Raw genomic sequence first — 144,179 nt, 5'->3', positions numbered from 1 at the left:
AAACCACGTTCACATTCTCTCATTAGTATTCAGCAGCAATAGGTGAATACTAAATCCTCACCGAATAATTCAGTTCTCAATGTTTACACTTTGAAGTACAAGTACAACATGACTGGAAAACACCATGTATTGAATCTTTCTCAGAAGCTGGCTTTTTAGGGTGTTTTAAATGCCAGATGAGACCCTGAGAAGGGCAGCACAAAAAAGCACCAAAGAGAGTTTCAAGTTTCTGTTAATACATTTACCCCCATCTTCCCACTTTCCCCCCATTTCCATCTCTATACTGGCAGTTACTGAATGCATGACTAGGCTGGTGAGTGGCTCACACTTGTAATTCCATCATTTTGGAAGGCTGAGGCAGGAGGACTGCTTAAGGTCAGGAGTTTTAGACCAACCTGAAAGAGAACAAGACCCTATATCTCAAAAAAATAGGAAAAAACAAACAAACAAAAAAGAAAATAGTAGCTTGTGTACACATGCCTGTAGTCCCAGCTACTCAGGAGGCTGAGGCAGAAGAATCCCTTGAGCCCTACAGTTTGAGGTTAGAGTGAGTTATGATGCTGCCATTACACATTATCCTGGACTACCCAGTGAAACTATGACTAACAAAGAAAGCCCCCCTTCATCACTATTTTTATTCTTTATCCCAGTCTCAGATATTTAAAGTTCAGAAAGTTTTATTATTTCGCTCCAGTAATAATTCTTAGGACCTGACAGTTGCCCGAGCACTAGGTTTTACCACCAAGCGGGAGCGGATAGAGGCCTTGCAATGAGTAGACTGGCATCAACCCAAGCAGACAATGGTTAAAATTCTGCAGTCAAAACTCCAGGGTTGGAGGAGACAGTTGACAGAGCACCATTTCCTTGTTTTCCACGAGAGAATGGCTTTACTTTCCTGGCCACTTAACTAATGTCAGGATTAAAAATAAATGACCTGGCAGGTAGTGAACCTTCACTCAGTGAGTGGCCACAATTTACTAAAGTCAGGGACACAATTTCTTTCATCTTATTCTTGCATCTTTTTTCTTTTCTTTTCTTTTATTTCTTTTTTCTTTTTTTTTTTTTTTTTTGAGACAGTCTCACTATGTCGCCCTCAGTAGAATACCATGGCATCACAGCTCTCACAGCAACCTCAAACTCTTGGGCTTAAGTGATTCTCTTGCCTTAGCCTCCCAAGTAGCTGGGACTACAGGCGCCTACCACAACACCCAGCTATTTTGTTATTGTTGTTGTTGTCGTGGTTTTTCTAGCAGGTCTTGGCCGGGTTTGAACCTGCCAGCCCCAGTGTATGTGGCCAGCGCCTTAACCGCTGAGCTATGGGCGCCGAGCCATCTTGCATCTTGTTTTAAGAGTTGGGCCTTATTCTTAGTAAAGCATCTCAAGAATGGAGAAGCATGAATCCTATGTACTCAATTTTGATATGAGGACAATTAATGACAAGGTTATGGGGAGAAGCAGAAAGAGGGACGGAGGGAGGGGGGTGGGGCCTTGGTGTGTGTCACACTTTATGGGGGCAAGACATGATTGCAAGAGGGACTTTACCTAACAATTGCAATCAGTGTAACCTGGCTTATTGTACCCTCAATGAATCCCCAACAATAAAAAAAAAAAAAAAAAAAAAAGAGTTGGGCCTGTCTCCTCAGTCCCTAAGAGTCCACAACTCTGCCATGGTCTGTCTTTTCTGCCTTCTGTTTGTTGCTGTGAGGATACTCTCCCTGATTCTGGGATCCTGGCAAGATCCCTAGCCTACAGTCCAATGAAGTTATGCCCTTTAGGAATTGCAGATGTGAGGCAGAGCCTAACTAATGTTAGGATACTTGACGTGAAGTGTGTCTTTTCCTTGGTATATATTCTGATACAGCATTATCATTATTCTATGGAAAAAAACAATTTAAATAACCCAATTACTCAGATTTTTATTTTCTTATCAGGAAAACCATGTGATTTCAGCCCGATCTCTCATCTGGATTTCTCATTTGGGCTAATTTGTGCTCAGACCTATGCTATGCTAAAGGAAGGACATGGGCCATTTTTCTTAATTCCTATGTATAATGACAAATGGAACACATTACTGAGATTCACTGACTATAATTACGGCAACTTTACTTGCCAGAGTATCTTAGTTTGCTCTCTAATGTCTTCGAAAGTGACATTTATTAATATTTAACTTTTATTTATGTGCACAGTTATTGGTGTGTGCTGTACAGATAATCCAAAATGCCCACTCATTCTGGTCTTAAGGAGCTTATTTTTCTAAAATGACAGACAGCTCTATTCACACCCTTGAGGGATAAAGAGTGAGAACAGTTGTGCGCTGGCAGGGAGTGCCACTCTCTGATCCAAGGTGCTTTCTCTCCCTGGCCTATATATATGTTCAGCCTGATTTATGTGCACAGTTGAGATTCCTGCCGGCCTGTATGAAAGCATTTGGTCAGCCCACAGTGGCCTGCAGGGTTTCTTCCAGACTGCAAACACAGGGTGGGTTATCAGGTTAAGCTCCCCTCTCCCACCTGCAATTCCGAAAAGACATAGCTTCATTGGATTGTAGGCTAGGGATCTTGCCAAGATCCCAGAATCAGGCAGAGCCTCCACACAGCAACAGACAGAAGGCAGAAAAGACAGACCACGGCAGAGTTGAAGACTCTTAGGGACTGAGGAGACAGGCCTGACTCCTAAAAGCCTAGTTGCTGATACAGGCCAAGAGCTACTGAGAGTTTGTTGCCTAGCAACATGAGACCAGCTAATCAAGGGGAGTTGGAGGCTTTTCATTTTCCAGGACTGTAGGTAATTTTTCTAGTGAACTTTCGAACGTGTGTTCTTGTACTTTTTTCTTTTCTGTAGTCTAGCATTTTTTGTGCATGTCAGTTAGATGATAGAATGTGGTGAGTTCTCCCTGCATGCAGAGTGCTATCTTTCAGTGGTCCTATTTCCTCAGCAGTGCGAGCATAGATACTATATGTAAATTGAGAGCTCAGGAGTAAGTTGGTAAGCACCACTTAATGCAAAGTAGCACAGTGGCTGAATACATTTCTGAAATAACAAAGCAGATGGGAACTAGCAGCTGCGATGAGATAGCAGTAAATAAAACATCAGCTGAACTTCTTTAAAGAAATATCTTTCCAAAGGGTGATGGCACCTTACACTTTGGAAACATTTATAATTCCTAAGACTCACTGTCACGTGACCAAACAAAGCAAGGCTAGGAGAACTGTTATCAAAAGTGCAAACAATTAGGCTGTGTTCTTTCAACTCGGAGCCAAAGTACTGTCCACAGGCCAGTGCTGCTCTTCAAAACATTACTGATCCATGTCAGGAATAGAAATTGAGAGTAGTCATTAACAGTTTTTTTAAGCAATTGAGAGTAATATAATGTCTATTGGACCTAATATAAAAAAAATTAGTACTTATAATTTTATGTCTTTTTTGTTTTATAACAATTCATTTTTATTATGTTTAAATAAAAGTATTGCTCCTTGATGGACTGGAAATTAGAAGCTAGGGAAAAGCTGGCCCTTTGACACAATTTGATTAACAATTGCCCTACACCAGGAGTCAACAAACTTTTTTTAAATCCAGATACTCTCTTTTTTTTTTTTTTTATTAATTATGGGCCATACAATCTCTGTTGCAACCAGTTTACTTAGCTGCTGAAGGGGAAAAAAGAGATACACATAGCCAAATGGACATGGTTGTGTCCCAAGAAAATTATATTTACAGGCACCAGTGGTGACCCTTGCTCTAGAGCAGTGCTTCTCACACTTTCCTGAACAATCCGCTCGTGAAGATTTTGATTCAGCATTAATCAGGTGGACTCTGAGATGCTACATTTCTGACAATCTCTCAGATGATGCTGATGCTTGTGGTTCATGGACTCACTTTGTGTTTGAAACCTTGACAAAATAATTTTGGAATTGAAATGTGAAGAACAGGATTGGAGCCCACTCTGCTATTTACTTGTAATGTAACTGAGGGAGAGGTTTATTAATCTTTCAAAGCTTAGTTTTTTCATCTGAAAAATGGATACGGTAGTTTCTATTTCACGGAATTTGTGAAATTTAAATAAAATTATACATTGGAAAATATTTTTTAAAAATAGAAAAAGTAATGCTAAAAGATGTGATGTGGGTTTAAGGTTTTCCGTTACCTATAATTTTTTTTTAAACTGCTTTACTTTAAAGCACGTGAGGATATGTATGCAGTTAACTTTTATCCACATACTAGGGAAGTTCCTTTTTATTTGAAATACCCCAGTCATGAATATACATTCTGTCTGTGTTTAGATAGCATCCAAAGAGCTGTTATTAAGAGTCCATACCACAGAGGTGGCTATGGAAAGCAAGTAAAAAATGTGGTACATAGATATTAGAGGTTTGGTTAATACTAGTATTAAAAAATAGTATTTACTGAGAAAATGTAGGCAGCTCAATAAATGACTAAAAGACACCAAGTATAAACAACGTAAATGTAATGAACCAACCAGTCCAGCAGCCTCACACCTCAGAGTGGGCCTTATGCACAGAACATCTTTCAGTCTGTCTGACTCTCACTTAACAGGAGCTAACTGCATACAGCAGGAAGTGTAGCTGATAATGCAGTCAAAACCATGTTGCCTTTTTTCATTGAAGGGAATCTTACTATGTTTTGCTAGAATCCCTGAAAGGACAAAGAATTAGAACTTTACCAACCTTACAGAGCAAACTGCATGACCATTTTTTGTGACTGCTTGCAAATACATTTTTGCGTGAGGAGTAAGAAACAGTCTAAGACTTGGTTTTAATTGCTTGGCAGTGAGGTGGTGGGGGAGGAGGTATATAGCTTCACCTACCTCTGATTTCCTACACTTAACAGTTGTGAATGGCCAAATTGGTTTCAGACAGTTTGCCACATATCATTATGGTTTTTATGGCACAGGGTCTTGCTAAAGATTAACATTTTCCTTTTTCCTCTTTTTCTAAAGGAAGGCATGAGGAAGTCATCTTGGATTTTCTGAGAGGAGCTGTAGCTATCCTTCAATACATGGTCAAAAGAAACCAGATATGAACAAAGTACATTTAATGAAGCAACCAGTCCAGCATCATCTTTTGTCTCTGAAGATAGTTGTGCTGAGAAGAGCTGGGTTAGGGCAACTGGGTCTTTTGTCTACAACATGGACTTATATCGAGACCCTTTGTGCCTGTCAATTGCAGAAAATGGCTTCATCTAGAATGAAAAGAGGGACAGTTCTTCAGGACTTAAAATGTAAAAACTGGCAGATCTGACAAAGAGAGACTCTTAGAGAAATGGAAATGAAATTCAGGATCCCTAAAGTGGAGGACTGCTGAACTGATTCAGACACAGTGTTCTCAGTAGCCTTGGGATGTGACTTTCAGTGAGAACAAGGAGGAATGGCTGCTCTGTGAGCACCAGCCCAGAAGGAGTCGAGCACTTGAGGACTTCACCCCTGTCTCCGCATTCCATGCCTGAATTTCTGGGCCCCAGTATAACACATACACCAAATCCTTCCTTGTATTTGAAGACAGAGATAGTACAAGCACTCTTCACTTTAGAGGCAAAGTGACCTGTAAAAATTGAAATCATGTATATGATGTGTTTTAAAGCATCTCTGGGATCTTCAAAACCTTTAGTACAAATCCCTAGGGAGGCACAGGAGGGTGGCATTTTGAGTGGATGTTACTTACTGTTGGACTCAACAGCCTTCCTGAGGCTGGCTGGTAACCTGAGGGTGACTATGTAAGGCCTGAAAGTAAGGTCTAAGAGATGCAAACTTGTGAGCTCAATTGAAGGGTTCTCTGGGCTAACTCAGCCTAGGAGAATGAGATTCTCCGTTTACAATGGTCCACAATGTCCTTGGAGGGATTAGCCGCATCAAAGTAGGACCAGTTCTCAAGAGTGCCACAATGTGGCAGAGAGAAGGAAAACAGCCTTGACCCAAGTCTCCAGTGTTCTCCCAATTGGGATAAAAGTTGACCTCTTCCTTCACCTAAGTCAACTGTGTGGCTTTTGACAATTCATGGGGAAGATATAATCCTGAAATGAGAGATGCCTGATATAAGGTGTATGCAATCTTCCATAATTAATTAATAAAAGGGACATGATCATACTAACTAGCTTCCCTCATTTGTGAAGGAGTTCATATATATGTTAATAAGAGTAAAATGAAATAACAAGTGTATTTATGTCTTAAAAAGAACAAAATAAAATAAAATTTTTAGTAATAAAGTTACCATAGGTGGTGCATTTATATTATCACAGACTAGTAAGTTGATGTCAGATAAATTAAGTGCCCTAGGCAAATGTCCTCCTTGGCTCATGCTGTGGTTTTTAAATTTATATTTCTTGAGGACTGTTTAGGATTGAATTGTGTCCCATCAAAATACATGTTAAAATATGAATCCCCAGCAGTTCTTTTTTTTTTTTTTTTTTGAGACAGTGTCTCACTTTGTCACGCTCAGTAGAGTGCCATGGTGTCTTAGTTCACAGCAACCTCAAATTCTTGGGCACAAGTGATCCTCTTGCTTCAGCCTCTCAAGCTGGAACTATAGGCACCCGCCACAATACCCAGCTATTTTTTTTTTTTTTTATTGTTGGGGATTCATTGAGGGTACAATAAGCCAGGTTACACTGATTGCAATTGTTAGGCAAAGTCCCTCTTGCAATCATGTCTTGCCCCCATAAAGTGTGACACACACCAAGGCCCCACCCCCCTCCCTCCGTCACTCTTTCAATATCCACCTATTTTTAGAGACAGAGTCTCACTGTTGCTCAGGCTGGTCTTGAACTCCTGAGCAACAGTGCTCCTTGAGCTCATGCAAGCCACCCGCCTCGGCCTCCCAGAGTGCTAGGATTATAGGTGTGAGCCACTGCTCCTGCCCTTGCCCCAGTTCTTTTTGAAGGTAACTTTATTTGGAAATAGTGCCTTGGCTAATGAAATAAAGTAAACATGAGGTCATTAGGGTGGGCCCTAATCCAGTGTGGCTGGTGATCTTAGGAGAAGAGAAGAGACACCAAGAAACCCAGACAGGGAGAATGCTACATGTTGGTGGAAACGAAGACTGGAGTTATGCTGCCCCAAGCCAGGGAATGCCCAGAGCTACCAGAAAATGGAAGATTCAAGGTAGGATTCTCCTCTAAAAGCTTTGAGAGGAGCATAGTCCTGCCAACAACTGGATTTCAGATTTTAAGCCTCCAGAAGTATAAGAAAATAAATATCAGTTGCTTTAAGCCATCAAGTTTGTGGTAGCTTGTTAGTGCAGTCCTAGAAAGCCAACACAAGGGCTAATCAGTCTGAAAATGGACAATTTTTCTATCGTTCAGAGAGGATGATGTCAAGAAAGCAAGACAAGGTACTCATAAATCTAAAAATATAAAGGCTTTTGTGGGAGCTGGAAGTTGGGAAATGAACATAATCAGAACTAGAATCTCATTGTAGAAGGTATATATGGTAATTTTCAGGATAGTTAAAGTTGTTCAACAAATAGGACATTTTTCAAGTCTTTCAAGGAAATAAAGATGGGATTTGTTCAAGTTCTGCCTTCTTCAAAACTTTCTACTCCTCTTTCCATTCCCTCCTTTTCTCTACCCTTTTTCTTCTCTCTTTCTTCAGCTTTGACCCGATTACCTCTAAAATGGTTTATGCTGCTTTCCAACATATTTACCTTAGCACTGAAAAGAGAAGTTTAGCTTAAAAATATTACTAGATGAGAGATGCCAAAATTTCCTAGAAAGCTGTCCTGGGGCTCTTCTCCCCTTGGGAACCAGCTTTCCTGAGTATAAGCAAGCATAGAAAATCACCAAGACCCAAGTTCTACCCCAGGACCTCAGCTACTGAGCTCAATGCCATCCCTAGTTCTGAGCCTGGGTACATTTAAAGAAAAGAAATTGAGTAAGAAGTGAGTCTCTCCCAGGGGAGGGGTAAGAAATTCATCTCTAAGGAAGGGAGAGGAAAAATGCGACACAAGGCCTGAGGCCTGAGATGAAAACACCTGTAAGGGAATCTCTTGAGTTAGTCTCCTAGCAACACAAAGTCAATGTACTTTTGACATTTTGCTGTCATTCCTTGAAAATAGTGACTCCTAGAGAGAGACAGAGAGAGAGAGAGAAACATTATAGTCATTATATTCAACATTATGGTCAACATACAGCCTACATTATAGTCAACTCCTGTAACAAAAATGAATAATAATAATGGTTGCATGTTCACTAATCCATGTATTTTTAATGATTCATTAGAACAGAACCTGACTCTGCAACTAAAATTATAAAATGGGCATGTTGGACATCTTATTATCTGGGGTTTCGGCATTATGAACTGACCTAAGCCAATTCGTTGCCGCACAGCTGTGAAACATCAGAAGCAACCTGAGCTTAGGGGTAGAGAGGCGTCTAGGCCTCCCCTCGCACACCATCACAATGCTAGATTAAAGCAGTTGTCAGAAGAAATTTACCATAATCCAAACATGTACGAATAAGCAGACCCCGAAGCATTGACCATGCTGTTCTTTCCCTTCCAGGGAAGTTCCACTTCTCTTTTTATGCACACTGAAGCAATTTCATGAAATATGCATTGAATACAGATATGATACTATTCTGTAACAGGACACAGTTAACCTTTTAATCAGAATTCGAGACCAGAATCTTTGAGTAAGAGCTGAAGAGAATACGCCCAGCACTAAATTAAAACTCTTAATCCCAGGGATTCATATAGACTAAGCAAGGCCAATCCATAGATCTTAGACATCATTTGTTTTACTAATTAAAAATGATTTATAACATTTTGGGGGCAATTAACATCCCCTCTAGGACGACTTAGATATGAAAGCGTTGACACTTGTAGAAGCTGTGTCTGGAATCTAATTTGTGTTTGTCAGATATTAACAAGCCATCCTTGAAGCATCTATATCTGATTGGAGTACTTAAAATATTTGCTAACTTAGCCCCAGTCCTCAGATTGTTCAAAGTACTAATTTAATTTTGAAAATTTAACATCTATCCTCTTTGTTCCACCAAGTTGCTCATTTTCCTCTGAGTTATTAAAACCTGCTCTGAAGGTTTTAATCTTAACAAACCTCTTTGAATTAATGTATAAAAAATAAAATACGTAAAAAAAAAATTAAAAAAAAAAAAATAAATAAAATACGTGGTGGGACTAAGAAGTGGCCACTGCTCTGTCTCACCAGGTAATATTTACCTATCGAGCTCATTGAGACCAGGGATTGCTTCATAGCCTGAGAAGTTCAGAATTTGAATTTGCCAGTGCTTTGGAATTGGTTATGTTTGGGGACACCGATTTATGCTAATTAAGAAACCAAGTGACTGATTAAAAAAAAGTAATTAAATTGAGAAACATAACTGCCAAATGAATGTAATATTAACATTCCTTTACCCAGGTATTTTCTCCTTGTGGGAAAACTACTGAGAATATCAGGTGATCCAGAATCCAACTGAACAAAGAATGAAAAGAGAGGACCTTGGTTATATGACACAGATGTCCCAAGGCTCCGCCAGGCCGGTGGGCCTCCACACATACGTATCTGCCAAAATGACTATTGTCTCCACTTGACCCACCAGGGAACCTCACCTCCTACCACCACAGAGCTCAGGCAGGTGCTGACAACCACTACCTCTGGGAATCTTTTTCTATGTTTTCATGGCTAAAAAACCCACCCTTCTAAAAAACGAATCCCTTCTTTACTGATGGGAGCATCTTCACACTGCTTAAGTTCAAGTCTGATGGTTTTGGGATCCCAGTGACTTTGTATGTCTGTTTTGTATTGATTTCATGATTTAATTCCCATGGCACCTTTATTTCTGACAGAACGAATTATTGCAGGCACCTCTTGTGGTTCCACATACTACTTATAGTTAGTAATCATTCTTTTAATCAACACAAAAGAAAAATGCTGGTGTCTCATGATATTAAAAAATGATATTTTAGGGCGGCACCTGTGGCTCAGTCAATAAGGCGCCGGCCCCCGAGGGTGGCGGGTTCAAACCCGGCCCCAGCTGAACTGCAACCAAAAAATACCTGGGCGTTGTGGCGGGCGCCTGTAGTCCCAGCTACTTGGGAGGCTGAGCCAAGAGAATCGCTTAAGCCCAGGAGTTGGAGGTTGCTGTGAGCTGTGTGATGCCATGGCACTCTACCGAGGGCCATAAAGTCCTAAAACTGAGATGTGCCCTACAATCAGTGTATTCCTTAAATTGGGTATTATTTCTAATAATTATAATTATAATAATTATAATAATAATTATAATAATTATAATTTCTAATAATTATAATTATAATTATTATTATTTCTAATAATATTATTGGGTATTATTTCTGTCTCTACAAAAAAAAATGATATTTGAGTAGTTTTAGGGGGATAACTTTAGAATAGTGCCTTATATAGGAATCAATAAATTTTAGATTAATAATTGAGTGAAGGCTGCATCTACTAGTTCTGAAAAGAACTTTAAAACATGAGAGAAAGTCAGGGGCATTTTCAAATAACCATGATGCGCCAGCATTGTTATCACCAGCTCAAAACCCACATATTCAGTCCACATTTGCTGTCCTGACTCAGTTTCCTTGCCATCAGAGGGGATAAGTCACATCCAACGACTTCCTATGATTTGATCAATGAATCACAAGGAAGAATCTGGGGAACCTCACAAAATGTAAAATGTTTCCAGGAGTCTTCACTTCTTCCTGAAGGAGGACACACTTCCCCTTTTCTCTTTCCCCAAGTACATCAGCCCCAGGATTCTCCCCTGTCGCCTCTCAGCAGGAGTAGATGGAAAACAGCACCATGTTAATGACCAAGAGGCATGGTGACAGAGATGAAAGGCTGAGAAAACTTAATAGAAAGAGCTTTGAAAATTAATTAAAAAAGAATAGTAAATAGTTTTGTTAAATCCCAGAGCTATAAGTAACCTACTTTTGAAGAATATGAATGAGTTTACAAAAAAAACCCTGCTTAATCAGTTTTATTCTACTATGCTCTGATTATTTACTTATCCTTTGAAATATGATAGTCTCTTTAGAAGATTTAGCCTATTTGAAAACTTTCCTACATTTTCAAAATGCATTATGATACCATGCTCTCCTTTGCTTTCCTTTGTTTTGAAAAATAACCCTGGCACAAAAGGAGCAAATCGTTTTTTATTGTTCCGTTTTCATTTTTGTTTTTGTCCTCCTGGCTTGGCTTAATATGCTCTTTCATCTTCAGCAAGATTATGTCTGCCCCAGCTAAAAAGGTTATTATTTTTTTTTGTAATACAGTCAGTTATTTTAAGGCTAGCTGGGGTTACCTAGAGTTACATATCAATAACAAAATTAAAAATACTAATAAAAATGAACAATACCCAAGACAAAGTACCAGTGATAGCTTTCTCTTTAATTCAAACGAACCCAGGGGAGTGGCCTGTATGTCTGTCTTTCCTCATCCCTGCTTCCTTTCTGTGCTCATGTCAAGCTGAAAAATTGCAGTCTCACGAACCTGCCACTCTTTCTCCCCACTTTGGGTCTACCTGTTGCTTCTGTCCCCCGGGTCACCTAGCTCCCTGACACACACCTCCCCTTCCATGCATCTGGTTCAGTGTCCCTTTCTTTTGGTCCTACCAACCATGGCATTATGACTACTCCCAAGATTGAGATTGCCTGTGGTCTCTATCTTCCAGAAATATTTGTTAAGTGAAATAATAAATGAACATTTTATTAATCCTTTTTTAAATAGATAAGACAGAAAGCTTCTATTCACCCTTTTATAACGTCACAGACTTCATTCTTGCTGTCTATGCTTTTGGTCCCAGTCATTTCCTTCTACAAAATTTTGGAATCTTGCTGCTCTACAAATATCATAAAAATATGATTTTTATCATAAAATATCATTTTAAATATAAATTAAGACTATAATTATATGTAATGATACTTTTAATTCAGTTTGGTAAGCATAACTTTTTGCCTGTAATTTTAAATTATTATGGTGCGTAACCATTGTATATAATTATAGGGCACGTGTGATGTTTTGATATAGGCCTACAGCATGCAGTGATCAAATCACAGTAACAGGGTATCTATCACCTCAAGTATTTATCATTTCTTTGTGTTAAGAACATAAACATTCTATGTTTTTAGGATGAAAAAAGACAATGAATTAGATCTAGTATTTGGTAGCACAAGCATAACTTTTAAGCCTTTGTTTATTTATTCATTCATTTATCAACTGTTTAATAAAACCCCTATATAGTTCCATGATTCAGTGGTGATTTTTCAGAACTATATTGGGAGAAAATCTTGTCCTCAAAGTTCTTTCTCTTCTTTCCTCCATATTGGGCCTCATCCAGTATATCAAAATAATGTAAGAAAGAGAAAATAAATAGTGCATGTAACAATTTTATGACTCATTTTCTTTAGTATAACATAGAACTAAGTATATGGCCTTTGTGAGAGATATGGGGTTTTGGGGAGAGATTATGTGAGTAAAAGATTATTTATATTTTGTAAATGGCCACCACTAGAAAAATTTGAATTGTGGCATATTAACTCATTTTTACTTTGTTCCCCTATAACTTGGAATTTGAATCTTGGTTTAAACCATATTTACTTTCCTTTTTAAAACGGATATATTAGTTGCAAACCATTTTCTTTTGATTATAACTAAAATGATGCTTTATATCTTACGTGATTTGTGCTATCTAAAAACTGATTGAAAATAAGTCACTATTTTTCTGAGACACCATTTTGGATGTAGAGGAGGAAAATAATACCCAATTTAAGGAATACACTGATTGTAGGGCACATCTCAGTTTTAGGACTTTAAATGCATAAAAATGAGCATTTTGAAATCAAAGATGTATCTTGTACTTTTCATTTCTGCCAGAAATCAAGCTTGATTATGTGGTCCTTGCTATACATGTACAGTCTATATTTTTCCATTTAAATGTGTAGAATGGACACAGCAGGAATTTCAGCTGGTTTCTAAATATGAATAAATGAAAGGCTTGAGTTCCCGACAAGGAAGAAACGGCTGTACTTCATATAACTCTCTGCAGAGTCACACTGGCCCGCTGTCAGCATATACCCAGGTCATGCTGCCTCTTGCCTGAGTGTTTTCCTATTGGTATTTTGCGTCCAGCCCACCATTTGACTTTTGGGTATTTTCTTTTATCTCTCATTTCATCTAGAGGCATGTCAAAGCCCAGACATAATTCCAGAATGGAAAAAAGTGTTATTTTTGGCTCAGTGCTATTTATTTATTTATTTATTTATTGTTGGGGATTCATTGAGAGTACAATAGGCCAGGTTACACTGATTGCAATTGTTAGGTAAAGTCAGTGCTATTTTTTAACCATTATGTTGGTCTTAAGTTTGGCTTATTCTCACCCATGTCATTCATTGTATGAAGTGATCAGACTAGTGTTTTACTGTTACCTTAGTCCAGTGTTTTTCAAAGAGTGTGTTACAGACCACACACCCCATTGGTGCTGGCAGAAGTGGTGATAACTGGAGCCCAACATCTACTGTCTGTGTTTAATTATCAAAGGCTGAGCTCTGGAATATGTATTTTTAGTAGGCCTTCTGAAAGACTCCTGTGCACACTGAGGTCTGAGAAGCTCTATGTAATGCACTACGGACTCAGGAGCTAGACCTGCCGGGTTTGAAACTTTTTGAAGAGCAGGATGACCCTCGGCACATTAGCTGAAGTATTTGTGCTTAAATTTCCTACTCCATCAAATGGGACAGCAGTAGTGCTTTCCTGCAGGGATGTTTTCAGGATTAAATGAGTGATTATTTATACAGCACTTGGTTTTTGGCACATAAACACTCTGTGTGTGTGTGTGTGTGTGTGTATTTCTGAATCTGCAGAGACCATGGAAAAATCACAGATGTTCATTTAACAAATATTCAGTGAACAACTACTCTGTGCAGGATCTGAGCCTGTAAATAATGCATTCTACTGGAAGGGCAGCATATAAGCACACAGGCACTCAGATGTTAACAAAAATCACCTATTCTTCCCCAGAGGGCAGGTAATACTATTCTCCTCCCTTTACAGAAGAGTAACCAAGCCACAAAGAGAGTAAGTAACATGGCCAAGTTTGGACAGTTACTAAGTGCTGTAGCTGTAATGAACATGGGCAGCCGGGCTTCACCATGTGCTCATTTGACTTTGCCAACCTGCGAGGTGTATTCCTTTGCAAGGAATGCTCACCCATCCAAGGCTGTGTTGACTCTTAGTTAAATCAGGATCTATCTGGAGATCAACAAAGAACTAGATAGAGTACATAAGGTTCAAACTTGGTAAGAGGGCTCCGTCTGCTGCTCAACTTCCCAGTTAGTGCAGGGGTGGGTGGAAAGTTATCATCCCTTGAGGAGGGTATAGATGTTATTATAGTCACAATAAGCAAAGAGGCTCAAAAATTATATTTTAAGTAGACATAAGTTTAATTCAGAATTAAATCTTGTTTAAACTCTAACAACTGAAAGATCAGCATGCTAATGCTGCCAAATAGCTATGTTAAACTCCTCAAGTCCATAACCAGTGTCACTTGGTAGTCAAGCTGATTAGTAGGCTTTCTGGGGTTGGGCTGTATTTTACTTTCTTTTCTGTTGAAAGGAGAAAGTTATTTAAGGCGTGGTGTCTATGAATACTACCTTGAATTTACCTGAAACGTAAGGTGTTGAAAGATTTTTATTCATGCCAATTCCCTTTTGGTTTTGCATGCATGCTTAGAGGTGATGATTAACAGTCAAGACTAGGAATGAATCGAGTCTAAGTTTATGATGCCAATTGTTCACATGTGGAAGAGGTTTTGCAATTACAGGTAAGAATAAATCATGTGAAGTCATTCACTCCTTTGCTTTCAAAGAGACTGTTTTTTTTCTCGTCTCTTGATGGCTACATTCAAAATAATTTGGTAAGAAGGGAGGAAGAGGATGTCTAAATTTTGGGACCACAATGGTTGAACAGGAAGGTGCCTAAAAACTAAGTTGAAGGAAGGAGACAGGAAGGCTAGAATTTCTATTTGCTCTTTGGTACAGAGATTGAAGTATTTGTTTAGTACTCTCTAACTTTCCTTTAATATGAATTGTATGAAGTTTAAAAATTCATAGAATAAACAAATTAATTTTAGAGGAGGTTAAATAGACTTTCAGGTTTTTGTAAAAGGACATTTACCCACAAAACTAACTTAAATTTAAATTTAATGTGAATAAAATGCCTCTGAAGAGGTCTTGAAACATGTATCATTTTTAGGAAGTGTTCTCTGCATGGCTCTAGTAGTAGTTAGGAGTAATAAGACAAGAGTAGTTACCGAAATCTTCACTGATCTCTGCTTCTCCCTCAAGGGTGTTGCCATGTGGACATGCAGACAAAGCATCACTAAGTTTTCGAAGTTCTAAAGAGTTTTCAAAAATCTAGATTTTTGTGTGAAATCTTCTGAATTTTATTTTATTTTATTTTTTTTTTTTTTTGTTAAAATAAAGTTTTATTGGATCGTAGCTGTGTCCATTCACCAAGTACTATGCACCTCTGCTCGTAAGCTCCTACAGGAGAGTTCGATAATCCCAATAGAGACCTGCAGCTGCCCAAGCATTTAGCATCTGGCCCTTTTTTTTTTTTATTAAATCATAACTGTATACAATGATATGATTATAGGGCATCATACACTCACTTCATAAACCATTTGACACATTTTTATCACAGTGGTTAACATAGCCTTTCCGGCGTTATCTCAGTTACTGTGCCAAAACATTTACATTCTACATTTACCAAGTTTCGCAAATACCCCCGAAATATGCACCACAGGTGTGATCCCACCGATTCCCCTCCCTCTACCCACCCCCCCCTTTCCCACTTCCCCCTATTGTTAAGTTGTAGCTGGGTTATAGCTTTCATGTGAGAGTCCCAAATTAGTTTCATAGTAGGGCTGTGTACATTGGGTATTTTTTCTTCCATTCTTGGGATACTTTACTAAGAAGAATATGTTCCAGCTCCATCCATGTAAACATGAAAGAGGTAAAGTCTCCATCTTTCTTTAAGGCTGCATAGTATTCCATGGTATACATATACCACAATTTATTAATCCATTCGTGGATCGATGGGCACTTGGGCTTTTTCCATGACTTAGCTATTATGAATTGGGCTGCAATAAACATTCTGGTACAAATATCTTTGTTATGTTGTGATTTTTGGTCTTCTGGGTATATGCCCAGCAGAGGAATTACAGGATTGAATGGCAGATCTATTTTTAGATCTCTGAGTGTTCTCCATATATCTTTCCAAAAGGAATGTATTAATTTGCATTCCCACCAGCAGTGCAGAAGTGTTCCCTTTTCTCCGCATCCACGCCAACATCTCTGGTCTTGAGATTTTGTGATATAGGCTAGTCTCATTGGAGTTAGATGATATCTCAAAGTAGTTTTGATTTGCATTTCTCTGATGATTAAAGATGATGAGCATTTTTTCATATGTCTGAAGGCCGTGCGCCTGTCTTCTTCAGAGAAGTTTCTCTTCAAATCCCTTGCCCAGCCTGCGATGGGATCCCTTGTTTTTTTCTTGCTGATGCGTTTGAGTTCTCTGTGGATTCTGGTTATTAAACCTTTGTCAGAGATATACCCTGCAAATATCTTCTCCCATTCTGAGGGCTGTCTGCTTGCTCTGCTTACTATGTTCTTAGCTGTGCAGAAGCTTTTTAGTTTGATCAAGTCCCAGTAGTGTATTTTTGAAGCTGCTTCAATTGCCCGGGGGGTTCTCCTCATGAAATACTCACCCAGACCAATTTCTTCAAGGGTTTTCCCTGCATTCTCCTCTAGTATTTTTATAGTTTCATGTCTTAAGTTTAAATCTTTAATCCAATGAGAGTCTATCTTAGTTAATGGTGAGAGGTGTGGGTCCAATTTCAGTCTTCTGCAGGTTGCCAGCCAGTTCACCCAGCACCATTTGTTAAATAGGGAATCTTTTCCCCACTGAATGTTTTTAATTGGCTTGTCAAAAATCAAATAGCGGTAAGTAGCTGGATTCATCTCTTGGTTCTCTATTCTATTCCAGATATCTACTTCTCTGTTTTTGTGCCAATACCATGCTGTTTTGATCACTATCGATTTGTAGTAAAGTCTGAGGTCTGGTAGTGTGATTCCTCCTGTTTTGTTTTTATTTCTGAGTAATGTCTTGGCTATTCGAGGTTTTTTCTGATTCCATATAAAACGAAGTAATGTTTTTTCAAGATCTTTAAAATATGACAGTGGAGCTTTAATAGGGAGTGCGTTGAAATTATATATTGCTTTGGGTAGTATGGACATTTTGATAATGTTGATTCTTCCTAGCCATGAGCATGGTATGTTTTTCCATTTGTTAACATTTTCAGCTATTTCTTTTCTTAGAGTTTCATAGTTCTCTTTATAGAGATCTTTCACGTCTTTTGTTAGGTAAATTCCCAAATATTTCATCTTCTTTGGTACTACTGTGAATGGGATAGAGTCCTTAACTGCTTTTTCAATTTGACTGTTGTTGGTGTATATAAAGGCTACCGATTTATGAATGTTGATTTTGTAACCTGAGACACTGCTGTATTCCTTGATCACTTCTAGAAGTTTTGTAGTAGAGTCCCTAGTGTTTTCCAGATACACAATCATATCATCTGCGAAGAGCGAGAGTTTGATCTCTTCTGACCCTGTATGGATACCCTTGATCACCTTTTCTTCCCTAATTGCGGTGGCTAAAACTTCCATTACAATGTTGAAAAGCAATGGAGACAATGGGCAGCCTTGTCTGGTTCCTGATCTGAGTGGAAATGATTCCAATTTAACTCCATTCAATATGATATTGGCTGTGGGTTTGCTGTAGATAGCCTCTATCAGTTTAAGAAAAGTCCCTTCTAGACCAATTTTCTTGAGTGTTCTGATCATGAAGGGATGCTGGATATTATCAAAAGCTTTTTCTGCATCAATTGAGAGAATCATATGGTCTTTGTTTTTTAATTTGTTTATGTGCTGAATTATATTTATAGATTTACGTATATTGAACCAGCCTTGAGACCCTGGGATAAAACCAACTTGGTCATGATGCATAATTTGTTTGATGTGTTGCTGGATTCTGTTTGTTAGGATCTTGTTGAATATTTTTGCATCTATATTCATTAGTGATATTGGTCTATAATTTTCTTTTCTTGTTGGGTCTTTTCCTGGTTTGGGGATCAGGGTGATGTTTGCTTCATAGAACGTGTTGGGTAGTCTTCCTTCTTTTTCTACATTTTGGAACAGGTTGAGTAATATAGGTACTAATTCCTCTTTAAAGGTTTGGTAGAATTCTGACGTGAAACCATCTGGTCCCGGGCTTTTCTTTTTAGGGAGGTTTTGTATAGTTGATGCTATTTCTGAACTTGATATGGGTCTGTTCAACATTTCCACTTGATTCTGATTAAGTCTTGGAAGGTGGCGTGCTTCCAAGTATCGGTCTATTTCCTTCAGATTTTCATATTTCTGAGAATAAAGTTTCTTGTAATATTCATTAAGGATTTTTTGGATTTCTGATGAGTCTGTGGTTATTTCGTCTTTGTTGTTTCTGATTGATGATATTAGAGATTTTACTCTTTTTTTCCTGATTAGGTTGGCCAGAGGTTTATCTATTTTATTGACCTTTTCAAAAAACCAGCTTTTTGATTTATTGATCTGTTGTATTATTCTTTTGTTTTCAATTTCATTTAATTCTGCTCTAATTTTGGTTATTTCTTTTCTTCTACTGGGTTTGGGGTTGGAATGTTCTTCCTGTTCCAGTTGCGTGAGATGTCCCATTAAGTTGTTAACTTCCTCTCTTTCCGTTCTCTTGAGGAAGGCTTGCAGTGCTATAAATTTCCCTCTTAGAACTGCCTTTGCAGTGTCCCAGAGGTTCTGATAGTTTGTGTCTTCATTGTCATTTTGTTCCAAAAAATTGGTGATTTCTTTCTTAATCTCATCTCTGACCCAGCTATCATTCAGCCTAAGGTTATTTAACTTCCATGTTTTTGTATGGGTATGCAGATTCCTGTTGTTACTCAATTCAAGTTTTATTCCATGATGGTCCGAGAAGATGCATGGAATAATTTCTATTCCTTTAAATTTACTGAGGTTAGACTTGTGACCTAAAATGTGATCAATTTTGGAGTAAGTTCCGTGGGCTGATGAGAAGTATGTGTATTCAGTTTTGTTGGGATGAAATGTTCTGTAGATGTCTGCTAAATCTAAATATTGGATGGTTAGGTTTAAATCTAAGATTTCTTTGCTCAGCTTCTTTCTGGAGGATCGATCCAACACTGCCAAGGGAGTGTTGAAATCTCCAACGATTATGGAGCTGGAGGAAATCAAGTTACTCATGTCTGTTAGAGTTTCTCTTATAAATTGAGGTGCATTCTGGTTGGGTGCATAGATATTAATAATTGAGATCTCGTCATATTGAGTATTACCCTTAACAAATATGAAGTGACCATTCTTGTCCTTCCTTACTTTTGATGGTTTAAAGCCTACTGTATCTGCAAATAAAATTGCAACACCTGCTTTTTTCTGACTACCATTTGCCTGAAATATGGATGACCATCCTTTCACCCTGAGTCTGTATTTGTCTTTTAAGTTGAGATGTGACTCTTGTATGCAACAAATATCTGGCTTGAGTTTTTGTATCCAGTCAGCTAACCTATGCCTCTTTAGAGGACAGTTTAAGCCATTCACATTGATGGAGAGTATTGATAAGTCTGGTGGAATTTTGGGTATCAAGTTTTTCAAAGGTCCAGTGGACATTTTTAATCCTTTCGCCAGTGTGGAAGTTGAAGTTTGATCCGAAGTTTCTGAGTGAGTTTACTTTTGTGGTATAGGATTTGGTTGGTCATTGTGGAGGATAGGTCTGAGAACATCCTGAAGAGCTGGTTTACTTATGGCAAATTTTTTCAACATATGAATGTCATTGAAGTATTTAATTTCTCCATCATAGATGAAACTCAGTTTAGCTGGATACAAGATCCTGGGTTGAAAGTTTTTTTGCTTTAGGAGATTAAAAGTTGATGACCAGCCTCTTCTGGCTTGAAAAGTTTCAGCAGAGAGATCTGCAGTTATTCTAATATTCTTACCTTTGTATGTTATAGTTTTCTTTCACAGGGCTGCTTTGAGAATCTTCTCTTTCATGTTAACTTTAGTGAAGCTAATTATGATATGTCTGGGAGATGGCTTATGGGGTTGAATCTTGCTGGGGTTCTGAAGCTGTCTGCTATCTGAATTTCAGATTCTCTAGGCATGTCTGGAAAATTTTCTTTCATAATTTCATGTAAAAGGGCCTCTGTGCCCTTGGCAGCCACTTCATCGTTCTCCGAAATTCCTATAACCCTTATGTTGTTTTTTTTCGAATTATCTGAGAGTTCTCTGAGTGAGTGATCCGTTTTTGCTCTCCATTTCTCTTCCTCTTTGACAGATTGGGAGCGTTCGAAGACTTTATCTTCAATGTCAGAAATCCTTTCTTCTGCTTGCTCCATTCTGTTACTGAGGGATTCTACTGTATTTTTCATATCTTTGAGGGCTGTAAGTTCTTGTTTCAGTGTGTCTAAGTCTTTGGTGGTTTTGTCTTTAAATTCGTTAAATTCTTGAGACAATTTTTGAATTTCTCCTCGAATTCCTAATTCCATTTTATTAATCTTGTCTGCAAACCAAATTCTGAATTCGACTTCTGACATCTCAGCCAGTTGTTTATGAATGGGATCTTCAATCACATCTGCCGTATCTTTTCTTGGGGGGGTTGATCTATTCTGGTTATTCATGTTACCAGAGTTTTTCCGCTGATTTCGCCCCATAGTTTACTCCCTTTGGTTTTTCCCCTGGGGTTTTATCGAGGGCCCGTACAGTGTTGTGGCCTGAGAAACTGGGGCCCTGTCTGGTGTGGTGGAGCAAAGTGGTTCTGTCTTGTTTTCAGCTGGTTTCTGTTCGATCCTATTGCAACTTCTACTCTGGCTTGAAGTCTCAGCTGTGTGGAAAAATCAGCAATTAAGTCACCCCGCCTGCCCACCTCTGGCCCCAGTTGGAAAAGGAGAATCAAACCTTCCTACAATCGCACACCCAGGGCACCGCCTGAAAAGTCCTCAGTCTATTAGCCCAGTTCAAAAGGTCCGAATCAACTGTCTCAATCAGCACTTGTCTCAGGTGGAAGGGTTCAAGAGGTCTCTGGGAACTGGATCACATGGGCCTTGTGACTCCTCTGACACAGCTCACCCCAGTGCAGCGTGGAGTCAGGAGGAGCCACCCAGCAAACAGAGCAGTCTGGGAAGGTTGACGTCTCCTTCCCCACTTTGCCCCTCCGTCGGACCCAGTCACTGGTATCTCTGCAGATGGCTAACCCAGTTGCCTGCAGTGAACAGACACTCCAGGGGTTTGCACCTGCCTGAATCGCAAGGAAGTCTGCCAGGCCCCCGCAGACTGCCGCTATCTAGCAGGAGGAGATGGGGCCTGACATCTTTGAGTGTTTGATGCAGGTGATGGGAAGGAGGTGTTCACTCAGGCTTAGCCACGTCCCTGATGCATGCTGCTAACAGAACAGAACAGAACAGACAACTTTGTGAGGTTCTGTCTCTGTTCCTGTCGTCGCCTACAGGAGATGGGCTGTTTTGAGTTCAAACGTCTTTGCTGCTGGAGAATTGCGTCTGAACACCTCTCTGGGTCGGCCCCGCCCTGGAGGCTTCTGGGTTTGTGAGCCGTGTCACCGGTGGCCTCCTCTGGTTGCCCAGGGAGACAGGGGGTGTGGCCTCAGAATATCCAGAAGTGAGCGTTCTGCCGTTAAAGAAAAAACGGCTGTTGATCTACCTCCAGGGAACTGCTGCTCTGGTGTGGGCACTCAGGCGACCCTTTTCTCCTCTGTCCCGCACCCCAGAGTCAGCACTGAGCGGCCGCAGTTTGTGCTGGGTCCACACCCCTTAAGAGATCCCCCAAGAATCAGAACTCTTGGGGGATGGGCCCCCAGACCCCGATTGGGAGTGTGGGGGGGGAAGCTAGAGTTTCATTCAGTTTTAAGCAATACTACGGTCCGGGGAGGGCTCCTGCACTGCACCGCAGGGAAGTGCCGCCAAGGCTTGATTTCCCCTCAGCAGAGTGCCCTCTCCTCGCTCACGTATCCCAGAGTCAGCACTGACCTGACGCAGCTCAGGCACTGTGCACTCCCCTCGAGAAATCACCCAAGGAGCCGAACTCCTAGGGGATAGGCCCTCAGACCCCGAGTGAGAGTAGGGGTTCTCAGCTCTCAGCGGGGAGGCCAGAGTCTTATTCAGTCTTGGGCCCCGTATGCCCGGGGAGGGTTGGTGCACTGCACCGCAGGGAAGTGCCACGAGGCGTGACTCCCCCTCAGCCCGGTGCCCTCTCCTCACTCGGCGCGCCTCAGAGTCAATGCTGACCAGTCGCAACTCGGGGACTGTCCACTCCCCTTGAGAAATCACCCAAGGATCCGAAGTCCTGGGGGACAGGCCTCCAGACCTCAGTGGGCGGGAGGGGAGCGCCGGGGGTTCAGGGTTGCCGGCAAAGGATTCCCAAAGTTTTATTCAGCCCTATGTCCGGCAGGAGAACGCCACGGCACCCCAGTAGGGGAGGTAGGTCCAGTTTTTAGAAGGTCTCTCCCGTGGAGTGTAGTGGGAGGGCCTTTAATTTCTGCCCGCTTGTTCAATTGTGGGGCTCTAGAGCCGGTCTCATGGGGGAGGGGGACTCCCATCCGCTTGGTGGTGGATTTTGTACCTTTTGTTTGCGTCCTTGTGATCACAACTTGCCTCAGCGGTGTTGATGTGCGTTCTTCAGCCTTCTCTCTTGGTGAGGCTCAAGTCCACCAGGATACCTACTAAATTCCTGTCCCTTAACTCTCCTTCTGGACGGGAGCCTTTGTTGAAAGCTGGCTTCAGTCCGCCATCTTCAAATCTTCTGAATTTTAAATTTGCCCTATTGAAACATTGGGTGAGCAAAATAAAACATATTTGCCTGCTGGGCAAAGCCCACTGATCATCAGTGTGTTACCCGCCAATGATTTATTCAAGGTGAACACTTTTTAAAAAGTAAACATCTTGGGCTAAGCATGATGGCTCACTCCTGTAATCTTACCACTCTGGGAGGTCAGGTGGGAGGACTTTTGAGTTTAGGAGTTCCAGATCAGCCTGAGCAAAAGCAAGATCCCATTTCTACTAAAAATAGAAAAATTAGTTGGGCTTTGTGGCGAGTGCTAAGGCAGGAGGATGGTGTTAGACCAGGAGGTTGCTGTAAGCTAGGCTGATGCCCTGGAATTAGGCAATAGAATGAGGCTCTGTCTTAAAAAAAAAAAGTAAACATCGAAACATGCTCTCCATCTATAATCTCCATTGTTTTATTTTTCAAATGAATTAAATCCACTTTACTCTTCAAGTCTTCTGAATACCCACAAATTATGTCTAAATTCTTTTAATGAGATGTAAAATCTGCTACTTCCTTCCCATGCTCCACTCCACCTTCATGTGATGGTCTTTTCCTGCGATGTTCCTCTTGTCCTCTTAGTTGGCACCTACTCATTATTAACACCAGCTGGGAAGGAATGTTTCCTACTGTGTGAAGCCTTCTAAGTGAAGGATGTGGTGGCTATATAATTGACCAGAATTCTCTGTACAGGAGTAAGAGCCTCAATACAAAATTACTGCTATGCTCAATACCTATTGTCATGGTTTGACTCACTCAAAATTTTAAAAATAAATTCAACCAATAGTATTGAGTTCCTCTTAGGTGCCACTCTAAGAGGAACTCCTGAACTCAAAGGTCCTCTTAGGCATTAAAATTGTGAAGATTAAAAACATGAGTATCTTTTGTCTTCAAGTTGTTTACAGTCTATAACAGACATTCCATCAAACAATTGGAATATATTCATTAAAGTGTTTTAGTGGAGTTTGTTAGAAGGTGTCAACGGAGAATAGAAAAAAGGAAAAGTCTGGGGAGTGCTTTTCAGAGAAGATTCATGAGATGAAATGGAAGGATGAGTAGAAGCTTTTCATGGAGCCATAGGAAGGGAAAGCAAAAGGAAGAGAAATTTGAAGCAGAGGATCAATATATTTATACAAGAAAGCCTGGAATGAGAATGGTGTGCTGTTTCCTGGGATTAGGAGTTAGTAACAATGATGACTAATGGTTACTAACAATAGGTGACTACTGCTATTAAATTATTGCTGCTGCCCTTTGCTGTACTTTATATGGAATTTGGCCATGAAATCATTTTCCTGAGACTTCCTGTTAAGAGCTATGAGCTTCTTAGATGAGGCCCAAGGTGGCTCAACTGATAAATAATGCTTACTGAGTCTCTGGACTAAATCCAAATTAATGGACCATTGCCACTTACTCAAATCTGGGGTTAGAACAAGAATGTACGTTTTTAGGTTTTTCTCTTGACCAATTCCCTGGATGAAACTATGAAGATTTCTATACCTTTTACTCTTGATTCTACTATATCAAGGCTGAATATTTTCCTTGAAATTTTAAACTAATTTCATAAAATATCATTACAGTAATTAGTAGAATTGGAATACTTGTTTGATGTTACTCTTTTCACAATATTTAAACTTAAAATCTTTAAATTAGTAATGATCCCTTGCCATTTTATCTCTAAGGACCTCATTTTAATATTATATGGCTTGTAATAGCAAAATACTAAAAAGCATAAACAATAACCCCTACGAATAAGTTTTGTTAAAGGGTAGAAAAGTGACATGCTCTCTTTTTCACTGTACTCAAATAATTGAATGTCTGAGAATATTGCTCTAAAGCAGAAAAGGTTGACATAAAATTGTAGAATTATATTTAATTAAAAAGTTAAAAACTGGTACCAGCTTTTGGTGAACAGAATTACATGAAACAAAAGCCTCAAATTTCCTTAGTTCTCAAAGATACAGTTTCAGAGCAAGGTAAACTTCCCTGGGACAGATGGAGTAAGCTCTTGAAAAGGCCACGAGCCACACTGTTGCCATCCACACTTGTCCCCATTAAATTCCCTTTCAGAATTAGGTCAAGTGTAGGCATCAGCTGTGTGAAGATCAGAATGGTTTTAAATAATGGCTGGGATAACTGTTGAGGGCATTTTACCATGTCCACCTTTGTCTCTTTCTTCTTTCCTTCTTTTCACATAGTCTTCTTCTTCTTTCTTCTTCTTCTTTCTTCTTCTTCTTTTTCTTCTTCTTCTTCTTCTTTTACCTCTGCTAATATAGCTCAGGATAGCCAGTGAAGCCAGTGGCATTAACTTACTCTGACAATCAACTCAGATTAAATCTCCCTTGCTGCTCACTTTATACTGGTCAAGAGAACAATACAACAAGAGGACATTTCAATTCTAAGTATTTATACATCCAACGCAAATGCTCCCAGATTATGTGTTAATTTCAGGTTAATGTGAGGGTATAAACAACAAAATCACAATCTTTGAATTTGTTAGGTTGAGCCCCTCTTATAGTTGTGTCCTGCACCCAAAAGGTGTGCCATACACCCCTACATTGTGCCTTTTCAGTGGGAGCACCTCAAAATCCCCCCCTTCCCTCCTCTCTCTTTTGCTCCCTCCCCTCAACTTGAATTGAAAGGATTTCTCCTATGTGGGCATGATTTAGATCATCTACTGACTTAATGCTCCCAGATTTATGAAACAGACCTTAATTGGTCTGAGCAATATGATATCCTATAACAACATAATGACTGGGGACTCTAATACCGCTCTTATAGAGATGGACAAATCCTCTAAAAGGAAACTAAACAAAAATACAAGGGACTTAAATGTGACCCTAAACAATTGGGCTTAATAGACATGTACAGAACATCTTTCCACAGCTAAGGAATATAAGTTCTTCTTGTCAGCCCATGGAACATTCTCCACAATTGATCATATCCTAGGACACAAATCAAACTTCAACAAAATCAAAAGAATTGAAATTACACTTTGTACCTTTTCAGACCATAAGGCAATAAAGGTGGAACTCAATTGCAAAAAAATTTTCATGCATAAAGAAATTAAACAGGACAGCACCTGTGGCTCAGTTGGTAAGGTGCTGGCCCCATATACCAAGGGTGGCGGGTTCAAACCCGGCCCCAGCCAAACTGCAACAAAAAAATAGCCAGGTGTTGTGGCGGGCACCTGTAGTCCCAGCTACTTGGGAGGCTGAGGCAAGAGAATCACTTAAGCCCAGGAGTTGGAGGTTGCTGTGAGGTATGTGATACCATGGCACTCTACCTAGGGCCATAAAGTGAAACTCTGTCTCTACAAAAATAAAAAAAGAAAGAAATGAAACAACCTTATGCTGAATGAGAGTTGGGTCAAGGAAGAGATAAAAAAAAGGAATTCATTAGCTTCCTTGAGCATAGCAACAATGAAGACACAAGCTACCAAAACCTGTGGGACATTGCAAAGGCAGGTAGAAGAGGAAATTTGTTACAATAGATGACTACATATGAAAAACAGAAAGACAGCACATCAACAACCTAACGAATCATCTTAAAGAACAGGAAAAGGAAGAGCAATCCAATCCCAAACCTAGCAGAAGAAAAGAAATAACCAAAACTAAATCAGAAATAAATGAAATTGGAAACAAAAAAAATCATTCAGAAAATCAATGAAACAAAAAGTTGGTTCTTTGAAAAGATAAAGGAAATCAATAAACCACTGGCCAGATAAATAGAAACAGAAAAATAAAATCTTTAATAACTTCTATCATAAACAAAAAGGGGGAAATAACAACTGATACCACAGAGATACAAGAGATTTTTTTCTGACTACTACAAAAAACTCTATGCTCAGAAATTTGACAATGTGAAAGAAATGGACCAATACCTGGAATCATACCACCTCTTTAGACTTAACCAGGAAGAAATAGATCTCTTGAATAGACCAATAAAAGCACTAAGATTGCAGAAACAAGGACAAAGCTTCCAACAACAACAATAACAAAAAGCCTGGGACCAAATGGCTTCACACAAGAATTTTTTCAAACCTTCAAAGATGAGCTTGTACCTATACTGCAGAACCTATTCCAAAACACTGAGAGGGAAGGGACCTTCCTCAACATGTTCCATAAAGCAAGCATAATCCTGATTGCAAAACCAGGAAAGGACCCCACTAAAAAGGAGAACTACAGACCAATTTCACTAATGAATACAGATGCAAAACTACTTAACAAAGTTTTGACTAATAGATTGTAGTTACACATTAATAAAAATTATATATCATGATCAAGTAGACGTCATCCTAGGAATGCAAGGCTGGTTTAACATATGAAAATCCATAAATATAATACACTGTATCAATAGAAGCAAAAACAAAGACCCTATAACCTTCTCAATAGTTACAGAAAAAGGATTTGACAAAATCCAGCATTCTTTCCTAACAAGAACACTTAAGAAAATGGGCATAGGTGGCACATTTCTTAAGCTGATTAAAGCCATCTATGACAAACCCTCTGCTAATATCATACTGAAAGGAGAAAACGGAAAGCTTTTGCACTTAGAACTGGAACCAGATAAGGATGTCCACTATTGCTACTATCATTCAACATTGTGCAAGTTCTAGCCAATGCAATCAGGCAAGACAAAGATATAAAGGGTATCTAAATGGGGGCAGAAGAGGTCAAACCCTCGCTCTCTGCTGATGATATGATCTTATACTTAGAAAACCTCAGAGATTCAACCACAAAACTCCTGGAAGTAAGCAAGAAATACAGTAGTGTCTCAGGGTATAAAAATCAATGTCCACAAATCGATAGTCTTTGTATATGCCAATAACAGCCAAGTTGAGAAGCAAATCAAGGACACAATTCCCTTCACCACAGAATCAAAGAAAATGCAATACTTATGAATATACCTAACAAAAATAGTGAAGGATTTATACAAAGAGAATTATGAAACCCTACGAAAAGAAATTGCAGAAGACATTAACAAATGGAAGAACATACCATGCTCTTGGCTGGGAAGAATCAACATTGTTAAATGTCCATTCTGCCCAAAGCAATCCACAGATTCAATGCAATCCCCATGAAAATGCCAATACCATACTTTGAAGAACTAGAAAAACTAGTACTTCATTTTGTATGAAATCAGAAAAATCCCTGTATGGCCAAGGCAGTTCTTAGTAATAAAAGCAAAGCCAGAGGCATCATCCTACCAGACTTCAGGCTATATTATAAGTCCACAGTAATCAAACAGCATGGTATTGGGACAGAAATAGAGACATAGACATATGGAACAGAATAGAAAATCAAGAGATGAGACCAGTCTCTACTTGCCATCTGATCTTTAATAAACCAAACAAAAGCATATAGTGGGGGAAAATAATTTCTCCTCAACAAATGGTGCTGGGAGAACTGGAAAATCCCATGTAAAAGACTGAAACTTGACCCACACCTTTTACCCCTTACAAAAATAGACTCAAGAGGGGTCAGAGATTTAAATCTGAGACACAAAACGATACAAATCTTTGAAGGAAATGTGGTTAAAACTCTTGATGTTGTTGGGACTGGGGAAAGATTTTATGAAGAAGACTGAGCAAGGAATTGCAACTACAAAAATGAACAAATGTGACTTAATGAAGCTTAAAAGCTACACAGCTAAGGACACAACAAGTAAAGCAAAGAGACAACCTTCTGAATGAGAAGGGTATTTGCATGGTATGAATCTGACAGAGGGTTGATAACTAGAACCTACAAAGAACTCAAATTAATCAACAACAACAACAAAAAAAAAAAACCAACAAACAATCCTATCTACCAATGGGCAAGAGATATGAATAGAACCTTATCTGATGAAGACAGATCAATGGTTAACAAACATTTGAAAAAATGCTTATCATCTTTAATCATTAGAGAAATGCAAATCAAAACCACCTTGAAATATCACCAACTTGTGAACTTCTCACCTAAATGTGAGAATAGTCCACATCACAAAATCTCAAAGCAGCAGATGCTGGGGTAGATGTGGAGAGAAAGAAACACTTTTACACTGCTGGTGGGACTGCAAACTAATACAGCCTCCTTGGAAAGGAGTATGGAGAATCCTCAAAGAACTCAAATTAGACCATGCATTTGACCTCACAATCCCACTACTAGGCATCTACTCAGAAGAAAAAAAATCCTTTTATCATAAGGACATTTGCACTAGACAGTCTATCGCAGCTCAATTTACAATCACCAAAATGTGAAAACAATCTAAATGCCCACCAACCCAGGAATGGATAAACAAATTGTAGTATATGTATACCAGGGAATACTATTCAGCCATTAACAAAGATGGAAACTTTACATCTTTTGTATTAACCTCCATGGAGTTGAAACACATTCTTTTTAGTAAAATAACACAAGAAGGGAGAGGCAAGTATCCAATGTATTCAATACTAATATGAAGCCAGTAGATGATCTAATACATACCCACGTAAAAGATAAACTCATCAATTCAAGGTGGAGGTGGGGGAATGAGGTATTGCAGAGAGGTGAGCGGGGAGAGGGACGGGTGTTGTCCCATTTAATGGACACACTATTCAGGTGTATGGCACACCTCTTGGATGCAGGACCCAATTGAAAGAGAGACGTTGCCTATTTTATACAAGTACAAACATTGTTACCTATTTCTTTGTACCTTCAAATTAACCTGGAAAAAAAAAATGTCCCTTGCTACAATATTACAAACTCACTGAAGGCAAGGGCCTATCACTGTGCCTTGACTACCTTTATGCCTCTAATGTCTGGCAGAAGGCCTGCCATATTAACACTCAATAATTTAGCATTTGTTCAATGTGAATGAAAATACTCTGATTAGATATTTAACACATTTGAAACATGGCTGGGTTCTGATTGTGCTTCTTCCTTAAAAAAATATAATCATGGCTGGAAGTTTACACATGTAACTCAGCATATAATTATACCATCTATGTAATATATGTACCACACACGCACACACACACACATTTAATGTACTATAGGTGATGTCAACTTCCTCGTAAGCCTCCATCTGTGGTAGAGGTGGGGGAGGTATAGGGGAAATAGAGACAACTTTATAAACAAATTTGTTACCTTACAGACTTATCATTTCTGTGGTGAAAACACTTCACATCCACTCTCTTGCCATTTTTTTCAAAATACAATAAATTATTATTTATCGTCACCATATTGTACAGTGGATCTCTTCACCTTATGCCTCTTATCTAACTGAAATTTTTTATCCTTTTATCACTTCCCCTCCTTCCCCTCAGCCTCTGGTAACCACTGCTTTATGCTCTACTTTTATGAGATAAATGTCTCCATTTGAACGAGATCGTGTGCTGTTTGTCATTCTGTGTCTAGCTTATTCAACTCATCATGTTACGCATGTTATGTACATACAATTTTATCTGTCAACTAAAAAAAAAAAAACTTTTTTAAAAGTCAGTCTTTTCTATCATATTAACAGCCCTCTTTTTGGAGGGTGTAAATGCTTCATCTTTCACTTTCTTCCATCTCTTGCTTTCAGATGGTCTCTGGACAGAAAAGGATGTTGAGTTTTACATGCCTTCCAGCAATGAGGATGGGACTCCTTGTATTTGAGCAGGTATTTGTGATGTGCCTTAAGGTATCACAGGTACTAATGATGAGCTGAGAATGATCAGCTCCCGTGTGGTCTGTCCATCTCTGCTGCCTCTGCTCAACCTTGCTTCCCCCTGTGTTGTGGGTCTCCCAATGCTTGGTTGAAATTCCCATTGGGCACATTGATTTCAGCCATCTCATCCTCTAAACACCATTTTTATTCTGATGCGACTGTCTCATTTTTGTTGCTTCTGAGGCAATTTCCTTCCATAGTTTGAATACGAAAGTTGAATTGAAGGTTTTCCCTATATCTTCTTCAACCCAATTCACCTTTTAAAAAGTAATCACCACCCCCCCCCCCAAATAAAACAAGGAAAACCAATCACCACTCTCCTCCATACCCTTTAGGATAGAGGGTGGAGTTGGGATTATGTCAAAGCCTGACCACTCTTCTCAATTCCTATTCCCTCTTCTTCTTCTTCCTCTAAATCCTGAAGATCTTTCTTTTCTTTCCGGTTATTGTATGTCCGAGTTTTCTCCAAAGTCACTTTCTCTTCTTTCCAGAGGTGACAGTAAGGGAACACAATTTACAGAGAGAAATAAAAGCACATTGATTTCATATTTTTCAAGTGTTATACACATAATTTTTATTTTATCCAGGAGAAAGCTAAAGGGCAAAGAGGTTAAAGTAACTCTCTTGCAAAATAGCAGCGCCTAGATTCAGAGCCTGGCTGCAAAGTATAATGATGGCACCACCCAATATAGCATTTCTGCGTATTTTAATTCAAAGCTCAGAACTTCTTATTTCTTTTAACAAGTTATCACCAGATTATTATTTTTTTTTACCAAATTAAAAACATAATTTGACATCACTTTTTCAACCTCCTATAATGCTTTAGCACGAGACCAGAAGCAATTGCTCTAATTAACTAATTTAACAAAATACAGTTTATATGTGAAAATGAATTAACGATTAGGTAAAATTAAAATCTAAATTAGGGAAGTACATCTTCCTCTTCTCACTTGTGGTGGGGATACTTGTTTCAGTTGAGTATTATCTTCAATATAAAAAAAAATCACAGAAGTATAATTAACAAAATTTGTTTCATTTGTTTCTAAAGAGAAGCAGAAAAACTGTTGTTCCATCTAAGAGCACTGACGGAAGATACTAAACTCTGATCTGTATTGTTTAAAAAATAATTGGCTTTAGGTTTTTTAAACAGAAATGCAAGATAGCAAATTTACCTTTAAAAAGAAACTAAAAACATGACTTTTCTGTATATGTACAAATATGGAACAAGATTTTTTTCCCCCTAAGTTGTCCTAGACTAGTGCTAAATAATGCCAACAAAAATAGTTATAAAAGAGAGTGTCTCTGGTCCTGTTACCTCCACTTCTAGGGGAAGGGCAACTCTCTTTTTAAATTAATTCTATATGTCCTGATTTCAAGTGTTTCCCACCAATCAGTCTTCTTGGTGACTCTTCAGTACCTATTATTTTCCTGGTAGTAGTTCCAGGTAAGGCCGCCCGTGTCTGCCAAGGTTCTCCTGTCCGTGACTCTCTCTTTTAAAACATCCCTCCATTGCTGATATCTGTGAATACATGAGCCAAGAGCTGCTAAAGCCTGATGTTTTAGGGGCTAAGGCTGTGTCTCATGAAGCCTGCCATTTGTCAACACAGTTTATGCAACTGGCACCAGTGCTGGGGATACTCTGATCTCGAAGCACCATGGAATTTTGAGCAAGGCCACCTTTTTTTTAACTATTAAGCTTTGAATGCAAACTTTAAAATGTAAAACCCATGAGAGCCTAGCCAAGGAATAGGCTGAAAATAGTTAACATACTACGTACAAAGTTGCATTTTCCCAGTAATACTTATCTCATTGCCATTATCCAAACTTACCTCAATCTTTTCTTTCCTGAGTCAAGCACTTTCCTAGGAAGTTTTGCATTCGCTTGCACAAAATAGCATTTGCAGGCATATCATGGGCTCAAGCCAAGACCTTTGCTGTCCTTCGTCCTGACCACCTATTTAATGTACAACTCCCTACTGTACATTTCCAGTTGACATCACAGATGTTCCTTGAATTATCTCTGATCTTTTATCTGGGTTTCTAATCTCAATAAATAGCACTACCCTTTACCCACTTACCTATATAGAAATCTAAGCATTCCCGTGTCCATTCCCTCAGCCTTGCCACTGCTCATGACAACTGTCTCACACATCTCCCAAGTGTCTCTTAAACCATCAACTTCTCATTGCCACCGTCTCAAGTCAGGCATCATCTTGTCTATATTTCTGCAATGACCTCCCAGTCATTCTCACCCTTTCTCTTGCCCACCCCCTGCAACATGCCTTCTACATTGTATAGCCAAAATAATCAGCCAGAAAATGCAGTATGATCATAAATTCCTTCTTTAAAATCCTTGAATTTCTTCTTGTTCTTAGTCCCAAGCTGGCCTTGCCATAATTATGTCTTTTCCCTTTGGAAACTGCCATGTTCTCTATCATCCTCATGATTTTCCAAGTACTGTTCTCTTTGCATGAAATGATTCCTAAATTTTTGTTGAATGAATGACCAAATTAATAATATTTTTTAGAACAGAGTGCATTAGAGAACTCTCAAGAAATAGAATCCCTGAATTGATTTATCTTCACCTGAACAATTTCACTACATTTAAAAATGCATTTTAATGTTTTAAAACAAAAAGTAGAACTGAAATTGGCTTTTCCATATGAACTTGTACATTTGTTTCAAGGTCTTAGCAGAAGTGTCCAACTAATTCTGTCACGGACTTCCGTATAGATGTATTATTACCACTATCTGGAAGTATTGCCCTCTTTGACTTAGCTGACATCTGAACATACAGGCAATCCCTGAGGCTGGATGAAAATATAGAACAGTGAGGGAATCACTGGACACTTCTCAGCCTTCCAAATCCCTCAAATCAAACTTGGCATAAGTGGAGTGGCAGATGTCACTGTCAGATTGCTGTAACATCCTTGATATGACCTACCACTAGATGCTCTAATTTCATTTCAAAAAGCCTGACTAATCTTTACAAATTTGGACAGTGAAAAAAAAAGAAATTAACTTTATGACTTGCCAATGCCAATGCACCTAGAAACAGACCTAGAAACTCTGTCACTCATAGGAGCATCGGGCTGCTATCTGCAGGATGCTGGGCATAAGCCAACTTGGATAATTACATTCAGCTCGCCCCCTTCCCTAATCACTGCAGTTGGATGAACACATTCAGTTCTGTTCAAAAAATACCAGGTATGGCTTCTAGACAATTCTACAAAGCAACTATCTCACCTTAGAAACTGCAGCATTTTGGCAGAGAAGAGAAGTAAAATAATTGTGCAATAAATCCAGAACCATGGCTTAAAAATGACATATTATAAGATAAGGAAATTGCCAATTATATTACCCGGGAAAATTTAACTTAACTGGGATTGCCTTTATAGTTTACTACAGAAGGAAATACTTGTTTTTACCTGGTCTGACATTTCAGTTTGGTTTTATAGTAATTAGAGGTTATAAGATCAACGCAGTTCTACTGTGCACTCAAACACACAGACATTGAAGGGATTATGTTTGGTATGAGCTGGTTCTTGTAAAGTCTAAAATATAATTTAAACTGCACCTGAGTATTAATTGCACTACAGCAATGATTTTCAACGGGTAAGCTATGAGAGGATCGTAGGTCTGCCATAACAAATTTTAAAGATCATTAATTAGACCGGCACCACCATCATCACCATCGCTACCGCCACCTCCTCCGCTGCCACCTTGGAGCCCTCCTCCTTCTCTGCCCCTTCCACCACCTCCCAGCTCTCCAGGCCCTGCGTCCTGGAGAAGAAGCCACGTTCGGTCTCGCTGGCGGCAGGCCCGGGAAGCAGCCAGGGCGGACGGTGGCGGCGGCGGGGGAACGTGCGCGGTGGGCGGCGGTGGTGTTGGCCAGGCCTCTGCTGGGTCAGCGACCGGTGCAACTGGGGCTGGCGGGAGCGGCGGCCCCATCAACCCGGCCTCGCTGCCTCCTGGCGACCCGCAGCTCATCGCTCTCATCGTAGAGCAGCTCAAGAGCCGGGGCCTGTTTGACAGCTTCCGCCGGGACTGCCTGGCCGACGTGGACACCAAGCCAGCTTATCAAAACCTGAGGCAGAAAGTGGATAATTTTGTGTCACTACATCTGGACAAGCAGGAATGGAATCCTACCATGAACAAAAACCAGTTGAGAAATGGTCTGAGGCAGAGTGTGGTTCAGTCAGGGATGTTGGAAGCTGGAGTAGACAGGATTATTTCTCAGGTGGTGGAGCCAAAACTAAACCACATCTTCAGGCCACAAATAGAATGAGCAATTCATGAGTTCCTGGCAGCCCAGAAAAAAGCAGCGGTGCCAGCACCCCTTCCAGAGCCTGAAGGCCAGGACCCTGCAGCTCCATCCCAGGACACTTCCTAAGAATATTCCTGACACATTTTGAAAGTGCCATTTAATCAATGGTGAAGAAGTGGATTCAGATATGTAAGAGTGCAACTTCTTGCACTCTTGAAGAAGAGTGAATGAAGATAGGTCAGGGTCATCAGCGATGGCAAGATTTCAGCCTTGACCGCGGGCAGTGTACAGATTGAATGATGAGGAGCAAGTGTGGCACTGGGGAAGTTGACTGTGTTGCCCTGTCATTGTGCTGCCATTTGAGCCACCTGTCCAAGGGTGTGACACCAGTAGACACTACAGAGAGAAACACTACAGCAACCCCTTCAGGGATATGAGCCCTGAAACCAACTTTGATACTTGAACATGGAGACTGTGCATGGACTTCAGGGTTTGTGCTCTGAGATAAATAAGCTACAGTGAAAGAACATAAGCAATCCCAAAGATAATTTCAGAGGACAATGACAGGTTAGCTGGGAAGCAGGTATTTGACAATGCTTATTTGATGTTATTTCTCACAGTTGCAAACTAGAAGGTACAAGCCTCAGATAGCTTTAAAGTTGTCATGAATTTCTTGTACATGAATCTTCTAGCCAGTTTTCTTTCCCTTGTAAGAGGTGACACAACTTGGAGCCCTAGGATATGTGGAAGCTCAGACATTGCAGTGAGGAGAAACAGTTGCAGGTTCTCCATCCAGGGCTGCTTCCTGAATATTCTGCAAGGGCTAGTGAGTCTTGGTATTTGTTAGAATGGTCAATTAATGGTGTGAAGTTTTATAATAAAATCATTTGATACCCTTTCAAAAAAAAAAGATCATTAATTAAATTATTTTAGAATGAAGTTCAAAGAATAGTAAGTATATTCCTTAAACTCTTCTTTCTTTTGATACACATAATTTAGGTGTGCCACAGAAGTTTAAGTACAGGTTCAAGTGTGTTGTGTGATATAAAAAAGTATATTCTGTACTAGAATATAAAAATCATTATCAAACAGAGGATGATAAAGTAAAATAATTGTGCAATAAATTCAGAACCATGGCTTAAAAATGACTTATGATGAGATAATGAAATTGCCTACGTGTGTGTGTGCGCTTGAGTGCCAGTTAAGTTAAATTCTTCTGGGTAATGCAATAAACCTGTGACCCATTTTCTCACTTAGAACATAGGAATAATAATATTTACTTTATTAGGATCTATGGAAGGCATACTAAAGTAATTCACATAAAGTTTGGAATGTAGTAGTTTATTTAAAGCATAAACTATTTTTCCCCATTAGTTATTCTGTCAGCACAGGAGGAAAAGAATAGAGACAGATACGAGCTTGCTTACCTTGGTGACCCAATAATTAAAACTATGGAAAAGAAAAGAGGTGAGTTGGGGAGGCGGAGCAAGATGGCAGCCGAGTAACAGCTTCCTTGCATCTGGGCACCGTGAGTCTGGGGAGATAGGACTCCAGGCATCTCTGGCTGGTGGGAACTGCCTATCATCACTCCTATGAAGATACAGGGAGTCAGCGAGAGACTTCTGGACCCCAAGAGGAGGACTAAAACAGTGGAAAACCGGCAAGTGGTCGCGTGTGTTCAATCTGTCTAAACCCGCCCACAACTGTAAGTTCAGTAGCAGCGAGACTGCAAACCAGAAAGGCCTTACCTGTGAACTGTTTTGATGTCCTTGGACTTGGCACTGAGTTGAACTGCCTTGGGGAAGGCCTGAGCGGGAGTGCGGAGAACTTTGGCCGTTGTCTAGGGCCCCAGTCTGAGCCGCTGAGCCAGACGGAGCTAATAGTGTTTGGCGGTGGGTCACACGGATCCATTGTCAGTGATCTGCCCCGGCAAGCTCCGCCCTCAGGGTCGCAGAGCTACAAACGGGTGGGAGCTGGTAACCCAGCAACCAAGTAGCCTAAGGGTGGGGTCTGAGCCGCCTTGCAGCCCTGACCCTCGGGGGCAGAGTGAGACCGGTTTTGGCACACTGAGTAAGTGGATAGCCACTTCAGCAGCGATTCCAGCGAGAAAGCTGGGAAAGCTTCTGCTCAGCAAGTTTACAAGTTCAAAGTGCCTTTTAAGTAGGCTGAAGAGAGATTTAGGGTGTCTACCTGCTGGGGTTTGAGAAATCAGCAGCCTCCAGTCGTATCAGAACTGTGACTAACATCTCATACCCCAGAAGACCACGTGTTGCCCAGACAATATTCAATAACATATACAAACTGCTTTGTTTTTGGTGGTGTATTTTTTTCTTCTTTTTTTTTTTTGGTTTGGTTGTTTTTTTTTGTTTGTTTATTTTGACGTTGCTGATGTTCTTTTCTTTTTTTAATTTCAATCTTTTCCACACAGATCCCTTTTTCTTTCTCAATTTTCCTAGTTTAATTATAATTTCCCATTGCTGCCTTTCTAAATAACTTCAACTTCATTTTTGCTAGTGTTTCTACCGATATAATTTGGTTTTTCACCCAATTTTATCCCCGTAAAGTTCTCTGTTTGCTTCTTTTGGTTTGATTTATAGCATTTTTGTCTTTCCTCTCTACTTGGTGGAGGTGGGGTACTGTGTCTGATCAGGTTAGCAAAGAGCTGCTGACCTCAAGGGAACCACGCAACTGGGCACCCCCAGAAGGTGGGGTTTTTTAAGGTTGTGTCAAAGTACCCTACTGTACACCTATATTGCCCTGTTTCCCTCTTTCTGTGCCTCTCTTCTTTTTGTCAATATTCCTTATACCCACCCCCTCTCCTTTCTCTATCTTTCTTTTTTTCTTATCACTCGGTCCTCCTTTCTTTCATCCCTTTTTTTTGCTCTTCAACCTTCTCACCCTTCTGGTCCTGTAACCCTTACTCCACAGGCACAAGAACTTAAAGAGCAAGAGAAAGTGAAAGGAAAATTAGGGCAAGGAAACAGATAAAAGAAATCACTCATGAGGAAGAATCAGCAGAAAACTCCAGGCAACATGAAGAACCAGTCTAGAACAACCCCACCAAGGGACAAGGAGGTAGCTACTGCAGATGATTCCACCAGTATAGAAATGTTAGGAATGATAGAAAGGGAATTTAGAATACACATGTTCAAAACAATGAAAGAAATGATGGAAACAATGAAGGAAATTGCTAATAAAGTGGAAAATAACCAAAAGGAAATCCAAAAACAGAATCAAATAAGAGATGAACGATATGAAGAATATAAAAAGGATATAGCAGACCTGAAGGAACTGAAACAGTCAATTAGGGAACTTAAAGATACAATGGAAAGTATCAGCAACAGGTTAGACCATGCAGAAGAAAGAATTTCAGAGGTAGAAGACAAAGTTCTTGAGATAACTCAGACAGTAAAAGAGGCAGAAAAGAAGAGAGAGAAAGCAGAACGTTCACTGTCAGAATTATGGGACTTTATGAAGCGTTCCAACATACGAGTTATAGGAATTCCAGAAGGGGAAGAAGAATGCCCCAGAGGAATGGAAGCCATACTAGAGAATATTATAAAAGAAAATTTCCCAAACATCACCAAAGAGTCTGACACACTGCTTTCAGAGGGATATCGGACCCCAGGTCGCCTCAACTCTAACCGAGCTTCTCCAAGACACATTGTGATGAACCTGTCCAAAGTCAAGACAAAAGAAAAGATTCTGCAAGCTGCCAGGAGTAAGCGCCAGTTGACCTACAGGGGCAAATCCATCAGAGTGACCGCAGACTTCTCTAATGAAACTTTCCAAGCAAGAAGACAATGGTCATCTACCTTTAATCTACTTAAACAGAACAATTTTCAGCCCAGAATTCTGTACCCTGCTAAGCTAAGCTTCAAAATTGACGGAGAAATCAAATCATTTACAGATATACAAACATTGAGGAAATTCGCCACAACAAGACCAGCTCTACAGGAAATACTTTAACCTGTTCTGCACACTGACCACCACAATGGATCAGCAGCCAAGTAAGAACTCAGAAATCAAAGGACAAAACCTAACCTCCACACTGATGCAAAAGATAAAACTAAGCAATGGACTCTCACCAAATAAGACGAATAGAATACTACCACACTTATCAATTATCTCAATAAATGTTAATGGCTTGAATTCCCCACTGAAGAGACATAGATTGGCTGACTGGATTAAAAAACACAAGCCATCCATTTGCTGTCTGCAAGAAACACACCTGGCCTCAAAAGACAAATTAAAGCTCCGAGTCAAGGGTTGGAAGACAATTTTTCAGGCAAACGGAATTCAGAAGAAAAGAGGAGTTGCAATCTTATTTTCAGATACATGTGGATTTAAAGCAACTAAAGTAAAAAAAGACAAAGATGGTCACTTTATATTGGTCAAGGGAAAACTACAACAAGAAGACATTTCCATTCTAAATATTTTTGCACCCAATTTAAATGCTCCCAGATTCCTGAAGCACACCTTACTCAGTCTGAGCAATATGATATCTGATAATACCATCATAACAGGGGACTTTAACACACCTCTTACAGAGCTGGACAGATCCTCTAAACAGAAATTAAACAAAGATGTAAGAGATTTAAATGAGACCCTAGAACAACTATGCTTGATAGATGCATATAGAACACTCCACCCCAAAGATAAAGAATATACATTCTTCTCATCACCCCATGGAACATTCTCCAAAATTGATCATATCCTGGGACACAAAACAAATATCAACAGAATCAAAAGAATTGAAATTTTACCTTGTATCTTTTCAGACCATAAGGCACTAAAGGTGGAACTCAACTCTAACAAAAATGCTCAAGCCCACCCAAAGGCATGGAAATTAAACAATCTTCTGTTGAATAACAGATGGGTGCAGGAGGAAATAAAACAGGAAATCATTAACTTCCTTGAGCATAACAACAATGAAGACACAAGCTACCAAAACCTGTGGGATACTGCAAAAGCAGTTTTGAGAGGAAAATTCATCACTTTAGATGCCTACATTCGAAAAACAGAAAGAGAGCACATCAACAATCTCACAAGAGATCTTATGGAATTGGAAAAAGAAGAACAATCTAAGCCTAAACTCAGTAGAAGAAAAGAAATATCCAAAATCAAATCAGAGATCAATGAAATTGAAAACAAAAGAATCATTCAGAAAATTAATGAAACAAGGAGTTGGTTTTTTGAAAAAATAAATAAAATAGATAAACCATTAGCCAGACTAACTAGAAATAGAAAAGTAAAATCTCTAATAACCTCAATCAGAAACGATAAAGGGGAAATAACAACTGATCCCACAGAGATACAAGAGATCATCTCTGAATACTACCAGAAACTCTATGCCCAGAAATTTGACAATGTGAAGGAAATGGATCAATATTTGGAATCACACCCTCATCCTAGACTTAGCCAGGATGAAATAGACCTCCTGAACAGACCAATTTCAAGCACTGAGATCAAAGAAACAATAAAAAAGCTTCCAACTAAAAAATGCCCTGGTCCAGATGGCTTCACTCCAGAATTCTATCAAACCTTCAAGGAAGAGCTTATTCCTGTACTGCAGAAATTATTCCAAAAAACTGAGGAAGAAGGAATCTTCCCCAACACATTCTATGAAGCAAACATCACCCTGATACCAAAACCAGGAAAAGACCCAAACAAAAAGGAGAATTTCAGACCAATCTCACTCATGAACATAGACGCAAAAATTCTCAACAAAATCCTAGCCAATAGATTACAGCTTATCATCAAAAAAGTCATTCATCATGATCAACTAGGCTTCATCCCAGGGATGCAAGGCTGGTTTAACATACGCAAGTCTATAAACGTTATCCACCATATTAACAAAGGCAAAAATAAAGATCACATGATCCTCTCAATAGATGCAGAAAAAGCATTTGATAAAATCCAGCATCCTTTTCTAATTAGAACTCTGAAGAGTATAGGCATAGGTGGCACATTTCTAAAACTGATTGAAGCTATCTATGACAAACCCACAGCCAATATTTTACTGAACGGAGTAAAACTGAAAGCTTTTCCTTTTAGAACTGGAACCAGACAAGGTTGTCCTCTGTCACCTTTACTATTCAACATAGTGCTGGAAGTTCTAGCCAATACAATTAGGCAAGACAAGGAAATAAAGGGAATCCAAATGGGAGCAGAGGAGGTCAAACTCTCCCTCTTTGCTGACGACATGATCTTATACTTAGAGAACCCCAAAGACTCAACCACAAGACTCCTAGAAGTCATCAAACAATACAGTAATGTTTCAGGATATAAAATCAATGTCCACAAGTCAGTAGCCTTTGTATACACCAATAACAGTCAAGATGAGAAGCTAATTAAGGACACAACTCCCTTCACCATAGTCTCAAAGAAAATGAAATACCTAGGAATATACCTAACAAAGGAGGTCAAGGACCTCTATAAAGAAAACTATGAAATCCTCAGAAAGGAAATAGCAGAGGATATTAACAAATGGAAGAACATACCATGCTCATGGATGGGAAGAATCAACATTGTTAAAATGTCTATACTTCCCAAAGCTATCTACCTATTCAATGCCATTCCTATCAAAGTACCTACATCGTACTTTCAAGATTTGGAAAAAATGATTCTGTGTTTTGTATGGAACGGGAAAAAACCCCGTATAGCTAAGGCAGTTCTTAGTAACAAAAATAAAGCTGGGGGCATCAGCATACCAGATTTTAGTCTGTACTACAAAGCCATAGTGCTAAAGACAGCATGGTACTGGCACAAAAACAGAGACATAGACACTTGGAATCTAATTGAACACCAAGAAATGAAACTAACATCTTACAACCACCTAATCTTTGATAAACCAAACAAGAACTTACCTTGGGGGAAAGACTCCCTATTCAATAAATGGTGTTGGGAGAACTGGATGTCTACATGTAAAAGACTGAAACTGGACCCACACCTTTCCCCACTCACAAAAATTGATTCAAGATGGATAAAGGACTTAAATTTAAGGCATGAAACAATAAAAATCCTCAAAGAAAGCATAGGAAAAACACTGGAAGATATTGGCCTGGGGGAAGACTTCATGAAGAAGACTGCCAGGGTAATTGCAACAACAACAAAAATAAACAAATGGGACTGCATTAAACTGAAAAGCTTCTGTACAGCTAAGGACACAATAACCAAAGCAAAGAGACAACCTACACAATGGGAAAGGGTATTTGCATATTTTCAATCAGACAAAAGCTTGATAACCAGGATCTATAGAGAACTCAAATTAATCCACATGAAAAAAGCCAACAATCCCTTATATCAATGGGCAAGAGACATGAATAGAACTTTCTCTAAAGATGACAGACGAAGGGCTAACAAACACATGAAAAAATGTTCATCATCTCTATATATTAGAGAAATGCAAATCAAAACAACCCTGAGATATCATCTAACCCCAGTGAGAATGGCCCACATCACAAAATCTCAAAACTGCAGATGCTGGCGTGGATGTGGAGAGAAGGGAACACTTTTACACTGCTGGTGGGACTGCAAACTAGTACAACCTTTCTGGAAGGAAGTATGGAGAAACCTCAAAGCACTCAACCTAGACCTCCCATTCGATCCTGCAATCCCATTACTGGGCATCTACCCAGAAGGAAAAAAATCCTTTTATCATAAGGACACTTGTACTAGACTGTTTATTGCAGCTCAATTTACCATTGCCAAAATGTGGAAACAGCCTAAATGCCCACCAACCCAGGAATGGATTAACAAGCTGTGGTATATGTATACCATGGAATACTATTCAGCTATTAAAAAAAATGGAGACTTTACATCCTTCGTATTAACCTGGATGGAAGTGGAAGACATTATTCTTAGTAAAGCATCACAAAAATGGAGAAGCATGAATCCTATGTACTCAATCTTGATATGAGGACAATTAATGACAATTAAGTTTATGGGGGGGGAAGCAGAAAGAGGGATGGAGGGAGGAGGGTGGGGCCTTAATGTGTGTCACACTTTATGGGGGCAAGACATGATTGCAAGAGGGACTTTACCTAACAATTGCAATCAGTGTAACTGGCTTATTGTACCCTCAATGAATCCCCAACAATAAAAAAAAAAAAAAAGAAAAGAGGTGAGTTCCATGAAGGTGACCTGTATCTAGTGCCAAGTGTCCAAACTCCACTTGTGATTTAGAATCCCTTACAGTGGAGCAAGTCTCCATGACGAGGCCACATCATTTCACTGATGAGTGAGCCAATAGGAGGAAGGGAGGATTTTCTCTTCAAAGGAGTGAAAGGCGGGAGGGGTGTGAGTAATCAGAATTTCAACATCGTGACTTACACGTTTTTGTATTAATCACTGGGCTCCCTGGATGTCTCCTTTCAGTTGGATAAAGTCACGTGTACAATGATAAGAAGAATATTGAATCTTGTGAGAAGATAACTTTTTTCTTTGACTTAAATCATTTTTGTCCCTAGCTGGCAGATGTATGGATTGAGGAAAAGAGAACAGAGGAATTCTGTTTGAGCCCAGATTTTCCATAGGCATGAGCATCCCTTTTTACTTCAATGTATCCTTCCAAGGGGAAAAATAAGGATAAAAGCAGTAAACAACAATGAAAACACAACCTTTGGTATTTGGCTTCCTTGAGGAAAAGGATTCATTGAAATGAATTTTCTTTAAACAAATAAATGAAATCTGAATAAAAAAAATTAATGCTTTAAAAATAGTTGTTTAATTTGCTAAACATATACTTGACTACTTCAGCAAACTACATGAACTTTTATTCACTGACTTTATTTGGTGACAGATCACATAATAGGAAGATCACATGGGAATGGAGACCATGGGACAGAAACAAGAGTGGGCTACTTGCTATCAGAACCAGTGACCCACTTGGGGATTTTTGCTTCCCACTATCATAACCCTCGAGTCTTCAGAGAATTCAGAGATCTTTTTTTTTTTTTTTTACCAAGAAAGGAGCCTGTCCAAAATGTATTCCCAGGAATTATAAACTGTCACTCCACCTGGACACTTCAGGTGCCTTGTCCAAAGGGACAAGCAAGCAAAAGATTAGCCATCATCAGGGCAGGAATAATTAATCCTGATCAGTATAAGAAGGTAGGGCTGGTGGGATAGAGAAAAATATATGTTTGGCATCTGGGTGATGCACTTGGGTGCCTCATGGTACTCCCTTGACAAATTTTGATGGTAAAAGAGCAAATGCAGCAACCCCAGCCTGTAAAACGTATGGTGACCAGGGTTCCAGATGTCTTGGGGATGACGTCTGGGTAATTGCAGTAGGTAAGCTATTTAAGACCAGCAGAGATACTAGTTGAGGATAAGAAAGAATCTCAAAAAAAAAAAAAAAATAGTGAAAGAAAGAGACAATGAAATCACTGAGTTTATCACAAGATAAGCTGCAGCAATAAGAGTTGTATTTCATACCACTAATGGTGCTCTTCTAGGTCTCTTCAGAAATAGAATTGTGCCAGGAACTTGGAGGAGTCACTGTCAGAATACATATAAGTAAGTGAACCTCAGCAGGGCAAGAAGGGAATTACACAGCCACCTCTAGATGCTGAAAATGCTGTTGGCAAACAGCCTTCAGCTATCTGAGAACTACAGCTCCCAAGGCCATGCCCCTCTCTGCCCCTCTCCCAATGTAGCTAGTATCTAATGATTATTAGATATGACATACGATATGGGGGTATACAAATATCGGCATTTTGACATGCATAGGGACAACTATTAGTTCCAAAGATTGCTGGGCCTGTATCACAGCTCAACTTCTACCTTTGCCAGTCCTACTTCTTTCCCCTCTCTGTACAAACCTGGCATGTTAAACCATCTCAGAGGAAGCCCAACCCTTTGATGGTCACGGTGCTGCCCCTGGTGGCAATGATAGGAGTGGTGGTAACTTTCTAGTGGTTGCAGTTCAATTTTCTTGTGCAGATATTGTACTAGTGGCATCAGCAGCAGCAGCAGTTTTGTGTGACAGTCACGTGGGCCAGCACTATTGGTGACAGTTTTGCCATTAAAACAGTGGCATAAACATGGCATATCTCAGCCATTCTATCCAGAAGCGTATACTCAATTCTTATTCTCTAGAACTTTCAATAATTATGTGTGATATCCAGTATCCTTTTAATAAACTTTTGCTTAATCAGAATAAATTGCTTTCTGTTGTTCATAACAGACTAAGAAAATGATGTGTCTTAAACAAGTTAACATTAGATACATTTTGAAAAAGTATACCTCTAATAGTTGAATGATATGTTCCCAAGCATAGAACAAGGATATGAGTATTATGGGTATAAATTAAATAATGCTCCATGGAAGAGGCATTGTGAGCTACCCTGGAACTGGTAAAGGAGGACTGGCTGCCATGATAGAGATGGAAAACGAAGGTGAGTTCAGTGATGTCAGTTATAAACATACTGATGTAGCTGGAGGGAAAGGGGATGGCAAATGGGAAAGATGAGAAGGGGGATTCTGACCTGCTGGAATTAGGTTTGTATATTGAGAAAGATGAAATAAAGACCAAATCTCTGGATATATAGAGAATTTTGATTTCATTCAGTGGGCATGATTTTTAAAGTCATACATTTCAGATTGACACACATCTAGCTCTATTCCATACCTCTTAGAAGATTATGCTGAATTTGAAGCAGAGCCTGCAGTTTTCTAATGACTAAAAACCTACACAAGGCCATTTGCACTAGACTGTTTATTGCAGCTCAATTTACAATCACCAAAATGTGGAAACAACCTAAGTGCCCACCAACCCAGGAATGGATTAACAAACTGTGGTGTATATATACCAAGGAATACTATTCAACCACTAAAAAAAATGGAGACTTTACATCTTTTGTATTAACCTGGATGGAAGTGGAACACATTCTTCTTAGTAAAGAATCACAAGAATGAAGAAGCAAGAATCCTATGTACTCAATTCTAATATGAAGATAGTGGATGAGCTAATACAAGGTGTGGGGGAGGGGAATGAGGGATTGGGGAGGAGAGGGGGAATGGTAGGTCACGGTGTATGGCACACATCCTGGGATGGGGCACAATTACAAGACAGACTTTACCTAACAACCACAATCAGTGTAACCTAATTCTCTGCACCCTCCATGAATTCCAAACAATAAAAAAACAAACAAACAAAAAAACACCTGCAGATGATGGTGTATGTGGATAAACACAGGAAAGTTATTTCTTTTCATTCATCAAAATGCTCTAAGGGTAAAAATAAAAGATAGCTTCCTTAACAACAGATTCCAGGTTTATATAAACGGTGGTTAATTATATTAACCATTATATTAAAACATGATCAAGGCCAGGCACAGTGGCTCACACCTTAATCCCAGCACTCTGGGAGGCTGACTGCTTGAGCTCATTAATTCCAGACCAACCTAAGCAAGAGCAAGAGCCCATCTCTACTAAAAATAGAAAAACTAGCTGGGTATTGTAGTGGCATCTGTAGTCCCAGCTACTCAGGGGCTGAGGCAAGAGAATCACTTTGAGCCCAAGAGTTTGAGGTTGCTGTGAGCAATGATGATGCTATGATGCTCTATCCGGGCAACAGTGTGAACCTCTGTCTTAAAAAGAAAAAAAAAAAAAAAAAAGAACATATATATTCTGGGTTTGTTACTTTTGTATCTTGATCATATACATACATACATACACACACACGCTTATATATATGTACCCCAATGAACCCATATATGTGTATGGAGGGATGGATGGATGTACACAATCAAGATACAAAAGTAACAGACCCAATAAAGTTAATACGAAATCTCATAAGGTAAAATCACACTGCATCATTTTGTACTTAAGTGTTTTTTTTCTGTTATATTAATGTCCTCGACAGACACAGCCCTTCTTTAGGAATTTTCTATTTGCTCACTTGAACTGTTCTATTTTTCTGTTGCATGAACCAGTATTTAATGATATCCAATAGCAATAAGATAGCAGCTTTGGAAAGACTTACAGTAGCTGGTTTCCTGGGGATATGGGTGTGTGCCATGAGTCTGGCACTGTGCCTCACATGCCAACACTATTCAGGCTGTGTCAGTGATCCAAAGAGAAAATGTGTCCCAAATACCTCAGGAGGTCTTGGCTTCCATCACTCTGCAATTCAAACCTGTAGACTATCAACAGAGGTCCTCCACCTGTTCTTGCTTGCATGAATGAAATAGAGAAATGGAAGCCAATTTCCAAAGGAGCCAAGGATAAGAAGCTGAAAAATTTTAGGGAAGCAATTCTGAAGCTTAAATTATAATTTGAAATGAGGCAATGGCTGGGATCAACCACTGAGCACAGGGGCAATACATTTCTCCTGGCAGTGGCTAGAAACAACCAGTCTTCCCCCCAAAAAATCTTGATTGCCCTGGAACTCTTTAAAGTAGAAGAACCCAAGCTTGTGAGAGGCAAGTAATACAGAAAGTAAAAGAAAACTAGGTTTGCTTTTGTGCCCTTGGTGGAACTGTAGCAGAAACCATGAAAGAGAAGGGAACTGTTATTATTAGTAGTAAAGAAGAGTGATGTGAAACTGTTAGTTAAGAACAATCTCCTAGGAAGGAGGAAAAAGTGGGGCCTCCAGGCCCCCCATCTTGGTGCTGCCCACCTTAATTCTGTCCCAAGTGATTGCCCACATCTGGGGAGGAGGGCTCATGCTTCCAATCTACCAAATGGTACTTAGTGACTATGCCAACAGCAAAAGGATATATAAGACTCTCTATCCTGACAACAGGTATAATAGAGTCTTGAAGGTGACCTATAACAGCCTCAAGACTAATTATCATTAGCCTCTCAGAGAGGTTCATGGGAGGTCCACGTGCCCAGTAAGACTCTGGTTCCAAGGTGATCTCTGATTCATGAGATAAGCCCAATGCAGGCAACATAAAAGAACCCAAGGCCATGTTCAAGGCCTCTTTGCCCACTTGCTCTGGCAAAGGAGACCCATTCACTGTCTATGGGGAACATGTCCGGCTTTGTAAGCTTCCTCACTTCATAAAGCTATCTTTCTCTTTCTCAGTAAACTTTGTTTCATGCTTGCCTTTCTTCGGGGTCTCTGGCTGTTTTTCTACTATGAGTGTTCTAAGAACTGAGAAACAAGGCAGCTGCCTAAAATCCTGACCATTTTAGAAGGCAAGAAGCTGCCTTGAAACCCAACAAAACTAGAAGTAGACTCTTTTTTGATAATTTTTATTGCTTTTCACAATTTTGAGAAATCACACAACTTACAGAAAGACAGGCATGTTGTAATGCCCTAATTTCCTTTACCATTTGGGATAGATAAATGAGATGAATATATTTATGATAAAAATAGCTATATAAACTAAGCATTCTTTCCTGTCCTCTAAAAATAATGAGGAGAATTGAAGACAAAAGTAAAAATTCCATTCTTAATAAGATTGGGAGACAAACTGCAAGATATTTTTAAAAGCTTCTAGAAACTTCCAATTAAATGTAAGGTCCAACCAAGAGAAAGTGGAGAGAAGCCAAGAAGAGAACTCAGAAGATGGAGCTGTGTGAGGCCACGGCACTCTATCGAGGGCCATAAGGTGAAACTTGTCTCTACAAAAAAAAAAAAAAAAAAAAAAGTCCAGTGGGAAATGTACATTTGCCCACATGAATGAAACATAAACATTTTGTATTAACATTAAGACGTCCACCATGACTCCAAAGGTAATAATAACTGTTAATGTTAAGAAGCTGTGAAATAAAAGATAGGGGAGCTGTAGCTTATCACGATAACCTAGAAGAGTTTGATGAATTAGCGATGGGGATGCCAGATGCAAAGCATTAACAGAAATTCTGTATATGAAAATTTGGGCAAAGTCATCAATGATACCACAGCATGGGGGCACCCTGATCCCCCCTTGAAGTGCTTTTTCTAGTTTAAAGTTTTGAGAGCTGTTTACAAAGAATTTTCTTGATGACCTCAGATTCATAACGTGCTGTTTATCAAACAAATTTGTCAAAACTGATACTTAGTTTATCACTTGAACTACCTATTTGCAGCTTAAATGTTTACTTCCTCCCCCCCCCATTATAAAAGCAATCCATGTTTATTGTAAAACTGGAAAACAAAATGAGCACAAAGAAGACTATAAAATCAACCCTGATTCCATGGTCCAGAAATAACCACGTTAATGTCTCGGTATGTATCCCTTTGGTCTTCTTTTTTTTATTGATTGGAATTCATTGAGGCTACAAAGAATTAGGTTACATTGATTGCATTTGTTAGATAAGGGCACCCTTATAATTGTGTCTCACCCCCAAGAGGTGTGCCATACACTATGACCCCCCATCCTCCTCAGTCCTCCCCTCTCCCCACTTGCTCATTCCCCTACCCCACCCCCCCACCAATATGAGGGCAGTAGATGAGTTAAACCCTTTACTTGATGAAGAGGTCTTCAAAAAATATCTTTTTAGCCAAGGCTATGGTGAAAACTTTTGAAGCCTAACTGGCATAATTTCTTATTTAAATAATTCTTCCATTATACAAGTTTTTCCAAAACTCAAACACTACCAATAAAATGTAGAAATTCAGCCTTGTTATATTTTTCTTTTGTTTGTATATTTCACTGTAGTTTGTTCAGAAAATCAGCCCTAAGTTTGATGGTACTTGACTAAGAGGACTGTGTAAGTTTTAGGTCACTCAAGTCTTCAGAGATTCATTTTGTTGAGATCTCATAAGAAACCACAGACATATTTTTTCATTTTCTGCTCAGCCTAACAGTGGGCAAAACTCTCTGATTTTGATGTATGTTACAATAACTAGACATTTTATATTTCCTTTATTTATTTGTCACCTCTCTATTTCTTTGTCCTCTTCAACAATACACTCAGCAGAATCTAAATGTTTGCATTGACTCCTAGGATTTAATCACCTCCATTTACATTGGTGACCCAGACAGCCAACAAACATTTGGTTTGTTTCTACCTCATCTTTCTGTGTTCTGTGAGGTTTCAGGGAAGGTTACCCACTCGTCCTTCTGTGCCGTCATGTCTACTATCTCCACTGTTGGTTCCTAGAACATATTCATTCAAGTATTTGAAAACCTCCAGATTCTGTATGCCACCATTTAAATTAAATTTTAAATTTCACAGGGACATCATGCACCACCATTTCATTTTGGGCAATGGCATCTTGGACCGTGGAGTGGTTATGTACTAAGCATATGTCTCAGTGCTAAAGGCTTTTCTTTTCCCATTATTTTCAAAGCAGATGTGCTTGCTTCAGCAGCATATATACTAACATTGGAACAATATTTTCAAATAAGACCAAACAACAGAGAGGGAAAACTTCCACTTTGTGAGCAGACACAACACCAAGGCCCAACCAAGATTACACACATCAGGAAAGACCTATGGACCAATGCAAAAATTCAAGATAAAATATTAACAAAAAGAACACAGCACCATACTTACAAATGTCCCATTTCAAGTGGAGTTAATTCTTTAGTATGCAAAAAATATTTTAAAAACAAGATATCTACAACTCTATCTCACCATAATAGTAAGAAAAATTATATTTGTATTTTCACAGATGATAAAATAATCCAACATAATAACATTCTATTCACAAATTTAAAAACATCTCAATAAAGTTCAAACTTTCTTCACATGGAATGTGTAATATATATCTATCTCAGCTCAAAATCAAGTATCATGCTTACTGAGGAGATACTAAAACGGTCCCATTAAAAATCAGAAACTAAGCAAAGATACCACTATGCATTTATTAATTTATTGCCTCTCTGTTCCAAATTCACCCTTCAGTACTTACTCTCTGATAATGGAGCTAAACTCTTTTCCTTCTCAGAGAACACAGTGCTAAGATTTATTGGGAGAGGGCGCTAGAGAAACACTGCAGGAGCAAAGGGGCTTTTCTGTGATGGTGCCTGTGGTAACATTGGAGGATGCTCTTCCTCAACGGTTCCTGCGAAATGCAGTGAAACCTCGCAGCTCCACTTGGAGCCTGATGACCTCAGTCCCCTGCATCTTCTGTTGCAGAAGTAACTCCATAGACCCTGTCCCTGCAGTGTCCTTTCTGGGTCTACTCGCTCACCAGCCTCACCTCAGTTGGCCCAGAGTGTGTTTCCTGCTCACATTCCAGCCGCAGTCCCTTGCCAATCTTCTCTGCCTGACAGTTGCAACACACGGTGCTCAAAAATGGGGTTTTCTACTTTTTCAGTGACTACGGATGTAACTCTGGCCTTCTCCATCCAGTGGGGTCCATTTACACGTTCTCCAAGAAGGTCTGATTCCCGGACTTGGGATGGAACCCTTCTAAGTTCATCCTTCCTTGGCTACGCTCCTCAAGCGTGGGTATCCTTTAGAGTTTTCTTTGTGTTTTTATAGTTCTAGCTTATGATAGTTCAGGTAATTCTTTCTATTAAACTTCCTCTGTTTAAATGTGTGCAGTGTCTGTCACCTGTTTTGGTCACCATAATTATTTTAAAATGTATTAAATATACTGAGAAGGGAATTATAAAAAGTAATAAGACATCAGAGATATAAAACTTAAGAAAATAGTGATACTAGCACTATTTGTTGATGACATCATCATATCCTTACAGAATCTTAATCAACTAAAAATGCTACAAAAATAAGACAGTTCACTAAATAACAAGATACAAAATTAATATTTATCTTTCATTAGCTTCCATATGTAAAACTAAATTAGAGGGCATGCGTAATAAAAAGTGTATTATGATAAAAGCAAAAAGAAAATTCTTATAAATGATTTTATACATAGGAAGAAAAATTTGAAATACTTATATGTCACATAAAAACTTAAACCACTTAAACCACTGTACAGTGGATCTATATTCTAGGATAAGAAACCTCAAACTCCTAATAATTTAAATTAATTTAATTAAATTATTAAATGAATTAAATGCAACATAAAATGAAATAGTATTAATACACTTTCACAATACAGTGATAATTTTACATAAAAATAAATACAGGCAGACCTTCCACATTGCACGGACCTTATTGTGCTTCACAATGCTTTTAAAAAACAAAAACAAAAAAACTTTACACTATAGTGAGCTGGTTTATCAGCACCATTTTTCTAATAGCGTGTGCTCACTTTATGTTTCTGGGTCACATTTTGGTAATTTTTGCACTATTTCAAACATTTTTTATGTTTTTACTTTTACCTTTATGCAGCATTTACAATAAGTTGGCCAGCAAATGCCATTACAGTGTCAAGGGGAAGGTAAGATACAATATAGTTTGTAAAAACTAAACATATTTTTTAAAATGGGAAGTAAATATAAAATAATCTCATCATTTTTATTGATGTTATAGAATTTTCCACTTGTTATGGTGATCCGTGACCAGTGATTTTTGATGTTACTATTGCAATTGTTTGGGGGTCCTAAAAACCTCACCTCAAAACTTAATTGATAAATGTTGTGATGTATGTGTCCTGTCTGCTACATTGACTGGCCATTCCCTATCTTTATCCGTCTCTTCTCCCTATTCTTGGAGACATAACAATACCGAAATCATGCTAATTAATAATCTTACAATGCCTCTGAGTATTCAAATGAAAGGAAGAATCATGTCTCTCGCTTGAAGTCAAAAGCTAAAATTCAGTAAGTTAAGTGAGGAAGGCATTTTGAAAACTGAGATGAGCTGAAAGCTAGGCCTCTTGCACCAAACGGTTAGCCACATTGCGAATACAAAGAAAAAGTTCTTGAAGGAAATGCTACTCCAGTGAACACGTGGATGATAAAAAAAGTGAAACAGTCTTATTCCTGATGTGGAAAAGTGTTAGTAGTCTAGACAGAAGATCAAATCAGCCACAACATTCCTGTTAACAAAACTTTAATCCTGAGGAAGGCCCAAACTCTTTTCAATTCTATAAAGGACTAGAGAGGTGAAGAAGCTGCAAAAGAAGTGTAGGAAGCGAGCAGAGGTTTGTTCATGAGGCTTAAGGAAAGAAGCCATCTCCCTTGCATGACAATGCAAGGTGAGGCAGCCAGGGCTGATGCAGAAGCCGCAGGGAGTTACCCAGAAGGTCTAGCTAGCTGAGACTGTTGATGAACATGGGTACACTAAACAACAGATTTTCACTGTGGATGATATAGCCTGCTTTTGGAAGAAGATGTTATCTAGGACTTCCATAACTAAGAGGAAAAGCTAATACCTGGACTCAAATCTTCAAAGCCAGGATGACTCTCTTGTTAGAGGCTAATGCAGCTGGTGACTTTAAGTTGAAGCCACTGCTTATTTACCATTTCAAAAATCCTAGAGTCTTTAAGAATTGTGATAACCATGTTCTGCCTGTAATCTGTAAATAAAACCACAAAGCTTGAATGATAGCCCATCTGTTTACAGCACGGTTTACTGAGTATTTTAAGCCCACTGTTGAGACTTAATGCTCAAAAATAAGATTTTTTCCAAAATATTACTGCTCATTGATAATGTACCTAGTCACCAAAAGCTCTGATGGGAATATACGAGATTAATATTATTTTCATGCCTATGAACACAACATCTGTTCTGCAGCCCATGGATCAAGAAGTAGTTTTGACTTTCAATTCTTATCACTTTAGAAGTGCATCTTGCTAGGTTATTGCTGACATAGCGATTTCTCTGATAGATCTGGGCAAAATAAATTGAAAACCTTCTAGAAATAATCCACCACTTTCAATGACACTAAGAACATTAGTGATTCACGGAGAAGACAAAAATATCAACATTAACAGAAGTTTGGAAGAAGTTGATTCCCAACCCTCATGGTTTAAGACTTAAATGAGGGGAAGTAACTCAAATATGATGAAGACAGCAAGGAACCAAGATTAGAAGTAGGGACTGAAGATAGGACGGAATTGCTCCAATCTCATGATAAAGCTTGAGCTCTTAAGGCATTGTTTCTTACGGATAAGCTAAGAAAATGGTTTCCTGAGATGGAATCTATTTCTGATGATGATGCTGTGAATGTCATTATCAATAACAAAGGATTTAGAATATTTCAAAACCTTAATTGATAAGCCAGTAGCAGTTTGAGAGGATAGACTCTAATTTTGAAAGAAGTTCTAGTCTAGGTAAAATGCCATCAACTGCCCTTACATGCTACAGAGAAATCGTTCGTGCAATAAACAGTCAGTTGATGCAGCACATTTTATTACTGTTTTATTTTAATTAATTGCCACAGTCACTCCAACCTTCAGCAACCACCACAGTGATCAGTCAGCAGCTACCAACATCAAGGCAAGATCTTCTACCAGCAAAAGATTATGACTCACTGAAGGTCCAGATAATTTTTAGAACTTTTTAGCAATGTGGTACTATTAAGGCATGCACATTCTTTTCTTAGGCATAACACCGTTGCAATTAATAGACTACAGTATCAGGTAAGTACAACTTTTATATGCAATGGGAAACCAAAAACTTTATGTGATTCAGTCTATTGCAATATTCAGTATATTGTGGTGGTCTGTAAACTGAACCCACAACATTTTGGACACATGCCCGTAAACAAGAATAATTAGCAAAACTCCATGAGGGAAAAATTAGAATGTAAAGTCTAACAGATATTAAAGCATGCTATAATAGCATTGCTTAAAATGCATGTACAGAAATATCAGTAGAATTAAAGAGAAATTTCAGTAATAGGCAAATATGTGTGCATGAGTGAGTGTGTTTAATATGAGATAAAGTGCCATTTCAAGCAAGTTGGGCAAAGTGGATTGTTGAATTAATGGTGTTGTAACATTTGGATAACATCTGGAAAAAATAAAATGGGGGACATATCTTATACTGCATACAAAGACAATTCCTAAAACAGAACAGGAAAAAATATAGTACAAAAAAGAAAATGTTCCAAATATCCCAAATTATAAAATAAGTATTTTATAACCTCAAAGTGAAGATGACCTCTTTAACTATGATACAAATTTCAGAAACCATAAAGAGCAGCCTAATAAATTCACCTCTATAAAACTTAAAAAAAAAAAAAAAAAAAAACTTCCACATCATGAAAACATGCCTAACAAACTGGCCCAAAATTCTTTTAACTTGTCTCATTAGCTCCTGCATACGTCATCTAGTATATAGTAAGAAAAATAACAGCCACTTAAAGAAAAACAAATCAATTCATGAATAGACGTTAAATGGGAAATCTACTGCAAATGACATAAAATCAACTTTTGTTCAAATAAACGTTACTGAAAACTATATTGAGATATATTTTACCTATCATATTTGAAAAAGTAAGTTTTAAAATTTGCTAACACAGCATTAGTGGGGAAGGAGAAAATAGGTGATTTCATAGATTGATCATGGCATGGCAAATTTGTACAATAAGAAGTGGCCCTTTAGAAGTCTATAATAATTTTGCAACAGTCTGTATCCCCCACTTCAGCAAACCCACTTCTAGGAATTTATCTGAGAGGTTTACTTGCTTATGTGCAAATGAATATGTACAAGGTTATACATGTAAAACACTGTAGACCCTTTTGTGACAGCAAAAATTTACAAGCAAACTAATTTTCATTTGTACTGAACTAGTGATATAAATCACACTATATCCCCCAATAGAATATTATTCAAACTTTTTGAAAAAGAAAATTTTTATGTATTAACATGGAATGAACATCAGGATAGATGTATTAGGAAGAAAAAGAGTCCCTTACAGTATAATACCCCCATATAGAAGAGTGTGTGTGTTCTTTATTTAAAAAAAAAAATCACTGAAATATAAAGAAGAAACGAGTAAGAATGATTACTCATAGGAAGAAATGGGGAACAAACAGTGCAGCTGGCTGACAGGGAAGGGAAGAAAATATTTCACCAATTTTCTTTTATACTTCTGGATATTTGTTCCATTCCTATTAAATAGCGGCATTTTATTAAAGAAAACAATTTTTAAAACTAAGATAAATATTCCCAGTCTGCCACAATATTGCACAACTGAATTTTCTGAAATGTGATGTAGTTTAGTTCTACATTTATACCCCTGGAGTGGCACAGCACACATTTGCATGTTTAGATTTATTTTTGGCCCTCTACAAACTGGTTGCACTGAAACTGCTTTCTCTAAACTCAGTCTCTGGATTCCTAAATTAAATAACCACTTTCCTTTTTAAAAATTTTTAGACTTTTATTTTTTTCAGATTTATATATGGGTACAAATTATTCAGTTACTTTGTTTACACTTGTTAGGTAAAGTCCGAGTTGTAGTTGAGCCCTTCGCCCATGAGGCGTGCCATATACCACTACGCTATAGGTGACAGCTTACCAAACGTTCTCCCTGCTCCTCTCTTCCACCTGCCTCCTCCCCCTCCCGTTTGAATTTAATTGTGTTTTTTTTCTTGTGCGGGTATGTAGTTGTTCATCTACTACTATCATATTAGTATCAAGTACATTGGATGCTGCCATTTCCATTCTTGTGACAATTTACTTAGGAGGATGGTCTCCAAATGCATCCAGGTAAATACAACAGATGTTAAGTTTCCATCTTCCTTTATGGCTGAATAGTATTCCATGGTGTACATATACCACAGTTTGTTAATCCATTCATGGGTCGATGTGCACTGGGGTTGTTTCCACAGCTTGGCGATTGTGAATTGAGGTGAGGTGCACATACTAGTGCAAATGTCCATATGTTAAACAACAACTAAAGCAAAGAGACAACTTTCAGGATGGGAGAAGACATTTTCGTGTTACAAATCAGACAAAGGGCTAATAACCAGACTCTACAGAGAACTCAAACTCATCAACAAGGAAAGAGCAAACAATCCCATTTGTCATTGGGCAAGGGATACAAACAGAACCTTCTCCCAAGAAGACATGAATGGCCAGCAAACATGTGAAACAGTGCTCATCACCCCTAATCATCAGAGAAATGTAAATGAAAACCACCATGAGATATCACTTAACCCTGGTGAGAATAGACCACATCATAAGGTCCCAAAGATGCAGATGCTGGCACGGGATTGGAGAGAAGGGAACACTTACACATGGGGGGTGGGACTGCAAACTAACACAGCCCTTTTGGAAAGAAGTATAGAGAATCCTCAAAGAGACCTTCCATTTGATCCTGCAATCCATTACTAGGTATATGCCCAATGACCACTTTTCAATCCTCTTCTCATTTGAATTCCCTGCAGTGTTCAATGCTGCTGTCCACCCCTTCATTATAGAAACGCTGCCTCTTTGTCAGCACTTTCCCATCTAGCAGATTCCCTGGCTCTTAATCTCTCTAATGTCAGGCCCTTCTTCCTAGTAGTCACTCTTCATCCAGTTCCCATTCAGAAGCAATGGGATAAGAAGGAGATTTTTTTTTTCAATTGTCTTTCTTGGTCAAATGCCATAATTTAATTTTTTAAATTTCCATATAGTTATTATTTTCTGTTTTGGAGGTGGCACATAAATTTCCCAGAAACAGTAGATTTAGTGCCCAGGACTTTAGAATCAGGAAAGGCGAGAGCATCTGGAATCAGATTACCTGAGTTTAAAATGCAGCCTCATTCCTCACTAGTACGGAATTTTGAGTGAGTTATTTAAGCTTTATCTGGGTAGGTTACTACAAATGTTCATGTCTTCTTTGCTTCTCCCTAAAATGCAGGTCTCCTAAGATAGTACTTAACTCATCGGGCTCTTGGGTAGTGTTTATTTGGTAATAGATGTAAAATCACTTGAGCCGTTCCCAACATCCAAAGAACTAAAAGTAGGCCTACTCTTCAATCTAACAATAGCACTACTGGGGGCTACCCAGAGTGCAGGAAACATTTATAAAAACAAACGTTTATAAACCTGCACGTACATATTTATCACAGCACAATTTACAAAGGCAAAGGTATGAAATCAACCTAAGTGTCCATCAACTGATAAGTGGAATAAGAAAAAATATATATATGTGTATTTTGGATGGAACTAGAGACCATCATCCTGAGTGAAGTATCTCAGGAATGGAAAAAACAAATACCACATACACTCCCTGATAACTGGGGGGTAAACACTGGGTATACATTGACACGAAGACATTGGAAACCAAGAAAGGTGGAGAGTGGAGGGGGTAAAAATGTACCTGTTGGGTTGAATACTATTCTGGTGACAAGCACCTTAAGAACCCAGACTTCAGCATTAAACAAGGTATTAATGTAACAAAAACATGTGTATCCCCTTAAAATTTTGGGGGAAAAAACAATAATTCCTTTAAATTAGAACTATGACCTATATTGCAATGCAAACTGAGCATTAGATTTCAACAGGTGGATATGTGACTACTTGTTCTCTCACTGTATCGGAACAAATAATAAAACCTTGCAAAATATATTTTTATATTTCATTCTTTTCTAAGTGGCTGTGAGAATTGTGTTCTATGCCCAGCTCTCCTTTTTACTTAGTCATGCCTCATATTTTCATATTAACAGCTTTTTTCAAAATTAATCATGTTCACTTTGATTACTACCTACAGGATCTGCTCTTCTGCTGATTTTTCTTGGCAGTTCACAAATAATCTACATCCTTTATAATTGTGTCTCAGTATGTCCATACAGGGCTATTTTTCAAGTTTCTAGTCGTAACATCTGCTTCAGCTGACCCCACAGAAGTTGTCTGGGATTCTTCACTTATTGTACAGACCAGCTGGGCCACGTATAGGAAGCCTCACTTGATGACGCTCAACCTGGCTGTGGTCCAATACCCTGTTGGTCATAATACACTCTGACTTCAGAGTTGGCTTTAACTATGGCTGAGTGAGAATGAAATTGCTTTGATAGCATAATATATGATGGGAGCCAATAAGCTTGGTGGGAAACAATTCTGTTCAAAATACTTTCAAACATTTTAGGAAATTGTAAGTTGCTTGCTTGGGAGAATCACTAGGGGAAAAATATCTAGATTTAAGACACACAGAGAAAGCAGGCCATAAAATGTTTACCGTCAGTGCTTAGCCAAGAAAAGTCAAGGTAAATTAAGCCTTAAAAAATACTTAAAGGAGGAAACTATAATATAATGTGTCTGCCGAGGCATGAAGGGTAACATTTTCACTTATTAGGAACTGGATATTGTTGGGCTGGACACAGGCTTGTGAGTCTTCATTATTTTTCTTTGTGATCTGCATAGGAGAGGTCAAGGCTGTATGAACTATTTGGCAGCCACTTAAAAGAGGTTGCATTTCTTAGACAGATAATTAGGACTAGCGAGTGGAAAGTTAGTATCTTTCGATCTAATTAGTCTAAACTGGAGCAGGCAAAAGAGATACATTGAAAGCTGGCCAGGAAGCTCTACAGCTTCTAAATCAAACTCCAGATTGGCATTAGACTCACAGGAAAACTTGTAAAAATGCAGACTACAGGCTCCACATCAGATTCTCTTGCAGAAAGTTTGGGGTGAAAATTTAGAATCTGAATATTTGATTTGGAAACAGGTGTTCCATGGAACACACTTTTACAAAATACTGCTAAATGGTATGATAAATTTATCATTCCTTATTAAAACAAGAAGGGAAAGTGGTTTGAAATGTAAAATGGATAAAAATTACCATGACGTGTAAAATATGAATTTGCCTTGCTTGCTAGATTTTTCCAAAGTTCTGTAAGCAAAGCAGCTGTTTTTTAAGTATTTGTAAGCTGCCATTGGCATGTGCTAAATAGTATGTACACTCCATTTCTTTAATCATTGATTTTTAGTGTTAGAAACATTAAGACAAATTCTAGTGTGTACATATATTACATGTACTTGGGTATAATGTTAGGTCATACTGTTGACAGACTGCCTGGGTTCATATCCTGCTCCATCACATAATATATGTGTGGACTTGAGAAAGCTCCTTAACCTAACTGTACCTCAGACTTCTGATCTGTAAAATGGGAATGATGGTAATACTTATATCACAGAGATTATTGAAAAGAGCAAACTATTTCATACATATATTTAATACATATAAAATGCTAGAAATTTCCTGGCCTATCATAATCCCTCAATCATTTACTTCTTAAGTAGTCACCTACTAGATGTCTGCTAAAATAAATTAAATTGATTGGCTACAATGCATATTTTCAAATGAATTGAAAATATTATTGCTTTAGTTTAAAATGTGAATTTATAAGGAGAATGAAGTGAGTAGAATAATGTTAAAATTAGAGTACAGGCTGAACTCAAACCTTAAGCATTGTCTATCTCCCAAACTGATGATTAGTATATCTCGCCTAAGTTAAGTTTGTTAAAAATTCTTAATTGTTTGTGCCATTTTTAAGGAAAAAACATTGGCTGGAAATAAGGACACAAGAAGAAACTTCTAATTTGCTCCCTTTTTTAGTGGAATCCATCTTTCTCCTATTCTTTATTTTTTCCTCAGTGATTTTTTTTTTCTTTTCCTCTTAAGGCTGTGGTGAAATCTAATTTTTTCCCCCAACATCACCCACTTTCAATAGGAATAATTCTCCTTTACTATGAATCAAATTATTCATATTAAAGGAGAAGGACACAAAGTTTATAAAATAACCTGTTCTTTCTTAGACCCCTGGCCAAAAAATCAAAACAAACAAACAAAAAACGTGATTAGAGAACTAAGCTGAGACTGTGTGTCTCAGAGAAAATTAGCCTGCCCATTGTCACTTAGTTTGTTGGTAAATTGTGCAGTTAGTAACCAAAACTGGACTCATAAGAGAGATGCTCTTCATTAGAAACTCTTCCAATCAGCAGCAAAACTCCAGTTTTGAAGCTCAGGTCTGACACAAGATTCCATATCAGGGAGAAAGCCTGGGGCAGAAGAGCCCTCAGATGTGAAGGCAAGACTCAGAATGAGGTAAAAATGCAGGAAGAGGAAACAGCATCTCATTTAACAACAGAAGGCAGCAGGGACGCCCATAAAAAAAACCTACAGTGAGCATCCTTGGCCGATAGAATTCCAGATCAGGCAGATTGTAACCCCAGTGGGGTGGGGCATCTGCAGCTATTGATAACCTCCTGGGTAAATTTGAATTGGCTCAGAACTGGAACAAGATAGAGCCTTCAGTGGGCCTGTAGATTAATAGGTGAATTCAATGAATTCTGTTGAATGGAATAGAATCAAACAAAGGTCATTTCTGTCACATAGCTATGCCACACTGCTGTGACGTATTGTGACTCAGGTGATAACAAATTGATCTTATGAGTGGAACAGCAAATGGATTTTAGAGAGGAAATTGCCAGTGAAGCACAATAGTCATAGAGATAATGGAGTTACCTACTCCTTGATAATGTGCATTTTATGTTATGAATTTTGAATAATTTTAAGAACTGCTTTAATTGTTTTGCTTAATAGGATCATATTTAATTTTTTTAATTACCTAAAAACATTAATTACTGAGTGATGTCTTTAAGAAAAGAAAATGCATTGTAAACATTATTATTTGTTAAAATAGAGATAAAATATAAAAATAAGATTGAAGCCCAGAGGACTTCCTATTCCATGCCTTGTAATGTAGATGGCCAATTGCATCTTAATTTTATATCAATTAAATATTAAAGTTTATCCTTCTTTGGATAGAACTGTTCTCACATAAAAATAAAATTTGCATTATATTAATAATGGAGAAAAACTCTTAAATAAGTTTTGGGTGGTGTAGAGATCTTTCCTTGCTTTCTTGATACTTTTGTCAAGATTTAATTTTTTCTAAAAACTGGCACTTTCAAAAAAATTTTGCCTATAACAATTCCAGGAGAGCACTAAACTTTATGATATATTACTACCGGGCTTGTCTCTTGGCAAGAAGCAGAAATGGTTGGTATTAATAAGAGCATGATGGTTCTGAAAGAAAACCAGCTCATGACATTATGAATCACAGGGCACTAAACCATTTATAAATGAATGAAAAGGCTTGAGGCTGACATGAATTATGAGTCTCATTATGGCACTGTAATTTCTTTAGCAATGCCTCAGAGGGGCATGACACCTCCCAGAAAAAGTTGTAAGACTTCCATTAGATTATTTTTCTGCTGCTTGAGTCTGGTCAACGTGGAATATGGTCTGTATCCTTGCGGGGCATACACATGGCAACATGTATTTGCATGTAAATGTTTCCACCAGAAAAGATCCTGCAAGACTCCTTTCCTCTAGGGACTAAGCATTACTATTACTGATCTTTTTTTATTGTTTGGGATTCATTGAGGGTACAAAGAATTAGGTTACACTGATTGCGGTTGTTAGGTAAAGTCCCCCTCGTAATTGTGTCCCACCCCCAAGATGTGTGCCATACACTGTGACCCCCATCTCCCTTCCACCTTCCCTCTCCCAGATCCTTCATTCCCCTATACCCCCCACCTCATATTAGCTCATCTACTGCCTTCTTATTAGAACTGAGTACCTTGGATTCTTGCTTCTCCATTCTTGTGATGCTTTACTAAGAAGAATGTGTTCCACCTCCATCTAGGTTAATACAAAAGATGTAAAGTCTTCATCTTATTGAGTGACTGAATAGGATTCCATGGTATACATATACCATGGCTTGTTAATCCATTCCTGGGTTGGTGGACACTTAGGTTGTTTCCACATTTTGGTGATTGTAAATTGAGCTGCGATAAACAGTCTAGTGCAAATGTTCTTAGGATAAAGAATATAAGAAATATTTTCAAGAAATAATAACAGGCCTTAACAAGCAGACAGCATTTCCAATCTTTCCATTTCTTTAAGGTGTATTCAGATAGGCTACAATACTTGTATTACTTTTTAATGACAAGTTGACAAAAACTCAGTGACATTAACTAATATAACTCCCAGGGGAATAAAAAGCAGTGATTATTTAGTTAATTACAAGGGTTATATAAAAGGAAAAAGTAGTGTGAAGTATTTATAAATGCAAATTCATATGTTCTTAACATTAGTGCATTCTTAATTTTTACCATCTCCAAACAGTTCAGGCTAACATGACTTCACTAGTAAGGTGAATTGGGGAAGAGGCCTCTCCGTAATAACTAGAAGCCTGTGCTATCAATCATTCACTACCCCCCAAATTCTATTATTTTAACATAAAAAGTTGCATTAAGCCATATATTTAACCCTCTTTATGGTCAGATTTTCCTTTACATTTTTATGTGCACATAATATTTCTAAAATAGCTGAGAAAGTTTGCTAGGTTGGCTGTTAGATGTGTTAACCTCCCCATCCCCCTGCCACACACATACTTTTTTGTGTGTACCTATATCTATCAATCATCTTCTACCTATTGTGATGAAGACAAATATAGAAGTACTATGATTCCAATGTGTGGCAGGGATAATATAGGCTACTAAATTTCTTTTTCTTTCTCCTCTCAGGATGAGAGACACATCTTAAATTGCAGCCTTCCTTGCAGTAAGTAGGGTCATGTGGCCGAGTCCTGGTCCACGAATGTGAGTAAGGTGACGTTTGTCAGCTGGAGGCCCAGTTAATAAGATATCTGGGTAACACTCTTTGCTCATCTCTTGCCTCACCCTCTGAACAGGATCTGGCAGAGGACTCTAAGGAAATGGGGAAGGAAGCTACCAGGTCAAAAGCATCCTGGCCCTTGAAAAACTGCGCAGCTTTTTGCTAACCCACATTCAATGTAATGTGACTGATAAATAAACATTTCCTATGTTAAAACACTGAGATTTAGGGACCATTCACGATGGTTGTTAGCCTAATCTGGCAAATTCATACTAAATATTGTATTCTATTTAAAATGTGTAAAAAATACGAAATCTAAATATTCCTGTTTAAGATGTAGATTAAAATTGATAATGTATTTTTCTTCCTTTTTTATCTCTGTGTTATACACATGTCTTCTGAGAAATCTACTGTAGATTCCATTTGTTGGAAAAGAGTGCCCTTAGAAAGAGAAACTACTGGATTAAATTAAGAAATTCTTAAAAGAAAGCACAGTTAGAAAAGTGGTCTTGGCAGATACTTAGGTGCACAAGTGCAGTCACTGTGTGGATCCCATCCTCACTCCCTTTGGTTATCTCTGTACCAGTACCTCGGCATCTCTGTCTTTTAATTCTCTTACTATTCCTAAGCATTCATTTCTACTGTCAGCTGCACACCATCAGAATGGCCCTGTTGTCCATTTTCCTTTCCTTTTCTTCTGCAAGTGGCAAAGAACTTTGGTTAGTCTGCTGAATGATTGCTACAATTAGTGTGTGGGACTTAGCATATTCATTTGGATTTGTGCTACTAATCAAACTAATTTATAGTCTTTGAAAGCATTTTTTTTAGTGATTAATACCTACATTTTCTTTTTTCTGGGTGACTTATCAAGCATAATGGACCTAAATTAATTATAGTATCCACAAAACAAGATTAAGAGAAAAATGGAAAAATCATCTTTTTATCCTAAACATTGCCATAGGATACAAAGCTCCTTTTGGTATATTTAAGCCACAAGATATGAATTTATAGCACATACATGTCTTAAAGAATGCATCTCTAATATTTCTAATGATTTCTAAAATTAAAGCACTGTCATTTTCTTAAATCATGGGACCACACATTTTTCTTTAGGAAGAACTCTACTTGCTTCCCAGAAATCATATTTACATCCCCCCTAAAATTCATATGTTGAAGTTTCAACTCCCAGTACCTTGGATGTGAGTGACCTTATCTGTAAATATGTTTTTGCAGATGTAAGTTGTTATGAGATCTCCCTAAAGCAGGATGGGTCCTAATCCGTATGGCCAGTGTCCTCTTAAAAAAGGAAAAATTACGGATGGACATGCACACAGGGGAATGTCCATATGAACGTGAAAGCAGAGATCAGCTGTGGGACAGCAAAGATTGCCAGCAAACCAGCAGCTCGGAGAGTGGCATGGAATAGATTGTCCCTCTGAGTTTTCAGAAGGACCAAGCTTGTTGACACCCTGCCCTCAGATTTTTAGCCTCCACACAATAAATTCCTATTGTTTAAGCCGCTTGATTTGTGGTGCTTTGTTTCGGTAGCCATAGCAAACATTTAATAAGTTTATCACATCCCAGAGCCCTGTGCCCACCTCACTCACCATGACTGTGCTGCCAGAGCCATTCTTAAGAAAAAAACCATATAACCTTGGTGGGCCCATATTCTGGGTCTCTCAGCCTTTTGGGGAAGAAGGCTATATGTAGCATGATGTGGTGCTCTTATGTCATGCAGATGAGAGCAGTTTATCATACCCCATGTACTAAGGTCAACTGCATGCCAGGAATTGTTCAGGCAGCACAGAGCCAAAGGGATAAAATGCCTGCTCTCATAAGGCTAACGTAAAGACCCCAGATAATAACCAACTCAAGAAAAGGATAAACAAGATAATTTTGCAAAATGATAAGACAGTGAGGAAAACGAAGATAATGTGAAACTGACTGGAGCATTTTCAGTTGAGTTGTTAGGAAAGATCTCTGTGAAGAAGACACATCTCACTAGAGGCCCGGGTGATGAGAGAGGGCCAGTGTGAAAAGACGACGCAAGAACATTTCAGGCAGAGAAAACAGGGATTGCCTGAGAAAGGCAGACACCAGGGACTGCAGGTACAGGAAGAAGAATCCATGGCAGAGCTCAGGGAGCAGCAAAGGAAGTAGCACAAGCTCAGGTTGCAGAGGCAGGTGTCACTTTTGGGGAGCTGTGGTATAGAGCTCAGATTTCATTCAAAGTTTAATGGAAAGCCCATGGGATGTTTAAAGCGGGACTGAGCTGATATGATTTAGTTTTCAAAAGGACGCAGTTGTAGGGCGTTAAGAAAAAAAGATGGAAAATCTGCTTTTGCAATAGTCAAGATGAGTGAGTATTAATGGTGAATCAATCCGGGACAGTCTCACGGCACAGGATGGAACCAATAGTATGTGAAGTGACAGGTGGCAGGATGGGAGGAACAAAGGATGAATTGTAGACTAAGGCTTGAAAAATTACACGGTTGATATTGCCATCCGTGAGGTAGGGAAAATTGGGGGAGACCAGGTAGGGAGGATGAGGGAAGAATAGGAGAATGAGAATTAGATATTTTAAGTCACAAATGTCTGTGACATATGTGGGGAGAAAACAGAGATTTTTTTCAAATATACATTTGGAAGTTATCACTTTTTAGATGACCTATAGTCATAGGAATGGATAAGATCACCTGAGAAGAGAGTGTGTTTAGAAGGCAGACAACTTTGAGCTAAGCCAAAGAGAAAACATTTAGAGGTTTTTAAGAGGGGGAACCAACAAATCAGACTGAAAGAGAAGCAGCTTGTGAAGTGGAAGGGAAACTGAGAGAGAGTGGTGTCATAAAATTCATGAGATGAAAGAACGTTAAGGTGGAAGTCCAATGTTATTGAATGGTTGGTTAAAACAAGAATGGGAAACAGAAAAAAAAAATGGGAAACTGGTGACTGGATCTGGAGAATTTTGATAGAGAAGCCAAAACAATGTTCGGACATTGAATAATAATAGAGCTGGGTTTGGAAAGCTAATTGTATGAAGAACACTACAGATAGAAAAGACAGAAAAATACCCAATGTGAGTATCTTGTTAAAGTTCAAATTAAAGAGGGAGAGAAAACTGCCAAGGAAGAGATTTTTAAAAAAGGTAGAAGTACACTCTAAAATGATGTAATAAGTATAGTATAGTAAATACATAAACCAGCAATATAGTCATTTATTATCATCACAAACTATTTTGTAGAATATATAATTGTATGTTGTATATTTTTACACAACTGGCAATGCAATAGTTTTGTTTACACAAGCATCATCACAAACATGTACATAATGCATCACAATACAGTTTTTTTTGAGAGAGAGTATCACTATTTTGCCTTTGTAGCTGGGACTACAGGCACCTGCCACAATGCCCAGCTATTTTTTGTCGCAGTTTCATTGTTGTTTACCTGGCCCGGGCTGGGTTTGAACCTGCCACCCTCAGTGTATGTGGCTGGTGCCATAACCACTGTGCTACGGGCGCTGAGCCATTTTGTTTTGTTTTGTTTTGTTTTGTTTTGCGACAGTCTCATGATGGCACCCTTGGAAGAGTGCTGTGGTCTCACAGCTCACAGCAACACAATACAACATTTTGATGGCTGTGATATCACTAAGCAATAGGAATTTTTAAGATCCATCATAATCCTATGGGACTACATCATATATGTGGTACAAAACACCTTTGTGCATGACTTTATTTGGTCAAGTGTGTCTCAGTGTGTCTATGAGGGTGTTTCTGGATGAAGTTAATTTTTGAATGAATAGAGTAAAGCAGATTTCCCCTTCTCCAACCCCCAATCTATTATAGGCCTGTATGGAAGAAAAGCTAAGTGAGAGAGCATTCACTGTCTCTGCCTTCCTGTCTCCCTGCTGGGATGTCAGTCTTCTGCCTTTGGACTCAGACTCAGGCTGGAGTTGAGACCATCAGCAATCTTTCTACACAGGCCCTCAGATTCAGATGGAATTATATCATTGCTCTCCTGGGTCTCCAGTTTGCCAATAGCAAATCTTGGGAATTCTCAGCCTCCATAATCACATGAGCCAATTCCTTATGATAAACAAATCTTCCCTTCTCGTTTTCTCTCTTTCTCTGTCTCGCTATACTTAGATCCATAACTAACACGATGGGATTATTTACTAGAGTTACAGAGGAAAAATTATATAAAATTTCAATATTTTCCATATTACCTTAAGTCAAACTATTTTAAAATAATATTTCTAACGCCTGAGGGCTCATTAGTATTAATGGACTAACCCTCAAGAAAATACATCAAAAGTACAGTTGTTCAAAATGGAACTCTTTTGTGAGCTGACATTGTGAATAAGAATGAACTAAGACAAAATTGCAAAGTGAAAAAAGGAAACAGTGACATGTAATTATTCATTTGTAATTTGAACTATAGTTGAACATATTAAAATATAATAGAATTATTTTTAAAAGCCTCATATGTGCTAATTTATACCAAATTTTATCACTATTGATGGTCTAGTCTACACTTGGAAAAATTATCACAGTTTTTAACATGGAAAATGTTCTTTAGAAAATGACCTTTGTTCTGGAACAAAGGAGGGAAATAAACTGAAATGAGAATTTGTGGTCTTCAAAGCATTCTTTGTCAAATAATTATAGCTCCTAAAGCAGAGGCTAATAATCAGCACATTGGACAGAGAGGGATAAATGGGATTCCTCATGTGGGATGCAGAGGTCACATGCATGGGCTAATATACCTCCTACTCTTAGTACAGTTAGAGAAAATTTCAAAACAACCTGATGCCCTGTGTTTGGGATGTGTTCATTTTCTTCCCTTTCTGTAGGTTCTGTCCATGGTGTTGAGAAATTTCATAATGCTTTACGTGGATACTGGTGGAGTCTGTGATGTGCAGCTCTATTCGTTCAGCTGTTTTCTGCTATAAAAGTATATGAAACACTGTATTTCTAATAGTCTCTTCTCTTCCACATGTTACATTAAAAATGAGATTTGTTTATCTAAAGGTGCACATTCATTTAATATTTAGGAGGACATAAAGTTTGTGTGCAATTTAAAATAGTTTAACATAGCAAATTGCACATGAACTTTATGGACACCCTGTATATACATATGTATATATATATTATTTGCAAAAAAGAAAATTTCCTGTAGATATATGGGATGAGTATTCATTTTTTTAAATTCATCTTGATACTTTGATGATTGTCATCTTGAGTGGAGAGCCACATAAATACCCTTTTCAGATGAACTGAAATGGCTCCATAATTCTAACAGGAAAAGAAAGAATAATTTACATGGAAGTCCATGATCATTGGCACACAAAAATAAAATTTTTCCCAATTGAAACCCGTTAAAGTATTGTCTATCAACGTTTATAAATAATTAAGATAGACAATTACATGTAATATGAAACTAGTATGTTTTACTAAACATGCTTATTTTTTCACAAAGTATTCTGTTATTCATATTTTTTAAAATAGGTTAAAAGAGTGCTTAGATCAATATCAAACCAATAATTTAAGAAATTAGAAATTTTAGTAAACTAAATTCGACAACATTTAAAAACTGATAAAGGTTAGCCGGGCATTATGGTGGGCGCCTGTAGTCCCAGCTACTTGGGAGGCTGAGGCAGGAGAATCGCCCAAGCCCAGGAGTTGGAGGTTGCTGTGAGCTGTGTGACACCACAGCACTCTACGACAAAGTGAAACTCTGTCTCTAAAAAAATAAAAACTAAAAAAATAAAAAACAAAAACAAAAACTGATCAAGGTCAGCTCATTCAAGGTATGTAAGGTTTAGTCAATATGCTTCTCACCATTTTAACGGATTGAGGTCAGGATTTGCAGAAAATCAAATGCAGAAAAAACATTTAATAAATTCAGTATTCATTTTTTAATAATCTCTTAACTAACTAGAATTCAAAAATACCTTTCTTAATTTTATAAATTATGGATTTTTAAAAACTTACAACAAACATCCCACTCCATGGTGACACTGTCATTCTAATAGTTTCTTCTTCTCCACTAGACCTGTCCCTTTATATAAGACCTGAATCCCTGCTACCACCACTTCCATAGCACTATATTAGGGGTCATACTCAAGACCATAAGAAAGGACAGAAATGTATAACTGTTGGAAATGAAGAAATCAAATGGTTAATAAACCCAATTACATGATTATGTACAGATAAATCTATAACTAATTAGAATAAGTAAGAGAGCTTAGAAGCTTTGTTAGATACAATATCCAAATAGTATGTATGTGTGTATGTATGTATTGTGTTTGTAAAACTTGATAGAAGAATATTAAAATTTATATGGCAGGTTAAAAGGCAAAGACTAGCAAAGACACTGTTGCAGATAATAGGGTATGAAAACGTTCTCTTCCAGAAGTTAAGCTACAGTAAAACTGTGCTATTCTAGTGCTGGGGTTGGCTAATTGTTCCATAGAGTGCTAAGACAGTAAATATTTTAGGCTTTGTGAGCTATAGGGCTCTGTCACAACTATTCAACTCTGTCATTGTACGTGGCAGAACAATAGCAGCAATGGACAATATGTCAATGAATGAGAATGTGTTTTCCAGTAAAATTTTATTTATAAAACCCAGTGGTGGGTTAGATTTAGAAGAGTTAGAATGAGGACAACTGGCAGATGAAGACAAAATGAACGGAGAGACAAATTGGAGAACTGAGCATGTATCTGGACAAATACAATAAACGGTATTTAGGAAGTCAAAAGGGACAGAAACAATTTTCAACAAAGTTAAGGAAACGTTTGTAATAAATCAATAGTCAATGTAATGTGCTAGCTATACAAGTAATGCTGGTGCCATGAACAGAAAAGAAGTTCAATTATTTGAAACTAAAGATAAAGAAATTAGTCAGAAAAAAGTTAGTTGACAACTCATCAAGCATTGACCCCAGCATTTTGGATATATGAGGCTTAGACAGCTAAGCTTCCTATTCATTAAATAGGTCAGACAAACTATTTAATAAATACTGTCAATCAGGCATGGTCTAGAAACTGGCCTTTTCAATAATCTCGTAAATCAGCACCGATGCCCGAAGTTCATCAATGACAAGAAACATTCTGCTCTTAGGACTCAAGAGCAGGCATCCCCTGGATAAAAAGCATTTCCACTAGGAGACGATATCTTGTTTAATGAGTGGAAATTATTTTAAATATTTAGAATAATCCCTATTTTAGTAAAAGGCAAAATATTTATATGATCTGAAGAGAAATCAGAATTTATTATAATCCCTATTTCAGAAATTCAGATTTTAAAATTTTGCGAAGAAGGATATAGCCTATTAAAAGAATTAGATCTAGCTCAGAGTTCACTTGTTAGTAAATAAAACTCCAGTTCAAAATAAAGGATTCATATTTTTCCCAGAAATTTTAGTAGTGAGCTGGCATAGAGGTCCTAGAATTATTAGCCGTTCAGTATTTTTCCCATTTCTATCCTTGTTAATGAGTGCCAACCTCTCAGCTTCTCTGGAGCTGAGCAATACTGTGATCTGTAGGGTAGCCAGGGCAGAGGCTACTGTAGGACTTTCTCCCTTTGTGCTACAACAAGGCTTTGGATTGAGATGGGAGTGGTGGAGTGAAGGTCTGAACACAAATGAATTTGGCCCTCAGAAATTTCTGGATCAGCAGGAAGTTTAAATTCAGACCAAGTGAGTATGTATCCTACTTTCCTGGGACTACAAAGAGGTCCCAGGAAAAGGGAAGGCAGGTCTCCGTAAGTGTGGACCCCAGCACATTACTAGAAATTTTTACTATTAATCATTCATTCAGTCTTCTCAAAAAGGACCTAGACCTATGAGTTCTTACCAGGACAACTGTGCATTGGGAAAAGAGAAAGAATCAGACATTTCAGGGAATACTAGACGCTCTCCCTGAACTGACGTTGATTCCAGGAGACCTGAAACACCACTGTAGCTTTTTATTCAGAGTGTGGGCTTACAGAGGCCGGTGGCCAATGGAGCTTTAGCTCAGCTCTGCCTCACAGTCCTAAACACATCTATGGTTACTTTCTCAGCTCCAGAGTGCATAATTGGAATCTAATTTCCACTGAAATTAGAATCAAATATGCTTAGCAGGCAGAGACTCTCCACATTGATTCTGTGACAAAGCTTGGCAAAGATAATGAGTCTTCATTAGGTGTGATGACCTCAGACAGCAGAAGGGCTCCCGCCTGGTTCTTCAACAGGGAATCAGTGACAACCTACACAGGGAAGAAGAGATTGCTAATCCTTCCTCTACTCTTAGGTAGAACCCTATCAATAGACTAGCCAATGACAAGAAAATACACACACACTCCTAAGGGACTTTTGGAAGAGGAACAACCTGAGAGGAACAGCCCAAAACAAAAAGACAAGCCTCTGAATGAAACAGTTTCTGGAAGAGATTCAAATATAGGTTATCTCCCAACTTTCTGTACATTTAAAAAGTGGATCTTAAATTTTTTAAATTAATTACATAGATGAGTTGAAAAGCATGATCACTATTGAGAATCCAATCAGTAAGCTGGTTAAATCAAGTGAGAGAACTATCTCAAACCACAGAGCAAAAATAAATAAGGATAGAAATCATGAGGGAAAATAATTGGTGTATTCATTTAAAAGAGCCAAATTATGACAAATACACATTTTAGCATGAGAAAAATACACAACGGATGGATGAGAGGCAAGGGACAGTCATCCAACAAACAACAGATGCTAATTTTCCTGAGCTGAATGGACCCCTAATCCTGGACGCTAGAAGTCTCACTGACTGCCAGATGAGACTCAAAAAAACAACACAACGCATGAAGAGAAAAATCCCATGTGCTCCCAAGAGCACCTGACAAGATACATATACGGTAAAAAACAAATCAAACTGTCACTTCTGAGATGCGACGCTGGATGCTGGAAGATGAAAGACTACAAGAGGCACAGGCTGCCACCCCGGGTCCTCATAGCCACCTAAGACACCACATGCTCAAGAGGAGATAAGAAACGCATGAGGATACACAATGATTCAGAGAAACTGAACACTGAGAAAGCCACTTGTGAAAACATTCTGACCAAATAACTAATCAAATATAAAATATGTATTTCTATCGATATCCTAGAGATGGCACACCTAATCACCACGTGTTCAGTGACTTAAAACAACAATTAAAAGGCCAAAGTCCTAAGTCAAGGTGTTGGCTGCCTCCAAAGTCGCTAGGAGGGAAGACCTCCTGCCTCTTCCAGCTCCTGGTGGCTCTTTAACACGGTGGTTTGTGATCTCTGCGTCCAACTTCAGATGGCCTTCTTCCCCGTGTCTCTGTGTCTCAAATCTCCTGCTCCTTTCCCTTATATGGACACCATTCATTCATTTAGGGACTGTCTTGAGATTCTTAACTAATTACATCTGCAAAGACTGTATTTTCAAATAAGATTACACTCACAGCCTGCCTTTTAAGGACCACTATTTAACCTATTACAACATGTTAAAACAGGAGATCATAAGAGGAAAAGAACATAATGGTAAGCAATAAACCTTGGGTTTATAGAATGCTGAAAATATGCATGTAACTTCTAAACCAGGACTCTTGAAATGGAAAAAGAATTTTTGGAATACTGCATGGGAAATTCCAATAATAGTCTAGAACTGTACTAGTCTATCTCAGCAAAAGCCAGTAGTAGAGGGGAGAGGGAGAATTAAAGGAAGGGAAAATATTTCAAACTGCTCACTTGTGAAAGGGGGATACAAACAGTAGGAAAATAGGACATCTTTTTTTTTTTTTATTAAATCATAACTGTATACATTGATATGATCATGGGGCACCATACACTCGCTTCATAAACCATTTGACACATTTTTATCACAGTGGTTAACATAGCCTTTCCGGCGTTATCTCAGTTACTGTGCCAAAACATTTAAATAGGACATCTTGATGGAAACAGTTAGAGGTCTGTTTCCAAATAGCAGAGAACTACATGCTAGGTCCTGAGATCAGGGGAGGGAGGGAAATTTTCTGCCTCCTAACAAGAAGGAAATAGGAATGAGTGACAATTTGACCAGTAATTCCTCTGCCCTAGAAAAAGAAATGCAATACTGTGAAATAGGTAATAGCATAATAAAAATTGAAGAAATGAAATATTTCAAGTATATCACTAAAAGGGCAGCTCTACCAAATTGATTACATAAATTGAACACAGTTACAATTAGATTCCCAACAGTGTTTGTTTTAATGTTGGATTTCGACAATCTTACAGTTCATGTGAAAGAAGAAATGTCCCAAGGAGGAATGAAAACCTTATCCAGCCTTCTCTATATGTATGTATCAAAACATAATATAAAACTACTGAAACTCAATAATTTTAAAGCTGCTATTAGAAAAAAAAAATCATAGGAACAACATAGAAAATCAAGACAGAAACCAAAGAATACAAGAGAAATTAATTTGCAACAAAGTTGTTATTTCACCTTTTGGGAACGTGGATTGTTTATTATTAAATGATGCTGTACAATGGCCCATCCATTAAAAGAAAGTTGAACTCCTATCACATAACATACGAAAAACTAAGTTCTACATTAAAAAATATAGGAGTAAGAGAATCTTTCTTAACCAAGAATATAAACCCCAAACTATAATGAATAGACATACCTGATTACATAATTTTAATAATATGACAATAATACTGTAAAAGATAGTGGACAAATGATAGGGAGAAATTATTGTCAGCATAGAAGAAATGCAAAGGATAATGATTTGTACAGTATAAACAAAACTTCTATACATTGACTGGAAAAACAGACAACCCAATAGAAAAATAGGTTAAATTATACGAATAACCAATTCCACAGTACTGATGGGGGATGAGATTAAAAGCATGTTCTCATGTGTAGGTGGCTGTTACAACACGCATTGACATCACTCTAGTACTGAGTGCCAGATAATTCCCCAGGCTAACCCACCTCTAAAAATCTACCCCATTAAATAAAAGCCCCATATGTAAATGTTATGGATTGAATTGTGAAACCAAAATTCATATGCTGAAGCCCTCGCCTCCAATGTGATAGTATTAAGACATGAGGTTTTGGGGGTGTATTTAGGTTTAGATGAAACCATGAGAATGGGGTTCTCCTTTATGAGGAGAGATACCAGCGATCACTCCCATATTATCTCTCTCTCTCTTTTGAAAAATTTCAATGGTCCATTTTTACTTTTGAAGGGTATTACATAGTGTTTAGATTATTACCATTTGGAGATAAATCCCTCCAATTCAACCATATGCTTCTAAGAATAACAGTTATTAGTTTTTGATGGCCGCAAAGTATTTCAGGATGTACAGGTACTGGAATTTACTGAGCATTCATTTTTTTTTTTTGCAGTTTTTGTCCGGGGCTGGGTTTGAACCCACCACCTCTGGCATATGGGGCCAGCACCCCACTCCTTTGAGCCACAGGCGCCGTCCCTGAGCATTCAATTTTTTACAGATTTTTTTCCAACACAAACTAGGCTGCAATGGATATCTTTGTTCATGCTTCTTACTGTGTTAGTTTGGGCCACCATAGTGCATCATAATACCATAGATTGAGGAGATTAACCAACAGAAATGTATTCTCTTACAATTTATTTTCTTCTAAGAGTTTGTAAGTTTGATATCAGAGTGCCAACAGAGTTGGGTCCTGGTGAGGGCTCTCTTTCTGGCTTGTAGATGGCCAGCATCTTGCTGTGTGTTCCCACGGCCTTTCATCAGCCTTTCCTGACTAACACAGTCAGAAGCACAAAATTAAATATAGTCACATAATTCAATTTTACTAAGTAATGCTTTTCATCAGGCATAAGCATTACTCGAAGGGCTGGTAAAAACATGGATTTCTAGTCCCTTAGACCAAGAATTTCTGATTAAATAGATCTGCTGTAGAGACGAAGTTTCTGGAATGATACTGATGTTGATGATTGGAGGACCATTCCTGGTCTGCTTTCTTGAAACTTTTTCTTTTCTTACCCAAGTGATGGAGCATATATTTAAAACTAAATGAACTCCTGCTGCTTCATTCCTTCCTTCTCTTTTTATGGCTAAAGATATAATTATTATCATAATCAGTATAATTTTTAAAAATTATAGCTCGAGTACTCACTTTTGGCTAGTAGTAATAGGTTTCCACATTCAGGACAAATTTTGGGCAGAGTATGAGTCAGTCACCGTGCTGAGACCAGGAACACAGAGGGGAAGAAGATCAGGGTCCTAACCCTGAGAAAAACAGCAGTCTAGTGGGAGGGGGGCACAGGCTTTAATCAAGTGGAAAGCCAAATAACAGTAAAATTACAGGGTCAAACTTTGTGCTGCATTTGAGAATGAATACCCAGAGCCAGGTCAGGTGTATTGGGAAGCATCTTGCAAGCACGTTTTCCAGTAATTCTTGCATAAACTCCATAGAATGGCAGCACTGTTCTCTCCCTTTTGGTGAGACCTAAACTGTACAAAAATCTGTGAGGCTCTTACATGCTTGCAAGGACTCAGAGATTCATCTAAATCCCTTGCCTTTGCTGTTAATCATGGCATATTATAAAATTTATATTTACATTTTACTCAGTAGTTGATCCAGTCAGGTAGTAAGCATCAAAGAACTGGACCTTTTGGAAGAAGGTTGACAAATAATCATAAAATTTTCCAAAAAATATACATACATTTAAGGATAGAAGTTACATCAATGAGTGCTGTTTCTCTGCCTCAAACAGGTTGCACTCCAGACATTTCCAAGTGCAAAACTGTCTTTCCACATCCCTGACTTTTCATTATTTTCTGCTTTCTGCGAGGATGATAGTTCTGGTCAGTTGTTCACGTATCTATCCTCTGGGCTTGCTAGAGGTGAGATATTAGACAGCAAATGCAAAGACTTTTAATACAGTAATTTTTTAATTCCTAACTACATTATAATTAAATTGAAGTAACTGATGTAGCTTTTTACAAAACAGTAAAGTTCGGTTTGTAACTGTAAGTCTGTTTTGGAACATTTCCTCTCCCTTCCCTTTTATTTGCTCCCTTGCATATGTACGTATAAAACGTACATGTATCTGCCTCCCTCATAGGATGCAGTTTGTTGCATGCAGGGGTACATGTGCACACACAAACACACCCCCCACACACACACAGAGACACACACAAATAGGCCTTTGTCCCATCCAATACAGAGCACTGGACTTTTCCCATAAATGCGCTAATCAATCTGGTCATTCTTTCATTCATTCAAAAAATAGCTATAGGTGGAGGCTGTGCTAGATGTTTGGAATACCATAATGAGCAAGACAGACGTAGTTCCACACTCAGGGAACTGTGTCAGTGCCGACATCTTCCCTAATGTAACATGGAACATGTGTTTTGAAGTCTCTTTCATTTTTCTGCTTTCATTATACCCAGTAGACAAGCTGTCACCAGCAGGTGTGTCATTCTTCTGCTCTAAAATCTCTCCCTGATGCAACTTCTATCCTTAAATTAATTTCCCAGCTGCCCAGTTAGGTTGTCTCTACACACATTCAGCAGCTTATCTTTTCTAAGATGAAGGCTTTAGTTTCCTCTCCAGCCCGATCTGTATGGTGATGACTAATAATTACGCCTGAAACACAGTGCTGAACATAACAGACGTAGACGGGTTAACTGATGATTGATTGATTGATGTCAACCTCACTACACACAGTGTCTCCCTACCCCCTATATATAACTTTTAAATTCTCCAGTCTGAATTTCAGCAGCATCAGTAATCTAGTCCCACTCATTTTTATTCTTTAATATTGCTCAATTATGACTAGTCACTTCACTGTCTTTCAACCACAGAACCTCATTCATTAGATTATATGACAGATATTTTTCATTCATAACTTCTCGTTCTAGGCTATTGATGATTCACTAAAAAAGTTACCTGAAATCGCCTCCCTTTTCTCCATCCCCTCTCCAAATCCAACTGTCCTTCTCAGGTCTGTTCCAGATCTATCATATCATACCTATTTAGCGAATTCTTGTGCCAAAAAGGTTATTGTATTTCTTTGGGTTTTTTTAAACATTTAATTTTGCTTTCTCAGTCGGATTGGAATTTTCATTTATTCATTCCACAAACCTATCTAGAGCACCTACCATGTGCCAGGCACTACGCTAGATGTCAAACACAATATACATGAAACACAATCCTTGACTTTCTGAAACTTTCAGTCTGAAAAAGGAAAGAATAATGTCACAATTGCCTTAAGATATTGTGTGGTGTATTTTTTAATTATTTTACCACTAGAGGTTAAATATCTTTTTTTTTTTGAGACAGAGTCTCAAGCTGTTGTCCTGGGTAGAGTGCTGTGGAGTCACAGCTCACAGCAACCTCAAACTCTTGGGCTAAGTGATTCTCTTGCCTCAGCCTCCCAGTCTGGGACTACAGGCGCCTACCACAAAGCCCAGCTATTTTTTTTTTTTAATTTTTATTTATTTATTTATTTATTTGGCTGGGGCTGGGTTTGAACCCGCCACCTCCGGCATATGGGACCGGCGCCCTACTCCTTGAGCCACAGGAGCCGCCCAAAGTCCAGCTATTTTTTTGTTGTAGTTGTCATTGCTGTTTTAGCTGGCCAGGGCCAGGTTCCAACATACCACCCTCAGTATATGCTCTTAAAATATTAATATTTATAAAAAAATGAAAAGAAAACAAAACATGAAATTGTTTCTTTTTATATCTCTACCAGTGACTTTCTTACATGCATTATAGTTTTGTTTGTTTTGAAGCTCAGGTGCACAGAGCTAGATTAATTATACTACTCACTCATTTCCTTACGTGTCAATATCACTGGTCTTTGCAGAACCCATCAGAATTGCTAACTTAGCTTAACCCCCAAGCCCCAGCAATTCAGGACAATGACCTTTCACCCACACTCACCCCGTCACTTGGTAATATCCAACTCTCTTTGTAGAGAGTGAATATGTAAAGGGTGAAACTGAATGACAGCAATTTTGATATGAAGATGATAGACCTGAACTCTGAAGAGATTTTATGGCACATGGAATTTAAAGATGATCAATAAATGTGAGAACTTATAAAAAATCTCATTAAAATGATGTTTTTGAGTCAAGTATTTTCATTTTTAATACATCCAAGTACTCATTTCCACATGAGTACATTTTTTCCTTCTTTAAAAGAAATTTAGTCAGAGTACATTTTTTCCTTCTTTAAAAGAAATTTAGTCAGAGATGGACATGAATCTATAATATTTTATTGATACACGAAACATACAGTAACTATATAAGTAAAAAAAAAGTAGAAAACCATGTCAATATAATAGAGGTCTGTTTCTTCCCCAGTGTCATTTTTTTATACAAACTCTGATTCTGAAAGCATAAGAAAAAGAGAAAGGTGTTAATTTTATAAATTAAACATGATTATCAGGAGGTTTTAATACATTAAGAATGTCAACCAAAAAAAAAATAATGTTTTAGATTATAAAATAGCTATTCCATGATAAGTAATTAGGAGAAATACTTTGCAAAAAGTTGTAGATTAAGGACAATTATTTAGTAATGAATAGAAACAACTATCTAAAATGACTCATTTAATTGGATTGACAAACTAAAACTCTAAAGCAGGAGACTTTTAAATCATTCTGTGATTAGAATAAAATTTAGGCTTCTTAACTAATTTAGCTGGAAATTATTAGAAGTGTCTAATGGCTATTGTATAGGCATTATGAAGTTGGGTTTTGTGAAGTTGGGCTTTGTGTTTTTGTGAATGGAGAGTGAATAAAAAATGGATTTGGTGTCAGGAATGGTTTGCTAAGTAATGGTGATCAGTTCTGTCCAATAACAAGTTCTGAGAGACAATATTTGGAATTTTATTATATTATTTAACCCATGACATTAAGCAGTAAGTTTTTCTTTTCTTTCTTTCTTTTTTTTTTTTTTTTTTGCAGAGACAGAGTCTCACTGTACCGCCCTCAGATAGAGTGCCATGACGTCACACAGCTCACAGCAACCTCTAACTCTTGGGCTTCCGCGATTCTCTTGCCTCAGCCTCCCGAGTAGCTGGGACTACGGGCGCCCACCACAACGCCCAGCTATATTTTTGTTGCAGTTTGGCCGGGGCTGGGTTTGAACCCACCACCCTCGGCATGTGGGGCCAGCGCCCTACTCACTGTGGCTAAGCGCCCTACTCACTGTGGGGCCAGCGCCCTACTCACTGTGGCTAGTAAGTTTTTCTTAACCTGTTTTACAGGAAGGAAAAAACACCTTGTATTTTTTTTTCCTCTGGAATCTCTATAGATTAATGATGGTCTGAAGATGTTTAGGCAGGTATGACTAATGTGTAAAAAGTCGAGTCTCCAGTATTCTCCAAATGCTTCAGGAAGACTGCAGGAGGGAGACTGGGAATTTGCTGAGTTTGGTTATGCTAATGTATCTGCAAGCAAATTGCTTTTCAAACTAAGGCCAAAGTGCCAGATCTATGTAGAGGAATTCTCTTGCTAGGCAAGAATCATCACTTTGTACTCTCTTTTACAGAAATCAGCATTAGTGAGCTGAGGGCTACCCTTTCTCTGCAGCCATTGTGAAATAGGAGGAAGGGGAAATTGCCCTGGCTAATCAAGATTTTCAGCCTTTCCTTCTGTTGTTCTATATCAGGTCCTTTCTCCTCTGACCTCAAGCAACGAAGAAGTAACTAACCTCTCATCAGGACTGATCCCTTTCTCGCTTCTTATATTAACCAAGAGGCCAGAGAGAATGGTTGTCTGATCAGTTAGCAATTTGAGCCTTAGCCTGAATTTTAGACAAGAGCAAAAATCCCATTAACATCTTTTCACAGAAAAAGAGCAGATGGACCTGAGAATGAAAGTAGCAAGCTTAGGAAGAACAATTAATGATGCCAAGAATAAATATTTGTATAGTGTATAATAAGAAGGGTAGCAGAAAATAAAGTCAGAAAGAGATCCATTAGCATTGTAGAATTTTGCAGTGCTAACTGAGTAATAAGACATACTACAGGGCGGCGCCTGTAGCTCAGTCGGTAGGGCGCCGGCCCCATATACTGAGGGTGGCGGGTTCAAACCCAGCCCCGGCCGAACTGCAACAAAAAAATAGCCGGGCGTTGTGGCGGGTGCCTGTAGTCCCAGCTGCTTGGGAGTCTGAGGCAGGAGAATTGCTTAAGCCCAGGAGTTGGAGGTTGCTGTGAGCTGTGTGATGCCACGGCACTCTACCCAGGGCAATAGAGTGAAACTCTGTCTCTACAAAAAAAAAAAAAAAAAAAACACACTACATACACTTTTCCCTTTCTTGATAAGAATGTAGGCTAAATTCAGAGTCTAAGGAATGTAGGCTAATAAAAATGGCTTTGCAATCTGAAATGGCTGACTTTGATAGAATGCAATGGCCATTCAGGGAGAGGAAAGTTTACTCAGAGAATTGAAGATAGAATCATTTGGTGAATATTAAATATGAACTATTTAAGTAGAAATCACCTCAATTATCCCAATAAAATGGTGCAGGGAAGCAGCAGGTGTGCACGGGGTCGCTGCAACTATGGTAAAGATGCAGGAGTCATATCTACCTTAAAGAAAGAACCTGCTCTGGGGAGTGTAGCTGGCTAACAACATCTAGCTGCTGTAGTATCAGGATCTGCTGCAGCATGGAGCTGAGGTTATGTTCTCTCCAGGGTGGTTCTCCCAGCCAATGATGAACATGGTGGCCATTCGTATTCAATGCAAGACTCTGCTATGGAGGAATCCATGCAGTAGGCATCCCCCTCGGCCTGTCTGGGACTTTCTGAGAGCTACAATGCAGTCTGAGCTTTTTTCTTACCAAATCTTTTTTTCTGTCTCTTTTCACAAGTGTCAGATACGGACTGTGTCTGAAGACTCTCTTTGTCTGCCCCGGCCCCTCTTCCACTGCATTTTTCCTAATAAATCTCTGGCACTTCTAATTTTAACCTATGTTTGCTTCCAAAAAGACTTTAACACACACAGGAGATGATCAGATAGTGCTTGTTTAGCCAGAGGGAAAGAGTAGTAAAAGCTCTTCATGATAGAGTTAAAGTAGGTATTTATCACTTCAGTTCCCAGTCTCAAAGCCATTTCTGAAATTTCTCTGTCTAGCACTGTGACAGACTACATATATCAACTGCCTTTTCTGTTGAAAACTAAAGTGCTAGGTAAAATATTTCTAAATATGGTCTTAATTCCATCAATAACTTGGCATTTAGTAAGAAAAACTCAGACAACAGAACCTAAATTAAGGTGGGAACCCAAACAGTTACATGGAGAACTAAAACTAGCATTCATAATGAGGATATTTGATAGACTTTGTGAACTTGAACTTTGATTTTAATACAAGGTAGGAGAGGTCATAAAGAACTAGCTGCCAAAGCCCAGGGGCTGAAAAAGTTGGGAGGCAGTGCTTCCACGTAAAGACACCACATTATAAGAGTAAATAAGAAATAAATATGCCACAACCATTCTGAAAGACCTTTCAATGTGTGAGGAATTCAAACAAAAGTTTCTTTTCTCTCCAATTTTGATGATAAATTATGAAGAAAACATGTGCCCTAGGAAATGTGTAATGACTGTTCAACATTATGGCAAGTTGAATGAAAAATTCAACTTTATACCACATTTTCAATCTGAATTCTCATGGATTTTGTATTAGAAAAATGTTGGGTCATAAATTTGGTATAAAGTCATTCCAGGTTAATGTTTGTAAGGGCTTAAAAGAAACAAACATGCAATCTCCAGGAAGAAATGGACCACACCTCAAAAATTCTCACAAATAAGGTTGTGAGATGTGATACCATGATCAAAAGTCACAAACAAACTGGAAGTCATTATACCTGAGAACCTGGAGAAACAATGTACCCCAGAATGAGACCAGCAAAGACTTGTGATATAATTACCAAATGAAGACTATAAAATAAATCTTTTTTAAAAGTCTTTAGAAATAAAAGAAGGTGTTGAAAGATGAATAAGTAGCCGAGTGTGGTGGCTCATGCCTGTAATCCTACCACTCTGAGAGACTGGGGCGGGTAGACTGCTTGAGCGCAGAAGTTCTAGACTAATCTGAGCAAGTGTAAGACACCATCTCCACTAAAAGTAGAAAAAAATATCCAGTTGTGGCAGGAGTCTGAGGTCCTAGCTCGTTAGGAGGCTGAGGCAGAAGGATCACTTGAAACTAGGAGTTCGAGGTTATTGTGAACTAGGCTGACACCACTTAGGCCTGGGTGTAACAGACTGAGACTCCATCTCCAAAAAAAAAGAGAGAGAGAGAGAAAGAAAAAAATAAAAGAAAGATAAATGAATAGCAACCGTCTATACTGAAGTTCAAACATATCTTTTAATAAGTGAAACTCCACCTCTGGAAATTGAAGATAGAGTAATTGAAGAGAATGAGTGATATAAAAAATAAGCCTGGAGAAATCAATCGCAATACACATAGAGAGAAAAATATGAAAAGAAGTAAATGGACATGGAAGATACTCATCATGTAAAAATTTAGAGGGAAAGTAGAAAAAGTATGAGATAGATACAACATTTGAAAAGTTAATGGCTGAGGATTTTCCGGAACCAATAAAAGATGTAAGATTCAAGAAGAACTACAAAGCTCAAATTTATCTTTGGCATAAATTTTGGGTAAATAAAATCAACTGCTCATCTAGATAATAACTATTAAACTGTACAACATTGAAGAGAAAGAGGCAGAAAAGAAAAGCAGCCAGAAAAATAAACATCTACAAAGGAATGGTGATTAGAATGATGGCTTAATTCTTTTAAAAAGAAAAAAAAAAAAAAAAACAAGAGACAGAAAAAAGAAAAGATGGAAAAATAAAATAATATATTCAAGTCCCTGAGAGGGAATAAAAACTTCCAATCTGGTTCTATGCCAAGGAAATGTGTAGTTATTTTCAGACAAACAAAAATTAAGATTGCAAATCACCAATATATCATCAGTGAAGGAAATCCTAAAGGTGTGATCTAAGCAGAAGAAAATGTCCAAAAGGCTATAAGAAAATAACAAAGAAACTGCTAAATATCTGGATACAACTAAATAAAAGAACCTCAGCTACATAAAACAATAATAGTCATCTATTAAAAAGTTAAAACTATAATAGAACTAAATTACATATCAATTATAATGTAAAATTTAGATAGAGGAAATCAGAAATAAAGAAGAATAAAGGATTTTTGTTGCTCATGAGGATAGTAATTATTAAATTTAAACAAAAATTATGAGAGTAGAAATAAATTCCATAATATAATTAACAACTGACATTGGAGTCACATCTGTAATGAAAGAAAGAAAGAAAGAAAGAAAGAAAGAAAGAAAGAAAGAAAGAAAGAAAGAAAGAAAGAAAGAAAGAAAGAAAGAAAGAAAGAAAGAAAGAAAGAAAGAAAGAAAGAAAAAGAAAGAAAGAAAGAAAGAAAGAAAGGGGCGGCGCCTGTGGCTCAAGGAGTAGGGCGCCGGTCCCATATGCCAGAGGTGGTGGGTTCAAACCCAGCCCCGGCCAAAAACCAAAAAAAAAAAAAAAAAAAAAAAAAAAGAAAGAAAGAAAGAAAGAAAGAGTAACAGCTTATCATTATGGTATTCCATACCCAGCAAAAATAGTTTTCAAAAGGAAAGGTGAAATAAAGACTTTGCAGATATACAAAAAATAAAAGATGATACCAGATGAAAATATGGATCTAACAAAAGAATGAAAACCATTGGAAATGCAAGCTATATGGGCAAATATACAAATGTTTTTGTAATTATTTAAATGCCTTTAAAAGATAATTGATTTAACAATGTATTGTGGAGATTATAGCATGTCATAAATGTAAAAAAAAAGTGTCAATAATAAAAAGACAAAAATAAAAATACAATTGGTTCAAACATTCCAATTGGAAATAATAAAGCAAAGAGCTAAAATATAAACTAAAGTCAGCTAGTTACCATTTATCATAGATTATTTTAAATACAAAAAAGTTTAAATTCAAAAAATTAAATAAGGTACATCAAGGAAATTTAATCCATAAAAAGTTAATCTATTTACATTAACAACAAACAGACTGTACAATAAAAAGTACTTAAAATATGGGCGGTGCCTGTGGCTCAAAGGAGTAGGGTGCCAGCCCCATATACCAGAAGTGGCGGGTCCAAACCCAGCCACGGCCAAAAACTGAAAAAAAAAAAAAAAACAAACCTTAAAATAAATTACCATAAAATAATATTTAAATTAACAAGATATTACATATATGTTCTAATACATATGACACTAATAACATAATTTTCAAATATAAAGCAAAATCTGACCAACCAAAGGGAAAAATAGGAAAATCCATTATTGTAATGGATGATTTTAACACACTTCTCTCAGTAAGTGGTAAGTTAAGAAAAATTTAAAAGGATATAGGTTATTTTAGGAAAAAACCCTGAAGCTTGGCGTAATAAAAAAATGAAAGTTATATTTTTCCTTTTTTTTTTTTTGCAGTTTTTGGCTGGGGCTGGGTTTGAACCCACCACTTCCAGTATATGGGGCCGGTGCCCTATTCCTTTGAGCTACGGGTGCCGCCCTATTTTTCCTTTTTTCATTGTGTTTTATAAAATTATTTTTCTAACTTTCTAAGATTCTGTTCTTGCTTTCTACCTAATTGCATTTAGTTGATTAATCTTTTTACATTTGTGGGGACTTGCTTTAAGTTTTTTTATGCTTTAAAGTTTTTTAAACATTCTCTGTGTAGAAAGCAATAACAGAAATGTAACTAGGAAAATACATCATGTTTGGAAATTAAGAAATGAAGAAAGCAACAAAAATTGACATAAAACTTCTAGATATAAATGCATGTTAAAAATCAGAGGTTTAAAATTGATAGGCCTAAGGAACACAACTTAGAACAAAATTCTATAAAAATACAAGTTATCAGAAAGTAAATCAAGAAGGGATGAATAACCTTAATAGATTTATAACATTCAAAAAATTAAATAAGTATTGAAAAATTCTCCCACAGAGGAATACTTGTCCCCAGGTAGTCTAATCTTTGAGGGATACCATGTATTCAAGAAACAAATAATCCAGACTTACACAGACAGTAACTATAGAAAAAAAGTTATCTGCAGCTAGCATCATGACACAGAGTTAACATCTGACAAGGACAGTGTTAATAAAGAAAATCATAGGTTCATTTCACTCATGAACGTAAATGCAAAAATCCCAAACAAAATGTTAGCAAACTAAATCCAGGATGTCCAAATAAAATTCAATATTGACTTACAATAATTCATTACAAATGAGAAATGAAAGAAATAACTTTAATAAAATAAAGGTTACTTATAACAAATCTTACACCAAGCAATGCAATTAAAATTAACAGTAAAATATGTTGAAAATGCTTATTTTATGATAAGAATAAAGGCAGTCATGCCCATTATTAGCAACTCTAATCAATTTTGTCCTGGAGAACCTATCTAAGCAAAATTTTTAAAGAAATTTCAAAACCCGATTAAGATACATTAAAGCATATCCAAAATAAATGAATATATAGTCAATATTTATAGATTGGATGATATAGTACATACTCTGATACTTCACTCACATCTCCTCTTTGGGCTATGATGGTTAGTTTTAGATGTCAATTTGACTAGATTAAGGGAAACTTACATTATAGGTAAAACGTTGTTACAGAGTGAGACTGTTAAAGCATTCCTGGAGAAGATTTGCATATGAGTCAGTGGAGTGCACTGTGAAGATCTGCCCTCAATGTTCATGGACACCCCATTGGCTAGGGAAAAAATGGAACAAAAAGGCAGGGGAATAGAGATCTCTCTCTCTCTCTGCCCTGAGATACTCTTCTTTTTCTCTTGGACATCAGAACCCCAGACTCTCTGGTCTTTGGATTCATGGATTGAAACCAGCAGCAACCCCATTTCCCAGGCTTTCAGCCTCAGACAGAGAGTTACACAATTAAACCATTAGCTTTCCTGGTTTTGAGGGCCTTTGGATTTGGACTGAGACACACTACCAACTTCCCTCATTTTCCAGCTTGCAGAAGGCTGATCATGGCACTTCTCAGACTCCATAATAATGTGAACCAGTTCCCCTAAGTCCCCTTTCATATACCTCAATCTATCTATGCATTTCTGTATCTATATCTACATCCTATTGGTTCTGTCTCTCTGGAGAGCCATGACTAATACAGGATTAATGCACCCATCCACAGCTGCCGGGAATATCAGCATCTACAGCTCACAGCTTCATCCCTTATTACAAATTCCCCATTGCAGAAGAGAACTTCCTCACTCAAGGTTATGCCCCTTCCCAATAGGCAGCTACAATGAAGAACTAAATAACATGGGTATGCAAAGGCCTACTCCCTAACCTCAATTAGGGGTAATTTTGAAGGACTATTCTGACTCTAGAGGTTTTGAGAGGATTGGATGAGACTTTAGTTGCAATTGCATTGGTCTCCCTGATAGCAATGGGGGTGAGAGGATTCTGAAATAAAGGAGGCCAGGTGGCAGCACTTGTATGCCAGAAATAAATTAGGAACAATTCTTGTAATGAGGAGCAACTTTGGAGTGGCATCCAGGGGTCCCAACCTACAGAGAGCTATGGCAACTGAAAACAAATCATATGTTCCTAGAGGCAAGATGGATATAAAGCTATTGATTATTTTTTTATAATAAAAAGAAATGAAGACTTGATTACCAAAATCCTAACAGCAACTACAGAATACAATGTCATACCTGTCCTTATTCCTGGACTTGAGTCAATTCTAAAAGCAGAAACTCATTAGTGGAAACCATGTGAATAGACCACGTGGACATAATGGGCTGGGTTTATTCAGGCCCATCAAAACATGAGATAGAATGGACTCAGCTGCAATTCATTAGAAGATGGCTATGATACCAAGTTTTTGGGCAAAAACAGCCAGAACAAAGTTCGAATGTGGGTGTCTCAGCACTGTCAGTTATTATTACACTAGCGGGCAATACATAGTCAATGTTTGACTGATGTTGTGATACTAAGTCCTGGTGCACTTGCTTTAATTTGGTATGCTTCTGAAAAGCCATTCCTATTGGCACAGAAGGCTTAAATAAAGCATCAACAAAACATTGGCTAAAAAATAAGTCACTTTGATCCCAAAGGAGACTCTTAGAAAGTCAGGTTTAAAAATAAAATCACAGTCATCCTAGCAATCTGGAAGAATGTGTACATACCCAAGACTGTGGCCTCTATGAAATAATTAGAGAGGCAACCTTCAAGATATGAGGCCCAAGAAGGGCATAGAGCAAAGAAAAACAAAAATCCCTGAACTGTGACAGAAGATTCTGTAAACCTCCCTCTGTACACATCTAATGATAAAGAGTAAAAATATACTTTATCTGGCTAAGGGGAGCTTACACAGAGCCTTTACTCAGTAAGCAGCTATGGCAGTAGAGTGGCTTATTACCAGAACAAAAGATAAAGACAAGAGAAAAAATCTGAGCAGGGACATCAAAAATTGCAACATCAGGAGAAACTTTACAAAATTGAACATCTACCAACCAAACAACAACAAAACAATCTGAATGAAGGTGGGAGGATAAGAATCAGGATCAAAAGTTTTTTCTATATACTATCTAAAATGTTCGGTTTTCAACAAAAAAGTAATGAGATATGCAAAGAAACAGAGAAATGTGATCTATTTACAGAGACTGTAACAGGCACTAGAAACTACGTTTAAAGGAGTGGAGATTAACTATATTAACTATTCAAATTAACTATATTCAATGAACCAAGAGAAGCAGTGCTGAGAGAATGATAGTGTGATGATAATGTCTCCTTAAGAATGTCAATAAATAGAAATTATTGAAAAGGACCAAATATTATAGAAATTCTGGAATTTAAAAAATTATAAAATGTATTATTGAGGCTCAACAGCAGATTTGATCAGACAGAAGAAAGAATTAGTAAATAGACTAATCAAATATGGATTATGCAATATAGAGAGATAGATGAATTTAGTAAAACTAGCGAAACCTCAGAGAAATGCAAAAAAACATTAAGTGCAATATTACACATAATGGGAGTACCATAGGAGAAGAAAAAGGCAGAAAAATAATATTCAAACAAATAATGACTGAAACCTTACCAAATTTGGTGAAAACATGAATGTACACTTTCAAAAATAGTGGAACAAATTACGGGTATGCTAAACACAGAGATCCATATACAGAAACATGAAAGACAAAGAGCAAAACTTGAAAGCACAAAAGAAAAACAACTCAGCACATTCCAGGGGACCAATAATAGTTGACTTTTCATTAGCGAAAATAAAAGCTAGTTGGCAGTGTAATAATATATTCAAAGAGCTGAGAATAAAGTAATTGTCAACTAAGAAAATTATATCCAGCAAAACTATCTTTTATAAAAGAAGGCACTAAAGACTTACAGACCAAAACTCAAAGTATCATTGCTATCAAATCTACCTTACAAAAATACTAAGGGAATTTCTTCACATTTAAAATAAGTGACAGGAGACAATACTCATGATAAACAAAAAGTGCCAATAGAAAAAGTAAGGAATGAAAAGCATCCTATATGGAATAGTGTTTACTTCTGAGAGAGAGGACTGATATATTATAAGCATGCAGAAGATGTCAAAACTTATAATAATATTCTCAGATTGGATGATGCAGACACAAGTGCCTTGTAATTTTTTATAATTTACACATATTCTATGAGAATCCTTTTCAATGTACTCAATATTTATTAAAATATTAGAAAAAACATTTTCTGATTTTTGTAATAAATGTGTTAAATAAAATTCTTTGATCCTAAATAGAAGCATAGAAAATTAGTATTTAATATATAAATTTTATTTTTAGTCTTCCATTTTCTTCAGTTGATTTATTTGTACACTTACTCAAGTTTTTTGATCAGAAGCCATGTTGTTTAGGATAGCGATCAGTTCAGTGGGTCATGTTGTTTTAATAATTAATTTTTGATTAAACTCTTTGACAAGTAAATCTTTCTTTACTTGGGCATGTTATCCTTAATAGAGGGGTTTCTTATTTTCTATTAGGTAATTTGTAAATGAAAATAATAACTATCAATGAATATTATCCACATAAATACTTGGAGGATAACATAACATGGTTAAAATCACTAATTAAATTTTTTTCTCTGAGTATAAAATATTGTTCTTTGATACAGACCTCAGTTTCTTAAAACTTCTTATTTAATAGCACTTAATTTTTTCTTTAACTAGATGTTATAAGGATGCACATATTTGTTCTAATTTGTAAGCTAAATAACGTTATAGCATTTATAGAAAAAAATTCCAAAGGGGTAAATATCATTCCCATAAAATTTATTAATGAACACTATTTTCTGAAGCAGCATCAAAATGAATGTTATTTTGATGTCTAAGAAACAATATGAACAGAGAATCAACATAGGAAATATTAACATTAGTGACTTAAATTTCCACTTTACGCATTAAGATATGTAAAGTCTCACAATTCAGTTCATAAACTCATCCTAGAAAAAGTACTACATACCTCATTACTGACTATCACTACAGTCACCTTCCAAGCACTTCCTTTGGGAAGCTATGCACCAACACCTGCAACTAGTCCACCACTCAAAGCAATTTTGAAACTCTTCCTGGAATGACCATCAGAGCTGTCATCATATGGCACACAAAAACATGCCACAGCAACAATCATAAATGTCACTTGGCAAGACTCCATCACATGTCAATATGAACATAGCTGTGAGACACTGATACAGCAGGGTTATGAAAACACCGAGTTGTTTGTACAGTGCTGCCAAAGTAATCACATAGTGAAAAATTTGCGAACTTAATTGTCAGATGTTATACCACCACAGCTCTGATGGTCATTCCAGTAAGAGTTCCAAAAGTACATTGAAGGATAGACTAGGCCCTGAGGTTGGTGCTCAGCCTCCCAAAAGGAGTACTTCAAAGGTGACTGTAGTGATACTCAGCACTAAGGTGTAATGCACCTTTATTCTAGGATGAGCTCATGAACTGAATTGTCATACCTTCATATATTTAAAAATCAGAGAACCTCACTTAAGTAAACAACTGAATAAAAACACTTTTTTGTATCATTCTCCATGCATGGAACACTTTATATTTTTTTGGCTTACAGTTTTGATTTGAGTTGAGTAAGGAAACTACCAAAGACACAACACAACAAAGCAAAAATGTCCTTCTTTACTGAGATCACATCCCAATGCTGTTATAATGCATCAGAACAAATTTATGAAAGCCAAGCTATCTCCAAACCATCTTGTGAATGAATTCCTGTTTTGTACTTTTTGGAATTTATTCAGGTTTTGAGTACTATTTAAAACTGTGTTGATAATTTAATTCCTTTTTAGTTTCCTAAAATGGCATGTACACTTATGAATATACATATTTCTACATACAATAAAAATTATCTAGTTAGTCCTGCATATTTATCATTTGACTAGTTCAAAAAGTACTAAATTAATTCTTTAAATTCTAAGGAAGAAAATATTTAATGTGTATCTTATGTCAGAAAACATACTTTGAGAATAATTTAATAGCTTACATATCCTTCGCAAACTAATTTTCTTCTAATTCAAGTTATTTTCATTCTCAAGAAACATGTTTTCAATGATTTAAGAGTAAATAGCCCTGTGACATACCCACCTCACATTAAGTCAAATTATAGAATTGAATTACAAAAATTGTGTTTGGTGGATGAACAGTTATTTATCTTTAGCCTCCTGGTCATATTTTCATCACATTGCATTAAATCCTGATAACCGGAATAGTTTCCACAGGAGTCATTCTCTTTGGAAAGTTAAAGCATGATATCATAAGGAAAACCAATTACCGTATTCGTAAACAGGAAATCAACCATCAGAAAGAGCAGATAGTGGTTTTTTTTTTACATATTTGGATGCTCATATACTGAGATATTTTAACTCTTTATATTTTGTTCTTTTATATCCCACATCTGTCTAATTTAGATTAGACACTCCTCCTGACAGGAGCATGTCATATTCTTCCCTATTTGGTGTAAGATATATTGCTTGTACCTTTAAAATTGAAATATGTTTTTGCTGATAATAAAAGTAGCACAAATGTTTTAATATCTCTAGGTATATATATAAAATCAACTGTGAATTCTTCAACACACTTTAATAAGATAACAATAATAAAAATAATCCAAATAAATACATTTTCTAATATTCTTAATTAAAAGGTCTGTGTTCAATAGAGTGAACTTTAAAAAAAAAGTAAATTGTTATTCTTAAATGCTAGTTGCTTAAAAGAATAATGATTTACCAGTTGTTACAAATATATGTACTTCTATATATATACATATATACACACTACGTGTATATACATTACATATAATGTATACATATGTAAATAATATATATTACAAAATCTTTTATAATATAACTGTTACTGTTTTCTGGATTTTGAAATAATCCAGAAAGTAATACTGTAGCTCAGATTGCTACTTGACTCAATGCTTGGAACTCCCAATTTTCTATTTTTTCTCTTCTTATGTTTCCTGCCTCACCAAATATAGTATTACTATAAAAGATATTGATACTTCTTCTCAGGTAAAGTGATTGAATCAAAGGGGAAGGAGGGGGGAGGTTTTGGTGGAGGGAGGGTAATGGGTGGGGCCACACCTACCATACATCTTAGACTGGGTACAGGCGAAACTTACTAAACGCAGAATACAAATGCCTACATACAGTAACTAAGAAAATGCCATGAAGGTAGCTACGTTGAATGGTTTGATGAGAATATTTCAGATTGTATATGAAACCTGCACATTGTACCCCTTGATTGCACTAATGTACACAGCTATGATTTAACAATAAAAATAAATTAATTAAAAAAAAGAAATAAGCATGACCAGCTCTAATACATTTTGAAAGGCCAGGTGAAGAAACAATTGTTCTATTCTGGTCTCTGATAATTCCTCTTAGAAACATGGTGGCACAAGCATACCCAGGGCCTCAGAAATGTCACTCTGATAAGTGCATCTGCTCTGTGTGATTGTTCTATCAGATGCCTAAGCTACTAGGCCCAGCACTATCAGCCTCCCCAGTTGTTAGATATATGGAATTATGATAAATGAAACATTCCATGTGAGTAAGAATATTGATTAATGCAGCTGAGAAACAAGTGACTTAGGAGGAGGTTTACAGAGATTATAGCAAATCTCCTCCATGAATTCAATTACTAGAGGTCAGAGATATTTGGAGAAATTGTTTATTTTCCTTTAACAATCATTTACATGTCTTTCATTCATAAATTTAGTAAAAACTCTTCTGAATGTACATATAAATAGAAAATTTATTTTGCATAAACAAACCAATAACTTCATATATTTACTACTATGTAAACTAGTGAATATTTTATTTGTTATAAAATCATCATCAGTGTTCTGGGTCTTAACATGAAAGTCCAAATGCACACTATAAATGCATATGCTTTGTTTTTATCTGGTATGAACCGGCTAGGTACCAACAAATATCCTACCCGCACACTATTAGGGCAGTATCAGAGGTAGGTGGTGGTGTGAAATTGTGAGAAACTGTTCATATTGAGAGACTCCCTTAGAGATTAGTCAAAAGTAGGCAGAATGTGAAGTGGGGGAGGTGACCGCTACTAGGAGCAGCTGAAATCCACCCAGGACTAGCAACTGTCCTGCAGAAGACAGAATGAAGTGGCTCTGGTGCACGGCACAGGGAAGAGCAGCGGAGCGCCAGGGATAGCCAGCTTGTTGAGAGCCAAGAAAAGCTGAGATTACCTGAGGCCTTTTCTCCTCTGGGTAGAAACCTATTTATTTGTCGAAAACCATGTTTGTTCCTATTACTCTAAGCTTTTTCCTTTTGGAATTGATAACAATCCCTTTCTCCTTACACTCAGAAGCCCACTCTTTCGGGCCTGAGAAGGATACCAGAAATACCTCTTTGGTAGGGGGTCTGACAGGATGGTGCAGAGAAGAGAGGATTCCTTCACTCCCCCTATCCTTAGAAGAGCCCGTGTCTTAAGGAAAAAAGTTCTACCAAGGACCAGGGACTTGATAATAAGAGCACGGTGGGTTAAAAGTCCTTCAGGTCATAGTCGGGCCTGAAGGACTCATTGAGTGTGGCAATCAAGTAGAAGAGGGTCCTACGGCTGCACTTGTCACCGAGGGGGCCCTCGTCTTCACCACCTTGGCTCTTGCGCAGTCTGCTGGGGCTGAGGCCTGAGGTCTGGGGTGCAGAAAGTGCCTCCAGCACGTGAGGCTGGCCCTCCTGGCAGAACTGCTTGAACATGTGTTTGTCGTCTCCTGCCATCGTACACGAATAGCTCTCAATTCTTCCAATGATGTGGGCATCTCAGTCTCCGCAGTCAGCTGAGAGTTGATGGCCTCAAAGCTTGAGTTCTCCAACAGCTTCATGTCCTCGGGAAGGGGCTCAGTGCTCCAGAGGGGCTAAAGCTGCCTGCCCCGCTGCAGCCTCTGCCCGCTTTAATCTCTTGGGGCGATGATGCTGTGCCGGTCCTCCAGCTGTGACCTGTGCTTCGGTCCCTGATCCTTTGCTCCGGAGGTCCAGCTCACACGTGACGGCCTTGGCACCCTGCTCGGGCCCGTTACACGTCGCCCACCTGGGGCCTCGCCCATTCCTGGGCAAAGCGAACGAGTCAGGCTTGGCGGGTGCGTGGCGCTCGGTCCTGCCCTGAGCCCTAACGCTCTGGTTGTGCCCGGAACCCCAGGCTCAAAAATCAAAACTGTTGATTTTTAGTCTGCCTTTACGTGGAAGCTGTTCATCCTCTCCTATCCACTCAATATTGGTTAAAGTGATAAAACATACATTTACTAATTTTCTTAATAAATATTTTAAATAATTTTCTGTAACACCCAATGCTAAAAAAAAAAAGAGGCCATACAAAATTGATATTTGATATACAATGTGATCTTTTAGTCTGCTTTTTTCTTCAGTTGACCTCCTTATTTGTAAACTTACCCTATCTTATGATTACAAAACATTGTTTTTGGAATAACTATCAGTTCAATGGCACATATTGTTTAATAATGAGTTTTTGATTGAATTCTTTGGCAAGTTTATCTCTTTCTTTACTTGAGCATGTTGTCCTGGGTATGGGAGTTTCTTATTTTGCATCAGGTCATTTGCAAACAAATAATAACTGTCAATTATCCACAAAAATATTTTGAGAATTGAAGTAGCTTCACTCCTCCTGTTACACAATTTCTCAATCTTATAAATAAAAAAATACCTCTACTGGCTGGTTTGACTGGACCCATCTCAGTTCCCCAGTAACTCTGGCACATGTTGTCAGATCTTCTAAACCATCCATTGCCTGTATGTCCACTTACAGCCTTTCACTTATTGAAAGCCCACCAGCATAGTGTATGGACAAGCAATCTAAATCCTGGCCTCAGTTTTACCTTGTATAGTACCCATATTTTTTCATGGATTGTATCTCAATTTTATTCTATTTTCCTATATCCCTCTCACACCCCTATATTTGACTTAAAAAATGCCAGCTTCTGGGTATACATTTATTTTCCTGATAGTACCTACATCTTTTATGTCTCAGAAGTAATCATCTCCTATTTGGCCATTAGAAACAATTCCTAATTTTTCTCTTGCCTGGACTTCTTTGTGTGCTCCATAATGGCACTGCTGCTGATAAATTACCTCATTTCTATATATACTCGAGTTTCTATAAGAAGGTATTGTTAAATTTATCATTATCAGAAAAGAATAAAGCATTCAATTTTATATGGCACTGTGTTAGATGCTGTAGAATAGTAGATTTGATAGCATTGGTTCCTATTCTTCAGAAAGTTATTTTACAATATAAAAAAGAGATACAGGCACGCATATTTTAAAATAAGAGTCTACATTATTTGAGGGGAAAGTAATTTGTTATAGTTATAGTACAAAGGCTTCAGGAGGGCCCACTGGGGATGACAGATGATAATACAGTATCTTCCTATTTCAAAGAATTTATTAAATGTATCTATCACCGTTTTGTGTGAGGACAATGATCCATGGAACAGTTAATGAAATAGACTTTGCAATGGGTTCCTAAATACGCCATGCTGATGGTAATGACCTCCATTATATTTCTCTTTTCCCTATTTCTCATATTTCCAGAAAGTTTATCTCCTCCACTGGTGGTCACAAAAATTGAAATGTATAATTAAAACAAATACTCTATATTATATATAATCCCCCCCGAAATGACTTATTTGATTAAACACTTTGCAGAGGTAGAAGAAATGAATGCACTCCATGTATAAGCACTGTTTCAGAAGTTACTGAATGCTTCTCCTAATGGTTTATATTTGGCCATGTCACTTCCAATCATTTATCACTCAGTATTCACAGTACTACCATGACAGAGTTGGATAAATAACTCTTAGTCCTCCTTATAAAAATATAGTCCCTTAGGTGCAAGTGAAAATTCTCAGCCAACATTATAGATAAAATGTTAAAGGACTAATATAGCTAAATATTTCTATTCTCTAGTCAGTGACACTATTTGGGAAGTCAAGAATATAGGGAAGGACATTCTTTTCTTTTTCTCTTGGGCTTGTAAGGCAGATTAAAGTGCCCAGTTGTACCAGAAAAGAGTCAAATCAAATGTAGAGTAAGTCACGGGTTACATTAACCAAGGAGAAACATAAGAATTTCTCTTATTGTGGCATAAAGAAATCAGCAAATCCTTTCAACAAAAACTAAGAATAAAACTAGAAAAAAACTAAGAAGAATAACTGCTTAATGGTCTTGAAATTAACCAAAGGAAGACAACAAATTGAGACTTATTTATTTTTGAAAAGTCAGTACAGCATCAAGTAAAAACAGTAGGAAAATCAAGTGGCCACTCCATTAAAAATGCCCACTAAGAATAAAGGCAACATGTTCAGAAAAATGAAAAGAAAATTTAATGATACAATACATAGAGTCTCAATAAAGAAATCATAAGTACCAAAAAAACCTTAAATTTAGAGTTTAAAAGTATAATAACTTTAATATAACTATAACATAATATATATTATAATTATATAATAAATATAATATGTATTATAATTATATAATTATAATAAATATAATATATAATATAATATATAATTATAATAAATATAATATAATATAATTATATTTATTATATATAATTAATATAATATAATTATATAGTTATATATTATATAATATATAACTATAATAATGAAAGATTCACACTATGAGTTCAATAGCAAATTTGAGACAGAAGAGATAAAAATAAAGGACTGAAAGGTGTATTAATAGAAATTATACAATTAAAAAATCAATGAGAAAAAACTGAAGAAAAGGGAACAGACTCATAAATATGTGGTATTCCATAAATCACATATACCTATTTGAAATGGGAGCCCCAGGCTTTCACCCCAAGAAGCTAGGAGAAAAAGAGCAAACAAATCCAAAGTAAAGAAAAAGAATTATATAATAAAATTCAAAGTGAAAATATAAAGAAGAAAGGAGAAAAATAATAAAGTATACCAAATGATGATTCTTTGAAAAAAAAAAACAAATTAATAAACTTTTAGTTAGATGTATGAAGAAAAGCAGAAGACATAAGTTATCAAAATCAGGAATAAAAAGAATACTACTACAAATGCTACAAAAAATTAAGGGAATACCAGAAAACAACTATATACCAACAAATTAGACAAATTAGGTATAATAGACAAATTTCTAGAGAGATAAAAATTACCAAAATTTTTCAAAGAAAAATAGAAAAAAATGAATAAATGTAGGTCACGTAAAGACATAGTTTCTTCACTGCTGAAGGAATACTAATATTACACAGACTCTTTCAGAAATAGAGTAGCAGAAAATACTTTCTATCTCATTTTATGAGGCTAATATTACCCTGATAGCAAATATGTCTCTGGAAAACTATAATCCAACATCCCTCATAAAAATAGATGCTAAAATCCTTTAAAAGATATTATCAAACTGAATCTAGGAACATGTAAAAAGATTATATACCATGAACATACAATTTTTATCCCAGGATCCCAGAAAATCAAAATACTGGTTAAAATGAAAAGTGATACTGGTGTACATTGAAAAGTAAATTAATATAATACACAGTATTAATAGAACAAAAGACTACCCCCCCAGATATACACATAATCAGGATACATTCAGGAAAAACCATTTGACAAAAATCCAGCAACAAATTAATGATTAAAATAACACTCTCAATAAATTTTAAAGGAAACTTCCTTAACAAAAAGATATCTGCAAACAAAACAAAACAAAAACATAAAAAAACTAAGCCAACCTCATACATAATGGTGAAAAACTAAATATATTCTATCTAAGATTGGGAATAATAGAAGGATTTTATATCACCTCTGTTAATAATGAAGATTGGATTCTAGGAAATGAAACAAGGTAAGAAAAAGAAATCTAAACTGTCTTTATTCGCAGATGACATGATCTTTAAAAATATCCTAACAAATCTATATTCAAAAAATATTAGAACTAGGGTGGCGCCTGTGGCTCAAGGAGTAGGGCGCCGGTCCCATATGCTGGAGGTGGTGGGTTCAAACCTAGTCCCGGCCAAAAACCAAAAAAAAAAAAAAATATATTTTAGAACTAATAAGTCAGTTTATTAACATCACAGGATACAAGATTAATGTGCACAAATAGATTATGTACAAATGCTAGTAACAAATAACCAAAAAAATGAAATTAAGAAAATATTTCCATTTACATTAGCATCAAATGGAATAAAATACTTAGAATTAGATTTAACAAAAGCATCAAAGACCTATAAATTGAAAGTGAAAAGTATTTGGGGGAAAATTTTAAGAAAAATTAAATAAATGTAGAGATATATCATATTCATGGAATGGAAGCCTCAATAATGGAAAGATGATAATTTTCCCCCAAATAGATCTATAGATTCAATGAAATCCTTATCCAAGTCCCATTCATCTTTTTATTTTTACATATACACGTGTTTATTAGGTTTCCATTTTTTGCCTTCACAAAATTAAAGAGGCTTAAAATTTAATAACAATAACAATGTTTAAGATAAGGACTAGAAACAAAAACCTCGTAAAGAATGAACGAACATAAATACATTCAGAAAAGAAATCAGAGAATTGTTGCATCGAAGTATTAAGCAATAATAGTAATAATAATGCAAAGAAAGTAACATTCACATTCCCATGTAAGAGTATGTCTATTATAGAATGCTTTACTCTAAGATTCAGTATGGAGTCATCAGTTAACTTCTTCTTATTTTTTTTTTAAGTCTCAAAAAATAGACAACTAATATTTATAAATAAAAGTAAAAATGGGGCGGCGCTTGTGGCTCAATGAATAGGGCGCCGGCCCCATATGCCGAGGGTGGCGAGTTCAAACCCAGCCCCTGCCAAACTGCAACAAAAAAATAGCCGGGCGTTGTGGCGGGCGCCTGTAGTCCCAGCTGCTTGGGAGGCTGAGGCAAGAGAATCACATAAGCCCAAGAGTTAGAGGTTGCTGTGAGCCGTGTGATGCCACAGCACTCTACCGGAGGGCGGTACAGTGAGACTCTGTCTCTACAAAAAAAAAAAAAAAAAAAAGTAAAAGATAATTTCAAAAAACAGATCATGCCAATTTTATAGACAATGGAAAAAGAAGAAATACTTCAAAATCATTCTACTTGATCTGGGTACACCTGATATTAAAATTAGAGAAAATATATATTGTTATAACAGGGAAATTACAAAAATATTTCACTTATAAATGAGGATGCAATATCCTAAACAACATATTAACAAGTTGAATTAAAAATCAATGTTTAAGTAATGTACTTTGGTCAAAATTAAATCCAATTTTGTGAAATTGGATTAAATAAATTAAATTAAATTAATTTTGTGAAAATTAGTCAGTATTGTCTGTTCTTGTCTTTTTTTTCCTTCTTTTCCTTTCCCTCACCCACTTTTATTTTTTTCTTGCTGTATCGACAAGCTAATCATAAAATTTATGTGGACATTCAAAGAAGTAAAAATAGACAAAGTAATTTTTAAAACGCAGATCATAAAGAATGTATAATACTTGATTTTAAAACTTAATTTAAAGCTATAATAATCAAGACAGCATCGTATTTTTTCACAAGGATAGGTATACAGATCATAGCATTTTTACACAGAGGCTAAGTGATTCATTGGGGGAAATAATTATTTTTTCAACCAAAGGTTCTGGAACAATTACATATTTATTTTGAAACATGAACTTACTACCTTTACAAGCACCACATAAAAGTTTTACTCAAAATGCATTGTAGACATAAGCATTAAAACTAGAATAAAAATTTGAGAAGGAAACAATGGAGAAAAACATTTGATATCAGGTTAGTCAAAAACTTTCTACTTAGGACATTAAAATCATGTTTTATAGTAGACAAGTGATCGATTAGAATTAACCAAAAGTAAAAATACGTATTTGATATTCTAAAGACTACATTAATAAAATAAAAAGGTAAGTAAGGTAATAGGAGAAGATACTTGAAAATCATATTTGGTAAAGAATTTGTAGCTAAAAAATAAAAAAAAGAAAATTGACAAGATATTTTAATAACTTTTTTCAAAGAAGAGATACAAGCTAATAAGAGATACAAGCTAAAAAAAAAGAAAATTGACAAGATATTTTAATAACTTTTTTCAAAGAAGAGATACAAGCTAATAAGCTAATAAGTACATAAAAATATATTCAACATCATTAGTTGTTATAAAAATGAAAAGAAAAACCATGATGAAGTCATCAAATGATTATAACAACAACAAAAACAAAACCCAATGTTAGCAAGGGTGGGTGGTCAGAATAATGAACACCTATTTCTATGTTCATGTCTATTCCTCAGGAACCGTGTGTAAGTTACCTCACATGAAAAAAAAAAAAACTTTGTAGTTGTGATTAAGGATCTTAAAATGGGAAGATTTTTCATGGGTTAAATCACAAAAGACTTATAAGAAAGAGGCAGGAGCATCAGTCAGGGAAATGTGATGATGGAAGCGGATGTTGCAATGAGGTGAATCCAGGAGCTAAGGAATGCTGGCAGGTTCTAGAAGCTGGAAAAGGCACGGAACACATTTGCCCCTAGAGCCTACAGAAGGAAGGCAGCTTTGCTGACATCTTATCTTTACCCTCAAGAGAACCATTTCAACTTCTGACCTCCAGAACTGTCAGATAATGTATTTGTATTTTTTTTTTAGCCAATAAATCTATTGTAATTTGTTAAACAGTAGGAAAAGGAATCTAACACCGATGTGGCAAAAAAAAAAACACCTAGAAATCTTATCTGTTTCTCAAAGGAAGGCAAAAGGATAGTCATTTTGAAAAACTGATAGTTACAAACCAGCAATCTCACTTTAAGGTATCCATCCAAGAGAAATAAAAACATATGTCCACAGGAAGACCTATAAATAAGTACAAAATGGAATAATACCAATGAAAAGGAACAAATTCATATATATACAATCACATGAATGAATCTCAAAAATTATGTGATTCTGTTCATATAAAATTTCCAGAAAAGTCAAATCTGCATAAAAAGAAAATCAATCACTGTTTTCCTGAGACTGAAAGTTGTAACTGATTATAAATAAGCACAAGGGATTTTTAAAGTGGTCATGGAAGTGTTTTAAAACTGGATTGTGGTGAAGGTTGCACAAGTGTACAGGTGAATCAATTTACTAAAATCAGCAAATTATACATTTACAATGGAAGAATTATTTAATATATAAATTATAGCTCAATAAGACAGCTAAAAGTGAAAAACAGAAGAAAAAGAAAAAGAAGTTGCCATGTTCTCCCTGCATAATTTCCTAAAGAGCTCTTCCCTCACGGAAGACATTCAGAAAATACCTAAATCATCTTTCCCCCTTAAGGCTTATTTAAATTTATTTCATATATTCCTATGTTCATATACTACTTGTCTGGTTTTCTTGTATTATTGGAAAATGCTAAACTTTTTGAGAGCAAACATAATAGTTAGTATTGACTTTGTAACACCAACCTCTCTCCAGAAATTCATCGGATGTCTGGGACACCTTTGTTGTCATGCTGAAAAATCAGAGCTCTCAGTTCAAACACAGTGTTTATTCTAGCTACATGGAGGAAATAGCCTTTCCTGGGAGTTTTCTCAAGACTCCCCTTTTGTATCATTCCAAGTTTTAGATATTGCTTGCTTTTAAAACCTCTGTGAGCATGTGAAAAGGAAAGAATAGGGGAAAGAAGTCTGTACTTTTTTGAAACAGCATTTGTTTCCCCATTTTTCAAAAAAGTGCATTGTCACTCTGAGAATTCCTTTAGAACTTTTTCTTTTACCTTTTACCTTTTTCTCTATTACCCATTTTCAGATCTTCTCTTCAAGGAGTCACTCCTTTCTTTCAAAGGAAAACAATCTGACCAGGTGTTCCAGGTTATATTCAGAGATTTTTTTTTCCCGATTCACTACTTCCTCAAATAAATATATTTCAACTAGATTTCCCAAGCGAATCATTTAATCTGTTCATTTTGCTGTTAATAAAATAAATCATGATTGTCACATCTGAGTTGGCCATGTGGTGAGTCATATCAATTTTAAATAGTTTGAAGTGAATGAGTTGGCTAACATGAAATCCGTGCACTTTAGCATATGTTGACACCGCCCAAATCAATTGCCACTAAGCAACTTCTTCAAAAATGACGCTTTTGTACAGCCCTGCAAGTGATACTACAGAGATGATTGCCGTTCAGTCTTTTTCATTCAACATTATTCAATGTGTTCCAACCTCTTGCCAAACAGTGTGGGAAGTCTAGGAGATTACAAAAATTGGAAGAGAAAGTTCCTAATATTGGAGAAGCTCTCATTTAACTAAAAGCAGACGTGGTAAGAGATTAATTCCCTTGATAATATGGTTAGAACTATAATGTGATATTTTTAAAAAGTTAGAGGAGTTCAGACATGACAAGATGTGTTTTGCTTGTTTCTTCAGTTGCTCCTTCTCAAAGTGACAAACTTCAACCCAATTTTTTTCGTGGTTTCTTAGGCACTGATGAGGAAACAAAGAATTGGCACAAATCCTGGCAGGATGCTGTTCATAGGAGTAGCTATACTATATTCCTTTATCTTCCTTCCATTCTCAGGTTCAAAAATATATGAATAAAAATGGTAGAGGCCAAATCACTGAGATTGGTTTCAGTTCTTTCATTGAGAAACTATCTCAAGGACTATAAGATAAAAATTATCATTGAACACAAACATATTTCTTCTCTAGCACCATGAAAATACTAACAGAGAAAAGTCTTTTAAGAGACATAAACTCAGAAAGATAAAGAAAATAGAGAATAACAATGAAATTTTGGAAAGACAAAAGGAAATGAATAAAGAAATTTAGCAGAGACTCCCTCCCCCAAATATAGTCTATTTTTAAACCCTCCAAAGTTTCAGGAATTTGTGACGCTATTTTCAAAAAAGAGAATGCAGGGCCAGGTGCAGTGGCTCACGCCTATAATCCTAGCAGTCTGGGAGGCCAAGGCTAGTGGATTGCTTGAGCTTAAGAGTTCAAGATCAGCCTGAGCAATAGCCTGATTTAAATTAATTAACTAAGTGGAAATGCTTGAAACTCTATTTGAATAATAAATAAATCTACATATCATAACCTTCTGTGAAATAAATTTAAACATAACGAGCAAATAAATGATCAAATTTAATTATCAAATATAGAATTTTCAGACTTCCAACTATGAGAAAATACAACTTCAGGAATATAAAACTGACAGAATACCTGACCCAGCAGAATGTGTAGAGAAGTGTAAGTCATGCTGATCCAACTGGCATTGAATTTTTGGTATGTATAGAGAAAGTATTAGAACACCAAGTGAACACCAGTAGCAATACAAATAACGACAAAATAATAAATACCAAGGAATAAAAGTTGTGTGGGGGAAACAAAAATTTATTGCAGTTCCTACGCTAATTTACCATAAAATGTATTTGCAAAATTTTGTTAATATTAGGTCATCAAATAGGAATGTCCAATGTTAAATCAAAAGTTTAGTATATCTCAAACAAGAAGCAGTTCAATTAATCAGAGTGTGCATGTAAACTATCAAACACAGCTTTACCATCTTAAGTAGCTTCCTTATGCCAACAGCAAAGAAGCCTAGAAAGCAAGTGGAGATGAAATCATAAAGATGCTTCCACAGCTTATTGAGAATTGAATATTTTTCCTTGTAAGAAGTGGTCCAAAGCATGGAAGAAGTGCTAGTCAGTTGGTGCAAGGTCTGATGAATACGGTGGATGATGGAGAATTTCCAGATTTAGCTTCCGGAGTTTGAGCAGCATTGTGTGTGTGACATATGATCAAGCATTATTTTGAAGGATTGGCCTGTCTCTATTAACCAAACTCAGCTGCTTAATAACAAGCATCTTCACTCTATTAACCAAACTCAGCTGCTTAATAACAAGCATCTTCATCATTTCATCCAACTGGTTGCAGCAGATGTCTGCTATCATCCACTGACCAGGTTTCATGAAGCTGTAGTGGATAATAATCAGCAACGGACCACCAGACACTGGTAGCTTTCTTGGATGAATATCCAGTTTTGGACTGTGTTTCAGCACTTTGTCTTTACCAACCTTTGTGCTGAATGCTTGTAATTGTCAAAAAGAATCCATTTTCATCAGACCTTGTGCCAACTGACCAGCACTTCTTCCATGCTTTGGACCACTTCTTACAATAAAAAATCTTCTTACAATAAATCATCTCAAAGCTTTATGTTGTAACAACAAAAAAAGACCGGCTTTGAGATGATTTCCTTTCTGACACTCATTTAAATCATACAGAACCTATAAATCCAGGTTTCTTACCTTGCTGATTTGTTTCAAATCATCCAATACTGTTAGAATAGCAACGTCAAACCTTGCTGCTAATTCACATGTAGATTGAGATGTATTTGCTTCCACTATAGTTTTCAGCTCAACAGTATCCACCTTGGACTCAAGTTACCCAAGCTACTTATTTCCAAGATTAAAATCACCAGTACAGGACTTCTCAAACCATTACAGAGTGTGCATTAGTTAGCCACATTCTTCCCAAACATTTTGTTTATATTTCAAGCTGCCTGTGCTACCTTGGTCCCACAACAGAACTCATTTTTTAAAATGACACCAATTTTTGACTTATTGATGGTTTCACAGATATTGCTATGAACATGTTAAGAGATAATCATAAGCAAAAATGTGCATTCAAAAGAATTGGGCTGTACTTTCCGATATAAATAAAACAAGAAATGTCAAAGTGAAATGTCAGTGATATCAACTGTCAACTTAGTACTTATGAGAATTGGATAATTCACATGTAATAAACTCATACATCTATAATCACAATATATTTTCCAAAAATCAAAATAAAATTGCATTAGAGGCAAGAGTAAAAAGAATATAATGAAGAGGTAATAGTAAAGAAAGGAAAGTGTTAAAATCTTTTTTTCCCACAAATGAAAAGTTAGTAAGCACAGCCTAAAACTGAAACACCATGAATGATAAATAAGGCTTGTTATTTAGCGACATGGAGGTTCTTATCAAACTAAATACTAAAATTGATAAAAAATTGCTTTTGTAAAGGAATAAATATATGTGTTTGGGTGGACGTGGTTCTTGGATTTTTCCTTATAAAATCTATAAATTATTTGACCTTTAAACTATGTGTATGAATGCAACAATAACAATTTAACACAGAACAAAAGAGAAGCTTTGCGGAATCCATGCTATTCATTTGTCATTTGCTTGCTTCTTGACATAGCCTATTCTTTCTAATAACAGAAAAAGCCTATTAATTTTCTGTCCTCATCATTTGTAACTGTTTCAAAGGAATTACTTAATTTTAGAAACTTGAATCATGATGCTGGCTATAACAGAGAATTAAAATTCATTTCCAAATAGTGAGAAATGTGTGAGAAAATTTCAGGTGACAGATTTTACTAATGTAACAAACTGCATGAGAAAACAATATATCAAGGTGTTGATGTTCTTGCTCCCACCCAAAAGAAAAACAGCCAATGAAGGTTAACATCTAACTATCTAAACATATGGTGGTAATGATGCCTTCATACCAAAATCCCACCATTTTTATGTTTTTATTGTTGAAGGTATGTTGGTATTGGCTGGGGAAGGGGATTGAAGAAGAGAATAGGAGAAGACATGAATGTAGTAGAATTACAAATCCAATAGAATAAGCAGTCCTCAACTGTTTTAGCACCAGGGACCAGTTTCATGGAAGACAACATTTTTACAGATGGAGAGCTGGGAGGACAGTTTCAGGATGATTCAAGTTCATTACATCTCCACCTCAGATCATCAGGCATTAGATTCTCATAGGGAGCTCACAACCTAGATCCTTCATGTATGATGTTTAAAGCAGGGTTTGTACTCCTATGAGAATATAATGCTGCCACTTACTTAACAGAAGGCGGAGTTCAGGCGGTGATGTGAACGATGGGGAGCAGCTATAAACACAGATGAAGTGTCGCTGGGTCATTCTCACCTGCTACTCACTTGCTTCTGTGTGGTCTGGCTCCTCATGGGCCACAAACCAGTGTTGGTCTATGGCCCGGGGGCTGGTAACTCCAGCAAGGGAAACCTGGTGAAGACCAAATACCTTCACTATTTATTGTCACCTATTTTTCTTATAAAACATCTGTACTACAAAAGAAAATTTTATATGAACACAATCTTTTTTAAAACTTAAAATCAAGAAACCTCACATATGGCAGCCACAAATATATGTCAAAAAACCAATGCATTTATAGGCAACGTGTGGGAAGTTTAGACAAAAGAAAGTCAAAGGTTATTTCCAGAATTCTACAACAATTTCACTGGGATTCTGTCTCAGTGGGGATCTTGTTAAGTGTACTAAAAAAGGATTATAGACAGGTAGGATCCTGGCTTAAATAAAACATCATTACAGGTATCAAGAAAACTTTATTAAGAAGTTGATTTTGCAATACACTGATAAAATAGATGCACTAAACAAAGAAGAAAATTAATCATTGTTCTCTCTCACTTGAAATCTGACACATTAAAGTGAGTAAGAGATGGAGATCTTCAGTAAACATTGAATGACACAGACTGATGGTGTTATATTTTTATTGTATACAATCAAAATACAGCATTTTAGAGGGTGAAGATAAGCATTAATTAAAAACATTACCCTATTCACATTTTGACCAAACAAGTTCACTACAGGGTATCTTTCCTCAAAATTCTACATACATACAAAGAGAAGTACACAAGAATACTCAATGGAGTATCATATGTGAGAGAGAAAAAATGGAAAATTCTAAAATTTCCATTAATTTTAGAATTTCCACATGACACATCTGAAGTATGGAATATTAAACTGTATACACATGCAACACCTAGAAAAAACATATGGTAACATTGTCATACATGATTTAATGACGGGGTATATCCTGAAAAATGCATCACTAGGTGATTTTGTTATTGTACAAACATTACTGAGGTACTTACGTAAACCTAGAAGGTATGGGATGCCATATATCTAGGCGGCATGGAACAGCCCACTTCTCCTAGGCTACAAACCGGGTTACTGTACTGAGTACTGTAGGCAATTGCAGCACAGTGGTGAGGATTTGTGTATTTACATATAAAAAGTAAAAACATGTGGTATAAAGTATTAAAATGGTAAACTTGTGTAGGGCATCTTCATTATAATCTTATGAAACCACCATCATATATCTGGCTCATTATTGAACAAAATATTGTTACGTGGTGAGTGACCATACATCCAAGTCAGTTTTTAATAAAAACTATTTTTAAATATTGTACCCATTTGATATACTTTTTAAAACGGATATATATATACACACATACATTTCAGTACATGGAATGGCACCTAGAAGGATGCACACCCAACACTGGTAGTGATTAGCTCTGGAGGGTTATCTAGAAAATGTGGGGGGAGGGTTTAGAGAAACCAAATAGCAAAATGGGTAAGATCATGGACTGTGGAGCCAGAGGTCCTAGGTTTTGTGTCCTGATTCTGATCCTTAAATGTGTATCCTTTCCAGTTTCCTCAGATTTCTTAGAACAGACTTAGCACGAAATCATCATTACATCCATTAGCAAGCACTAAACAACATTCATTGGTATTTTTAAAGGCGATTTTTCACTTTGTAATCAATGTTTTACTTAACTCTGGTACCATACACTAATGGGTTGTTTTATAATCTAAAACAAAGACCAAATTCGGAAATTTTTGATGTTACTGCTCCAACGATGATGAAATTGTGTAGAAATGTCAGAGCCTTGAGTTCCAAGACCTCCAGCCCACTGGTAAATTAAGTAGAGTACTCAGAGTAAATAATTACCCCTTTACTGTCTCAAGGGCGGGAAATTACTGCTCTTCCCCTTTAATGAATCCCACAAGGCTGTGTACACAGCGGGTGTGTGCTAAATGTTTGCTGATAATGATAATGGTGAGGATGCAGACAGCTGTGACACACTATAAAACTTAATTTAAAAGCCATCAGGAAAATGTAACCCAAAATATGGCCCTTCTAAATTTTGTCAGCATGGGAAACAAATTCTCTTAGATTATTAATAAAGTAATTCAGTGCACATTGCACTAGTGATTGCTTTGATACCATCCTGGGTTTTTTGCTCATTAGCATGACCTAATTATTACTTCAGATGATTCAGAGGGCATAGCAAGGTCCATTTCCATTATTTTAGCCTTAAAAGTTGGTCTCTTGTAAGCACTCTCTAAATGAAATGCATATAACAGTTGTTATCAACTAAATTATATTTAATCCCTGCAGCAAGATTTTTAGTAGTGTGACTTTTCAACCTCCTTAAATTGCAATGCAACTTAGTTTATATAATGACACACTCCCTTTCTGTGTGTTTAATCAGTCCATGCATGGAGAGAACAACTTTATTAGAAACATAATGATGCCTTTCCATTTTAGCTCCATCCCAGTTTTGGGGAATGAAGCTCCAATTATTTATTTATAGGTTACAACGCCTCCCGTCTGCAATCATTGAATGAGTCAGGCAATGTATAAAATGACACTTGTCCCTCCCATCAGCAAAATCTGAAATTAGTCTTTAATAATGGAACTCTGTTTCCTTGAGGCTGGTTTGATGATGATGACTGCAATGATAGGAAGAGACTCCACCTTGAAGGCACATTGCAGGGAACAGGAGCCAGGGCTATGGGGTAAAAGTAACCTTCCTGTATGGGAGATTCTTTCAATAGCTATATCAGGAAAGAGAAGGCATGCTAGTTATCTGAAAAGAGATTTAAAAAAATTTTTGATATTAATATGAGGATACATACTATTGGGCTACATTGTTTGCATTTATAAGGTAAAGTCCAAGTTGCAGTTGAGTCGCCCAGGAAGGTGCCACAAACTCCTATAGTGTACTATTACATGGGAATTTACTGAACTCTTCCTTTTTCCCCTTTTTGAATTTAATTGTGTTTTAAGATATTTTAATATAAAGAAGTAACAAGTAACAGGATATTAACTCCTTAGAGGGATAAATGAAAATCTAAAGATTACAGGAATAGCAGATAGAGAGAGCAGCCACCACTTGAGGACGGAGGCAGGACACCCAGAGGAGGATCAACTGGGAAAAGGGCCTTCCTCACAGCTGAGACTTAGACCCCACTGCAAAGGGTGGAGATGTGTCTACTGGACGGCAGAGAAGTTCGCCGAGATGCTCCAGTAGGGCTGCAGCTGGGGTACCAGCAAAACTTACTATGAAGCTGTCCACTGGGCATTGGCAGGACTCATTAGGAAGCTACAAGAGGGTAGCAGAGCAGACTGAAAACTACCTGGAAATCTACTCTCTGGGGTGCTGGGGAGATCTGAACAGAAGCCGCCACTCGCTGGGGTGCTTGTGAAGCTCCTTGGAAACCCAAGCATAGATGGGGGTGCATTCCTGATTCACTGGAAAACAACACTGTGGTACTGAGAAGGCTCACTGTGGGGGGCAGATAAGGGCCACGTACAGCCACACACTGAAAGACAAAGTTGTCCATTTCCAGGACAAGAAGCCCCTTCCTTCTGCAATATCTCTCCAGTGCCCTCTATTTACAATAGAAATAGTGGACTTGCTGGCAGAAAAATATGAGATGCAGTTTTAGGGTCACAAAGTAGAGCAAAGAAGGGTAGATGGGGAGCTCAGAGGCAATAACCTGATAAGTGGTACAGTAGCCAAGCCTGGAATATTAGAATTTAGTTTTACTTAAAGGACCTTCTAGTGATGACTTCCCTAGTTTCTTCACCATTTCTTACTTAATCAAGAAATATTTATTGACCACCCACCTATGACAAGAACTATCCCATGGATCTAAAACATAGTTTAAATAAGAAATACAGTCCTTGGTCTTGATAGTAGCTGGTCTTCAACTTGGAAACACCCCCAATTTGTTCAATATTTCTTGAATTTTCAGACCACCTCACCCCATGGAATTTTCCCCCAGTGCATGATCCTGCATCACAGATTCTTGGGTACCTTTAAACCCAATGTCTACTCCCAAAGAAAACAATAACACAGTGTTAAAAAGTAAAACTACTTTAGTCAAATATGCTTACCTAAAAAGCTACAGAGGTGATACTTTAACCTGGAGCATTGGCAGCTGGAGAACAGAAGTTAAGAAAAGTAGGGAAGATACTCAGGAGGTGTAGTAAGTGAGTGCTTGTGAACATTGAAAAGGAGGGGCTAAGCAGAAAGAATGGCAACACGTTTTTTTAGTTGTTGTTAGAAAACTTTCACCAAGGAAGGACCTTATAGGAAGAGTGGTGAGCTTGCAGCAGAAATTGGGTGGGAAATGTTTAGATCAATTTACACATCTGGCTTCTCAAGTACACAAGGCTCATGTAGGAGTAAATGTCCAGCAGGGAGTTCATGTTTGCCTAGAGCAGAGGAGAAAAGTCCAGGAGTCAATATCGTAAATGAGTTGTCCCAGTTCTTGAATGAATTACTGAATGAGGCAAGCAGAGAACAGTCAATATGAGGAGGCCTGGGATAGAAGGAAGGGAAAGTGCTCACATGTAATACAAACATGTCCTGGACTACACGTCTATTTCTAGCCTTTATTCCAGGCTATTGAAGAAGAGAAAGTTATCTTCACTCTTAGAATCTCCATTTCCTTCCCTCATAACCAGAGCAAGGTGAGAAACAGCAATCCCAACTCTTTTTTGCCTCCTACACTCATGGCCCTAAGAGAAATCAACAATCTGACAGATCTGTCTTTTCCCATTTCAGCAGAGCTAAATCTGCTGACCTGCCATTTTCTCCATCTTTCCCACCTTAAAGCTCTTGTTCAGTGAAAGAGAATCCTCCTGACAGCTAAAGAAAAATTGTTATTCTGTAAGAGTTGAAGGGACAACTATTTTCTCCACCAGATACTCCAACTAAGCTCCCTGAAAACAGAAAATATCCTCAGAGAGAAGAGAGAAGTGAGAGAGAATCAGAAGTGGAATACAGGTAGCTCTGTTACGAAGGGATTCCTGCTTTATGCCACTGATTTTTGCAGCCATCTCTGCAGTTGTATGCTTACACTTACTAAGATATTTGCAATTTCAGGTCTATCTCTAACATTCCACATTTTAAAAATTCCTTAATAACAACCACTGTAACACACAGGTGAGACTTTTAAAACACTCAAACTGCTTGACTAGATATATAAATCTATACTAGTTGGAAATCATGGCAACACATTTTAATTGCACATACTACCCTGTTTCCCTGAAAATAAGACAGTGTCTTATTTTAAAGTGTGCTCCCAAAGATGCGCTAGGTCTTATTTTCAGGGGATGTCTTATCTTTCCTGTAAGTAGGTCTTATTTTCGGAGGATGTCTTATTTTGGGGGAAACAGGGTATGTTATCTGTTTTAGGAAATGTTTTCTTATAGATTTCCTCAATTTCTTATTTTCTCTACATACATCTGAATTTACATATTTCTGGATGAGATTATCTCCAAATAGCTTCTCAGGAAAGTTTAATTTTACCTCTCCCTTAAAATTACCCAATTTCCTGTCCCTGCTTTGAGTCGATTGAGCTCTTTCTCTTTTTCAATGAGATGCTTTTGGCTGAGTGTTTTAGAAAACTCAACAAAAATAGCTTAAGTAATGCTGAAATATATAATCAATTATAACCAGAAGTTTCAAAGAAGTACAGCTCTAGGACTGGCTATTTAAACCACTCATCAGTCCATGGCTTTTCCATCTTCACACTCCAACTGCCTCAAAGACTTGGCTTTGTTCCTTAGGAAAATTCCTCTTTGGAAGCCAGGTGGCTGCAATAGTTCCAAGTATCACATACGACTACATCCGGTGTGTACCCTAGATGCTCCTTCAGAAGGTAAACACCCCAGGCCAGCCTAGCATACCTACTGCATTGGAGAAACATAAAGAACAATACAAATAATCCAAAAGGAAATAAATTGCCCTTAGCACAGTGTTTGCAGCGCTGGCCACATGCACCGAGGCTGGCGGGTTGAAACCCAGCCCAGGCCAGCTGAACAATAATGACAACTGCAACAAAAAATGGTCAGGCGTTGTGGCAGGTGCCTGTAGCCCCAGCTACTTGAGAGGCTGAGGCAGAAGTGTGGCTTAAGCCCAAGAGTTTGAGGTTGCTGTGAGCTGTGATGCCACAGCACTCTACCAAGGGTGACATAGTGAGACTCTGTCTCAAAATAAATAAATAAATCAATACACACCAACAAAAGGAAATAAATCATCTAAATAATTATGTAAGGGGGAAATCCTATAGAATGACCTTTCCATGAGGGCGCAGGGACTATGGAATGTTTCCCTTTTCCCACTGACAACTTCTGGTCCCATTTGTCTTTGATTTCCATTTTACAACTTGAGTAGTACTGGAGCCTTTTCTTCTCTTCAAGGGAAATCATTTGTCAGAATGGCAAAGAAAGGAAGAAAGAAGAGTTAATAGAAAGAAGAAAAGAGAAAGATAGAGAACTTATTTTCCCCCAGGCTTGGAGCTTTATAACTCAGAATCTTATTAAAGAAACATATCTGAAGGACTAACCTCGTAATTCCTCATGCTAAAGGGCCATAAGCTAAGAAACATTGCCCATAGGGGTTACAATACGCTGCTGATATTTGTAAATGTGTATGAGTGTTTAGGATAATATGAATTAGGTTGATTTGGGTTCAAGAAAGTAACAGAACTTCAGCTTGGACTTTAAGAATGGATAAAAACTAGGCAGATTATTCTTATTAAGATAGGAATGAGCATGGAATACTCACACAGTAGAACCTGATACCTGTAGGGTTCCAGCTCCCAGCATAACAACTCTCATGCCCAAAATAAGACGGTGAGGGGAGGGACTCTGTGGATGCAGTAAGTGTGAAAAGTAGGCTGATTCTAAGATACACAGGTTGCCCCCAGCTTACAGATGATATATGTTCCTGAGAACATCTTTAGGTTGGATTTTTATGTAACTTGGATCCCTGATGAACAGTATGGTAATAATAACAATAATAATAATAATTGCCAGTGGCTTCCACTATCCCACCCTCATCGCCACTTGTCAGGGCCGGGACTGGCCAGGTCCATGGCCTCAGCAGATCGCTGTGCTATCTTGCTCAGGATCAATTGCCTTTAGGTGCCTGAGGACTATTCGCCTTAGCAGAAGGGAGAGAGAAACAGTCTTAGTAGGAAAGTAAATCTTATCAGTCTTCTTAGAATGGCCTCGGGCAGATGCCCTGCAGGCAGGAAGAGAGAAAGAGAGGGAGTCCGTGAAAGAATGAGTGAATGAATCCGGGACTAACCTCTCCTGCAGCTACTTATAGCCATGATCCTGTGGCTATTTGCAACCACAGGTGTAGAAACTGCCAAACACTGATGTTCTCATGGTGTGAGCTCTCCTATTAAGGAGAATCAAATCCCTCCCCATGCCCTTATCGCCAAGGTGTTAATATTTCCGAGCTGTTGTATCACAGGTGTTTCTTATAGTTACAGAGTATTCCCAGCTAAACTCTTGCTTCTCCTTTCCTTAAGCCATATGGTCTGCTACAAATAATAATAATAATAATATAATAGCTCATGTGTTAATAATAATACACCATATACTATAATAATACCACTGTACCATAATAATAAATCGTAGAAACTTGTGCTCTTTCATTTAATTCCAACAAACAGAACATAAAACCAAACTCATACAAAAAAATTTAGAGAGGAGATAGGAGAAATTTCAAAAAAGAATATTAGAGTTTAACACTCACCCAATAGCATTAGCGTCTTGCTTACAGGAAAGGGCATTTCTGAGGCAGGAAGGTAGGAGACATTATTTGGAAGATGAGGTGGAGATGATGCTGGAGAGGATGAAGTGGCTGCTGGAAAATCAGGATTTCATTCTATTGCTGAAGGAGTGGGGACCTTAGCACTGCTGTTACTTGAAAAGGACATCTAAGGTTGTTTACAGAGCCTTTTCCTTTTTTCATCATAAATGGCCCCGTAGCAGCTTATGTTCTCACTAAGCGCACACTAACCCTTTGCAAACAGCTCAGTGTTAGGAACTTGCTCCCCAAGATGAGCAAACCCTGCTTCACCGAGACAAAAGGCTTCAGCTAATTCTTCTGTCATAAACTTTTTTGGCTCTGATCTTCCTGTTTTTCATGTTCTTGTGTTTCTATCTGCTGCTTCTCTATCTAGGAGACTAGTGGCTTAGCATAAGGATGCTGCAGCAATGAACTACTTACACCAGAAGTGTTGTTTACCTGTGTGGAAGAAACTAGTTCCCAAATTATTAATTTAATTATTTAACTATGAATTTTCCCTACAGGGAGCCTCAGGAGCCTGTTCAAAAGTACAAAACACTATAAAATGGGTCCTCTATAATCTGAAAACTGCCTGTACTTTTAAAGAAATGATTTAAGGATTTACTAAGAAATTGCAGTTGTGGGAGGAAGGAAAGAGAATAATCAATGGTGAACATAAGAAAATGATACTATTATTAAGCGGTGCCTATGGCTCAAGGAGTAGGGCCCCGGCCCCATATACCAGAGGTGGTGGGTTCAAACCCAGCCCTGGCCAAAAACTGCAAAAAAAAAAAAAAAAAAAGAAAAGAAAAAAGAAAAAGAAAATGATGTTATTATTGACAAAAATAAGGAGAAGAAGATTGAGTTAAAGAAATGAGAATAGAGAAGTAGATAGGAACCTAACCACACATGATCTTACATGCTATTTTATCAATTCAGGGCTTTAATTTAAGAGTAAGGTAAATTTGAAGAATTCTAAACAAGTGATTGATACTATCACATTTGTGCTAGAGGTAACTTGGCTTAATCCACAAAGAATAAACTGGAGGATGACAGACTGACGGCCTGGGAACTTTGAGAAAATTTTTGTAGTAGTCCACCCGAATGACTGTGGTCCTCTGAATATTGATAGTGGAAAATGGGGCTGGAGCTATGTGAAGGTAATTGAGAGATATTTAGAACAGTTTAGATGGGGGTTGGTACCAGGACAGAGTAGGAAGAAATTGACCAGATTTTTGGTTTGGTCTGTAGTTTACTGGAGAACTCAGGAATAGGACAGAGTGGGGAAGTGATGGAGGACAACTTCATCCTCAGATGTGGTATATCTGAGGTGACAATGGGGATGGATACACTTAACAGACACTTAGCCCATGGTGGAAACTCTGTGGACCTGAGGACTTAGGGAAAGCCTGGCCTGGGAGTCTGGTGGGACAGCTTCATAGGGATACGTGATCCTTCTGGGAGGTCAGTCTAAGCTAAAGAGAGTTAATACAACTTTGTTTCAAAAACTGATCCAGAAAGGAGGGATGAATTTGAGCACTGCATGGGTTGTAAGTCAGATTATCCTGTGGTTAATCCCCCAGAACCTACTCTGGTATTCCCGGGTAAGAAGCCTTCACAAAAGCAGAACGGGTAGAAGCTTAATATTCTTTCCCTTCCCAATCTCAGTGGACATTCAAGGTAAAAGGCATTAATAACATCAAGTCACCAAAACATGAATGATATTCTTTGTGCCTCAGCCACATGAAGATGCTTTAAGGATCTTCCCCACCAGATAGCAGCACTTGGGGAATCAGTATGCATAGTAGCCCTTTTGATGACTATCACACAAACAGTCATAAAAACACACTCACTCCATCCATGCAAACATGAAAGAGGTAAAGTCTCCATCTTTCTTTAAGACTGCATAATCTTTCATGTTTGCATGGATGGAGTTGGAACATATTCTTCTTAGCAAAGTATCTCAAGAATGAAAGAAAAAGTATCCAATGTACTCAGCCCTACTATGAAACTAATTTATAGCTTTAAGCTATAACCCAATTTTAGCCCAAGAATATGGGGAAAGGGAGTGGAGGGGAGAGGGGAGGATGGGTAGAGGGAAGACAATTGGTGGGACCACACCTACGGGGCGTCTTACAAGGGTACATGTGAAACTTACTAAATGTAGAACATAAATATCTTAACACAATAACTAAGAAAATGCCATGAAGGCTATGTTAACCAGTTTGATGAAAATATTTCAAATTGTATATAAAACCAGCACATTGTACCCCATGATTGCATTAATGTACACAGCTATGATTTAATAATAAAAAAAACACTAGTGCCAATTTGTACAAATATAACAGAAGGTCTTATTGGGGGGAAATTACAAGCAACAAACTAGCAGAGCATACACGACCTGCTGATCCATCAAGGTATTTAGAAAGGCATATTTGAATGGAAACACCATGAAAAAGGCTCCTTGAGGAACCTACCCCAGTAATGTACTACATATTTATAGGAGCAGGACGTGCCTAAACCACTGTGTTATGAGAAAAGCTTTCTGACCCAAGAATAATGCCTGTTAGAAAAATTTTCTGGCATTCAGGAGCTGGTATCAGCCTGTTTATCAGTTGAGCTAATTCAGACCCGCTGAGCCAGCCCTTTGCTAGGCTGTTAGGAGAGGAGAGAAAATGAGTCTTTGAAGCCTTTGGATTTGTCTCTCCTTAATGTTAGTCCATCAAACATGCCCTTGCCACTGCAAACCTCAGCCTGAAAGGGAAGAAAACAGCTAGTGCCACATGCAGACAGGTCTAGGAGTTCAGGAACAATCCTTTAAGACTAAAATCTTCAAAAATTCACATTAAAGAAAGGCTTTGACACATTAGTAATGATTTAGAAACTCTTAGAATTATCTGGAAAACTTGAGTTAGATTGATGATTCAAAAAATACAAAAAAGCAGAAGCCAGAGAAGTATTTTTTTGTGTGTGTGTGACTAAGAAATGGACAGCCTGGGGAAATTAATTATCTTTAAAACATACATGGACTATATAAACAAAAATACTCACTTGTTCCCCCAAAAGGGGGATGGTATATAAATATTGCATATAAAACATACATTAAAGAACTAACAATAATATGTTTCTTCTCCAACATATCAGTAAATTTAAAACTGATGTGATTTTGCTTCAAGTATGTGATAACTTGACCGTCTCTCTTAGTGTTGAGAGAAATTTCAGATACCATGGAAACATTTTTATGGACCTACGTTTGCTTCTGTGTTGTGCTGAAGGGAGGAGTATATGTGGAAAACAGAAATCAGGAAGAAGAAAAAGTAATTTATTTCTCTTTCTTTTTGTTGCTTTTGTTAGCATCACCTTGTTTTCTACTTCTGTGAAAGTTAAATTATCTCTAAGGATTAGCAATTTATATCCTTTTGCTCAAGTCAGTAGAAACAAAGAGAGTTAAAGAATTATGCATACATATATGTCTATGTGTGAATGTATTTTTTCTTAAATCCTAAATTCCATACTATTATGGAAACATCTATACTAAATTACATTTAATACTAATACGAATAAACATCTATACTATATTAAATCCTAAATTCCATACTATTATGGAAACATACTATTATGGTAACAAACATCATCAACTGGACCCCCATACCATTTTTCTTTGTCCTTTTGTTAATAAAGCACACATACAGCCACTCTCAAGTTTGAGCAGGCAAAAGGCTATCCAGTTCAACCACATTTCCCTGCCTTACCTGCAGGTAGCTGTGGCATCATGACCAAATTCTCACCAAGGGAATTTGTACAGCAAGGATACGTGCATTTCTGGGGTTCTTGCTGGACCCCCACTTCATTTCCTTTCTCTCCTTCCTACTTAGTGGATATGCAGACAACTGGAATAGCTACTTTCTAGAGATGGAAGACACATGAGGATGATAAGTAGGCATATCTCATCCATCTCTTCCTGACTTCACGGAGGGAGGGGTTACATAAAAAAAAAAAACAATCAAATCTCTATTTTATGTAAATTCCTTTCAATGTGGGCCTCTATTATAGAAGCTTAGTTCATGCCTTAACTACTAATATCAAACTATAAAAAACAACAACCTAGTATAGCACTGTGTTAGGAGAGGTATACAGTTCTGAAGACTTGAACACATTTTTTTTATCGAATTTATCTTATTGCTGTGTCTTTTTTATGTCCACTTTGCCATGCAAAAAAAAAAAATACACATTCAAATTTTGCATGGTAAAGTAGACACAAAAAAGGCATAGGGGTAAGATAAATTAGTCAGAGATTACAGTTAACACCTGGTACAACAAGTTAGACACAAGTCACAGTTTCTTAGATATCTAAGTTTTCTGTTAACACTTAAAACTTGCTGACATATTATTAGTTCACCAGGTGTTGGTGTGTATTTTTTTTTCTAACATGATATTTTTCAGGCCACTTCAGTTATAGAAATGAACTCTGAAGACACAAATATTAACTCATTTCGTTAAATCTGTATATCCTAAAGGAGAGAATAATTGCATTAAATTCAATCTCTTTCTAGCTGGTTTCCAAGGATTTCCAGGCTGTGCTAACTACCACCAAAATAACTGTCTCCATACATAGACTTGTAGTGCTATAGGGTTGTTTGGTAAGAAAAAAAAAAAAGTTTACACAGTTTTTGCAAAGAAACTAAGATTCTGTTGAATATTACATAGCAATCTCCCTTTGCTTGTCATGATTAATTAGTGTGCTCTATTTCACCGTCTCCTTTTTCTATTTTTTAGGTGAGATATTTGCCCCTAGCATATGGTTAGAAAAGTCCTACATTTCCTGCTGCTTTAGAGAATATATTCCATCTTTAAATTTTCCAAGAGTTATAAATCATAATCCATTGCACTGGAATAATCTATCAAGAAGCTAGCTGTTCCAGAGGAGCAATAAGATAAAAAAGAAAGTCAATTAATGGTACTGAAACAAGTGAACAAGCACATCCCAATTAAAAAAAAAAAAAGTGAATCTAGATAAAGACTTTACACCTTTCTTTAACTCAAAGTGGATTACAGACCTAAATATAAAATGCCAGGCTATAAACTCCCTGGAAGATAACATAGGTAAAAAATATGGATAACTGAAACTTTGGCAATAACATTTTAGATATAACATGCAAGGCACAACTCATGAAAGACAGAATTGGTAAATGGACTTCTTTGAAATTTAAGTTTTGTGCTCCACAAAAGATGTTATCAAGAGAAAAAAAGAAGTCTCAAATATTTACAAAAGACATATATGATAAAGGACTATTATCCAAAATATACAGAGAACTCTTAAAACTCAAAACTAAGGAAATAAATAACCAAGTGCTAAAAGATTATATACAAAGATACTTACTTGATCCAACAAAGGAGATTTTATGTATAAACATTATATATAAAAGTATATGTGAAACAACTGATAAGAATATCTTCCTTCTGCCAACATATCAGTAAATTTAAGTCTGACACCATTTTAATTAAAGTAGGTGATATCCTGACCCTAAAAAGGGATCAATATTTTAATTTCAAGAGAGAAAATTAGATCTCAATAGACACCTCACTGAAGAAGATATACAAGTGGCGAGTTAAGCCTATGGAAAGACATTTACACATGTGGCTATCCAATACTCCTGGCACTATTTATTGAACAGAAATTCTTTTCTTCAGTAGATGTTTTTGTCTGGTTTGTCAAATATCAGATGGTAATATGAGGAGAGCTTTATCTCTGGGCTCTCCGTTCTTATTCATTGACCTATGTCTCTGTTTTTGTGCCAGTACCTTGCTGTCGTGGTTACTATAGACTCATAGTATGATTTGAAGTCATCTGGTAAATTGATGCTTCATGATTTGTTCTTGTTGTTTAAGGTTGTGTTGCTTAGTGGGGTATTTTCTGCTTTCATACAAAGCATAGAATTATTTTTTGCCAGATCTGCAAAATCTTACATTGATATTCTAATGGGGATTGCAGTGAATCTTTAGATCACTCTGTATAGACATTTTAACAATGTTGATTCTGCCAATCCATGAGCATGATATATTTTTCCATCTGTTTATGTCCTTTGTTATTTCTTTCTTTCATGTTTCTTGTTATCTCTGTAGAGATCTTTTACCTCTGTAGTTAAATATATCCCTAAGTATTTTATGTTCTTTGTTGCTCTTGTGACGGGTATTGAGTCATTGATTTGGTTCTCAGCTTGACTGTTGTTGGCATATATGAAAGCTACTGATTTGTGTACATTGATTTTGTAGCCTGAGACTTTGCTAAATTTGTTTATTAATTCCAGCAGTCTCTTGGTCGAATCTTTGGGGTTTTCTATGTATAAGATCACATTGTCAGCAAAGAGCAAGAGTGTGACTTCTTCCTTCCCCATTTGGATACCCTTGATTTCCTTCTATTTTCTGATTGCTTTTGGTAGGACTTCCAGCACTATGTTAAATAGATGTGGTGATGGTGGACAACCTTGTCTGGGTCTCATTCTAAGCTGGAATACTTTCAGTTTTTCCCTGTTCAGTATGATGTTGGCTTGGATCTGTCGTATATGGCTTTTCTAATTTTGAAGAAAGTCCCATCTATGCCTATCTTGTTAAGTTTTCTCTTCATAAAAAGGTTGTGAATTTTGTCAAATGCTTTTCTGCATCTATTGAGATGATCATATGGTCTTTGTTTTTACTTCTATTTATGTGAATTGCATTTATGGATTTGAATATGTTGAACCATCCTTTCATTTCTGGGATGAACACCACTTGGTCATGGTGAATTATTATCTTTTTGAAGTACAGCTGACTTTGGTTTGCTAGGATTTTATTGAGAATTTTTGCCTAAGGGATATTCATCTGTAGTGCTGCTTTTATTTCTTTTTTAATCCTTTCCTGGCTTTGGTTTCAAGGTGATATTGGCTTTGTGAAACGTGTTGGGGAGAATTCTTTCCTTCTCAATGTTAGGAATAATTTCTGCAGGATGGATATCAGTTCTTCTTTGTAGGCCTGGTAAAATTCAGATATAAAACCATCTAGTCCAGGACCTTTTTTTGTGGGGAGAATTTTTATTGCTACTTCAATTTCAGTACTTGATATTGGTCTGTTCGGGAGTTCTGTTTCTTTTTGATTGAGTCTATGGAGGCTGTGTGATTCTAAGAATTTGTCCACATAGAAGACCGAAACAGGATCTGCATCTCTTACTACTCACAAAGGTTAAGTCACGATAGATAACAGATCTAAACCTAGGGCATAAAACTGTGAGAATTCTAGCTTAAAAAGGTAATAAAACTCTCATAGACATTGGCCTAGGCAAAGAATTTATGAAGACTCAAAAAGCAATCACAGCAATGACAAAAATAAATAGGACTTAATTAAATTAAAAAGCTTCCACATAGCCAAGGAAATAATCAACACAGTACACAGACAACCTACAGAATGGGAGAAAATATTTGCATGCTATACATCCAATAAAAGGCTAATAAACAGAATCTACAATGAACTTAAGCAAATCAGCAAGAAAAAAATAAACAATGTCACCAAAAGTGGGTAAAAGTCATGAACAGAAACTTCTCAAAAGTAGATAGACTAATGGTCAACAAACATAGGAAAAAATCATAAGGGACATGCAAGTCAAAACCACAATGAGACATCAATTAACTCCAGTGAGAATGACTTTTATTTATTAAAAAGTTCCAAAACAACAAATCTGGTATTGATATGGAGCGATAGGAACACTCATACACTGATGATAGAACTGCAAACTAGTACAACCACTATGGAAAGTAAGTAGTATGCAGATATCTCAAAGAAGTAAAAGTAGACCTACTATTAGATCCAACAAACCCACTAGTGGGTATTTACCCAAAAGAAAAAGAGATATGTTATAAAAAGACACCTATACTTGAATGGTTATAGCTGCACAATTCACAACTGCAAACATGGGAAAACAACTTTGTTTCCAAACACCCATCGATACATGAGTGAATTAAGAAATGTGGTATACGTATACCACAAAGTACTATTTAACAAAAAAAAAAAAACATAAAAATGGTGAACTAATACCTCCTGCATTAGCCTGGATGGAACTGGAGACGATTCTTCTAAGTGAAGTATCACAAGAATGAAAAAAAGAAAAAACCTACATGTACTCACTACTAAAATAGAACTAATCAATCACACTTACATGCACATAATATGTACAGAAATAAAACTCATCAAAAAATAAACAAATAAGACTCATCAAAAATCAAGTAAGAGGAAGGGCAGAAAAGGGTAAGGGTAAATTCACACTTACCAGGTACAATGAACACTATCTAGGTGATAAGCACACTTCTAACTTTGTCCCAAATGGTACAAAAACAATATATGTAACGAAATATTTATATCCTTGTAATATTCTGAAATAAAGTAAGAAACATCCCAAGCATGTGACATATCTAAAGCATCAGGGTAGTTATTGTACATCAGCCTAATGTAAAAGATTATGATCTGTTTTTAATACAGTTTTATAGCACAAAAAAATGAAAGACCGAAATTCTAAGATTTAAATACCCCATTATTAGAGCTATGAAAGATACATATGAAAATGAACATGCTGAAAGAGAACATGGACTATTTAAGTAGTTAATCATTTTTATTGCTTTAAATCTTTAAAAATATTATACTATGTTGTATTTCCAAAAGGGGGAAAAAAAGAAAAACAAGACGTTCCACATTATGATCATCAGAAAAATGGAAATTGAGTGGATTAACGAATGGTATATGTATACCACAGAGTACTGCTCAGCCACAAAAAGGATGAATTAATGCTTTTTGCTGCAGTTTGGAAGGAATTGGAGACCATTATCTTAAGTGAAGTTCCCCAATGGAAAAACTCGCGCCATATTTACTCTAATAAAATGGAATCAACCAATGGCATAGAGGGAAGTAAAAGTCAGAGGTGGAGACGGAGGGGCCTATGTGTCTACCTTTCTACCAGTATCATGCTATTTTGGTTATTAATTCCCTTATAGTAAAATTTAGAGATTACTCCATATTTTTCTTTGATTTTCCATATTTTTTCTTTTTGCTTAGGCTATTTGGGATCTTTTTTGGTTCCAAATGAAGTTTAGGATTATTTTTTCGAAATCTGTGATAAATGGCATTGGCATTTTGATGAGAATTGGACTGAATCTGAAATTCACTTTGGGCATTTTGAAAATGTTGATCTTTTTGATCCATTATCAGGGGATGTTTTCCCATCTGTTTGTGTCATCTGTGATTTCTTTTATCAGTATTTTGTAGTTCTCCTTGAAGAGATATTTTACCTCCTTGGTTAAGTACATTCCTAAATATTTAATTTTTTAAAAGCTATTGTAAATTATATTTTCTTGATTTCAGTCTCAGCTTGACTGTTATCAGTGTTTGGAAATGCTACTACTCTGTGTACATTAATTTCATAGCCTGAGACTTTGCTGAATTTATGTATCAATTACAGGAGTCTTTTGGTGGAGGCATTAGGGTTTTCTTTATATCAGATCATATTATTGGCAAACAGAGCTAGACCTTCTCTTTCTTGATTTGAATACCCTTTATTTCTTCCTGTTGGCCTGATCGCCCTGTTCTTCCATTTCCTCATTTATAAAAGGTCAAAAAGAAATGAGCTAATACATGTAAAGCATTAAAGTATTGACTGTTACTTCTTAATTGATAAATAAATATTAGCTGTAGTTATTAGAGTCAGCTTTGTTACAGAAAGGATTTTGAGTTACCATTTTAAATATATTTACAATATACTAATAATACAGCAGCAGTATTTACAATAAGATAATAATGTTAATAATGTATCTTAAATCCATGACTAGGATGTTTTTCACAATAACTCACAGTTTTCATTGTACCCGCACTCAATTTTTGGCTATTTTTCATGGGATTGAGAATTCTACTTGCTTTTCCAGGGTTTTAGATATAATATACAACTTTCATAGAAATGACAACATTTAGCTAGGGAAGAACTTTAAAATTGCTTCCAACTATAGAGTGAAGGGCTGTGTGTTTTAAACAGATAAAAACACACTTGGGACAGTACTTCATAGCGGTTATATGAGCCAGTGTAGACTCCAGAAGCAAGACTAGGGCCTGGCATCAGACTACTTTCTGGGGAAGTCATGTCAATGAAATGCTGTCTCAATTCTTTATGTTAGTAATTTTGGGTTCATTATTAAAGAAATTTAGATTTCTTGCCCCCAAAACCCTTATAGTGAGAATTAGATGACATCCACAAAACAGGCTCAGCAAATTCTCATGATGTCAGTTCACTGGGCAGTTTTCTGAGGCAACAGGTCATGGCTTAGCAATATTCCCACAAAAGCCAGTGTGGGGGGTGGGGATTGGGGGAGCAACTCTGCCACCTCTGTTCACAAAACAAGTAAGCAAATCATGCCAAGCAGTCCAGCAATACCATGGACTTTTCTCTAATTAAAAAATTCCTAGGACACTTTTTTCAGTAGGAATAGATTTCTCTGATTCTTTATAGATCAAATTTGTAGTAACTCGTTATTTAGATCCCATAACAGGAGTTGGTAAAGTTGGACGAGGAGGCACCAAGCATCATGTGGTGGTGAGGTGTGCACCCACTGGAGCATGGATTAAGCTCAAATAGGAGTGGCGGGTGGGAGGGAGAACACTGGTGGACTTCATTCCCCACTAAGACCCTGCTTTATTCATACCCAGCTAATGTGTGTAGCCAGTACAGTCTGTATTTTTTCCCATATTGTTTTTTTCTTTTTTTTCCCCCGTATTGTTAAACTTGAAAATTAGCAGAAGATAAACTCAGAAGATTGCAAAGGAACTCAAATATGGCTTCAGTTGGAGAGAGGAGGGGTTTGGCATTTAGTGGACTCAATATTCATATATACCAAGAATATTCTTCCCACTATAGATTACTGCTAGTCAATTTCTTTCTGTGTTTACCTCTATTGATCACTTTGTTGAAATAATTTATCACTCCACTTAGATCCTGAGCTCCTTAAGGTTAATGTTTGTTTTTAGTATCCACATCTGGATGCTTTGCACACAGTGACTGACATACATAGATGTTCTATTGCTCATTCCATACAATTTTTATGTCATTTATTATTAGTCCTGGTAAATCAGGGAAAGAGTCATCAGCCAATTGCGTTCCCTTCCCCCTCAGTTTAGGTCTTGGCCCTTTTGTGGTCCACCTAGAAAGAGATCTGCTACAAACCATATCTGCCCTTGAGAGTTTCCTCTGAAGCAGAGTAACCAGAGTCAGAGGCACTGAGTTTAACATTGGCAGTGTCCATCTAGCCATTGTCCAACAGAAGTGGTCATAGCCAAGGAGCCCAAGCATTTCAGTTTCATTCTCAAGACCATCTATCTGGTGAAACTAAATGCATTAGGCTATCTGACTCTGACTCTGTTGAATATTCAGTTCTCCTGGGTAGCTTTCTTTGATCTAATTCTACCTGCATTCATTAAGCAGTCTTTTAACTATTATTTAGCTTTCCAGATAGTCCTTCCCATAAGAAAACAATGTCCTTGTATTAGTTATTTCTCTCCATAAATCAATATTTAGGTTTTATACATGAGTGTTAAAATCTATATAGGTTCACTCTGGAGATGTGTACAGAAGTGCTAAAAAAGAGAAAGAATAAAAAGAAAGAAAACCAAATTTCTGAGGCTGCAAGGCTGAGAACAGATCTAGACTTCAGAAATGAGTACCAGCCACCAAGGGTGGTCTTCTGGGACATAGCCTGGTGGCCTCTCCCCAGATAAGCACATACTCCAGGACCCAAGTGCTTTCCATGTAATTGACATGTTATGATATTTCTCTAAAAGACATTAATGATGCTGCACTTCCTGCCATTTGCTTATGATCCCAGATGTAGATCTGATGACTGGCCTGTCAAAGCAATCTGTCTGACATCCACTGGCCCTACATCTAGCTAGTTAAACATGGACATTCAAGTGGCCGTGTCTACAGTCACCAAGACCACTGCAAGCTCATTCAGTCGTTTCAGCCACACTCATTATCCATACACAGTACTGTGCAACCACGTTGGAGTATGAAGAGAATCTTGACAGTGCATATGACTATTTATAATCTCACCACTGTGCCAGCCTGGCCGCATATGCATGAATGATAAGAAGTACAGTGAATGGCTGACTCGTTCACTTTACTCACTTTAACAGTACATGAGAGGGACTGCTCAGTAGCATGTGAGCTTTTTCAGATTATCAAGGCATCCTTATGGGAATATATTTAGATAAGCTTTTTGTTAATAGTCTTCTTTGTCTCAGTTTTACTTTCAATAACCACCACCAAACTTACTTTTGATTTTTGCTACATAGAATATATTATTTATTCTTTGCTCACTAGGTAAGAAAGGAAAAATAACTAATATTATTTTTATTTGATTGATGAGGAAAGCTTAGTTTAAAACTTATGCCAAACTCAACAATCAGTAAAGGATAGAGCTGGAATTTGAAGCTAGATTTATAAAAATATGCTTCATGTGTTGGTTCAAAATTTTTTTTTTATTAAATCATAGCTGTGTACATTAATGTGATCATGGGGCACCATACACAGGTTTCATAGACTGTTTGACACATTTTCATCACACTGGTTAACATAGCCTTCCTGGCATTTCTTAGTTATTGTGCTAAGATATTTACATTCCACATTTACTAAGTTTCACATATACCCTTGTAAGATGTACCGCAGGTGTAATCCCACCAATCCTCCTCCCTCTGCCCAACTCTCCCCTCCCTCCCCTCCCTTTCCCCCTGCCCCCTATTCTTAGGTTGTAACTGGGTTATAGCTTTCATGTGAAAGCCATAAATTAGTTTCATAGTAGGGCTGAGTACATTGGATACTTTTTCTTCCATTCTTGAGATACATTACTAAGAAGAATATGTTTTAAAAGAGAGGATTGAGATCCTGACTAGATACTGAACTAGTCCAAGCTGCTAGCTCTTTCCCTCTTAACTACCACGGTGGGACAACAGACAGAAACAACACAAAAGAAAGAGGAAAACTTAGATCAACAAATCTAACTAAAACCTCTGACAAGGTCCTTGGGTTAGAGGAGGTTATAGTATAGACATAGTAACAGTCAAATTGGTTGGGTAACCATTTTTAAATTATTTGAATCCAGCAGAAAATAATTTTTTAAAAGAAAATAGAAAAAGAAAGGTAGACTTTACAGTGTACAAAAGTACAAGTGCCAAAAATCACTATAAAAGCTCTAGCTCTAAAGAAGAAATAAGATAAATTTTGCTAAATTAAAGAAAGATGGAAGACTTAAGATTGAAAAGCCTTAAAGAGAAATGGGAAAGATAAGAAAAATCTTCACCTAGACATATTATTATGAAATTTCAAAACATGAAAGAAAGTCTAAAATTTACTGAAGAAACAGAGTTATTGTATTAATTAATAGCACATGTTATTTTTCATGAGACTCACACCAGTTGGCCAGGCTCAGTGGCCCCTAGCATTCTCCTAGACTGAGGCAGGTGGATTGCCTGAGCTCAGGAGTTGGAAACCAGCCTGAGCAAGGCTGACAACCCTGTCTCTAAAACAATAGCCAGGCATTGTGACAGGTGCTTGTAATCCCAGCTACTTGGGAAGACTAGGGCAAGAGGATAGCTTGAATCCAGGAGTTTGAGGTTGCTATAAGCTATAATACCATGGCACTCTGCCAAAAATAACAATGTGAGACTCTGTCAAAAAAGAAAAGAAAGGAAAGGGAAGGGAAGGGAAGGGAATTGCACCAGTTCATACCCACACTAACATAGTGCATTATCAGACTGGAATTCTCAACATTCTGATAAATGGTATTTCAGTGCATTTTTAATGTACAATGACCTCATTATCAATGACATTTAACATAGTTTCACATGTTTAAGGGCCATTTAATATGTGTATCATTTAATGCGAGCTGCCTATTCATATCTCCGGCTCATTTTGTCCTTGAGTTTTTGCTCTTTATATTTTTTCTATTTTTCATGCGTTTTTCCTTATGAGCAGAAATGTCTAAGCCTTATGTGAATATAAATGTGACTATGAATACACTTGTCTCTCTTTTATAATTTCTCAGATGTTATAAGAAAGACCTTCTTATTCCAAGGTTAGAATTCCTGGGGAGTGTTTAAAGCAAATTCCTAAGCCTCTACTTCAGGATTTCTATTTCTGTAATTCTAATGTGGACCAATAGTTAGCTTTGGCGACTTCTGCTCCAGCCTAACACACTCTCACATTAGGTATTCAGCAAGCGATTAATGGTGACAGCCACCCAGATGTCATTTGAAACTAAAGTACTCACTGAAGGTGCAGCTCTGATCCTTAAAGGAAACAGAAACCATGAATTCCCAAAAAACAAAGTTGAAACCACTTAAAGTAGTTAAAACATTTATAACTGCATAACATTAAAAGTCATGGAACTTAGAGATGGACGAATCCCTCCCACAGCTTCACCACAAGAAAACTTCTCACCTCCGCTGTAGCCCTGGCTCTTTCTAGCTGTTAGGCCGCCAAGCGCAGGTGGGTTCCTGAACAGCTAACAGCAGACTGTGCAGAGGGAGGACAGAGCACTACAATACTGGAAAGAAGGGGTTTCTTCTTTCGTTGCTCCCATCATCTGTTCCCTACACTCACTCTCTCTCTCTCTCTCTCTCTTTCTCTCTCTCTCTCCCTCCTGCCCCCACTACTCCCACCCAGTATACACACACACCATTTAGGTCAGTGGTTCTCAACCTCAATTGGCTGTAGAATATAGTCACCAGGGATCTTTATAAAACTCCCACTATCCCCCTGCCTGAACCTCAAGCCAGGCTGATCAAATCAGAATCTCTGGAGGTGGGGTCCAACAGGTGCTAAAGTCTCCCCAGGAGATTCTAATATACAGTCAGGATTGAGAACAGCTGACATAACGTGGTCCCTTGTTAATCAATTATTCATGGAACAGCGAAGAGCAAGCTTAAGGACGCAATAAGAATTTTGACAAACCTTGAGAAGTGCTTTTGAAAAATGGCAGGGCCCTGAGGATAACGCTTCTGGAAAGGGTGTTGAAGTAAAGAATTTGTTTTTCTACTGAGCAACATGAGGAATTTGGAAAAAGTAAACATTTTGTTTTATTATTTCAAGATGTCCTGTAAATTACTGTCTCTGTCTTCATTTCTTACCACTCTAAAGGAAAGAGTAAAAGTTACACGTGAGCTCCTTCCCTTCATATTTCCCCACACTTCTGTCTATCACTAAAATAGAAATACCTTTTGTTTCCCACAGAGCCTATTTTCCAGACATAAAATATCAGATATTCAACAGTACAGAAATTGAGTAGAAATTCTTTTCAAACAGTTAAATGCATTTTTTTTTTTAATGTAAAGACGTTTGTCATTTTGAAGCAATCTCCTTCTCACTTCCTGCGTGTTCAAAACCGAATGAATGGGCTAGTGTGTAATTCTTGTACTATCTGCATACCGGCTGCTGGTATTTATAGCTAATCTTTGGGGCAATAACTGCTGTTCCCATACCCAACAATTCCCCTTCTGTTTACCATAGTCTTTTCCATTTCAGATGCATAGGACCCAAAAATAGAATTTCCTTCATCCTACTCATTTCTCCCATGTTCTCAATTTTCTATTTTACCTTTAAGTCATTCTTTTCTTTTTTCTCCCACAAGGTAATCTGTTCATATTCCTACTTAGCAGTTCCCAGCAAAGAATGTCTTTTAAAATAAAATTTATCTACATAGGTTGAAAATAGGATTGTGTTAATGGCAATATTACTTTGGTTATTACAGAAAAAGGAAATAAATACTCTCCACATTTTTTGGCCAAGTATGCATTAAACCCAGTGTCTTTTAATTCTATGTTCCTATTTCGGATCACAATAACAATAGATCCCTATTTAATATGCATGGAACACATTTTCATATTGGAGGCTTTTGAGCATTATTCAGATAAGAAATTTACCTAAGAACAAAGCTTTATTGATACAAAAGAGATATACCTTTAAATACTTGTGGGTTCAAAATAACTTGAATTTTTATACCATAAAATGTTCATTTTTAAAAATACAGAAAACTAAGCCAGACAATATTGTTAAAAGGAGCCTATAAATCTCTTTAAAATTTCATTTCATTTATATAGAATGTGTTTATAAACTCACATTGATTAATACCTTTAAAAAGTTGAACTACTAATAATAAAACAGTACTCCTTTTTTTACGATTAAAGATAATTTGAATATTGGGGAGAATTTTAATGTTCTGATAACTATCAAATAACAATAGAATACATTTTTTTATTAAAAATCCATCAGAATTATATAAATTCAGATGCTTGAGAGTTTTAAAAGTGTTTTTAATGTGAAAATAATTTGCTAATATTTTTCTGAACTTTTTTGAATGTTATTCTACATTTATGTATAATAACTAATGTATTTAAATGTAAAGAATCCCAGCCTACCTCATCTTTTTTCTTACTACATCAATATGTGGCAAAAAATGTAAATAAATTATTATGAATATTTTTTAAGTTTTTAAAAACGTAATTCACATTTATTTTTACCTTCTGGTTTTATACAATCTGAGAAGGAACCAGAGTATCGCTTTCTGGTTTATGTTGTATTTTCCACATCACTTTTCAAATGAGAAGTGTCAGCTCTGTTTTAGCTTTAAGAATGTGTGGCTCTGAGATAGCATTTAGGGTTGATTGGAATTTTCTGTTTGGTACTATTCTAAAAATTTAAAAGTCAGTTTATCAATAAACCAATATTATTAGTTCCATTTCTGTCATTCCCTCAAATTAAGTCTAAGAGCCTGACATTTTATCTTTCATGAGAGTGATTGCCAAGTGTAAAGTTCTTCATTATAGTAATATTCTGGGACATAACTTTTCATTTAATGAGAAAAGTATGGCATCTTTAAATGTTTTATGGAAACTTAGAAAATAAATATTATGTGGCAACAAAGATTAAATGGAAAAGTTTTTATAATACAATTACATTATGGTAATACAATTACCATATTGCAAATGTGTTTTTCACCCTTGGTTTAATGTCTATGTCTATGGCTGAGACAAAGAATCAACTGAATCAAATAGAATGGAATTGAACAAGAGTGGGTGTCACATTTTCTGCTTATATTTTTATAACAGAAACCACACAGTAAAACTTGTAAAAGAAACAAACAAAAAGACTTAAATGTTGTATTAGACAATAAACTTAGTTAAGCCAATGGTAGCTTTGAAAAGTGAATGTTATTTTATTATATTAGTAAATGGTGTATTAAAAAATCTACTCCTATTTTTTGCTAATTAGGTTACATTCGAAGTATTCTATTTAACCTAGCTATCACAATTGATGTATATATATATATATTTTTTTTAAAATACAGGGCAGGGTTCCTATATGATAGTCTATGTTTTATTAATTGTGACTGGGTAAAGGACGATTCTGAATCATCTACTGGATTAAACACTTTTCAAGGTCTTCAGTAGGCTAAGAACACTGTTCCTATGTGAGAGGACATAGTGTGCACATTTTTAAATTAATCAATCATTGACCAAGTACAGTGGCTTGCACCTGTAATCCTAGCTATTCTCGAAGGTTGAGGAGAGTGGATCATTTGAATTCAGAAGTTCAAGACCAGCTTGAGCAAGAGAGAGACCCTGTCTCTGCTAAAAATAGAAAAACTATGCAGGCTTGGTGGGGCAGGCCTGTAGTCCTAGCTACTCTGCAGGCTGAAGCAAGAGGACTGCTCAAGCCCAAGAGTTTGAGGTTGCTGTGAGCTATGATGCCATGGCACTCTACCCAGGGCAACAGAGAGAGGCTCTGTCTCAAAAAATAATAACAGTAAAAATTAATTGATCATGGAATATTTTTATCATAAAATACTTATAACACATGGAGAGATAACTTGAGGAATAACTGGATTCTACAGAACACAGATGAGAAAAGGCTGATGTGGTCAATTGGAACTTTATCATACGGGGATAACCGGAAAAGCTTTCCTCAAGTCCTTCTCTGATCCTCTCATCACACTGGTCACTCTATCCTGTCTGTCTCTCTCTCTCTGACCTAGAAGCTACCTTGGAGATTGGCTTACAGTCAGCTTAAAGGAAAAATGTATTTCTTGCCTTAAGAAATATCTGAAGCAGACACAAGAGCAGGTTTGCTTGCTACAAATTAAAAAGTTTCCTGATGAAAGTTCAAAACTGGGATGTGGGAATGTGTGCAAACTTTTGAAGGTGACGTGTCTATGTTTTGATGTTTTCCATTAATACCACAAGCTTCTGCTACAAGGATTTTACAGAGATAGAGTCTGTTATTGAATACCATAGCTTCTAAGCTATATAAATGCGGAAGTTTTAGTCAAATTTCGGAGAGTATGTAGCACATCAGAATATACCATTGACAATGTACAAAATGAGGTCAGCAGATGCCAGACAATCTTTCAATTAGCAAATTGCCTATAGGAAATACAAAAGCAGAATCCAGGACTACAGAGGTTCCCAGCAGGCAGCCAGGCCAATCACTCATTTGATGAATGAATTCCTTCTATCCACAAAAGGGTTTGAGCCAGGGATATGACAACTTCCCCGGCAGTGATAGCATACCAGCAGAGCAAAAGGGCCAAATAAGTGGTGCAGTAAGACATTGTGCCGGACATGGAATTAAGTGACTTCACAGTTCCCTCTTTTCTAAAATGGTAGACCTCTGATATAACTGATTAAAATTAATCCGACATATGAAATAGAATATAATTGTACGTATTGTATTTAAATAATCTTACGGCAATCTGTTAAGGCAGTTGCTGGCATAATTGCATTGTTTTTATTTTTTTTAAAAGCTATTTATAAGATGTGTTCTGTTCACACTGCCTACACACATCACAGGGGAAATGCGTCAGAGAGGAAGAGGAGAGGAGTTCATGACTGAAAAGTGTCCTAAAAAAATCAATAGCAGATCTGTTATTCCTGTTGTTATTTCCTAATGTCTGATCAATATTTGGTCTTCTGGGGACATCGCACCCAAAGCTGATGCCACATTCAGCTTAGCCAGCTGGCACATTCTCTGTCGCTTCTCTCTCCCATCTATCATTTCGCAGCTTTGTCAGTGTTTTGGAGGATGCTTGGGATTTCAACCTATATTAGAAAGATGTGGATAGGAAAACCTTCAAAAAGTTTGGGGAATTTAGAGCACAGAGAATTTGTGCCTTATGCAACAGTATATCAAAATGGTGTCATTGCCAATGGAGACACTAATTCAGTGGATGCCATAATTCGAAATGAAAAGCAAGGTTATGATGTAGAAATTATAAATGAAGAGTTCTGAAAGTCATTACATGACCCTAAACCCCTTATCAAGGTTGTATAAAATATGTGAAGGATCTGAATGCTGAGAGAAATGTTAGTGACCTATGAATCTTTCCTGCTCTCCAAGTGGTAAGAGGTGAAGGTGCTTCCCCCTCAACCTCCATTCCTCCAATCAGTAGAAAGGGGCTTCAGGAGATTCCTCACAGATTATCCACAGGCACAGTAGCTCATGCCTGTAATCCTAGCACTCTGGGAGGCCAAGGCAGGTGTGTTGCTTAAGCTCAGGAGTTCGAGACCAGCCTGAGCAAGGGTGAGACCTCTGTTTCGACTAAAAATAGAAAAACTAGCAGGCGATGTGGCATCTGTAGTCCCAGCTACTGGAGAAGTGAAGGCAAGAGTATAGCTCAAGCCCAAGAGTTTGAGGTTGCTGTGAGGTATGACACAGCACTTTACTCAGGGCAACAGAGTGAGAGAGACTCTGTCTCAAAAAATAAATAAATAAATAAAAATTAAAAAGATAAGTATTCTCTGTTTGGACTGGTGAATAGCCTCTGACTGAAAAATATGAAGAGGAAAAACTATGATGGGATTGTTTCCCTGGCGGCAAAGCAAAACATAAAAGTTGTGTTGAGACAACCAACCTCCCAGAGTTTGTTACGGGGGGGGGTAGGGGGGGGCTAATATTTGTCCCACCCATACTGGCTAAAAACAAGAGGAGGCTGGCTTGGAATAGCTTTAAGTTCTAAGAAAGACACTCCAATAAGAGAGAAACTTGAGGTGTTATTGGATGCCTAGGGCTGGGAAAGGTGAAAGAACAGGCGAAATAAAGATGATCTTCCCTCTGCAGGAACAAACCATAGGAGAGAAGCTCACTAAACAGGTGCTGTGGCAGAGACAATCTGTTTCATCCCCAACCTTGTGACCCAAAACAGAGATTTCAATTTTGAAGGGAGCCCCAGCCAGACTAACAATATTAATCATGTGAGCACTTTGTTTCTTTTCATCCTCCCTCGTCCACTTGCTCTGACCTTGGTGGGGTCAGATACCATGGTGGGGTCAGATACCTGGAGACAGGCCAGTAGGGAAGCAGAGAAGCACAGACCAGAGCTGGAAAAGTTGAAAAGTCATAACTCCACATGCAGATTAAAATTGTGGTGATTACGCTGGCCAGGAGACATTTACTAACTAGAGAAGCTTTTGTTACCAGTAAGTGAATAAGAAAAGAGTATGTCTTCATAATTATGAGCTTTCATGTATGCTTGTTCAATATAATGGCTCCATCTGTCTTCTTACGGGATGCCCAGGGCAGTGGCAAGATCCCAGAGGTTCTCACACAACACAGAGTGTAGCAGCAAAAGCATGTTCATGGCATAGGCAGATAGAGGGGCATCTGAACCTGTCCCGTACTCTTCTAGAGAGAAGACCAAGAACAACAGGTCAGCAGCAGATACAGGATGGATAATTGGTACCTAAGAACCAGGTGTCCTTACCTATGCCTCCCCTGATGCCAAGAATTGAGATATAATTCAAGAAATCCAAGAGAAGGATTAACTCTGCATTGACTGACTAGATCTCGAGTTGATGGTGCATAGAGTCTATATTTAGTGGACTAAGACTTAGTCTTTTGCCATCACCTTGAGATAAATTAAGTTGAATAATAGGGAAATTAAGTCACATTCTTGGGTTTCAGTTTGAAGGCTGAGAAACTGCTATTGACCACATTAAACATTCCTAAACTGAATCCACCATCTTGCTACATAATTGGCTTCTTTTTCAAATTCTTTATTTTTGTTAACATTGTTGTTTTAGAGTTGAGGATTTAAAATTTAATGTCTAGATTCCATAGTCAATAAAGCCCCATACCAAGCCTTGCTAATTCTTTTGTAGCTTTAATAACAATTATTCCTTTTTATTCCTGTAGGCACTTCCAAAGCATATCCTGTTTTTAAACAAAATTACTAACTTCTGAAGTGGTCTCTGACTGTGCTGCAATCTATAATATTAAGCACACTTCAGATGACTGTTCTTCCACACATGCGACCACAGAGGTTCAGAGACCCATTGGGATTATTAAGCATCTAGTCACATGTGGCATTCTCATTTCAAAGAGTTTCAGTGGTTCCTGTTACCAGTTTTTTGCTCAAAGTCCTTTCCCACCCTGCATTTACCTGTCCTCTACTTTCTAATCTGTTTTGTGCTCTTCACCCCTCCGAAGGACTTTTCAATAATTAATCCCTTATATTATTTCTTCACAACGTGTTCTCCCAGAATTGTTTAATTAAAATATTCATTGAAAGAATTGTAGATTTGCACTTAGTTGTAAAAAAAAAAATACAGAGAGACCCCTTAGCAAGATTCCCCCAGTGGTAACATTGTGCAAAATTATGGTACAATATCACAATCAAGACAATGACATTTGATACAATCCACTGATCTTCAAATATACGGAGTTTGACTTGAACTCCAATGGAAAGGAAGAATGTCTGTGGAGGAGTGTGTGTCAATGTATTAAGGACTATACAAATTTATCACCTATGTAGATTTGTGCATCTACCAACTCAGTTTAGATACTGAACAGTGCTGACACCACAAAGATCCTTCATAGTCACACTATCTCCTTCCTCCCCAATCCCATTTTGCTAATCCTTGACAATCATTCACCAGTCCTCTAAAATCTTCTCATTTCAAAAATATACTATAAATGAAATCCTTGAGGGTTGGCTTTTTCTGCTTGACATAATTCCCTGATGATTTATCCAAGTTGTCGAACACATCAATAATAGCAATTTAGTGAATATTGACTAGATGAATATATAGTTTAATGATTTAATATGGATAATGCCCTTATTTGTTCAAAAATTATTTGGTTTGGATACCTCTTAACAATATTTTTGCAGAATATTTTACATTCTCTGATTATGTATGAATTGAAAAACTTCTTTAAGCTACTGTGACACTTTAATATTAAACACGGTCGAATAAAAACAAATACTTCTGTGGAAACAAGACTTTGTAGGTCCCACATCAAACCTTGGTGGGAACTCAGCTGACTGACACATAGTAGAGATAGCAGAAGTGAAAGGCAAGGAAGATCTCAGATAAATAATCCCCAAATTTCTCCATTAAATCAGGTTCTCAATTCTGCCTAAACAGGACCATCACTTGGTGAATTACTAAAATTTAGAAACATTAATTTTGAGGCTCTATAGAAGATCAACAAAAGCATAATTTTAGACAAAGCTTCAATATTTCTTTCTAATCTCTTTGTTTTCAGATATTTATTCATAAACAAACATTTGTGAAGAATTTATTCATGTCAGCTCTTTTTAATACATCTTCAGTCTGGTCTAATAAAATTCTTTTAAAAAGTTTTGATAGACATGGCCGGTTGCCTTCCAATAGCTTTTTTCCAATCTTTCTGTATAACAGAACTTCAGTTCATATGGTGGCAGCAATGTCCCCAGCTAAAAATCTCAATTTCTTAGGTTTCCTTGAAATAAGGATAGTCACAGTTATAGTCAATGATAAAGAAATAGAAGGCTACCTGGTGGAAAATCCAGAAAAACTACTCTGTATAAATAAAATATTAACCATACTAATCTTGTATGTACCTACTTACTTGTCTCTTTTCTCCTTTGTTCTTGCTTTCCGTGCAAATGTGATGAACAGAAGCGTGGTGGCCATCTTGTGACCATAGGTTATACACTATGGATGATGAAATAGGAAGTTGGAAGCCTGAGTCCTTGAGCACATTTGCTGCGCTTAATCTAAATGCCTCCAGTCTCTTTGGTATTTGAGTAAAATAAACCTCTTATTTGTTTGAGGTTCTGTTATATGGAGTCAAATGCAGTTATGACTGGAAGAAGAACTGAAATTGTCAAAGTAAGACAAGTAACTTTTGCTTAAAACGGATGTGAGCTGCTTTTCTACTGTCTATATATCAACTTTCTTAATCATCTAATGCAACTTACTCTACTTTCTCCATTATTATCTTTGCTCACCTCAACCTTCTGAGTATCACATAGGGTTGTTCATATTTCCAAGCCATCCCATAGCATGTTAAAATCTAACCTCCTTCTTTCTTATCCTTTCATCTTTCCTCTTTGATTACAGACATCAATCAGAGACTTTAGAAAAAAATTATTCTGTATCAACCAAAGTATGTCTATGCTTCCCCAGCAGATGAAACCTACCCTTTTTATCCAGGATTGAGTTATACTCTCTGGCTATAATGAATTATTTTCTATACCACAAACATATCACATTCTTCCATGCCTATTTCTCCCTAAGAAGTTATTCCTTCTGTTCTGAATGAATGTTCACTCCTCCATGATGTAGTCAGCTAATCTCTAGTCTTACTTTAAGTCCCAAAACAATCTCCCCTGACAAAACTAAATGTTTTTCCCTATGCTCTTGAGGTATTTGGTATGTATCTTTAGTTTGCATTGAAATTTCTTGTCTCCCCGCTATATCATGATTACCTTGAGGGAAAAACTAATGTCAGATTAATACTTGTGCTCTTCCCTCTTCTCCCAGCACATACAAAGCACTAAATAAATATTTGCTAAATGAATTCTGACTCTTAGTTATCCATACCTAAAAGAAATAAAAATGCAAATTAAATCTTCATAAAGCATTATCATTTCAAATGATAGTTAGCCAAAATTTGTATACAACTTAGATAAGTACAAACACACAACACATAATCCCTTCTGGTTACAAGAGAAGAAAGGGTGTTACTGATAAATATTCCTATTCCCTGATTTTTTCAGGTACTACTATAAGTATGTTAGTTTGGGCTCCCCCAGAAAAAAAAAAGCTCTAAAACAAGTATTTCATTGCATATTATTTAATTTGGAAGCATCTCAGGATGTGCTTTTAGGAAAGTAAGGCACAGAAGGAAATGAGGAGATTAGGGGGGGACATTATCTAGAGTATCCCCAGGTAGACACCTTTGGCTCCATCCTGCTGGGGAATTTTGGAAGAGATTGCAAAACCTAACCATGAATTGAGCCCTCAGTGGGGGGAGGGAAGCTGACGTTTTTAGCCCCCAATTCCCATCAGCAGCAGCCAAGGGTTGCTCTCAGAGCTAGTAACTTTTTTTTTTTTTTATTGTTGGGGATTCATTGAGGGTACAATAAGCCAGGTTACACTGATTGCAATTGTTAGGTAAAGTCCCTCTTGCAATCATGTCTTGCCCCCATAAAGTGTGACACACACCAAGGCCCCACACCCCTCCCTCCGTCCCTCTGTCTGCTTTTCCTCCCCCCCCCCATAACCTTAATTGTCATTAATTGTCCTCATATCAAAATTGAGTACATAGGATTCATGCTTCTCCATTCTTGTGATGCTTTACTAAGAATAATGTCTTCCACTTCCATCCAGGTTAATACGAAGGATGTAAAGTCTCCATTATTTTAATGGCTGAATAGTATTCCATGGTATACATATACCACAGCTTGTTAATCCATTCCTGGGTTGGTGGGCATTTAGGCTGTTTCCACATTTTGGCAATTGTAAACTTTTTAGCATTTCTGGCCTGATAACACCTGAGCAGAGGGAAAGCCCTTAGATAAAAGTTGCAGGTGTTTGCAGAAGAAAAGCTTAAGTGTGAACTGGAGAAGTGAGTGCCAAGGGATACAGTGGGACAGTAATAGCATCTTCTTCATTATGTAAGCCAGAATATAAATAAAATGGCATGTTCTCCAATCACATCCCAAACGTTCCACGTGATCACAAGATATTTTTCACATGTGTGGCTTGAGCGCTAGAACAATATTGAAGTAATAATTTTATTTATTGAAGTAAGGATATTTAGGTAATGGTTTGCTAGAAGAAGGAGAAGACTATTTACTAGAAAGTATGTCCTTGTAGGAAAAGCTGAGAAAGTTTAGAATGAACAGGAGGAGAAGACAGGGTGGATCCACCACCAAATTATTGAATGACAGCTATTATACATGCAGATACTTGTGGACTCACATACAGAAAAGGGCTTAATGTAAATGTAACCAGAGTTTACATGTTTCAAGTCAGCGTCCCAACGGTGTTTCCTACATCATGCCTCTCAACCCCCATTGCCAGATACATCTCATAATGTACTCAACCCCTTAATACTCAGATTGGGGGAAGTTATTTCCTATTGATTCTAATCCTCATCAGAAACAGGTTCTAGAATTCATACCTTCCAACCCCTGGATAACCCTCCCCCGTTCCCACCCCCCATCAAGCAGGAACCAGTGCTTCCCATTAAGGTAATTTATTTCCGAAGTATTATTGGCATGGTCTACATTTAGATCTTGATCCAAATCATTTGAATCCACATTTTTTAAAATCCCCCAAATTGAGAACCTCAAGAAGAAGATGTTGGATGCTTCAGTTGCCCTTCCTTCCCGGAGGCCCCTGAACTCATTTTGAACTGGTTGCTTGTCAGCACATCCACGCCGACAAAAGGGGAGTTTTACTAAATTATGGAGGGTGATGTGGAGGTGGTGAAGAACTGCCCATAAGCCTCTTTCTCCTAGAGCATTTTTGAAATGGCTATTTCCATCCTGATTACTTGCCTTTCTAAATATGCCTGTACCAAAAAGGAATGACAATTTGAGTTTCTATCACTGGAGGGTTTCAGATCGAAACTAGCTAACATTTGTCAGTAATGTTCTACAAGTGATTTATACATCAGAAAAGTTGAATCAAATGACCACTAATCTTCCTTTCCAATTTGGAGATTGTTGTCTTTTGATGGGAATCTTCTAGCTTCTTAAAAACTTTTTTTTTTTTTTTTTAGAGATAGAGTCTCATTTTGTAGCCCTCGGTAGAGAGCTGTGTCATCACAGCTCACAGCCACCTCCAGCTCTTGGGCTTGGGTGATTCTCTTAAAAACATTTTTTACTTAAATTGTTTTTGAGCTGGGCACATTGACTCATGCCTTTAATCCCAGCACTGTGGGAGGCTGAGGCATGAGGATGACTTGAGCAATCAAGGCTTGTCTGAGCGACAGTGTGACTCCAACTTATGCAAAAAATTAAAAAACTCAGCTGGGCGCTGTGGCGAGCACCTGTAATCACAGGCGGCTTCGGAGGCTGAGGCAGCAGGATGCCTACAAACCCAAGTCTGAGGTTGCAGTGAGCTACAACACCACTGCACTCTGCTCAGGGCATAAAGTAGAACTCTGTCTTGACAAAAAAAACCAAACAACAACAACAAAAATAAATAAATAATTTTTTCTTATATTTTAGTTTAGAATTTTTCCTTGGGAAATTTTCTCCACACTAAATTATACAGTATTTCCATTAAGCCAAAATAGAACTCTCTCATCACAACATTTTTGTGAAAGTAAGGTATCCAAGTGAATGTGGTGCCTCATTATCTGAGCTCATTGTCTTAGTCCTGGCCTCAGCATTGGCCTAGAAATTACTAGTGTGATTTTGCTGGGAGTTGGCAGATGGGGTGATAGGCAAATGCCCAGCTGCTTGTCATAATTCTGATATAGAAAGCTTGGCCCACACATCCACCCAGCCAATTCCTGACAGCAGGGACTGCATAGCAGTGTGTGTGGCATCTGCCTTCCCTAACTACCACATGCTACAGACAGAAAGTGGAACCGAACATTACACAACAGGTTAACAAAATGCCTGGGTGAAATATATCAACTACATTCAACTAATTATAGCACGCATCTCTTAAAATTAAAGTGAGAGATTTGACTGCAACAGCCAGTTGACTTGGATATAATGGGCTATAGTGGTTTTACTGAATTGAATCCACTTTGATTCTAAATGTGCGCAGACTCAGATTCCTGTTACTAATGTCAAACCTTTTCCTGGATCTTAAAAGATAAATTCAAATCATTCAGCATTTTTGCAAATTATTTAAAGTTTCTTAGAAAAGCTATGATTTGTACAAAAAAATTGCCAAAGATTCCTAATACTAGCCTTGATTCATGATCCCTAAAACGTATGAATTTTAGAAAATGATATAAATATTGCTTTGTCTAGAATTTTTGAAAATTGTGCTACTGATTTCAGGAGTCCACAATTGTTTTTCCTTTGTGTAAACCTTATTTAAAGTTTACTCAGTACCTATTTTTCATACCAGTAACATAACTCAGTATCATAACATTAAGCATAGGCTGCCTGTCCCATTTTACTAATTAACACAACATTATTTTTGAAAGAATATTTAACATACATAAATAACATACATAAAAAACATACATAAATAACATACATAAAAAACATACATAAATAATATTTGTTAAAAGCTCAATGTTCCAGAGAACTGTGCTGTAGATCCATGCACAATTCAATTCTTGTGTAGAAAGATAATGCCTAGTTTTAAGAACTGGTAAGAAAACAATCCTCATGTAAAATTATGATTGAAGTTTCTTTTGAAGCATTAAAAAAGAGCTTTAATTGAGCTCATGGACATTTAAATGTATTCTCAGAAAATACAATTAAAGCAGTGACTATCCAGCAGAATGACAAAATTAGAAAAGCAAAAAGAATGCATAAAATATTAACCCCTAAAGTGCTCTTTCCTTAGAACAAGAGAGGAAAAGCCCTGTTTCAGAAATTCCCTTCTTCTGGGACTTTCTCCTCTGTGAAGAATAATCTTTAGTTTAGGAATCTAAAGGACAAAATGACATTATCTCTGAGGCTGGATTCAAAGGGTATAAATACATAGCATGGTAGACGGCCAAGGTTTTTTCTGACGGGACCCTTTCCCACTTGGAAGGTAGTATGGAGAATACTCAGGGATCTAAAAGAAGACTTGATGTTTGATCCTGCAATTCCTCTACTAGGTGTATATCCAAAAAACCAGAAATCACTTTATAACAAAGATATTTGTACCAGATTGCTCATTGCAGCTCAATTCATAATAGCCAAGTCATGGAAGAAGCTCAAGTGCCCATTGACCCATGAATGGATTAATAAATTGTGGTATATGTATACCATGGAATATTATGCAGCCTTTAAGAAGATGCAGATTTTGCCTCTTTTACATTTACATGGATGGAACTGGAACATATCTTACTTAGTAAAGTATCTCAAGAATGGAAAAAAAATATCCAATGTACTCAGTACTATTACGAAACCAATTTACAATCACTCACTTTCATATGAAAAATATATTACAACTATGGCCCATGATGAAGGAGGGAGGAGGGGGGATGGGAGGGAAGGGGGGAGATCAGATTGAGAGATGGTGAATGGTGGGATCACACCTATGGTGCATAATGCAAGGGTACATGTCAGATCTATTAATATAGAGTATAAATGTCTTAATACAATAATTAAGTAAACGAGATAAGGTATATATTAACCAGTGTGATGTAAGCGTTCCTAATTCTACATGAAATCAGCACATTGTACCCTATAAATGCATTAATGTATACATGATCTATGTGTTTATGATTTAATTTTATATATATATATGAACATCCACCTTGTTTTACCCTCACACTCCCCCCTACTGCAACTACATACTCTTCCAGGACTGCTCCCATCATCATACTATTTCATTTCCTCACTCCATGGGCACAAAACTCTAGCTTGATCAACTGTAACGTTTATCTGATGTATCAAAATTAGGAATGAGGAAAAGCAATTTTCTCGTCCCATGGTGGGAAATCTGGAATGATGTGAATTCCCAGTCTGTGGTCAGACAGGATTTCATGTACAGAAAAGGCTGCGGAAGAAATGTCTGTAAAACACAAAGAGTAGAGAGGCGCCGTAGCTAGTCCATGTGACAGTCCATCTTGGATTCCTATTTCCCAGAAACCCTGCTTTTAATGCTATTTGTTTGTCTTTTTGATAAAATTCTCCCTTTGAGGACAAACTAGTATTACTTAGTTGCCATTACTTGCAATCAAAAAGTTCTGAGCAACACTCTTTGTGTGTTAAGATTGATTGATTGTTTGGAGCATGCCACAGCTTGGACAGAGAAAATAAATATACACGCCAAAATATGTGCTATAGTTACCTTTTAAGTACCTTGCAATTTGTGACCCACACAACTGCTCCACCAACTACTGCAATAATAACATATTACATTTATATCCCAGTAACCGTCTTCCCGTCTATATCCACTTTTATTTCCAAAAATAGCTTAAAACAAACTCAAACAGTGATTTCTATGCCCTGGCTTCTGCTCATGGTAAACAGAACATAAAAAGCACAGAACTAAAGACAAAGAAAAACAAAACCACTCTGTTGTACAATCTTTTAAAAGTCAAAACATTCTTCTGATCAATTATTTACCTTGTCTAAAATAGTGTGATTACTAATATTTCAAAACGGGTGGCCTGATGCAACGCTCAGCATTGTCTAAAATGATGGTGAGATCCTCTAGGGTTCCCTGGATGATGAACTGAGCTGTCAGTGGTAGAAAATGAACCCAGGTTCACCATTCTATGAGACGGGTGGTTTCCTTTTCAAGGCAGGAAGACCTCTACCTCCCAGTAAGTCCTAAGTACTTTCAGCGCTTGGCAGGTCGATATCCTGGAGAGTGTCCATAAACATGTCTTCCTGGAACCCAAGTGGACTGCAAGTCTCCCACACTGTCAAGGTTGCTCTTACACTGCGCTTTAAGGAGAGTGAAGTACCAGAGATAGCATCTCCTCCCTGCAGCACAGCCTCACGGCAGGTCCAGCACAGCTCCTGGATCTCAGGTGATAGCGAAAGATGGGTTGTTTCCTGTCTTGTGTTCTTGTTGTCGCTGACCCATGCTCTGTAAGTTTTAAACTGCTCCTTCACAGATACCATATGATGTCATAGAATTCATCTCAAGCCTTACTGCTTTACAAGGGGCAACCTCAAAAAGACCATCTTGTCTTACAAGCCATGTGCCCCTGACAGGCATCAATATTGGTACTTCCTAACCCCTAGTCTTAATTGCATAAGTAAAATAAGCATGAGCCTGGCTGATTTTTATGCCTGAAAACTCAAGGATCATGTCATAGAAGAACTATGTAAATACAGTCTGAGCACATCAGGCACCTGCTCTGATGAATTCAGTCCATCAAGTGTGTATTCCTGCTGTGCCACGCAGAGCACCATCTGAGCACTTTAGAGGAGTCTAACATGAGCCCCATTCTCTACCTTCAAGACTGTTTTCCACCTGTATATACCTCTGTATTATCAGAGATTTTACATTCTAACAGCTTCTCAATCATTTTATGGTTTCAAATTTTTTCACATCTAGAAGATCAACGCCTATTTCCAGACAGCTAATACTTCTATACTGGGAGTAAAATATAAACCTACCAGCTCAGTAGTTGCCTAAT

At 37.3% G+C, this 144,179-nt stretch overlaps 1 protein-coding gene across 1 annotated transcript; it reads left to right on the top strand.

Moving 5' to 3' along the window:
- Positions 1 to 34,259: 34,259 nt before the first annotated feature.
- LOC128598357 (biorientation of chromosomes in cell division protein 1-like) lies at positions 34,260 to 35,079 on the top strand (the record flags this gene model as incomplete). The annotated part of the gene is made up of 1 exon (XM_053608708.1): positions 34,260 to 35,079. A coding segment is annotated over one exon (609 nt), but the record flags the coding sequence as incomplete, so codon positions are not given.
- Between the last annotated feature and the right edge of the window lie 109,100 nt (positions 35,080 to 144,179).

The sequence above is a fragment of the Nycticebus coucang genome, chromosome 11 (genome assembly GCF_027406575.1).
Source record: "Nycticebus coucang isolate mNycCou1 chromosome 11, mNycCou1.pri, whole genome shotgun sequence".
NCBI lineage: Eukaryota > Metazoa > Chordata > Mammalia > Primates > Lorisidae > Nycticebus > Nycticebus coucang.
Note: the sequence above shows the minus strand (reverse complement) of the source record. Positions and strands in the feature narration are given on the sequence as shown.